Source organism: Lepidochelys kempii, chromosome 1 (assembly GCF_965140265.1).
Source record: "Lepidochelys kempii isolate rLepKem1 chromosome 1, rLepKem1.hap2, whole genome shotgun sequence".
NCBI lineage: Eukaryota > Metazoa > Chordata > Testudines > Cheloniidae > Lepidochelys > Lepidochelys kempii.
Genome location: NC_133256.1, coordinates 216,034,179 through 216,176,029, shown reverse-complemented (window position 1 = coordinate 216,176,029; position 141,851 = coordinate 216,034,179). Strand labels below are relative to the sequence as shown.

The window sequence follows — 141,851 nt, the reverse complement described above, 5'->3', positions numbered from 1 at the left end:
TTGCTCTGAGCATGGGAGATATCTGCATTGTAAACCCAGCAATACCGCTGTTACTGATTGGTGCCCTGGGTGGCAGTCTCAGCAGAGAGGCCATGGACTGCATGGGGCCTGGAGACTCCCCTCTGCCCCCAGGGCAGAGTCAAGTCCCAGGGTGGTGGAGCTGCCTTTCCTGAGGGATAAACACAGGACTTCAGCCTGTGGGTTTGTGGTTAACACATAGCCTGGGAGTCTGGAGAGAGCTGGTGATCAGCACCTCCCCCTCCCTCCCAGTGCTCCTGCCTGCTGTGGATCAGCTGTTCATCCGCATTCAGGAAGCACTGGGGGGAGGGGGAGGAGTGAGGGTGGGGCACACTTGGGGGTGGATCAGGGCAGGGGCGGGTAGGAAGAGATGCAGTGGGGTTGGGAACTTAGGGGAAGGGGTGGAGTGGGAGCAGGGCCTGGGGCAGAATAGGGGTTGAGTACCCCCCGGAAATTCATAAAAACGGCACCTATGGGTGCAGCGATCAGGGCGAGATCCTGTTTCCTTTCCATTGGCAGCTTTTGCTCCCCATTGAAATTATTGAATTTATCACATGTTCCCCTCACGATCCTACAGAATTTGTCAAATCCACTCCCTGATCCTATAGACATTGTTACACACTCTCCCAGCCAATCTGATAGATGTTGTCACCCCTATTCCCCCATCCCTATAAAAGTTGTCACATGGATTCTATAGCATTAGTCCCATTTGTTCCCATGAGGGTGAGCCTCCTAATATAAACTGCATTGTTCTTCTGTTCTTTGTGCCCCCTGCAGGAGATACCTGATTGTCATCCCAGCCGCACTAACCTTCCCATCTGTCCAGAGGGTGTGCTTGGACCTGAGAGGGGTGGAGAAGCCCATTCGAGTGGCCTTGACTCTTGTGCATGCGTCCAGGAGCCTTGTCCTCTTCCGAAGGGTCATCCGGAACAACAGGATCTTGGAATGCTCCAAGTTTTGGGTGAGCAGCTCTCCCGGGGACGAGCCAGGCTCCCATTGCTGATGGCTCCCAGGCTGCTGTGTCACATCGTAGGTTCGCTCACCAGAGAGAGAGAAAGGAAAAGATATAGAGAATGAGAAAAATGAGACTGATGCGGAAGGGTGAGAAAGGAGGAGGAGGGAAAGTGAGACAGAAAAAAGCCAGGTAAATGGCAGCCTGCATAGTCTCTTCTCTTTTTCTGCATTTATCTGCGTGGCTTCATCGTAAAGCTCCTGTCTGGTGAGGTAAAATGTGTCTGACATGCTGCCCTAAGTACCAGATACATGACCTGGAAACAGCAGCATTCCCCTGGCATGCTGCCTGTTAGGGAACCTCTGGCCATCTTGGCTTTTCCCCACTGTGTTTCTTCATTTCCCTCTCCAAATGTCTTGCCTTATGTTCTTGTCTCTCCCTGATTTCTCCCTTGATGGAATTTATTGGCCTTAAAAGGTGCTGAACCGGCAGCCCTGGGGAGTGGTGTCCTCTGGTTATCCCTGAGTAGACACAGCATGGTGCTTCCTACATACCATGTACACCACCCATGTGCCTCTGTCCTAAACCATCTCTACGAGTGAGGGGGGATTTCAGCCCCCATGAGCCATTCAGTCACTGACCTCCACACAGAGATGGCCAGTGAGGGACACCAGTTAGTGCTGATTTGTGATGCCCTGCTAAGGATTGGAGTGAGCCCCGCCCAACTCATTACACTGGTGAGACCAGGCAGTGCACAGGCCACCATACAGCCTGCTCCTGCACTAGGGCAAACACCTTCCCCCCCTCTTGCTAACATCTCTGCTGTTCACATACCTGCCAGGGCTCCACAGCCCAAACCCAAGGGCAGAACAAAGGCACCATTCATTGTTCCAGCAGACGGAGCTGCCTGGCCGCTGAGAGAACAGATTGCATCGGTGGCAGGTGTCCTTCCCGGCAGGAAGGGAATTAGTTGGACGCAAGATGCCAGGGAACAGGGGAGAAGAGTATCTGCTTTGATGCCATTGGGAAAGGGGAGAATGCGCTGCGCTCCTTTCCCATCCCCCAGTTCTCCCCAGCGAGCAAACGATGGCTCCCTCTCTCCGTGTGCAGGTCCCGTCTCCCACTGGGGGCCGGGAGGAGGTTTGCACCGTCCAGCTGACCATCTCCAACGGCCGCTACTTCAATGTGAAGGAGGAGAAGAAGGTCCTGATCCGCAGGGGTGACAGCAGCACCTTCGTCCAGACGGACAAACCCATTTACACGCCAGGGCAGAAAGGTGAGAGCTGTGAGCGTATCTCACCTGCCAGCTCTCCAGGCTTGGTCAGGGCTGCCCCGCATTTGTCCCCACAGGCCTGAGGCAGCTGCTGTACGCATTGCTTGCTGGAAGAAGCAAAGGTGGGGAGCAGGTGGGCGGGAGGCTTGAGCTTGCTGGTCCTTCCTCAATCCATGCCTGAGCAGCTCCACCCTCTGCTGGGGACTCTGGCCACAAAGCATCAGCTGTGTGGTCAGCCCCTGTGATTGGCAGTGGGGGCCGGGGGATTTTGGGGGGGCTCATGCATGTGATAGGAGCACATGGGTGGGAGGGAGGACAGACCACACTGGAGGACATACAGTGTGGGGAGACAGGCACACAAGGATGGAGGACACAGTGCAGGGCCTCAGGACCACCAGGGAACACACTGGTGCCTGGGGGTGAGGGAACAAAGTTTGGAGATACAGACAGTGAGCGATGGGGAACACTAGGGTCTAGGCAGGAATTAACTTGGAGATGAGGACATGCAAGGGCCTAAGGATTGGGGAAAACCCAGTCTTATTCACCTCCCAAACGGAGGAGCTTGGAGGCCTCCACATGAGCTTAGCTCATACCTGTTTATAGGCTTCACTGAGAAGAAAATATAACAGAGACAGCCTGCGACCCATAAGCCTCGCAACCTGTCAGAGGAAGTGGGACAAAAATGTTGGGTGTGGGGTACAAATGGTAGAATTTCCGGGGTCTGGCAGGGCTGGGTGGGGAGTCCAGGGCTGGAATAGCAGGGGGGCTGCAAGACAGGACTGAGGGGCATTGGCAGGGCTGGGTGGGGAGCCCAGCACTGGAATAGCAGGGGGGCTGCAGGGAAGGGCTAAGGGGCATTGGCAGGGCTGGGTGGGGAATCCAGCACTGGAATAGCAGGGGGGCTGCAGGGCAGGACTGAGGGGCATTGGCAGGGCTGGGTGGGGAGCCCAGCACTGGAATAGCAGGGGGGCTGCAGGGCAGGACTGAAGTCCATTTCTGAATGTGTTCCATCTTCATAACTTTTCTTTCAATATTCTTTTCTCCCCTCAGTGAAGTTTCGGATTTTGACTCTGAATGAGAAGTTTGTTCCCCTTAACAGCAAGGTAAGGCATATTCAAGTGGACAAAGGGAAGTTTCCTGACTCCACATCCCTCACCCCCCTCCAGTCACCTGGTCCCTGGCAATTCCAAGTCATGTCTGTCTCTTTCCCCATGAATGTAGACAAGGTCTAAGAGGCCCTACCCCTCAAGGTAACAGTTGCTAAACTGTTATTAAAATTGGATGGGAGCTGGTGTCCGATTGCTAATGCTGAGGCCCAGTGCTGTCTAAATCACCACATGGCCACGCCCCAGCAGGTGGCTCAGAAATACCAATTCTCTATTAAGTGTATCCCAGCTTCCTTTTCTGGCTGGTTGAGGGATAGTCCAGAGATCTGCACCGCAATTCCCTACCAAAGAGGACGTGCCAGCCTGTGTAAGCATCTGCAGACTACAGCCACAAATCACATGCACAGCAAGCTGGGACTAGAATTCTTGCCTTGCAGCTCTGGCTTCTATCACCTGAGCTCAAGGAGAGTTCCTTCTGTTTCTGCTAACGACATTACTAATATTTATTTGTATTATTGTCATGGGGCAGGATCCCATTGTGCTAGGTTCTGTACAAACACAGATCCGAAGAGAAGTAAATTTCCTTTTTGAGCCACCCACTCAAGGCTGCTATCACATGCTCACTCATACATACAGATAGAGCCTGAATCTCCTGTGCCTTGCACATTGTGTAGTCCTTTGCATCCTTTGTAGTCATTTCCACATGAATACGCATTTTGCACAGGTGTAAATGATGGCGCAAGGCAGTGAGAAATCGGATCCAAAACCAGTAATTCGCACCTGCTCCTGTGTTTTTAATCCTGTAACTGCTTCCCTTACTAGTGGCTGGAAGAGTAAAGACCCACTATAACCCTTCCCTGTGAAGCCAGTGATTTCAGAGCCAGATGTTCTCTCCCGTTAATGCTGTGTTGCCAACACTTATGATTTTATTGTGAGTCTCGTGGTCTCTGAGTGCTTCTCTCAAAGCCTCAGTTGCTGGAATGATATTGTAGGAGAACATCAGCTTTCATTTTGTTTTAAAAAAGTAAGTTTCTAGCCCTCCTCGTTGCAGGGAAAAGCTTGAAAATGTGAAGCATGTGCACACCAAAGGCTCAGAAACCAGAAGCCAAAGAAAAAGAACCCAACATTTATTATTATTTTTTAATATCTCATGAATTTTAAAGTTGATCTCGTGATTTTTTGGGGGGAGGGCTGGACTAATTTTTTAACTTTTGGGGGTGGCAATGCTGCTGCAGCATGTGTAACTAGCTAGGTGACAATGGCATTTTTTACATATCTGTCTGCTGGGTCATTACATTTTCTAATACTGCTGTCTGTTTATTTTTCAGTACTCTGTGATAGAACTCCAGGTGGGTATCTCATAACACCTAGATGCTATGGTGATGGATGCTCCAGGATACATACAGAGATAATTTGAGCATTATGTTAAAGATATTCCCTTTGGACAGGGTTGTGTGTGTGTGTTTTGTCCAGTCACTTTTCACAGCAGACATCCCAAAACCTCATGATCAATCTTTTATGAATGGGCAGGTTCTAGAGCTTCAAGCAACCTATGTTGATTCTTGAATTTCATTCCTAGATAAAGGGGGAGGTTCTAGAAGTCAGGACCCTTTATAGTCTCCTTTTAAGCTATACTATGGAACAGAGTTCTGAAGCTTTGAAGACTCCAGCATTTAAAACTTCATATAGTATAAGGTCCAGGCTCTTTAAAATTTGAGGGCAACAATAAGGTAGAACTTTATTTTCGGCCTCTTTAGGACTTAATGGGCAAAGAAACTAAAACCTTTATAACTTTGTGGGTTCTGGGATCTAGAAACGTGGAACCTGAAGAGATTTTTGGGTTATGACCTGCAGTTGGATAGGCCTTGACGAGAAAGAGAAGCTAGTAGACTTAAAACTTTATGAGTTTGACAACTCGGACCATTTTAGAACTTAAGGAGCAAAAGTAGCTAGAATTGTTAGACGGTTCTGGCCGCAGCCTTTCTAAATAAGCAAGTAGGGCCAGTGCTAATGGTGGCTGCCTTTTTTTCTCTCTGAGAGCAGGACCCCAACCGTAACCGGATTGGTCAATGGCTGGATGTGCGACCGAGGCAGGGCATTGTGGATCTCTCCTTCCAGTTAGCTGATGAACCTTCCCTGGGGACTTACACCATCAACGTGGCCAGCACAAAAGCTTCCAGTACCTTTAGTGTTGAGGAGTATGGTATGATGAAACGTGGAGGGGAGAGATCTGAGGAGAGGAAACTCCTATCGATCAATCGGGTTTCTAATGGTCCAAAAAAATGTGACGGCAAAACATTTTCATCCGAGTAGTGGGTTAATGATCATATACCATCTGAGAGCCAAGATTAATCACATGCCAGTGGAGGAGTCCACACCTGGGGAGGATCGCACCTGATGGGGTGATGCGGGAATCACAGTCAGGACAAGTTGAAATGTCACTTCACCAAGATGCCTAGTTAATACTTGGGCTGGAATAGTATGACAGCAGTGCTGGAAATTCCTCCAACACCATTTCATTGAGGGATCCCAGCAGTGACCTATAGGATACACTCCTCCCCTTGTTCATTCACTCCTGGCCTACACCCCCCCTATACACCCACACACCCTGTTCTCTTGTGAGACCCCTCCCTGAGCCTATATCCTGGCAGCCTGCTCTTCACCTGCTCTCTCTGGCTTTTCCTTCTAGTGCTGCCAAAATTTGAGGTTTTCTTTGAGGGGCCAACTCAGATTTATGCATTGGATAAAACCTTCCCGCTCCACGTGTGTGGCAGGTGAGGAGGCTGCTTTGTGGGGAGGGAGCTGCTAATCAGTGGTCACGCACCCCTTCCCCAAGCCCCTGCCCTTCCCCTGAATCCATCAAAGGAAAGAAATGGGAAAGGAGAAGGGGCAAATGTTGGGTTCCTCTTCAGATACCAAGAGATTCACTGGGTAATGCAAGATCCAAGCCATTGTCTTTCCCTGTGGAAGATCTACATAAATCCAGCTAGAGAGTGGCTCTCGCTCAGAGAGGGGAGCCCTGTGCTAGGCTGGAGAGACTGTCTCCTTGGAAGATACACATGCCCACCTGAAAAGAGCTGGGGTAGGGTGAGGTACACATACCAGGCTGGAGAGACCCTTCTTGACGCGAAGGAACACGCACCATCACTTTTGGGAAGAACACACCACTTCTCATTGCTTAAACTCTGCTGACCGTATTTGCTTCATAGGCGGAGTGGGTGGATTTCACTGGAGCCACAACTGTTAGCAATGGCTAATGCGGGGGTGGGGGAGGGTGGGGAAGGAGGATGAGCGAATGCTTTACTGCTACTTGGATGGTGTAAACTCCACAGAGCGGGAGAAAATGTTCAAGAAGACACTGAATGGGGAGAGCCAGGAGCGAAGGGGTAAATTTCAGGCTGCGTTATGGGGAAACATTCTTATCACTGATTTGCTAGACTGTGACATCATCCCCCCACTCAGAAGTGTGGAAGCCCCAGCTTAGGTTATTTGAAATCAAACTGGGCAAAGCTCTGAAGAAGAGACTGTCACATGGGGATACTGGTACTGACCTCCCTCACAGTGGAGGTTTCATTTGTGAGTGTTTGAGATCCTGAGGAGGGAGGCACCCATAGAGGAGCACAGTGCGCATGCCACCCCACACTCTACGATATTTCTCTCTTTCCTTAGTGTTTCTCTCCTGGTTTTCTTTCTCCTCTGCCCTGCCCCTCACAGGTACACCTATGGGAGAGCAGTGCAGGGCACCGTCCGAGTGACCCTGTGTCAGAAAGCTTGGCGATCCAAGCGGCCCCCAAGACACTTTGGCACAGATATCTGTGAGGAGTACAGTGGCCAGGTGAGCTGGTTAGCCAGATCGGAGAGGGTAAGTGGGTAGGAAGGGAGCACTGTGGAGACAGGGGTGTCAGGGAAAGGGAGGGACAGGAGAGGGCAGCAGCACTGCCCATTCGGTAGCATGGGAAATAGTTGCACAAAGCTTGTGTGGCCCAGTAACTCCTTCCTGTCTCCACTGTCCCTCCACTCGGGCACCGCTAATGCATGCTCCCTTTCCACTTCCAGACCACCAGCAGGGGCTGCTTCTCCACTTCTGTGAGCATGGCAGTCTTTAACCTCACCTCCTACGAGTATGACAGCAAGCTCAGTGCAGACGCCTCTCTGGTGGAAGACGGCACAGGTGAGCACAGATGCATGAGACACGTGGAACCACATGGTACAGGGAAGGGGCCGAGATGGAAGGTATTTCCAGACTGGTCACACCAATGGCGTGGGAGGGGATCAGGAGCTCTTCATCCCTCTTTTTGTCCATTCCTTTCAGAGCGCTGCGTCAAGGCATCAGGAGAGCCAGAGAGCTTTCTGGGCTGCGTGTGTCCTGCAGAGATCTCTGCTCTGAGGCAGTGTTGCTTCACAATGGGGTTGGGAGTAGCTGTGAATGTAGGGAGTGATTTTACAGAGGTGCGTTTGACAACTCTGGGGAAACACGCCATGCTAACAGTCTCCGTGTCTCTGAAGGGTACAGATGCCAAGCAGGAACTGTTTAGCAGGTTCCCACTGGGGGTTACAGGAATAATGAAATGAAATCAAACAAAGGCTGGATAACCAGGGGCCATTCTCTAGGTGGAGTCATTCCCTGGTGCCAGCTTCACTAGCTTTCATCCCTCACCCCACCCTCTCTCCCTTTCACTTAGGGGTGCAAATCAATGCCTCTGGCCAATTCCTCATCTCCAGGACAGCTGGGACTGCCACCTTTGAGAAACTGGATGATTACTACATCCCTGGAGTCCCCTACAGAGGGAAGGTGATTCTCCCCATCTCTTCCCTTCCCCTAGTTTGCAAGTGAATTTAGTGGCTGATAAATTGTGCTGAACCAACACCTGGTGGAGAGCTGACAAGATCTCTTTGTCCCCACTATGTATACAGCTTCCCTCCCTCTCCCCCGTGTCAATGGGCCTTAGTCTTGCTTTAGATGTACTCCCACTAGGCTGGCAGAGAAGTTCATTCAGCATCTGTTCGAGGTACAGCCACCTGTGGGGGACATGTCCCCTCACCCCAAGGTTTTCCGGTGCTCTTTTTGCTCTCTGCACTCTGCAAGAGTTGGGCATTTTCACACCACATCCACCCTCCTTCCCCAGTTTTCTTAGGTAGTTTCACCTCTGATTTCTGCTGAGAGTCAATCAAAGGGGTTAATTAATGCCATTGGCAGATGTAATTGGACCCCTGTCCAATAGGAACTGGACTGACCCCCACCAACTCTTTTCACACAGGCCACCATATAGCTGAGGGTGGACAATTTTCAACCACTCTCAGCTTGGCTGATACTGAATACTTGGCTTTAGAGGTAGGAAAGCTTAATATCCCTTTTGCCTGACATGGCTCCAGACTGGAACCAGTGCCCTAGAGGTGAAAAGAGCCAGCTCCAATTCCCCTGAGCAAGCCAGTGCCCCTGCTCTAGGGCTAGTTTGCAATCAGTGCACTGGAGGTGCATTAATCATGGGCCGGATGCGTAGGACACTAAAGGAGATGAGAGATCTTAGTTTTTATGTCCCTCTGTGGTGCAACCAGATTAAACTACAGGATCATCTTGGGGATATTATGAAAAGCGCAAAAGTTTACCTCGTGATAAGCTACATGGGGCGACGGTTTAACAAAACATACATCACAGATGGCACTGGGAGAGCTTCATTCAACATGGACACAACTGCCTGGAATAGCTCATCGGTCTCTTTGGAGGTAAGTCCAGAAGATTCAACACTTGTGTTCATGAACGTGAAGACCTGGAACCAAACAGCCCAGCCAACACCCCCGAGTCTTGCCCGTGCAGCCCCTCTGCTATTCCAGTCCTGGGCTCCCTACACGGCTCTGGCAATGCGCTTATTAGGAATAGCCTTTCCCAAGGGAAGTGGTGGAAGCCCTATCTCTTGAGACATTTATAGCTGGTCACGAACAATGGCCTAGAGCATAGACTGCCTTGGTGTGGGTTGGGGAGAAGGAGGAGATAAAATGTGACTGTACAGGTCTTCATCCCTAATTTCTGTGTGTCTGTGACCTTATCCTAGGGAAGATTCAAACTGGAGGATCTGGTACAGGAACCTGGGAAGATCAACGTTGGTTATGTGAACACTTACCAGTACCTGCAGCCGTTCCATGTCACAACCAAGAGCTTCCTGAAGATACACCCACTGCCGGGAACGCTGCCCTGCGGGCTGAAGCAGAATGTCCAGGTTACATTTGCCCTCAGCCGGAAGGACCTGGGAGAAGGAGCCAGCCGCATGGATTTCACCTACTATGTGAGTCACAGTGGAGGGATAATCATGAATGGGGAAGGGGAGAGCAGCCCACATTGGGGTGGGATGCTGAGCTGAAGCCTACAGGGAAACACTGTAGCTGTCGCTTAATTTCACACTGAGGGAAAGTGCCAGATGGGCAGGCACTCTGGGTGCTGTATGTGGAGTGGCAGTTCAAACTTCTCCACAACATGACCCTCAGCTGGACCCTAGGGACATCTCCATGGGTGAGAGAGGAGTTCAGTCTGTGTGGTTTATTCCATCCTTGGCCTTTGCTGAGGCTGCCAACAGTAGGCCACTCAGCGTCAATAGGGATGGTGGGTTTTTCTGATGCACACGCTTCTCTCACTAGGAACTGGACTGAGAACCCCTCATTCCTTTTAGACAGGCTGCCAAAAAGCCACCCAGTGGGAATGACTTCTGGTCACTGTTCATCCAGGCTTGATTAGAGTCTGTTCTCTGGAGGTGAAAGACCCCATCTCCCACACCCTGATCCGTTGACACACTCATCATCCATCCGTTGCCCCTGACCTGGGGTCAACTCATAACTGGTTCCCTTGGGGGGGAAGACTCCTCATCCCATTCCCTGGTCTCCCTGAATCAGCCAGTATCCTAGAGGTGAAAAGACCCTTATCTTAGAGCCTCAGTTCCATCAAGGATGCAACCTGTGTGCTATACTTGGGTGCATGGGGTGGGGTTGATTGTATTCTGAGGATAACAGCATGCAAATTCATCTAGTTTTTCTCCTCTCTTAGGTCACTGGGAAAGTCGGGATTGTCGTCAGGGGCCAGAAGAACATACGGATTGGGAAACTGAGCAGTGAGTTCTGACACTTGGTCCCAGGGCTGATTTAGAGGGTGGAGTTCCTAAAGGGCTCCTGGAGGCCAATGGTCATAGGTTTCCCTTGAAATCTCCCTTGGTTCTGAGTAACCTGGTTCCATGGCTGAGTTATAACACATGGGCAATAGATGAGAGGCTTGTGGGAAGAAATCATAGCCTCTGGGACAAAGGAAATTGAGGATGGAATGATGGAGTGGGGAGGGAGAGAAGGGAGGAGAGACTGAAAAGGATTGAGGGAAGGATAGAGCAGAGAGGAGGACATGGAAAAGAAAGTGGAAGGATAGTGGGAGATGCTTCAATACCACAGGGAAGGGTGCGTTAGACATTCAGGGAGGCAGAGGGGATAGGAGGAGATCTTGGTGGAGTTGTGATGGTAACACTTTTTCTCTTTCCATCAAGCACTGAAAGGCTCCTTCTCCATCCCTCTGACCTTCACCTCTGACTTCACGCCCACCCCTTCATTAGTGGTGTACGCCATCTTCCCCAGCAAAGGAGTGGCAGCCGACAGCATCCAGTTTGATGTTGCCATGTGCTTCAAAAACCAGGTGAGGCTTGCAACTGAGGGGAAAACTGGGGGTGGTGCTGAGGAGGAAGAGCCGGGAGGGATTGGTGCACCTTGGGTAAACCGGAGCCCCAGAGTCTTCAGAGAGGAGAAAATGGGTGCAAGCATTGTGTGAAAATGCAGGTCCCAGGGGCACAGAGCTTCCACAGTGACTGGTCTGCATGAGAGTATTTAGAGTGGGCAAGGCACCAGCTTCATCTAGTCTGGTCTCACTCCTTTTCCTATACCAGATCAGACCATAAGTCTGCCTAATGCAGTATCCCACCTTCCACAGCGCTGGATCATCAAGTCTGGTTTCCTTCATCCAGCCATGGCCACTACCTGCTGTCACAGAGGAAAGTGAGGCACCAGGATGCATGTGGTCAGTTGTGCAGTGCTGTAATGCCATTTACCCCTGGACTTATCACTGCTTTGCCTGTCCCAGCGATCTCTTGCTATCAGAGATGGCTTTTGGGGCCCACAGAATCTGCGTCGAAGGGAGTCAGTGAATCCTGGGGGGAGGAGGCCTCTGTGGGACAGTTCAGAGTGTGAAGTGGGAATCAGCTGCTGTCTCCATGCACTGAGCAGTGCTCTGCTAGCTGTGCCTAGCCTTGGGGCAGAGTTAGAAGACCAAAGGTCTGGGTGAGCTCCACTAAAAAGACCCAGCCACCATGTCTTCCCAACCAAAACACTGGGTAGGGCTGAAAGGAAAGATCCACTGGCCCCACTGCCAGACAGAGCAGAGGCACAGAGAGTGAGTGAACAGAGGAAAGAACTGGAGAGGGTGTTTGCCGTTGGCGAGTGGGGATGAGAAAAAGAAGGGGTGGAGATGGAGGGGTGGGAAGGCCCATAAAGGTAACATCTCTTTTTCTCTTCCACTGTTGCTTGCTTTCCCCATGTGCTGATCAAGGTGAAGATGGGCTTCTCAGCTAAAGAAGCTCTCCCAGGATCGACAGTCCAGCTCCAGCTTCAGGCAGCTTCCGGCTCGGTGTGTGCAGTCCGGGCAGTGGACAAGAGCGTGCTCCTCATGAGGCCAGAGAAAGAGCTCACCAACCACACAGTGAGTGACTGTCTGTCCCTCAGAGTCATGCTCACCAAGGACCAGGGATGGATTGAGGAGACACAAAGGGGGAGTGACTTGTGAACCAGCAGGTCTGCAGGGGAATGGGCTGGAGTTGAAAGCTGGGGCTGTGGGGTGAAGGGTGTTTCTGTGCTAGGGAGGGGCAAGTGTGGGACATTTGTCTCTGGGATGGTGTGAGGGTGATAGATACCTGCTCCTCCCTGCCTGGTTCTTTCCATTCTGTTGGTTTCCCTAGGTCTATGAGTTATTCCCTTTCATACACCGCCATGGGTACCCCTACCAAGTTGAGGAATACCCAGATCTATGTGTGCGACTTCCACCTTTATTACCAGTGGTGTCACGGAGGCCTTGGTATCCCTATCAGCCGGATGTCTTTAACCTCTTCAGGGTAATTGTCTCTGATCCTTTCCTGGAATCTGCATGGAAATGGCACCCGGGAAAACACAAGCCAGTGGGAAAGTGCCCTCCCCCAACAGGTTGACTCTCTGCAGTTTATCCCCCTGTGCTTTGCCCAGTCTTAGCTTTAGTGTCCCAAGCGGGGTGCGGTTTCCACCTCATCCCTTGGGGAGACTGTGCCACAAGCTCCTAGCATTCATCGTTACAAGACGCCCCCGATTTCTAGATCATTTTCCTCCAGGGATCAGTGTTATCCCCTTTACTCCTTCCCAACCAATAGCCAGGCAGTAACGCTCGCTGGCTGGGGCAGGGCAGGCGAGGTGGGCACCTCTGAGCGGTGGCAGTAGAACCCAGCACTCCTTGGCAGTGCCACCACGTTGGGCAGGTGACTGGAGTCACTGGACATTAAATGGCCCATCCGAGTCTCCGAGACTCCCCTTTTGACGAGGGGAGAGGACTGGAGGCTTCAGTCAGTGCTTGGGGCTGAGAATCAAATGGGACCTTCAGGAGATTGTCTGGGTGACTCAGTACAGGGCACTCTCCCATTATGTGCAATGCAGCCCCGGGTGCTCATAGATTTGTCACAGCGGGCAGGGCTGTGCCATGATCCTATGAGGCCATGCAGGGGAATCACGGGCAATGAGGCGCAGACCTCTGAACAGCCACAAAGGACCTACGGGGAAGTAAACTGCACCCCAAAAAGAGATGCAGTGATGTGCCGCCCTCCCAGTGCAAGGAGGGAACAGGAGTCTGAGGCGTATCCCCTCCTGGGGCAGAGCAGCCCCGTACCACCCTGGACACAAGGCTGATCCCATCAGCTCAGATTAGATCACTGTTATTAATTAATCTAGCCTTGCCATCTTGCAGCTGCTGCTCTCTTTTTCTTCGTAACAGAGCATAGGCCTGAAAATCTTTTCCAATCTCATGATAAAGAAGCGGACTCAGTGCTATTATCCAGTGGACAACAGGCCAACAGCACCCCCACTAAGGCCCATCAGCATCCTGAGTAAGCTTTATTTATTCCCTCCCTCCAGCTGCTGGATGGGTATCCCTGCCTCTGCCTGGCCAATGGATACTGAGAGAAAACCAGGGCTGAGGCCAAAATCCGGAAGTGGAAGTTGCCCAGTGCTTAGTCCTCAGCACAGGGAGTTCTGAGACCTGGGTTCTCTTCGCATCTGTGCCACTGGCCTGCTGTGTTGCCCTGAGCAAGTCACTCCCTCTGTGTGCCTCAGTTTCCCCATCTGTAAAAGGGGGATAATGATACTGCACTGCCTCACAGTGGGATTATAAGGCTTAAATCATTATTGTTGCAAAGTGCTTTGAGCCCCTTGGTGCTGAGCAATGCAAAGTGTTATAATTTATAATTATAATTAAGTTTACCTGATCTTCTGAGTTGCTATCAAACTATTCTCAAAACTTTGCCCTCTCTGGCCAAGGTAACAGTGATTTCCTTTGTAGCTATTCACTTTGCACTCTCTAAATCTTCTGGCTTCTTCAAATATTTCATGACTGTCTGTCTCTGCTCTTTCTTTTCAGTATTTCCTTCCTCTTCTCCAAGCTGCTAAACAGATCCTTCACTCTCCCTTTTTCCTTTCTCTTTTGCTTTTTTTTCTTTCTGCTCCTTCAGCAGTCTGGGATGGAGGGGGGGGGGGGGACATCCCAGCAGTCAACTCCCAGCAAAAGAGCCATCCAGAACCAAGACAGATTGAGCACAGATCCCGTTGACCTGGGACAAACTTAAACCACAGATCCATTGTGGGGGGAGCACTGTGGAGAAGCGTGATGCCAAGAGGTGGAGATTAGGGTTGGGTGGATTTGTCTCCATGTTCCCTCCCTAGTGCATCTGGGACACTGCATTAAGGCCCCGGTGACACTTCAGTGGCCTTTGGATCAGGCCCACAATTCAAACACAGTAGGCTGCCAATGGCAGGAGAGCAGTGATGTGACTGGCTGTGCATTGAGGCAGCGGGGCCCACCAGAGGATCACCGTGGCACTTGCAGTTCCCCCAGCATGAAGGGAGGAAAGCCTAGCCGCACCCACAGTGCCCTGGTGCTGTTGGGTAGGCACAGCATAAGCAACCACTGCTAAGGCCACGCTGCGGAGGCCTCCCGTTCTCCCCTTTCCCCAAGGCCCTAGCCTCCCTAGGACAATGCTGCTTTCCTTTCCCCATTTCCCCTCCTTTCCCATAGGAGATTCCATCACCCCAGCCCAATCCCAAGTGCATCCCTCTGCCAGGCTCTTCTTTCCAGGTCCCAGGCACAGCCTAGCTGCCAGCTATCTCTCACCATGTGCCCCATGCTGGGAACACCCACTGCCCCTAATGGGTGCAGCACCCACCTACTTGTCAGTGAGGGGCAGGGCTCCTTCTCAGCTTTGGCACTTAAAGAGTCAGAAGCAGCTCCAAGTAACAGGCCATATAATCCTTTTGGGGGCATTGCGTAGAGACTAATGGAGGGCCAGTCCCCAGGACCAAGTGTGGCTTTGTCCTGAATCTTCCATCTCCAGTGTCAGACTAACCCCTCACTCACAGAGTATCAGCCCTGGCACCCTCCCTCAGCCAGCTGAACTGGCCGTCCCAGTGCTGGACAGTCTGTGGCTGAGGGGGCTAACTTGCCCAAATCCTGATGGGGAATCTGTATTCTTTGTTTCAGAGGCTCCTCCAGAACCCGCTATCCCAGGGAGAGTTCGCCAGTATTTCCCTGAAACCTGGCTCTGGGATTTGATCTCTGTCGGGTAGGTATTGGCAGCTGGATGAATGCCATGGGGGCTGAAGGGAAACTGTGCCCTTTCTTGTTAAGTCTGGGTGATTTCTCCCCAGTGTTTGTATTAAAAGCCAGACCTAGGAATTCTAAAAACCCCAAATGGAAAAGATTTACCAGTCCCTCCATTGTCCCAGCCAGTACAGGTTAGTTCTCACAACACATTCTCCAGAGCATTGTCTAGTCCTGGTTGATGGTGATTCAAGCAATGGAGTTTCCACTGCTCCATTTGGGGAAGTTTTCTCCCAATCAGTAGATCCTAAGTGTTAGGGAATATTTCCTGATCTACATCCAGAATCTCTTGCTTTGCTCAGTTTCTATCACATTTCCTCCTACATAATCTCTCTGTAGCCTCCTGAACCTATCTGGTCTTTACACACCTCCATGATCACAGACAGTTATCACCCCTTTGTTGTCCTTAGTCAAGCAAGACACATTGCTCATAACTCTCATGGCAGATCCCTTCTATCCATATACCAGATGTAGCAAAGGAGTCACTGTTGACTCTTGAGAGTAGATCAAATGTATTTATACTGACACTAAACACCTATTTTTGTACCAGAGCAAGGGGTTGTCTCCTTTGGCCTTTCTCTTTGAAACAGAAGGGTTTGCTGAGTGTGGATCACATGATTAGACCCACTGCAGAGGAAGCAAAAGCCCAAATCCAAAGATTCCCCAAAGATCTTTGTGGAGAGGGGCCTGAATTCCCCCCACTTGGGTCTGAATTTTGTAGCTGAACCCTATATTTGTAATGTGCCAAACCAAAATCCAGCTCAGAACTTGGGGAGCAGGGTTCAGCTCTTACCGCACTTAGCACAGAAAAACACTGCTTTTGGTTCAAGACCAAGCATCCCCACTCAGTGCGCATCCTCTACTTGGTTCAACACCAAGTTCTCAACTCGGTAGACACTCCCAGCTGAATTCAAAGTGTGGCTCCCACTCCCAGTATCTTTGGGTTGGAACCTACAAATCTGGAGTGTGCCAGGAAACCTTTCTAACAATGAGGGTCTGCTGGACTATAGCAGAGTCTCCTCAAGGGAGGGGATGGAAGCTCCATCACTGAGGACATTTAAAACGAGCCCTGGACAAAACCTTGGAGAACAGACTGTAGGGAACCGTCCTGGGCTGGGGGATGGCCCAAAGATGGCCCAGTACAAAGTCCCTTTCCATCTCTTTTTCATTCCTAGGGAGGGCTAATATCAATGGACTAGAGCCAATGGACTAGAGATTAGGGTTACTGGCTGCTCCATAATATCAGGATTGCGACTGCACACACTGAGCCTGGGACCCTGCTTTTTCCCCATTGTAGGGTGGTGGGTTAAATTGCTTTATGTGATGGCTCTCCCCTCTCAGTCCCACTGGAAACAGGGACATCCCAGTTACGGTGCCTGACACCATCACCGAGTGGAAAGCCGGGATGTTCTGCATGGCCAGGCTGGGCTTTGGACTCGCCTCAACCACAAGCCTTGTGACATTCCAGCCCTTCTTCGTGGATGTGACGCTGCCATACTCTCTGGTCCGGGGAGAGACCTTCACCCTAAAGGCCACCGTCTTCAACTACCTGAGGCAGTGCATCCAGGTGAGTGCCCCGCCACGACACGTGGCAGCATGCCCGATGTAGCAGTCCGTGCATCCAGAAGCTGGGCTTTCCAAGGCTGCGCTAATCACTTGCCTACCTCTGTCACTCGCTCAGATCCAAGTGTCCCTGGCTAAATCCCCAGACTTCCGGGTGGACTTGTGCAGGAGCTGCAGGTACGTCCACTGCCTGTGTGTAGAAGAATCCAGAACCTTCTCATGGAGCGTGACAGCCACAACATTGGGTAAGGCAGGGACAGTGGTGGAGGGGCGGGTAAGTCCATGACCACTGGACTGTGACGAAGAGGGCCTGGGTGGCACACGGAGATTGGGGAGTGTTATATGGAGCCTTTATATAGGTCCCCACTTGGCTCTCAGTCCAGTCCCTAGTGGGACAAGACACAAAACCACCTTGACACTAATTGCCTCCCCCATCTGTTGACAGGATGGATAGGGTTTGGAGTCCCTCTCTTATGCCCCTCGAAGGCGAGGCAGACTCTTATTGGCCTGGGGTAGGGAGAGGCGCACAGGTACATGCAGGGCAAGCTCGCATTGTTGCTGCCATTCTGGACACAGCCTGTCAATAAAGAGGGTCTCCAGTTTCCAAGGAGCTGCTGAGTCTTCCCTCTCCACCTGCATTAAAGTGCACTTACCCTTTACAGTGATATTCTTAATGGGCCAAAATCACTCCTGGTGTAACATCACTGAGTCACTTACACCAGGGGTCAGTGATGCTGACTAGTCAGCTAGACCAGCTGGCCGATCCAGACCAAAGAGACCATTCAGACTATCAGGACCAACTAGAGTAAGACCTTCTAGCCCAAGACCTTCTAGCCTCCGCCTGATCAGCATCAGCAAAACGTCAGCTGGAGCACATGGCCTCAGCCTGGCACTGGTTGTGAGAAACAGACACTGTTCAATATGATTGACAGGGACGGCGAATATTAAGGTCAGCACAGTAGTGATGGACAACACGCCACAGTGTGGAGGCAGGAGAACCTTCCCCCCAGCAATGCCACGGAAAGATACACTGATCAAGCCCCTGTTAATCCGGGTCAGTATGAGGCCAGGCTTCCCTCTGTCCCTTACGATTTAGGATCGTGGGTCACCCCATCTCCATCGTTGAAGGGAGGGGGGAGAGTTTGGAGAACAAAGTTCTCATTCTGTGCCATTAGCTGGAGCCAGCATCCCAAAGCCTTTGCACCAGTCACTGCTGTCGCCTGCGCTCCTCTAACGCTCCTGCTTATACCCTCCCCGCTGCACCATTTCCCATGCCACCCTGCACGCCATACCCACACTCCTGTCTGTGCCATTCTCCATCAGACCCCAGCTCCGGCATGTGATCACAGACCAGGGTGGTGCCTCCTTCTAGGTTTGTTCCTCCGGCTCCCCTGACCGGACTGGGACTGGAACACTGGGCTCCTTGTGGAGGGGGGCTCCAGCCCAGCCCTATAGGGATAAAAGGAGAGAGACCCCAGCCCGAGGCTAATGGGGGTAAAGCTCCTGACAGCTTGGGCACAACCCCTTGAGACCTGCAATCACACATGGATTTTGCAGCTGTTTGGAAATCTTGTTTGTAACCCTGTTTGTCCCCTCCAATGCCCCTGTCTCTGCTCCAACAGCCAGAGGGAGTGCTCGTGGAGAAGGCTCACAGCTGCCGGCTGTGCCCTAGAGGAGGTAGGAGAGCTGCACCGGAGGGGTCTCAGGAGCCTTGTCCCTGCTTTGATTGGTGGCCGGGAATGGGGCTGGTGTGCAGGGATGGCAGATAAAGGAATATGTAAAAATGTATTTCTTATTCGGCGTGGTGTATCGGGACAGGAAAAGACAAAAAATAATCCCTCTCATTGGCATCCCACTGCGTCTACCACGCAGCCTGGGAGAGAGCACCCTCTGCTGAGCCACCCACCCGGCTCCCTCTAGCACAGCGCCCTCTAGCTCCACACTGACTCAGAGGGAAGAACCCCCCACCCCTCGAGTCCCCCCCATCCCTCCCTGCAGCATTCTAGGTTTTCCCCAGGAAGATGCCCAGCCAAGTGGTGACCAAACTTAAATCTATATGCTTGGAGTTTGGGGTAATGGCTTTCGTATTCGGATGCCATTTTATCTCCGTAATCACTCTGCCAGTGCCTTGTGAAGAGTTAGTACAGGATTTACTGCTGTAAAGGGGATCACTAAGGGCTGTTGGTGAGGGATCTGATGGAATAGGTGGGGCTAGCCAGGTGAAAATGAGCAAAGGGAGGTAAGTTTTTAGAGGTTTTTAAGGTCGGTCTTGACAAAGCCTGGGCTGGGATGATTTAGTTGGGGATTGGTCCTGCTTTGAGCAGGGGATTGGACTAGATGACCTCCTGAGGTCTCTTCCAACCCTGATATTCTATGATTCTAAGATAGACAGGGTGATAACAAAGCTGGGAGAGTCTCCCTTAGAGGAATGTTGGGAGCTCCATCACTGGGAAATTTTTAAAACTGGGACTAGGCAGAGCCCTGGAGGGTGGACTGCACTGGCCAGGATGATGGGGGAGATTGATGTATTGCTTACCACCTTGTCTCCTTGGTTGGAGTCATACAGCTTGATTTCTAATGCTGTTTCTTTAATGTGTGATCATCAGGAAATACAGTCAAAGACCTTGTGTCCCTCACCCTCCCTGCTAATGTCGTGAAAGGATCAGCCAGAGCTACCATCTCTGTCCTGGGTAAGTTGCCCCAGGGTGTGAGCTCACTGACTCCTGTTACAGACAAACAGGTGCTGAGCTGGGCAGCCATGTCCCATTAGTGACAGGGGAAGCCTCAAAAGATTTGATGCTTGTTTATTAGTGAATCTCTGCAAGATTTTCCAACCACCTTGTTTCAGAAGTTCTAGATTGGCACCCCAGCTTTAAAGAGGAAGGGAGTGTCCTGGGGGAAGATCCCCTGCACCTTCCTGAGCAGGACTTTGGAACAAAGAGGCTGCCCGCAGAGAATCCAGGCCAAGGCCTACACTGAGCCCAGTGCCGGCTGGAACAGGACTTTGGGAGCCTGGCTGGGATATACTCAATAATGCTCACAGCCGTGTACCACACTGCTGAGTTTCACAGCTATAGTGCAGCCTTGCGGTGGAGAACAGACTGGCCTTGGCTGGAATGAAGAAAAAGGGGATTCTTTACTGAGGCTGCTGGACGCAGCCAGACCCTAAAGGTTCTCTCTGGCTCTGACTTGTGGATTCATTCATAGACTATGCTGCCTAGTGTAGCAGGACTACTACAGGGCCTGGCCTGGACCAGGCAGTCATGGCCCGGGCTCCTGACTGCACTAGAAGAGACTTAACTTCAGAAAGCCCCTGAGATATTACAGAGAACAAGGCTTTTCCCCCTCATATTTACAGCATTTTTCACTTCCCGTGAGGTAAGAACAGCTCCCGTCCTGTTTGGATTTCAGTCTTCTGAGCTGGCCAGATAAGATTGAGGCAACTGCAGTGATGAAACAGAATGACACCCGAGCTGCCACTGACCTACTAACACTATCTGCTTGCCTCAAAGGCCAGGAAAATCTCAGGCCCTGCAAGAATGCCTCTGGGTTACTCTCCCTGTGTAACATGGTCACCTGTCAGCACAGCCAGAGAAACAGCCCCACTGGTGTCCTTTTACAAGCAGGGCTCATTGTCATTAGCGTTCAGCTCAGCTTTTTTAACTGGAGGATTGAGGCAAAGGTTTTCAGTCGGTTCGCACTCTATCCAACCTGTGTTGTTCTCCCCAGGTTAGGCATTTGCCAAACACCCATAACGTCCCGTGACTGAGTCCCCCTCCTGCATCCCCGCAGCCATAGCGCTCATCCTGGTAATTAAAGATTGAGCTGTCAGACCCGGACTGGGCACCCCAGGTCGTTTTGAATGATCAGCTGCAAGAAAGCATTTAAGATTGCACTGAAGGCTCTTTTTTTGCCTCCCCCCCGGCAGGGGACATCATGGGGACAGCACTGCAGAACCTGGACCGGCTGGTGCAGATGCCCAGTGGCTGCGGGGAGCAGAACATGGTGCTGTTCGCCCCCATCATCTACGTGCTGCAGTATCTGGAGAAGACGGGGCAGCTGACCCCGGAGATCAGGGAGAGGGCGACGGGATTCCTGCGCAGCGGCAAGTATCCTGAGCCCAGCTCCAATAGTGTCCAATCTGGCACCGGCCACGCCAATAGCCCCTCTCCTGCACCTACCCTGGAACTACCGGCCTTCACCCTGGCACAGCTGTGCAGTATATGAGTTTTCTTTCCCCTCTCCCCAGGGTACCAGAGGCAGCTCCTATACAAGCACAGCCATGGTGCATACAGCGCCTTCGGGGAGCACGATAGAGAGGGGAACACGTGGTAAGAGCTGGTGCCTTCCCTTGCTTCCGATGCTCAGCCTGAACAGATGCGAGCTACTACCACTGGGGAAAGATCCTCTGATACACACATGCCTTCACTGGGAGCAGTGACGCTGAGAAAGACCTAGTGAGAGCAGATTAGATAGGAGTTGGCAATGTGATATGGCTGCTAGATGGGCAGTGTGGTTTTGGGTGGCACACACAAAGGCATCGCCCCATGGAGCAGGGCGGGCGTAGGGAAAGCTAATGCCCCTCTCTATAGCTCTGGGCATCCCAGGGGCTGGAAGTCATTGACTGACTTAGAGAGCTCAGAGAAGAGAAACCAGACTGATCAGGTGGGTGGAGGAGAAATGGAAATTGCTGAATCTGCCTGGCTTGGCTCTGTGATGCCATAATCACCCCCCGCCCCCAGCCCCCTTAGACAACTGCCCACAGGTATCTGCAAGACATAAACAAGAAGGAGAGAGAGGGATTAGTGGTTGGAGGCATGACAGGCTACCTGGGGATCATGGGATGGAATTAAGAAAGGGGGAATATAGATTGAAGATTAGGAACTCTTCCTGGTAGTGAGAGGGGGGAACTGATTCCCAGGAGAGGAAAGCAAGGGCCCCATCACATCGGACTTTTCCAACTAGACTGGACAAAGTCCTAGAACATGTGCTATAGGGAGGCCATGCTGAGTTGGTCCTACAGAGAAGGGCTGGATAGGCCCAAATGGGGAACTTCTACCTCTCACTTTCAATACTGTATGAATCAGATGGGCCAAAGTCATTCTTGGTATAATGGTGCTGAGTTAAATTCTGCTGGGGAGGAATTTAAGCATTTGCATCTGTGTGTCTGTCTGTCTCTCCCCATGCCCCCCCATCCTCACCTTCCTAGGCTGACGGCATTTGTGGTTAAGAGTTTTGGACAAGCCAAAAAATCCATCTTCATAGATGACAAGAACATTCAAGATGCCCTGAAATGGCTGGAGCTTCACCAGCTCCCCAGCGGCTGCTTTACCAACAAAGGGAGGTTCTTCCACTCTTCCATGAAGGTAAATAGCAGCCAAGCCAGACAGGAGAGCTGGGGAACTGAGCACACATGGGCAGATGCTGTGACAGCAAAGGAGTATGGGGGCCAAGGAGAATCCTGGGAGATCAGCCCTGGGATTCCTCTCACCAGCACTATAGTGAACAGAGTCTGGGGTAGATCCCTTAGGATTCTTACAGGGAACACACCCCAAGGAGTCACCTCCCCAACCCTAGAAACCCCTTTAAATAGGAAAATGGGTTTTGGCTAAGCCCCTGGGCACGCCATTAGAATGACATCTGATTGCTAACTGTGCTGTGTGTCCACTCTCCCATCTCTCTGTGTGCTGGTACTTCCCGCAGGGCGGTGTGAATGATGAGATCTCTCTGGGGGCCTACATCACTGCAGCACTGCTGGAGCTGGGGCAGCCACTCAAGGTGAGCCCGTCAGCCTCATCCCCCATCTCTCACTTTCCTCCTCTAGGGCCCCAGCTGGGCGCTGCTGTGAGGAAGCTGAGCAGGCTGGACTCCCTCTGGGCGGGCACTGGCGGGGCACTGCTTTAGAGAAGCTCGCACTGCTGCAACCGTTTCTGTGGCTGGGCACCAAGAGGGCAGGGCTCTGAGGGTGTTCCCCTGCTGGCATCTGCCAGGCCAGGTGTTGATAAGGCACTGCCTGGAGGAAGCTCACACGCAGCATAATTGGCATGGCATGACAGAGCAGTGGGGGCTAGTAACACAGGCATCCCTGTGCATCTCCAGGGCAGGCGCCTTGTAGAGCTGTTGCAGTGTAGAGTTAAAGTCCGGTCAGTGGGGCAGATTCTGCTCTGTTACACAAGTGTATCTGGAGTAACTCTACTGGCATTCGTGGAGTTACACCCGTTTCCCAGGGATCAGAGTCTGGCTCATAGTGTTACTCTGTCAGTGCAGTCTCAAGGGGTCTCATTCATCCCAGGTGTAAGCCCACTGAAGTTGGTGCAATTGTCCTCACATTCATACATGGCCCTAGCTAGCCTGCAGATAAAGGCATACCAGCTGTCTGAGATGTGACCTCTGTGTGGGCAACTTCTCACGCACAGGGCAGCATGGTGCAGGCGGCCTTACGTTGCCTCATTCACGCCGTTCACAATGTCACCAATGTTTACACGGAAGCTGTGTTGGCCTACGCCTTCGCCCTGGCTGGGGACTATGAGGTGACCCAGGAGCTGCTGTACAAGCTGGATGAACAGGCCATCAAATCAGGTACTGGGTTCAACTGGCAGCTCTTTAGGGCAGGGATTGTTGTCTGATTTGCTGGGAGCAAAAGCAGCATACACCTGCCCAGCACGGTGTGGTCATTCAGCAGCAGCAGCTCTGGTCAAGCTCTGTGGGGTTTGAAGTCTGTAAAGCCAGGCAGGCTGCTTTGTGAGGGACTGAACAGGGACTTAGAAGGCTGCTTTCATGGCCTTTATACAGGGGCAGTAACTGCACTGCAGGATCAAGGAGTTAGACCTGGTCAGACATACTCAGCACTAAAACCTAACATGCACACGCAAATGGCAAAACTCTCACCGACTTCAATGGGAGCAGAGGTAAGCCAGGGCCGAGTGCTTTTGAACCCCCCCACCCCCCGATTACAAACGCTCTGATTTTGTAGGATATTTAGGGCCATTGGAGCACTTCCAGGAGCTGGTCTCCTGCTGGCTGGCTATCCAGTCACAGTGAATATGGTAACAGGCTACCGTACGTGAAGGGTGTGATCATGAAGAAAGAAGAGGAAGCGGATTGTGGGGGTGGATCTCACGGGCTGCCATAGAGCAACGGGGGGCATTCCAGGTTGGACATTCAGGAAACACTTCCTAACTCAGAGGAGTCTGTGAGAATGAGCAACTTTCTTCAAGGGAAGGAGTGGAACACTGAGATCTAGGACTGGACAAATCCCCAGAGCAAAAACTGTAGGGAGCAATCCTGGGTTGGGCCCTTGCGGACTACTGGGATGATTCCTTTATGGCTTTCCCCATCTCTGGAGATGTGTTTTCCCCCATGTAACTCGTGTGTTATTTTTTCCTTCCCTAGGAGGCCAAATCCACTGGAGCCCCAAGCCCAGCTCCCCAGCTGCCACAGATTTCTGGCCTAGGACTCAGTCAGTGGATGTTGAGCTGACAGCCTACGTGCTCCTGGCTTACCTCTCCAAACCACGCATAAACGCGAGGGACATGGCCACTGCTGCCGGCATCGTGGCCTGGCTGGCCCGGCAGCAGAACGCCCGCGGAGGGTTTGCTTCCACACAGGTGATGACTGGCTCCCATCAGAGACAGAGCCCCCCTCCCTCCCGGGCATTGGGCAGGCTGTGGCCCCTGCTGCACTCAGGAACAGAGAATCCTTTGGGGAGCGCTCCTGTACTCAGGCAGAGGGAGGAGAAGCCTAGCGCTCGTACCCAGGGGTGCAGATCCCACTGCACTTGGGGGCTGGAGGGGGGGGATTCCCCAGGTGCACAGAACCCTCCCTGTGCCCACAGGGTTTGACACAAACAGTGAGGTAGCTGTCTCTCCCTCGCCAGGACACGGTGGTCGCACTGCAGGCCCTGGCTAAGTACGCAGCCCGGACGTTCAGCACATTGGCACAGGTGACAGTGACGGTGAAGTCTCAGAGGAGCTTTGAGAGGAAGTTCCAGGTCACCCACAAGAACCGGCTGCTACTGCAGCACGCGCTGCTGACGGAAATCCCCGGGGAGTTCTCAGTGCAGGCCCAGGGCAGCAGCTGCGTCTATGCCCAGGTGAGTCACGGGGAAGTGTGTCTGAGACAAGGGGGAAGTGTTACTGGTGGAGTGTGGGAATTCTGCCGCTTCCCTCTGCATGGAATTTCGGATCTGTCACTTCCCCTTCTCTCACTCCTCTGCAGACGGTGCTGAGATACAACGAGCCTCCTCCACGGGTCTCCATGACATTCTCTCTGCGCGTCACCACGCAGCTGATGGACTGCGCCCAGGGCAATGCGCGCTTCCTCACCGTCCGCATCCACGTCAGGTGACCCTGCGATTCCCCCCATGTATACATCACTCACCTGGGACACAGCCCCTGTCTGGAGCAGAGCAGGGAGTGTCAGAGCTGGGCAGGGGTTCAGGCCACCTGGGGGGGCAGGGGTGATACAGAGAGCTTTGGCAGCTGGGAACAAGGCAAGCCAAAGGGCTGGGGTGCTCATCCGTGTGGGGAAAGGACAGCAGGGAGGGATGGGGAGGAAGGTCAGGACCAGGTGCCTGGCAATGGGGTGGGACAGTGTGAGGGTCCTGTAGCTTTATCCAGCTGGGGGAGGAGCCTGATAGGTACAGAAAAGGGAATCTCTGAGGGATACTCAAGAGGCTGGGGCAGCTCAGAGCAGCGTGATCCCATTAGCCCCCAGATCTTCGAATGCCAAGACCTCATCTCCCTGCCAGGACGCTGGGCACCAGTCCCTGTGCACAGGAGGGCTAGTGCTGGTGAGGACTGATGGGGAGGAAATGTTACAGCCTCATTTAGCCCCGGCTCACAGTCTGACCATCTGCCTACTCCCAGCTACATCGGGAGCAGAGTCACTTCCAACATGGTGATTCTGGAGGTCTCCCTGCTGTCTGGATTCAGTCTGGCTTCAGGCTCCCACACATCGGTAAGGAATCTTGGCATCAGAATGGGGGCCATGGCAAAGGGTGAGGTGGTGAATCACTGGTGGGATCTGTCCTTGCTGAGAGGGGAGGGAGCTTCCACAGACAGAGGCTCTTAGACAGCTGTGAGGACCCTCACTCAGCTGCCCCTGCAACCCCCTGTAAGACTTGGAGCCTTTGAACCACCTTGGGCCACCACTGATCTCTCTCTACACACTACTCCCAGGCTGCCTAGCATCCGGGAATCTAGAGCCTCCCCTCCCCTGTGTCTGGAGCAGTACTAGCATTCATGAGCTGGGCGAGGAGTCAGACCAAACAGTAGCTGGCCTGATTGTGAATCAGAGCTCAAGTCCAGCAGGCAGACCCAGAACTGCTCCAGCTGCTGCTGGGAGGATTTACAGACTGACACCCAAGACGGGGTCAGTCACGTACAGCATATCCATGCCCTTCGCTGCTGGGATGGGGAGATTGTCCCAGCTCATTTGGAAAGCATCCAGGCAGGACCCTGCTCTTCCCTAGGCCTGCAAGAATTATCATGAATAAAGCACACATTTTTAACAGTAACAATAATGAACCACTGGAACAAGTTACTGGCAGTCATGATGGGGTCTCAATCACTGACCATGTTTAAATCAAGATCTGCTCTAGGAATTATTTTGGGGATGTTCTATGGTCTGTGTTGAGGTCACAGTGGTACCTTCCGGCCTCGGAATCTATGAATAAACTCTCCACGAGGGGACGTCTGAGGAAATGAAACCTGACATAAGGGCAGGGGCAGGGCACTTCTCACACCATTCCTCCGAACCTATAGACCCGGTCACACTCTCTTCCCTGCGGTGAGGAAGAGGAGCTCAGAAATTCTCTTATCTCCTGTCTCAGCTGCAGCAGAGACCCCTCGTTAGGAAAACGGAGGTGAAAATTGATGCAATCTTCATTTATCTAGAGAAGGTAAATTTGAGCAAGAGCTTTTGGTTTGGACAAGAAGTGGGGGTAGCTGAGCTGCAGGGCAGGACTGAGGGGCATTGGCAGAGCTGTGTGGGGAGCCCAGGACTGGAATAGCAGGGGGGCTGCAGGGCAGGACTGAGGGGCATTGGGAGAGCTGTGCAGTGGGGAAGCTTGTATAGCCCTGTCACTCTGTCGGGTGTTTGCCAATCCTAGTAGCTGCTCCTTTTCTAAAGTCCTGACTCTCTAACAGCCTGGAGCGCTGCAAGTGGAGAAAGTCATGTCAAGCCCTGACCAAAGCAGCTGTGTAACTTCTTTCTCTCTATCCCTCCCTTTCCCTGCTGGTCTCCCTCCTACCTCCACAAGCTGAGCGATGAGTCACAGACCTTCGTCCTTCAATTGGAACAAGAGATCGAGGTGAAGGGCCTGAAACCAGCCAACATCAAAGTCTATGACTACTACCAGCCAGGTGGGTGGTGGTGGCTGCTGTGTATCCAGGCAGGGAGCTGAGGCTCTTCCTGGCCTCCAGGCTGTGGCTGAAGGGAGCTGGTGTGAGACTCTGCACCCTCTCCCCTGGGTGTAATTCTGGCTTTCTTGTTTCCCATTGCAGAGGAGCGAGCCCTGGCTGACTATAATGCTGTCTGCAGCTGAGGTAGGTGTGAGCTCTGGCCCACAGTGAGGCTAACCAGTCGCTCGGGAGCTGACAGCTGGGGCGGGGTGGGTGAGAGTGGATGTCTGGGGTGGGCTATGATGGGAATCCAGAGGGCAGGAGATGCCCCAGGAGACAGTGGGGTGGCTGCTAGGTAGTGGGGAGCACTGGTCAGGACACAGTGAGGAAGCCACTGCAGGGGACTGGGGAAGAGGGGCTGAGTGAGGGTTGGAAGAACCTCTCTGTTGTGCTTGGAGTTGAAACCCTTGTGGTGGGAGGGAGGAGTTGTGGGGAGGCAGGAGCCCTGCTTGTCATGGGGCAAATAGGGAGCAGCAGCTGGGATGGTGCCACCTTGTCTAGGGGGAGAAGGAGGGATCCGGCCTTTGGAGTGGGGCTGAGGTATTTGTCCCCGCCTCCTGGTGGTTCCTGCAAGCAGTGCACATGCCAGGCAGCTGTAGCTGGCTCTGTGCAAGCTGCCTCTGAAGGAATAAAATGGAGCCTCACTCCAGGAAGCACTTCACTGGGGCTGGATCTAAGACAGAACTCTGACCAAGGAGCTCAGGAGCCCACCTACTGCTGGCCAAGGCAGGGCCTGCCCCAAAGCCCACTGAGGCCAAGGGGAGTGGTTGGGCTGGATCACACCCGTCCTGCCTGTCCCTCCTGGCTCTAACACAGCAGCCCAGCTGCTTTCCCAGATGATACCAAGGGGGACAGAATCGCCAAGTGTTTGGGGTGAACTGCTGCCCCCTGTCTGCTGGGTAATGGCTCTGCCCTGTCTTTCAGCACAGGGGGAGGAGGCTGGATGGAAGCAAGGCATCCAGCAGTGACTCCCACCACAGCTCAGTGAGATTCCTGCAGCCTCCTGCTGGGAAGTGGGGAAGGCAATGGCTGTGCTACAGTGTGGGGAACCTGTGAGGGATTCACGGAGGAGCTTCTGGCTGGGGAGACTGGATTAGGGCTTCCTTCCCTGCTCACAGTCCCTGTCTGACTTTCCTTTCCAGGGGGAGGGTGTCTTTGGCTTCAAGTCAATTTAATCTGGGGACTTGCCCCAGGAAAAGAATTAAAACAATTGCATGCAAGGTTGGTTTGATGGTCACTGCAGAATGATGGGATCCCGCAGGGATGATGTTGGTGCATCACCAGCAGATGTGAGTTCCCTGGTTCTGGCAATTGATTAGTCCCGTCACCCATAATCTCTCACTATGGTATCAGACATCAGCGGGGCACGATTGACAAAGGCCTGTTGGAAAGCTGTCAGCAGCTGACTGTCCCAATCCTGTGAAGAGGAAAGAAAAGGACTTAAAGTGTCCATGACTGAGGAGAGGAGGGGAAAAGAAAGACACACACAACCCTGAGAAAAAACAATACAAGCAGCCGATGGAGATTTAGGACACTTTGGCCACATGGAACTTCACAGCAAGGATAGCAATCCCTGCCTGCTGCTTCAACATCCCAGGCCGCAGCCACTTGAGCTAAAGCCAGAGGAGAATCTCACTCCACTGACAGTGTAGGGTCTGTGACAGTAAGTTTTGGGTAGTGCTGATTCCATCCAGCAGAAGGTAGTATTGCAGATGCACACCAGCCTGTTCATTACAATAACATTTCCCCCCCTAGCATCTTTCATGTTAAAGTGCTTTGCACATATGAATAAGCTGAGCATCACCACACCCTTTGGAGACAGGTATCTTCCCACTCCCATACCCCTTGTACAGATAAGGGGAAAGGAAAGTGCACAGATCAAATTATTTGTCCAGGGTCATCCAGCAGAGCCAAGAACAGAGTCTAGATGTCCAAAATCCAAGTCTAGTGCTCTGCTCATACACAGCCCTGCCTCACGAGGAGGAGCCTGTAGCTCTATTGAAACAGACGTTGATCTCTGTCTAAATACAGAGTGATCAGGATCCATTCTGGGGCTCAGTAAAATCCTTGCAATAATGACATGGGCCCCTAACCAGTCAGTTAACTTGCTACTGCGTTCTGTTCAGCCACAGAGTAGAGCCACTCTTATGACAACAGGAGGTGTATGACTCCTACTGGCCTGACTAACAGACGCCGCAGGGCTTGAGCACTCAGGGACCCCGGAGGATGGCTCTGCAGCCTTGTGTCGTGCCAGCCCCAAGCTGCGTAACTGGATGGTTCGGGGGATCAGCAATACAGATTCTCTCATCACCCCAATTTAAATACTGGCAGATGCATTCCCCTTAACTACAGTCGAACCCCATTTATCCGACCCTCCATTAACCATCTGTCCAGGCTAACCGGACAACCAGCGCACTGAAGTCCAGAAAGGGGCCATCTCTCCTGTGGCCACTAGAGGGTGCCACAGCATTGCGCTTTCCCATTCTGCAGTTGTCTGGATTTATGTTGATCTGATCCGGCTCTGGTCCCAATTAGATCAGATAAACGAGGTTCTGCTGTATGCAAGTCCCCTCCCACCCTCAGCATGCTTGTCCCAGCTTGGTGTTTTTCTTGAATGAAACTTTCAGGCCTCCCAGTGTGCACCAGACAGTCACACACAAAGCATGAGAGGATGCACCATCTACTCACCTCATAGGCAGGGGGCGCCATAGTCTGTCACAGCATTTTCTTCTGTAAGAGGCAGGGAAATTGACCATGAAACACATTTGTCAGAAACCATGAAAGCAGAGCCGAATGCAATGCCAGCACATTTGCTCATAGTAAAGAGAGAGCATACCCTAGACTGGCTAGACTCAGAATTGCTGATCTGTGTGTCGTAGGCCCTGCACTGGTAACAGCTATGGGGGATTCTCCTTTAGCTCAAGTGGTCAGGGCCTTGGCTTTTGGAGCAGTGCATTCCAAGAACAGTGACATCCTTGGCAGCCTCAGAGTTGGCCCAGAACAACACCACTCCTTGACATGTCTCTAGCTCCTCACCTCTTGAAGATCCCAGGGCAGACGGGATATTATTTTCCCTATTACCTAAACCACCCACCATTGTGCCTCTCTGTCTACATTCCCTCACACAAAAGGAAAGCTCTTTTGGGTTCTGTCCTCTTCTTTTGTCAGAAGGGCCAGGCTCCCAGAGGAGACATCAGTCCATCCATTATGAAAACACTGGCACTTGCAGCATGCCCTAAAGTTCGCAGGCTCCGGGGTCAGCTGGATCTGCCTGAAGAGCAAGTTCTACAGCCCTGGCTCTCTGCAGGGAAATCTCTGCCCCCGGCCCCTGTCTGCTTCACCCTAGCGCTCGCTCCGCTGCAGTGAACAGACTGCTCACTAGGACACCGGAGAGCAAGCTCAGCTAGCACGTGTACAGCAGGGGGCAGGACGCAGGGCCGAGGGAGGGATTGGCCAGATATTCGCTATCAGACAGGTCTCTCCATCAGCTTCGATTTGAAGGAATCTAAGGTTCTGAGCTGCCGCTACAAATTGCTCATCCTGAGAGGTGCTGCGCTACCATGACAGGCATCGATTTCAAGGGGTGCTGTGAGTGCCCAGCGCCTTGCAGGATCGGGCCCCAGACTTCTGAAATAGTATAGCCACTGGTCAGCAGTTCTGAGCTCACCCGGCATGTAGTAATCAGAGTCCTTCGCGTTGGCAGGCTTCAGGTCCTTCACTTGGATTTCTTGCTGCACCACAAGGGTAAAGTACTGAGTCCCGAGTCAGCTAAAGAGCAGAGATGCAAAGGCAGACATTACAGCCAGAACCAAGATCTTGTGTGATAATATTTGCCTACAGCCAGCCTCTGTAGGGAGGGGGGGTCACCCACCATGGAAATGCACTATCATCCTAGTCCCATTTAGAGAGTCCTCTTTTCACTGTACACCACGGTCAGCCCTGATCCCAGCTGTAGGCCCACGGGAGATTTTCCCTTTCTTTATACCTTGATGCTCAAATGTGACCTTGAACTGTGGGTGCCTCCATCTGTGCCACTCTTTAGACACCTGGGGCCTGACCGTCCCCTGCCATGCGCCTTGTGCAGTCGTGTCCACCAGTGCAATGTGCAGTCAGAATGTTAGCACCAGCGTGGATGAGTGGAGAATTCTGATCTGGCAGCATGTCACATACTGTGGACTGGTGTAAAACCAAGACAGAGAGAGACAGCGTTTAAGGCCAGAAGGGATGTTTCCTGCCCGATCACCTAGTCTGACCTGCTGTATATCACAGTTCATCACCACCACCCAGCACCCGCACACTAAACCCAACCAAAATGACACCGAGTATTACAGTCCTCAGGAGACTACACTATTATGTGCCACAGGCAGAGACTAGGAGGGACCAAGGTGCACCAGTGACTGAGGCCCCTGCAATGACAGGGAAATAATTAAGTGAGATATACCCAGGTGATCCTGGCATATGACTCACACACACACTGCACAGAAAGGAGAAAAAACCCAGGGTCTCTGCCAGTCTGACAGGGCGGAAAATTTCTTTCCAACCCCAGACATGGTGATGTTAGACCCTAAGCTTGTGAGCAAGACCCAGCCAGCCCAGCATCTGAGAGAGAAAATGCTCGGTGCCACCTCAGAGCCCCTGGCCCACCCTCCCTCAGTCCCATCTCCAGCCCCAGCCATCCCTGCTGCTTCAGAAGAAGGCGATTAAAAACAAAAAACTCCCAAAATACACTGGGGGGAAAAAATCCCTTCCTGGCCCTGGCAGGTGGTCGGCTGAAGCCCTGAAGCATGAGCTTTAGGAACACAGGACATAAACCAGAAGCGAGCCGTGGGGCTGCTGAGCCCTGCTCCCACCATCACATGCACCTCTGTCACACAATCACACTCATACATTCATCCAGCTCTCTTGAAACAAATTCAGTGGTTTCCCCCCACAGGGTGGTTGTTCCAGAACCTCAGCTGTCTGATGGTAAGAAAACTTCTAATTTCCACCCTGAATTTGTTCATGGCTAATTTACATTCATTTGTTCTTGTGCCAGCATTATCCTTTAGCTTAAGTAGCTCTTCACCCTCCCTGTCATTTCCCCGATGTATTTATAGTGAACAATCACCCTTCTTTTTGCTAGATTGAATAAGCCAAGCCCTTCCAGTCTCTTCTCATAAAATAGGCCCTTCGTTCCCCTGATCATACTAACAGCTTGTCTGCATCTGTTTCAGTTTAAATTCATCTTTCCTGAACGTGGACAACCAGAAATTGTACAGTATTCCAGATGAGGTCTTACCAGTGCCTTGAATAATGGCATTAATATTTCTCTCTCTACTGGAAATGACTCGCCTGATACGTTCAAGGATCGCATTTGCTCTTTTCTCAACCACATCACACTTGTGTCTCATAGTCATCCTATGGTCAGCCTTAACACCCAGGTCTCCCTCTTTCTCTGTCCTTTTAACTGATGAGGCCCCAGCTTGTAGCAGAAATTCTTACTATTAGAACCTAAGTGCATGACCTTGCACTTTGTACTATTGAATTTTATTCCATTTCTGGATTCCACTCCAGTCTTCAAAGTCATCCACATGTTCCTGTGTAATATTCCGATCCTCCTCTCTATTGACGATGCCTCCTAACTGTGTATCATCAGGAAATTTCCTTTTCTGTGCTAAGGTCATTAATAAAAATATTGCATAAGATTGGCCCCAAGACTGATCCTTGAGGAGCTCTGCTAGTAACCTCGCTCGAGTCCAATAATCCACCTTTCAGCACAACCATTTCCTTCTCCTCTTTAGCCAGTTCTTTTTCCACCATACAATGCTTGTACTGACCCTATGTAGAAGATACTAACCAATTTATTTGAGCATGAGCTTTCGTGAGCTACAGCTCACTTCATCAGATGCATGCCGTGGAAACTGCAGCAGACAACTTTATTATCATGCACATTGTGTAAAGAGTTGTCACTTTGGATGGGCTATCACCAGCAGGAGAGTGAATTTGTGTGGGGGGGTGGAGGGTGAGAAAACCTGGATTTGTGCTGGAAATGGCCCACCTGATGATCACTTTAGATAAGCTATTACCAGCTGGACAATGGGGTGGGAGGAGGTATTTTTTCATGTTCTCTGTGTATATACAAAGTCTGCTGCAGTTTCCACGGCATGCATCTGATGAAGTGAGCTGTAGCTCACGAAAGCTCATGCTCAAATAAATTGGTTAGTCTCTAAGGTGCCACAAGTACTCCTTTTCTTTGAACTGACCCTGTCTTCCCTAATTTAACTAATAACTTCCCATGTGGTACTGTGTCAAATGCTTTACTGCAGTCCAAGTATATTAGATCTACCGCACTTCCCTTATCTAAAATACCAGTTCCTTTTCCAAAGAAAGAAATCAGGCTAGTCTGGGATGCCCTACCTTTGGTACACACATGTTGCATTGCATCCCCTTTACCTCTACGAATATAATTATTCTTGCCTTCACAATTTGCTCTAAAACCTTGCATACTACTGAGATCAGGCTGTAATTGCCCAAATCACTTTTCTTCCCTTTCTTAACTAGAGGTATGATGTTAGTTATTCTCCAGTCATATGGGACTACTCCCAAATAGGTGGATTTATTAAAAATCATTGCTATGAGCCTAGCAATCTCAGATGTAAGTTTCAGTATTTTGGGACGGATATTATCCAGTCCCCCAGATTTGAGCACATTAAGCTCTTTAAATTTTCTTTCCACCTCAGATGTGGTCATTTTCAATTCTAGACACTCATTTCCAACAACTGTCCTGCTTTCATGCCCAGGTTCCACATTATCATCCTTACTGAAAACCAAGGCAAAGTATTCATCTAGTTTTTGGGCCACATCTAGATTAGCTTTAATATTCTTCCCATCCACACTGCATAGTGGCCCAACCTCATCCTTCCTTATTCTCTTTTTATTTATATAACAAAATTAATAAGAGGGTTTTTTTAAATTTTTCATGGTAAGAGCTTGACTTTTAGCAATTTTTACTTTATGCCAACATTTTCTATCTTCCAAGCTGTAGCTTTCTTTGCTAGTCAACCCCTTTTTCCATTCCCTATAAGCTCTCTGCTTACTCCTAATCACCCTGGTGAGGTGGTTATTCATCCAACTGGGTCTGGAGCCATTTCCTACAAGTTTCTTCCCCTTACTTGGGATGCAAAAATGTCAGATAGGTTTTGTATAGTTGATTTGAAGAAACTCCAAGCCTCTTCCGCATTTAAGTCCTTGAGCTCGCCAGTCCAGCTGACTTCTTTAACTAACTCCCTTCATTTCCCAAGGGCTGCCCTTTTGAAATAAAAAAACCACAGCTCGGGATGACCTGGTATTGATTACCCTTCCGTTTAATTTAAACTGAATCAACTCATGATCACTCGATCCAAGGTTATTTCCTCTACAATGTCCTCACCACCTACTAAAACCAAGTCTAAAATTGTATCCCCTCTTGTTGGCAATGACACCCTGGTTGGATTGTCTGTGGGGACTGAATCTCTGGCATCTCTGGATCTAAAAGCATGAGCCTCTACTGCTTCAGCTAAAGGATCAGGTCAGGTAACACGAAGGTAGCAAAAGACTAACTCTCCACGTGGTCCAATCACGAGAGGGGAACAAGGAGCTGCACTGGGTTAGTTGGGCCTTGTTCTCAGAGGTGCCAAGCACTCACTGCTCCAGGTGAAATCAGTGGTGCTGTTGGTGCTCAACATCCTTGCGAACCAGGCTATAGGTGTCTCAGGCTGGGCGCTTGAAATTAGAGACTAGTTTATTTTAGAGCTAAAAGGAAGTTTGAGTTGAACTCACCTCATCCAGGTAGAGGGTGACTTGCTCGACTTCTCTTTCAATTTTCTTCACCACGGGCATTTTCTTTAACTGAGAATAGAAAACAAACCCAAAGACTCCAGCATGGAACATCTGTCTCCAGGGAGTCTTGCCTGCATGCAGGCAAGTGTGATACGTTCAAGGGAAGGGGTGGGTGGTGATTGTCCTGGGTGACCAGAACCCCACTCCTAGAGTCCTGGGATGGACTGTGGGTGCTGTGGCCCCTGGGAGGAGAAGAGCTAGAACTGGATTTCTCTGCCCACTGGAATGCACACATACATTTCTTCTTACTGCTTTGCGGATAAGCCTCCTCGGGGCTACAAACCAGTTTTCCCGGCACACAGACTTTATGGAGGGCTGTAGGCGGCTGTGTGCACGCTCACCTCTTCCAAGGACTTTGTCACAGGGCTGTAGCCAGACAGCATCTTCACCTTGATCAGCACCATGTTGGTGGACACACGGTTCCCAGTGTAGCTGCAGCAAGAGCCCAGGGATAGAAGAGAGGAACATCACCCTGTGAGACTGTGATCCATGGAGCAGACAGATTCCAGCTTGGCCGTTGGGAGCCAGACAGAGAGATCTGCTTCTCTCTATAGGCATTCTCCTGCCAGCATCCCTCTCCCTCTCCATAACTGCAGTGTAATAAATACACACACCCCTGGATATGTGCCCCCCATTTACTCTCCATAGCACCTCCCCTACCAACTGTGTCCAAAGTTACAAGAGAGCAAATTCCTCAGGAGTTCCTGGTATTTATTGCTTCCAGTGGGGGCTGGAGATTCACAGCAGGGACATCTCACCCTCTCGCTAGCATGCCAGCGATTCTGACCCTAACCAGGCCTGGGAAAGGCAGAGGAGGCTGGAGTGACAAACTGCTGGGGCGGGGGAGGTCTGAGCTGAGTGTCAGGGCTGGTTCAGCCCGTGTATTGTGCATGACCCTCCACATTAGTGTTTCAGGGCCTAATCCTGCAAGATGCTGAACACTTCATGGGGAGCTGGGGGTGATCAGCACTGCTCAGGTCAGGGCCACAGCCTGCACCGCTCACCGCAGGGCTAGTAATATCCCTGGTGCTTGGGAGGATGGGGGAGGACCCTGTCCTAGGAAGACTGGGTCCGCAGCAGCACTTAGGCCTCTCAAGAGGAGTGGGAAAGGGGGACCCTGGCTGGCTGGAGATTGCTACAGAGCTGGAGGCTAACAGAGCCAGAAGCCCCCATGCACAGGGATGGCGAGTGGCAGCCGTGGGTCTCCTACCGGCTTTGAATGGTGACAGGAAAGTGGGCAGCATTCAGGCCGATGCACTCCGTCCTCACAGACAGCGCAAAGGTGAGGTCGCTCCTTGGAGGAGGGATGTTGTATCGCAGGGTGGTCTGTCAGAGAGAGGCAGACATGGACAGAGAGCCCCAGTGCAGGGGCAGATGTCACAGAGCAAACTGCACTCTCCAGGCCTTCTGCTGTCTCACACAGCTGGGGGAAAGGACCATACTGAGGACTGGGTAGGTTGGGTGGCTGCACTGTCCCACTGTGTCTGGCAATTGGCCACCAGGCCTCCTGGAAGACAGCAGCTCCTCTGGTCTGGTGGGGAGGGACTCCCTCATCACTGACTGAGAAACAAAAAAAAAACCCCTTAAACCCACAGCTACCCCATCCACCCAGCCCTGGGGACCTGGGGCAGGGTAGTTCCCAACTGCTTGCTCTCCAGTCCAGGCTGAATACCAGGGAGTATGCTCATCTCCTTCCTGCACCCATGGCTGGCTCAATAGGGTCTTCCCCCAGAGAGGACCCCTCTCCCTTGCCCAGACTGACCTGGAGGAACAGGCACCCGTGGCCCTGAGCCTGCACCGTGTAGCTGCTGGGGATGGCTGGCAGCTGTGCCGTCTGCAGCAGAAGCCGGTTGGTGGTGTCCACCTGGATCTCATGGCTGAAGCCCTCAGAGGAGATGGAAGCAGGGAGGTCAGGACCATCTTTGCTGTAGGTCTTGAGGGCATACAAGGCTAAGGCTTCAAGGGCAACCACAGTGTCCTGGGGAACAGACATATGATGGGGAACACAGAGTCTGTGAACTCCCATCCCTCCTCCTGCCCCACCCCTCACACCACAGTGAGGGGCAACGTAGGAAGAGATTGAGGCTTCCCCTAGAACAGCTAGCATGAGCTGGAGAAAGATTTCCCCCCCAGCCCCCACATGCAGGTAGCTCCACACAGCCTCCCAGGCTAGGTGGTTTGTTCCCCCCCAGGACAGCATTATGGCCTACAGCCCATTCCTCTTACAGCCCCCAGATCAAGGTGGGTTCTCTGCCTGTGAGGGAAGCAGCAGGTTACCTGGGTTGAGGCAAAGCCTCCTTAGGGGTTCTGCTGCTTGGTGAGCCAGCTCACGATCTGGGATGCTTTTCTGATGTCAGCAGAAGACAAGTTTGGCTTCAAAAAATGAACCATGAGGATGCTAGATGTCAGCTCCACATCAGCGGATGGAGCCCGATACCAGTACATGGATCCCTCCTTCGGTTTGGGCTGCTGGGTCCAATACATTTGCCCATCTGAGGAGAAGTGGATGGGAAAGACACCTAGTGTATATAGTGTCTTCAGTGAGGGCTTGGCCAACAGCTACTGGCCCTCCCAATGTCCCTCAGTCTTGTCCTGCAGCCCCCTTGCTATTCCAGTGCTGGGCTCCTCACCCAGCTCTGCCAATGCCTCTTGTCCCTGCCCTGCAGCCCCCCTGCTATTCCTGTCCTGGGTTCCCCTCACAGCTGTGTCAGTGTCTCCATCCTGACCTGCGGATTGTCATACTTGCTAGGATGGCTGATTGATCCAATCCGTTTACTATTTCTTTCCTCATTACCTCATCCCCAACCAGAGCAAAGGCATTTGCTGCTCGTGCCTGGCTGTAGAGGCTGGAACTTCCAGGATCAGCATTGACTAGATCCTTTCTGCACGTCAGAGCTTTCTGCAAGACTGGGTCCTAGAATGCAAACAAGGGAGACACACACATTATGGAGGTACCTAACGGAGGGCAGTGCCGACAGAATGTGCGCAGATATGCGGAGTGTATAGGCCGCGTGTAGTCGGCGAGCACCTGGAGCACACACAGATCATGCTGCCATGAGGGAGAGTACATGCAGAGCACACTGTTTTCAGAGAGCATGTTCCTGCTGCTGATACTCACCGACTGCAGCAGCCCAGAGCGAATGAGGGCTGTGGTGATGACAGCCCTCAGCCCAAGTCCTTCCTCCACTGCACCGTATAATTCCCCAACAGCTAGAGAAGAGGAAAGGAAACACAATGAGATCAGAGCACCGGGAGGTTTCCAGTCTTTGCTTCCCCAGCCCAGCTCTCCCTAAGCCACCTCCCTAAATGGAACACAGCTGCACCTACCACAGCCATGGTACCATTTACTTGGGAGGAGGTGGTCTGGGAAGGGTGTTGGAGCTTCCACCTCTGATGAAGCAGCTTTCCCCTCACAGCACACACCTTCCTAGCACAAACTGCTCTCTTCTTCCAGAGAGCACTGGGCCGATTTCCCTTCCCCGACCACTTTGTCTCCCAGTGTGCCCAGTCGCCGATTCCCAGCTTCTGGCAAACAGAAGCTAGGGACACCATCCCTGCCCATCCTGGCTAATAGCCATCGATTGACCTATCCTCCATGAACTTAGCTAGATCTTTTTTGAACCTGTTATAGCCTTGGCCTTCACAACATCCTCTGGCAAGGAGTTCCACAGGTTGACTGTGTGTTGTGTGAAGAAATACTTCTGTTTGTTTTAAACCTGCTGCCTATTAATTTCATTGGGTGACCCCTAGTTCTTGTGTTATGAGAAGGAGTAAACAACACTTATTCACTTTCTCTACACCAGTCATGATTTTATAGACCTCTATCTTAGGCCCCCTTTCCAAGCTGAAAAGTCCCAGTCTGATTAATCTCTCCTCAAATGGCAGCTGTTCCATACCCCTAATAATTTTTGTTGCCCTTTTCTGAACCTTTTCCAATATGTCTTTTTTGAGATGGGGTGACCACATCTGCACGCAGTATTCAAAATGTGAATATAACATGGATTTAGATCAAGATGCACCACATGTTGGTGATGCAGCCCCCTCCCCATTTCCTTTCTGTCACTCTCTGCCTTCTGAGTAGCATTCGGTACTGGGGAAGGCAGACCAGGCTGCTTGCTAAGGGGTCATGGGACAGTCTGGCAGCAGGGGCGGTTCCTGCAGGGGTAGCAGGTAGGATTGGTTGGAGATGGGGTTGGCTCAGGGCACTTGTGGGCTGTCCCTTTCCCAGAGGAGTGGGGATCTTCACAGCCGCAGTTAGAGAGCAGGGAAAATAATCGAGTTTTTTGGTTGTCTGCCAATTCCAAAACATGCCGGGGGGGGGGGGGGGGCGCGAGGGGGAATCACTTCGCATTAAACTGAAAATGAAACTTTTTTGGAAATCGAAACATGGAAAAATATTTCCTTTTGGTTTGAACAAAATGTTTTGTTCCGATTTTGAGTCTCTCTGTAACGCTTGCATTGGTTTAAAAATTAAATGGAAAGAAACTTTGAAACAAAAAGTTGTTTTGAAGCCCCCCCCCAAAAAATCAAAATGTTTTATCACCTTTTTTTTTGGCCAAAACAATTCAGCAAGGCCGACCCAAATTTGCAAACTGTTTCGGTGCTGCTCAATTTGCATTTTTCACCAAAAAAGTTTCAGCCAAAATTTTTGGCCTAGCTCTACATTCACCACCCCAGATAAATATGGCCCCGACCAAGCACAGCCCTGGATCAGGGGAGATCCTGGCTCCATAGGGCAGGCTGTCCAGTGACATGGCTTCCCCAGCAGTGTAGCTGGGCTTTGCTCCTGACACACAGCTCAGGGGACAGAGTGGGAGGCAAAACTGGGGAGTCTGGAAAGCAGCGGGGGGTGCATTGTACCATCAAGCCGTTGCTGAAGAGCTTCCCCATGATCTGGAAGCAGCCGGATGGCATCTGGCTCCAGGTCAGGGCCCTGGCAGCATCCTTTATGTTCTGCTCGTCTATGTGTAACCCTTCTGCCCGTCAGAGTTGGCAGCAACAAGGGCCGGGTTCAATATCTAGGGGATCCATTCCAATAACACAATGCAAAATAGGCTCGAGCCCCCACCCAGTGACCTGGGACAAATATATACCACCCCCGCTGGGCGCCTCCAAGAGGCAATACTTCCCCTCTCGCAAGCACATGGTCTGAGTGTAGCAAAAAGCTTTTTAATAACAGAGAGAAACAATGTGGCATTATGTTGGGGAAACACCACCAACCGGATTCATAACACAACCCATGAGCAAAAAAACCCACCCCAAGCAAATTGGGGCATGCCCCTTTCCCTTTGGTTCTTGAGTCCAGCAACCCCAAATCACCCAAGTCCCAAAAGTCCAATGACCCAAAAGTCTCTGTCCCTGGTCACGGCAGCCCCAGAGTTCGAAAGTTTATCTGCAGAGTTTTACCTCCCAACCTGGGTGGAGATGGGGGGGGGAGAGGTAAAGGGCACCTTACATGATCTGAAGCTGACCGCCCCACAGCTCCATAGGCCTTCGCTCCACCAGCCACCTCACGAACTGCTTCGCTCGGCTCCACTCCGCTGCTCCACCAGCCGGTCCACAAACTGCTCCACTCCACCTCCCACAAGCAGCTCCTGCCGTCCTATGAACTGCTCCACAATATATCTTCAGGCTCCCCCACTACTTAACACAACACCCAGTGATTTCAGCGCTTAGTCAGTTCAGCTCCTTAGTGAATTCAGCTTGTAGTAAGGGAGCCTCAGTGCTGGTGCACTATTAGCCCAAAGTGAGCTCAGCAGCCTGTAACTAGACTCCTAATGGAATCAAAATTAACTCTGATATTCCACAGTGGAGAGAGGAGGAAGTGCAATTAGCATGTAAGGCTCTCACCAAGGGGCCTATGCCACCAAGTATTAATACTTGTCCCCAACCTCTCTCAATTCACAGAGTTTTGGAACCCATGTCCCTTGCCTAGCGAGTGCTACTTAGATGATGGTGAATCCCTCCATCATAACAAAAGGCCACGTACAGTTCCAAGCACAGTTCCCATAATCAGGGTAATAACAATTTATTCTTCCTGCCCCAATAACAGAGACACTGGGGATCCCACAGCAGCCAAAGTGACCATTTGGGCAGCTATGGCCTCATTCTAGGCGTGGTGGGTGTGCCTATGCAAATGAGATCGGCCCCTGAAGTTCTTTTCCACAATTTGCCACACCTCACCACCAGATGTCAGGGTGGAGCTCATCCTGACACTGCTTACATATGTGGATGGAGTGCTGGGCTTGGCAAAATGTCTTGAGGACAAGAGCGGTCAGCCTGAGGCCAGGGAAGAGATGGGTGGGGGACAGAGAACACGAGGGTTGCTAGTCCCAGAAGAACGGTTTCTAAAAGGACACAAACATCATGGTATCTCCCATTGTATTTTGCGCGTGGGGTGAAACAAATGGGCTGCCTCCCGCTGTAGTATTAGGAGAGTAGGAGGGGGCAAACAAAAGCAACACACAAAATAAAAAAGATCTGAAGTTTTCAGCCCTGAGCTCGGACTCACCCCCTCCCACCAGGACATTTTGGAGCTTCTGATAATTCAGTGTTGTTTCTCCCCTCTGGTCCCTGCTATTCTCACCTCATTCCCCAAGTGCGGGTGGGGACAGCAGGGCTGAAATCCCAGCTGCAGACCTGAGTCAGAAGCTCTATGTAGTGCAGTAAGGATGTGTCAGCATGACTGAGGGACCTACCTGCAAACCCAGGTGTGCAATGCAGCACGGACACTTAGTTTGAAAAAAACAAGTCCGCAAGCTGGGGTCCCACAGATCCAGGCTCGGTGTGCAGCATAGACTTACCCAAAGAGCCATGGGAGTCTTGTGAGAGGAGAAAGCTTTTGCAGTCAGATTTTCAAAAGGTGGCATCTTATGTTGGGATGCCCAACTTTGGACACCCAAACATGGAGACCCCCCCAAATCAGTACATCAGCTCCCGAGTCAGATTTCCCAGCCCCAGTGTCAGTTCAGAGTAGCATCAGATGCTCCGAACCTTCTCAGGTTCCCTATACTTAGGGCAGTGCTTCCCTGGCCAGATCTGTTCCTCTTTGCCATGCCTGACCTGAGCTCAGCCAGCTCTCAGCTCATGCTCTGGGGATCTCTGCTTACCAGGTGTTCTCTGGACCATGGCCTTCTCCGAAGGCGCTGTATGAGCCATCAATGTGCTTATACCGGAGCTGTCGCTGGTATCCTCCGGAGAGCCAGCCAGACAGTGAAGATGTTTTGCAGCCATCCCATTCTTTGGGAGAGTGATCTCCCTCCCAGTTAGTCTTTATAATAATAATGTTCAGAGTTTTGCACCTGAGCAGCTCCACCAAAGGGATTGGCAGAGGTATGCAAGCATTATTGTCCCCCTTGTACAGATATGGGATAAAAGAGGATTCTGCACTCATTTACACCAACGTCAATCTGGAGTAACTCTTGTGACATCAGTAGAGTTATGCTGGATTCACCCAGCTAGGAATCCGGGAGCAGGACTCTCCTTACAGCTTCATCATGTGATCAGCTTAGTAGCTTGACCCAGTTTATGTTGCTCTGAGGTGTGAAAAGTCCATGCCTCTGATCAACGTAGTTAAGCCAATCTAAGGCCCCTGTGCAGACAGCACTAGGTCGACAGAAGAATTCGTCCATTGGCCTAGCTGCCGCCTTTTGGGGAGGTGGATTACCTCTGCCAATGGGAGAGCCTCTCCCAGCAGCATAGGTAGCATCTACACTGAAGCACTACAGACGCACCGCTGCAGAATTTCTGGTGTAGACAAGCCCGCAGCAACCTCTCACAGCTAGCACCACAGCCTAAATTCAGATCCGCTCACCGCTTTCCAGGAAGCCAGCAGCTTTCTGTTTGATCTCTGGCCTGTCTCCTCCAGGTACCGTGTGATGAAGACATTGGGGGCGAAACGCACCATATGTTCTGCTCTCTGCATCCAGCGGACATCTGCAGGAGGCCGTCGATGTTCTGCAGTGCTGTTCCCATGATGTCTCCTGTGGGACCAAACCACGCCATAGAGGGCTTTATAGATTGATGTACATAAAAATCCTTTTTGCTGACATAGCCTGTGAAATAACCTAGAAACATAGGGCCTGATTCACCTCTCCCCTACTCTGGTGTGAATCAGGAGTCAAGCCAATGGAGTTACGGCAGGGTAAAGTTGGTGTGACAGGAGAACCCGGGACATAGGAGGTATCATTACTGGTCCAGATTAAGGACCCATTCAGAAGTCCAATGTCACACCTCCTACTAGGGTGACCAGATGTCCCGATTTTACAGGGACAGTCCCAATTTTGGGGTCTTTTTCTTATATAGGCTCCTATTATCTCCCCATCCCCATCCTGATTTTTCACACTTGCTGTCTGGTCACCCTACCTCCTACTGTGCTGAACCAGATGACAAATCCTACTAGTTCTATAACAGAGGGGCCAATGCAGGATGAGTCACAGGAAGGCAAAAATTCCCCATAATGCATATCACTGTGCAATACTTCCTCTTGGGGGGACTGGTTGGGGGAATTTTCAATTGATTCCCAGGTGGAGATCACTTTATTCACTAGAGCATGAGGTTTCAGAGCCCTGGTCATTATTATGCTAGCTAATGGCACTGCAGATGCTGTTCTCATTCATAGGTCTCCTTTTTAACCCCCCAAAGCCATTTTCCTCTAAATCCTGCAGCAGGGAGTTGCACAGGTTAATTATGCTTTGTATGAAAAAAGTATTTGAGCAGTGTTGTCGTCCATTTTATCCTGCTCTTTTAGGAGTAGCTTCATAATGGGGCTTCTCCCATTCAGATGCCTCCAAAGGACATGTGTATATTTTAAATATACAAAGAGTGTGTGAGAAAGAGGCGCACTGACTGGGCAGTGATCCTGTAGGGAACAATCTTGCATTGGCTAAGGGGATTCAGGGCAGGCGGATAAACAAGAAGGGGGCTGTGGTAACAGAAATCTTCCACCTTTAGCTCATACAATTCTATACAAACTGATCATCACAGTAAGTGGAGTTCCACCAGGGGTGAATTTGATCCTCCGTGAGAAGAGGGCATTAGAAGGAGAAAGTCTCCGACATGGAGAATCCTGTTTTCCAAGGAAGCCCTGGCTCAGACAGACAGACAGACGCTCCTCACCTAGAGTGGAAATGTCCGCTCTCTCTGACCCTGGCACCACATCCCCCGGCACAGCCAGAGTGATGGTCTCTGAAGTGGTGTTCCCTGCGAACGACAAAAGCACTGGCCTGTCAGCATGGTGGAGTGACATGGAAGCCCAGCCTGCACTAAGCATCCCCATGGGGCAAATGAGATGTGGGATCCTCTGGATCTGAACATGCCAATAATTGACATCAGGATTCAAAAGATTCCCTGGACACCGATGGTCTCCTGGGACACGAAAGGAATGGTGAACTTTACAGCAAGTTACACTGACAGGCCCGCACGGGAACTCCCCGCACCTTCCCTGAAGCCATATTGATGGGGAGACGAAGGTGGAGGGTTTGTCTTCTTCCAGGCCATGGAATGGGGTGTGGGGGTTTGTCCGTTATGCTCATGTGGGTAAATGCAGTGGATCAATAGTAGAGCTGCATAGTGTTGCTGGGGCCTCGTAACATGGTATCATGATGGCCTGATAGAGTGGATATGGTTGTGCTGGGGCTTACTGGCAGAATAATATGGCCAGACATGTCTACACTGCAATGTAAGTCCAAGGTTTGAACTCAGGCTCAAGCCTAACCACCCTCCATCTACACACAAATCGCATTAACCCAGGGCTTGGATCCAGGGTCCCAGGACCCCCCACCCCCGCCCCAAGGTGGAGGGTCCAAGCCCTGCGTCAAGCTGGGACTCAGGGTTCAAGCCCTGCGGCTTTGCAGTGTAGAGACGGCCCCATTGGAATCATGCTTTGGGAGTCTGCCAAAAGTATCCCACAATCCTGTGGGCTGACTTTCTTTGTGTTCTGGACAATCAACTTTTCCCCACTCTGCTCAAGAACAATAGGCTAGAGAGGGCATATTTTGGGAAGGTGCTAGGAAGTCTGGGATAGGGATGGTTGGACTTGGGCCCTCATAATACAGAGTAGATGCTGGAGCCCCAGGTTGGGACCCAGGATTCAACAATTCCTAACCTGGGATTACAAGAAAGTGTAGATGCTCAAGCCCTAGGTTAACGAACCCAGGGTCTGCTAACTCGAGTTCTACTAATCCTGGGTTTACCCTGCAGTGTGGACATACCCTTCGAGGCAGGGTGGCCCAAGCTGTCAGTGACAGAGTGGCATAGTGGCTCTGTGACATGGTTATTCAATTGTTCAGTGGTACCAGGAGCTTGTGCTGCCATGAAAGACCTTCTTGTCTGACAGCGGCCCCCTTCCCGCAAAGGTCCCACAGCCCCTGTCTGTCCTCTCATCAGGGCTCCTCTTGCCCAGCCCGATATCATGGGGGTTGCTGGTAGATGACATTATTTCTGTTTCACCTCCCACCTCCATGCACACATAGGTGTCCAGTAGAACATCAGCCACCTCCCACACATTCCCCAGGAGCGCCCCCCCTACCTTTCGGGCACAGGAGGGAGGTGTGGGTGTTCTCCTCTGGCAGTCCCTCTGCCTGGCGGAAGAGTGCAAACAGGCTCAGAAGGGGAAATATTGACAGATAATAAGGCAACATAAGCACCACCAGGTCCCTGGAGCGCCTTTACCCAGTAACCCTCCTGGGACCCCCAAAATGCCTCTCAGAGTGGCCAGGTATCTGTTTTAGACCAATCTGTGCTCATCAAGACACCCTAGTCAGCCTCACCACGAGGCATTGGGCAGGCCTGGATTGCCCCCGCGGGGGTTAACCAGGGGTTATCTCCACTCCCCCACATAAGTCAATGGTTCAGTGTAAGGCTGTGACTGACGCAAAGTTTTTCAAACCGCATCCTCAGCGGGCCCCACAGCAGGACCTGACCTTGACCAGCAGGGGTTTATTCACTGTATCTTTCCCTCCTGTCTCTAGCACAACAGTCATGTTCTCTGTGCAAACATCCTCACGTTCAATTGCCCCAGCAGTGATGGTGAAATTCACCTCCCCTGTAAAACCAATTGTAAATATATTGACTAGACCATCGAAAACCCGCCCTGGAATTTGGTCAGCTGGATCCTTTCCTCCAGTTCACCCAGGCCTCTCAGTCCTGCCCTGCAGCCCGCCTGCTATCCCAGCCCTGGGCTCCCCACACACCCTGCCAGTGCCCCTCAGCCCTGCCCTGCAGTTCCAGTCACTCACCCCTCCTTACCCAGTTTTGTAGCCTTCTCGTCCCAGGAGAAGGTTTTTGCCAAATCAGGGCAGAGGCAGGCAGTGAACTCGACATTCGATTGCACAAACTCAAAATCCCCAGAGTCCTTTAGGCTAAGCTGGATCTGGGGTGAGACAAAAGGGGAACTGGGGTGAGATTTGCTTCTGCCTCTTCCCCTCAAACTTCTGATCTGGATGTTAGTCAGGCCCCTAGTCCCAGGTCAGGGGTCATTGGCACCTAGTATGGCAAATAACCTGGGAGCAATCAATCCTCAGCTGACACCACAATTCTTGTGGGGTTCAGCCCTGCTGGAATGGGGCAATGTGGGAGACTGGGGTGGGATGGGGTTGTGAAGAGCTGGCTGGATCCCCAGAGATCCTGTTCCAAGGTGATTGATGAGTTCTACCCTTCACTGCGGTAACACCTTGTCTGGATCTCTGTTAATGGGGAAAGACTATTAGAGGGCCCTTCCCCCCAGATAAGCCACTTACCCCCATGCACTGTGTTAGGTAGCTGAAGACTTTGACCTTTAGGGGGAATGACTCCCCCCGAATCACAGAGTAGGGCAAAGCCGGTTCCACAAAGAAGGGCTTGAAGGTCCGCAGGCTGACAGTCTCAGAGATTCCCAAACCACTGTGCTCTGAGATATAGAAAGTCATGGCTTTCCAGTCGGTGATTGTGTCAGGGACTGTGAGTGGCAGCTCGGCAGCTCCTGAGTCATTGGGGAGACAGGGAGAGGTGCTGTTTCAGAATGGGACTGTGCAACCCTGGGTCCCATCAGCACCCCACTGTTGCCAACACACTACAGTGGGCGGTGGGGGGGAGGAACTTAAGGTTATGAGTTGTCACTGGATAATTAAGACTGAGGCTAGTGCTCCATTATGCGCTTGATTTTCAACACCTCCTTCACTTCACCCGAAAGAACCAGCTACCCTGAAATTTCACGTGCTATATCTCATCCTAGGGTTTTCTGGGTGATCTAATAGGGGCTGGAGGGAACTCAGAAAGGAAGTGATGGTGTTTCAAAAAAAAACAAAAAAAAAAACACACCACTCCTGGAGTTGACTTTCTGGAAAATATCCCTGACTTTTACTGGCTCATGATATCTCCAAAATGGCCTGGCTACAAACTCCACATTTGTTTTGTTGGCCTCACTGAGAAGAGGTGCATTTAAGTATTCTGGGCTGGTTGTTTTTTCAGTGGGGAAATGACAGAGTAAGGAGCTTGTTATGGAGTGTACATACTCCACACTAACACAGAGCAGGGGTGTAAAGAGAAGCCAGAAGGTCTGTCTACACTGGAGTTGGAGCTTGAAGAGACGTACCCATGCTAGCTCTGATCAAGCCAGTGCACTAAAACAGCGTGGCCGTCACAGAGCAAGCAGCAGGAGCAGCCAGCCCGTTGAGCCCTAGGTATGTACTCATGTTGGCTAGCCCCTTCTGGTGCTGCCCATTTTATCACAGTAGCTCCATCAGAGCTAGTGTGGAGCTGTCTCCTTGAGTGGGGAATTACACCTCCAGTGCAGGCATCCCCACCGGCAGATTGGGAGTGGAAAGGCTCTCAGCAAGGAGGGTCCATCCAGCAAGGACCATATCGCTGAGATTGTGGCCTGGGCCAGATGCCCACAGACCTGATAGCCTATGTACGTAGAGCAATATTTAACAGTTACACAAAGAAACTGAGCTGATGCTCAGCCCAGGCTCCTGGCCTGAGCAGAGGTGGAGCTCTGGAGGAGGGGGATAGAAGGCTGAGAGAAACGTGGAGGGCTAGGAATCCGGGACTGTGCATGGGAGGCACAGAGGTAGGGGAAAGGACTGGGAGGGACATTGAATGGGAGACACATGCAAACGTTTTGCAAATAGAAATTTGCATCCAGCCAAGGTCCCAGCTGAAAATCCTGGCTGGGAGCAGTCTCCCCACTCAGGCTCGCTCTCTGGGATACGTGCAGACGACAAGTGCAACCTCAGCCCGGCCCACGGTGCTGGGCACTGGAGCACACAGAGCGGGAGACAGCACCTGTCCTGAAGTGCTCACAATCTAAACAGATCCAGCAGAGAAGTGCTGTTAGCCCCCTTGTGCAGACGGGAACTGAGCCCAGACCTCCTGAGCACCAGCTACTCCCTAAACCACAAGGCCACCCTTCCTCTCAAGAGACAGAGCAGCAGCATTCCCCTGCCTCTGCTCCCATCCAAGCCCTATTAGCCCTCGCCCAGTGGGGGTGGGGTGGGGTTGTGAGGTCTGTGACAGTACGGCTACTTACTTGATGGGGACCAGACTCCACAGGAAGGTCTCCAGGACCCCGGCACATGCCTGCACGGCCTTGTTGCCTTCTGGCTCGTTACTGTTCTTAACCACATCCTCCTCAGTGCCAAAAGCATGGCTCACAGGTACCACCATAGCTAAGGTGAGGTACCCAAACTAGTCAGTGCTAGAAGGCATCACTAGGGCCAAGGGCACATCAGATGGGGAAAATAAAGTCACTGCTCTTTCTAGGGCCAATGGCGCTGTCCCACGTCCCACATCACATGCACTGGGCATGCCACACCCTAACCCTTGAGGTGCTAGTGACCTGTAGTCAGCTCCCCATCTCTCCCTCTTCCCATTCTGATCTCTTCATAGGCCCTTCCCTCTTGAGCAAGAAACCCCTGAAAGCACTCCGCACCCCCTCCAACCTTGTCTCCCTCAACAAGACACCTGATCCTAACCCAGCTTCTGGGACCTCTCACAGCACCCAAACACATGCCCATACTCCCTTCTGAGGGACCCAGCCTCCTTACCGCTGCTTTGTGTTCTGCCTCCCCCAAAGGAGCCCAGACTCCCACCAAGTGCTGATCTTTCCTTATTCTCTCTTTTCTAGACAGAGGATCCTGACCCCTCCCACCTCCCAGTCATAAATACAAAGGGAAGGGTAAACCCCTTTAAAATCCCTCCTGGCCAGAGGCAAAATCCTCTCACCTGTAAAAGGTTAAGAAGCTAAAGGTAACCTCGCTGGCTCCTGACCAAAATGACCAATGAGGAGACAAGATACTTTCAAAAGCTGGGAGGAGGGAGAAAAACAAAGGGTTTGTGTCTGTCTGTGTGATGCTTTTGCCGGGGACAGAACAGGAATGGAGTCTTAGAATTTAGTAAGTAATCTAGCTAGGTATGTGTTAGATTATGATTTCTTTAAATGGCTGAGAAAATAGCTGTGCTGAATAGAATGAATATTCCTCTCCGTGTATCTTCTTTGTACCTTAAGGTTTTGCCTAGAGGGATTCTCTATGTTTTGAATCTAATTACCCTGTAAGGTATTCACCATCCTGATTTTACAGAGGTGATTCTTTTTTTACTTCTATTACGTCTTCTTGTAAGAAAACTGAATGCTTTTTCATTGTTCTAAGATCCAAGGGTTTGGGTCTGTGGTCACCTATGCAAATTGGTGAGGATTTTTACCAAACCTTCCCCAGGAAGTGGGGTGCAAGGGTTGGGAGGATTTTGGGGGGAAAGATGTTTCCAAACTACGTTTTCTCAGGAACCCAGATAAAGTTTGGTGGTGGCAGTGGAAGTCCAAGGGTAAAATAGTTTGTACCTTGGGGAAGCTTTAACCTAAGCTGGTAAAAGTAAGCTTAGGGGGTTTTCATGCAGGTCCCCACGTCTGTACCCTAGAGTTCAGAGTGGGGAAGGAACCTTGACAGCAATAGTGATAAAACAAGACGTACTCATGAAGACTCCATGGTAAGTGGTCCCAGTGCGGCACTCAATGGGAGACTTGATTTTAAGGTTGGTTAAAAGTTTCAGCACTGCGTTCTGGGTGTAAAGGAAGAGAAGGGAACTGGAGGGGTGGGTGGCCAGTATCACTGGGGCACAAACCTGCTTGGTTTGTGTTGTAACGACTGTCTGGAAGCAGGGCCTGCATCGGAGCCAGTGCCTAGGCAACCAAACAAGCACAGCTGGCTCATAGCAGGCTGCCCGATGGGTGGGAAGGGTCAGCAATCAGCAGACCGGCTCTTGAGCCCAGCAGCAACAGCTGCTCAGCAGTAGCTCAAGCCAATTGCCCATGGTTGTGAGGGTGCCTGCTTGTTTCTAGCCTTTTCCCCAGCCTTGCGCCTACTCTGCCTCACTCCAGGTAACCCGGGTCTGACCCCTTGGCTCTGATTCTTGATCTCTGATTTTGGCCCTGACCTTGACTCTGGGCTCTGAGTCCTGGCTACTGAGTCCTGCTCTAACCACTAGATGTGACTGCCCACATCCCAGTCAGTGACAATGACCTCTTAGGATGTCATGGCTGTCCCTCTGCTGCACCCCAGGGCCACTCAGAGCTTTACAGAAACATCTAGGGTAGAACTCAGATCCTTTGGCACCAAAAACCCAGGCCCTGACCATTCAAAATGAAGGAGAATCCCCATCAGTTGTCAGCTGTATAGTGCCTATGATACACAGATGAATAGTTCTCATTGCAGTCAACAGAGTGCAGTGGCTCACACAAACTCATACATGTTCATTGCAATAGCCTGACCTTTGTAATCTGTTTCTCATATGACCTCACAGACTTGTGGTTTCTCACTTGATCAATCCTTCAATTGTTATTACCCTCCCTTATCTGTTTCACTTACCTCCATCCCTTCTTCCCATTACTACCTCTCACCTCTCTTCTCCTCTGCTTCTCTCCCTCCTTTCCCCAACCTTCTTCTTTCTCTCTCATCCTTCTTTCCCCTAGGCTTCCCTGCTTCCCTCCCTCCTGTCCAGAAGTCTGAAGGTCTGGCACTTTGAGTTCTGGTGGCCTAGGAGACTGAGGTAAAGGGGAACTGGGGATCTAAGGTTCAAGAGGTCTGGAGTTCTGGGGTATTAGGGAGCAGAGAGTGTGGGGCTCCAGCAATCTTAGTCCAGAAGCTTGGGATCCAGAGTACTGGGAATTTGGGAATCTGAAGTTCTAAGTACTTGGGAGGCAAGTGATCTGGGAATTTGGATGTCTGGGGGTCAGGAAGGACCACAAGCTGGGAGTCTGGAGTCTGAGATTCTGGGGTCCTAGGACACTGGTTGAGGGTTGGGAAGAGACTTTACCTTCAAAAGTTCATATAGATCAGGTAGCAATACAGCATAGGAATAGGTGTGATAATATTCATGCATGAAGGGTGGAGTAGTAGTTGTAGGAGTCTCAGCCATCTGATAAGGAGAACTAGAGGTCCCTGGAGATGCAGAAGCCCCAAGACTCCCCCTGTGACACCTGTGGCCATCACAGGGGTCATTGTAAGTGTCTCTGATGATGTAGGGGTACTCCTTGGGATAACTGAACATACTGTATACCTGGAGACCGGGATGGACACACACACAGGCAGGTGGAAACAGAGAATATTAGGGTGGAGAGGCAGAATAGGGTGGGGGAGTCCATCTGGGACCAGGCTATGGTAACAATGATCACATCGAGTTCATAGGTCAAAGCCGAGACCTTAATGCAAACCAAGAGAAGCTGATCTTTCCTATGGCCAATGCATGAGCTCGGACTCCATAGAAGGCATTCAAATTTAACTGACAACTCATCCAGAATCCCCAAAGCCAAGGCCAGGGGATGGCCTGGCTCCGGGAGATCAGGGAATAGGATACACAGCTGTCACCACTAGATCCAACCCAGTCTCAAGTTCGGCAGGGCCCTGGTTGCAATCCAGGCTCAGGAGAGCTGGAGATTGGTGTATGAGGCCTTTCCTGTTTAAGGCATTGTTTCCAATCCAGCCCAGGCTGGGGGCACCTGAATGGAACAGGATACAGAGTTTTCCACCTTTAGGGTCCTACAGCATTTAATAAGGGTGAAACAGAATAGGGGTCAGTCCTTCTGCTAAAGACCTACAGAATGTAGCAGGGTGACAGCCTCTCTGCAGAATGCTAAGTAAATCCCATAGGATGGTTCTTTTATAAGAGCTCTCCACAGGAGTAGGCTGGGGGGTTGGATTTGGGTTGAAGGTTGGGCGTTGTGTTTTTTTCAGTCTGATCAGGCGGTACCACGTCCCTAGTCACATGCCTAGTAACGTATATTGCCCCAGAATCCCCAGTGCCTGCAGCCAGAGGCGACACTGAAATATTTCTAACGTTGGCGCAGTTCAGCCTTCCCAGCATTGGAGTGACTCACACTGGCCCTAGACAGCTCTGCCTCTGGCCTCATTAGAAGGACACTCTGGTCCACGGCACAGACGCTGCACAGGGAGCCCGGGGTGGCCTTCACCTGGAGGCAGACAGCCGATCGTGGGAGAACCATCTTCTCTGAGAAGGATAGCTTCACCTAGAATGGCACAAGGGGGAGGCACTCAGCAAATGGAGAGAGAAAGACCACGGAGGAGAGAGGCTGTATGGATCTTCCCTGTGGTGACCCTCTTTCCCAGGCAGGTGACAGGCAACGAATTGTCCATTCCACGTGCTTCCCTTCCCCATGTTGCACTCCCAACTTACGTTGTTCCTGAAGCACTTGGAGACCTTCACACTGGTGCTGTCGGCAGCCACCCGGCCTTGGTGGAAAACAGAGTAAACAAATATGGTAGCTGAGGGCAAGATGGCATTGACAGGAAGGATGACGTTGAAGGTCCCTTTATATTGAGCTGCGTGAAGAAGGAGATCCAAAAGAGAGAGGGAAGTTTAAGGAAACCATTATCCTGCTGGGAAGTCAGTTATGGCTCCAACATTGTTTGTAGCTCAGGTCTCAGCACATAGCTGGTGCAAATGGTCCTAACAGCCCTGGACTTGGTCCATGGAATCTTCAGCCTTATATGCTGCTTACTTGAATACACAGGCAGAAAACTAGGTTGAGGGACCATTAAGTTGACACGAGTGTGCAAAAGTCAGGAAATGCCAGCACTACAGTTGTATGCAGAGAGTTCAAGTTCCCAGAAGGGACAATGAGACCATCCAGTCTGACCTTCTGTATATCATAGGCCACTAAATGCCAGCCAGCACCCACACACCAAGCTCAACAACTGCAATTAAACCAAAGTACCACAGCCCTCAGGAGACTAACTATTGTGTGACAGGCAGAGAATACGAGGGGCTTAGGGGCCCCAGGCCCCAGAAATAGTGGAGAAATGATTTAGTGTAATATACCCAGATGATCCTGGCGAGTGACCTGTACCCACACACTGCAGAGGAAGGCAAAAAACCTGAGGGTGACTGCCAATCTGAGCTGAGGGACAATTCCTTCCCAACCCCACATATGGCCATCAGTATGACCCTCAGCATGTGAGCAAGAACCAGCCAAGCACCTATGAGAGAGAGAATGCTGAGTGCCACTCCAAGCACCAGCCCACCTCATCCAGTGTCCCACCTCTAGCTATGACCATTTCTGATTCTTCAGAGGAAGGAAAATCCCCCTCCCCCAGAATCCAAGGGGTTCAAAAGTTCCCTTCCTGACCCCCTCCCTCCAGGTGACTGGCTGAAGCCGGAGCTCTGCCTCATTCCACATATATGTTAATGCAGTCTTTACTAACAGAATCATGCATGATTTCCAATACAAGATACCATCGCACCATTTTTATTATAAACATAGATACATGTAGAATCTTGTAGGAATTGTTTTAGCTCGTGTATGCTTACTCTGATTTACTTGCCATAATTAGAGCTGAGCAAGGAATTCATAAATAATAATTTATTCAACAAGTGTCACCTTTTTCTGTCCATAGAGAGATCAAAATTTTCTTGATTTTACTTTTACTCCAAATAGCTTCTTGGGAATAACTATTGGCCTGCAGGGCATTTGTAACAACCCACTGGAAATGTTAGACATTCGAAATCAGAGCTATTTTGATTGGACACATAAGTTACATTGTATGTGTCTGTCGCTTGACTGCATGAGCAACTCTGCTGGGGCGCAAATGCTTGAAATGACAAATTTTGCTGCATTTGTTTAAAATTTGCTTTTGAAACTCGCTTACTGGGACATTCATGGGACGTGAACATAAACAGGGGCATGTGAACAGCTGAAACTAATTAATTAAAAAAAACACAAGTGAATGTCCCAGCAAGCAAAAAAGTTACAGCACAGTCCATCCTGGTCAGCACTGAGCCCAAAGCCCTGTCCCTGTGACCTCTTTGTCCCAGTTCAGTTGTGCCAGGACTGCTTCCCACTGCCAACACTTAACTTCCTCTTTATACCCCCACAGTCCTTTGATCCTGAGCTGGGAGATGCGGCTCAGCCTCCTGGCAGAGAGGTGGGGAATCCATATCCCTCCATGGTGTTGCTTGTTAGGTGTCCATGTCCAGGCAATTGGATTTGCCATTGTCTTCTCAAGAGCGCCACTGATATGGAACCGTAGGCACCATTTACACCTGGCCTTAGCTTTGAGAACAAACAGTCTCTTTTCACCCACTAGGTGACTGCAGCACATATGCGTGCCTCAGTTTCCCCTAAGCTTCATACAAATATTACAGAAAATTCCCACTTTGTCACACAAAGTTGCAGGTTAGCACTGCTCCTGCAGAGCTTAGGATCTCAGCAGGGATCTCCTAACATGCAGTGCTCCTGACTGACCGAACTGCTGTGGAGCTGCAGACGAACTCTGCTCCTGAGGAGATTAGGAGCATACTGGCTGGCCCTCCTAGCTACCAGCTACAGGCACATTTCCCCAGGGCAAAGGGAATGTCTTTAGATGGAGAAACCCACAGGAGGAGAATCCCTGTTGTCCTGCCAAGTTGGGGCAATTCAGGGAGTAGGCTGTTCACTACGCAGCTCAGATTGCTGCATGCAAATGCACACTGGGGTCTTCCTTAAGTGTGAACCCAACTAGGTTAGCAAAAGCATCTGCTGTGCATGTATAATATGCATTTTCCACATGCTAATGATCCAGCCAAACCTAATTCAATTTCCTCCTGTACAAGGCTGTGCACTGCTCCTTGAAGGGCTATTGCTACGCCAAATGGCGAACCACATTTAGGCACTAGAGTCAATACTGACTCAGAGGGGAGAGCTCCCCATATTGAGTCCCCCCACCCTGCAGCACCGCACCCCCTAGCGCCACACTGAGGCATTGGGGTCAGCACAGACTTGATAGGAGAGTGCTCCCTAAGGAGTCACCCTCACTAGCTTCTACATCACCCTGGCTTTCCCCTGGGAGGTCTACCAGCCAAGAACTGACCCAGGCCACGGCTGCTTCGAATGTGCGATCTAACAGGATCAGAGTCCCACAAGTTGGTCAGGGGGGAAGAGAACAAAAGGAAACAAGAAAGACAGAATATTTCTGCTGCCCTGGGGCACTGCACGCACCTGTAACTTGCTGTTCACTCCTGTACTTCTATGCCCTCCCTGCTCTCTTTTGTTCCTCTCAGGCTCTCTGATCTCTGCCCTCTCCTTACAAATAACTAAGAAGGCACAGATGGAGAGTTATTTTCTATAAGCTCCCTATTCTGTTACCCAGAAAGTAGCTGGGACCTTACCTAACTGGGCATCAAGAGGGACTGTACTCTGGCCATGAAGAACAAGGGAGCCTCTGGCCAAGACCTGAGAAGAAACATACACAGAAGTGGGCTGAGGGTTTCACATCTCCATGTTTCGCTGAGGCAGTAGCTGGGAAATCCCCAGGGGAGGGATGTGTCGCCCCCTGTGCTCACTGCCACTCTGTGTGCTCACCAGGTGGTAGAACTTCACCGGGGCAGCCCCCTCTTCCAGCTCCTTTGCCAGGACAGGATAGTGACCGGTGATCTGCTGCATGCCCCCATAAGGCGGCATGCCCTGTGCAGGGTGGATCTTCACTGCGCTATTGGTGGATGAATAGAAGGGCCTCAGTGAGTGGAAGGCCATGCCATAAGATGGGACCACCTTCGTAAAGCTGTACCTTGGATCTCCAGCGTGGACTTCGCCTGGGACAGAGAAAGGGCAGCGGTGTGCTTTGAAGGTCCCTCCCAGTTCTTGCCCAGCCCGGCCTGATGCTGTCCACAGGGTGGACTCTGCACTGTCTCAAGTATCGGGGCTAGATGTCCACCTGACAAGGCTGGATGGAGAGCTGTGGGTCTATCGCCGCCCTTCTACATAGAGCTGGCATTTCCCACACAACACTGTTCAACAAGACATGAGCTGATCCACATCTGGCTGGTATCTAGCCTGCTGCCACAATGGGTTGCACCATGGCAGTGTCCCTCCTCTCACTGGAACAGATCAGACCTCTGGACTCTGGTATCCTGTCTCCTGAGTTACTAGATAAGACCTCTTGTCCTTCTACTCCTGTCTTGTGTATAGAGGCCAAGGCTAGATGCTTATGGGGAAGGTATAAGCCACCCATAATGCATGTCTCTGTGCAATGCTCTTTCACCTGGACAAACACTGACCTCATCACTCCAGCAGAATCAGCTGGGGATCACTTTACAAACTAAAGCATGAGGAGTGTAGGTAATACCTTACCTTCCTTAACAGGGAGGAGGTAGCAGGTTTAAAACAAACACAAGAAAGTAATTTTTCACGCAATGGCATGTCAACCTCTGGAACTCCTTGCCAGAGGGTGTTGTGAAGGCCAGTACTATAACGGGGTTCAAAAGGGAGCTAGATAGATTCATGGAAGATAGGTCCACCAATGGCTATTAGCCAGGATGGGCAGGAAGGGTGTCCCTAGCCTCTGTTTGCCAGAAGCTTTGATTGGGTGGCAGGGCATGGATCACTTGATGATAACCTGTCTGTTCATTCCCTTCGGGGCAGCTGCCATTGGCCACTGTCAGAGGACAAGATACTGGGCTTGGAGGACCTTTGGTCTGACCCAGTATGGCTGCTCTTATGTTATTATGAGTGACAGCCCTGGTAGCCTTTGTCCTAGTGGCAGCTCTTCCAATGTTCTTACCTGCTGGAGACTATAAATATTTGTATTACAGTAGCACCTAGCAGGGCCCCAAACCAAGATCAGGGCCCCATTGTGCTGGGCACTGAGCACGCAGAGAATAAGAGACAGTCCCCGCCTTTGAGAGCCTACCATCGAAATAGCCAAAAGATTGGAGAAAGGAAGTATTATTACCACTTTTTACAGATGGGGAAGCAAGGCACAGAGTGGTTAAGGACCAGATGCCTTGAAGATACTTAGGCTCAGAACCTTGAAAGTATTTAGATGCCTTAGTGCCTTCCCCAAAGCCACAGAAGGAGTCTGCAGCAGAGTCAGGAACTGCACCCGTCTCCTGAATCCTGAAACAGAACTGTACCCACAGGGCCACCTTCCTTCTCCTTCACTGATAGCTTCGGAGCTCTTTACCTCAAGTCTACTCTGCAGCAGCAGGTTCCCCAGTCTGACCAGACATTCCAAGAAAAGCATGGTCTCTGCTGTATTCTACACCTTCTGCTTCTTACGTCCCAAGGGCCTCCTTGTTCTGCTGTTACAAGGACAGCATAGGCTGTACCCCCCTATGGGCCTCCTCTACCCTGTTCATCATTTCACACACTTAGAATCATAGAACCATAGAATCCCAGGCTTGGAAGGGCCCTGAGGAGGTCATCTAGTCCCACCCCCTGCTCAAAGCAGGACCAATCCCCAACTAAATTGTCCCAGCCAGGGCTTTGTCAAGCCTGACCTTAAAAATATCTAAGGATGGAGATTCCACCACCTCCCTAGGTAACGCATTCCAGTGTTTCACCACCCTCCGAGTGAAAACGTTTTTCCTAATATCCAACCTAGACCTCCCCCACTGCAACTTGAGACCATTACTCATTGTTCTGTCATCAGCTACCCTGTCTCCCCTTCCCATGCAAGATAGTCCGGCTCCCTCTAATCTCGCCAGCTGGCCAAACCCACAGAGCCCTTCCATGCCAGCCCAGGAGAAGTCACCACCTGGATGCCCCCAAATCACTGACTTGCAGGAGAGAGGTGTGGTGTCTTCCCCTCCCCCCATGACACATTACCCCAAACCCTAGTTTTAGTGATGCTGTCCCATTTAGAGACGGCTTGGCCTACGGCACTACACATGGAACTAGAGACCAGGAATTACTCAGTGCTAATGCTGGCTCTGCCATGGACTGCCTCTGTAGCCTCCAGCAAGTCACTTCACCGCTCTGCCCTGCAGTTTCCTCCTCTGTATAAAGGGGCTAATGACACTGGCCTGCCTCACTGTGTGGATCACTGGTTAATGCTTGCACAGCCCAATATAAATGCAAAACATTATTCTTCAAAAGTCGGGCTTCACCTGTGGTGAGACCTTGCCGCTGTCCTTCCACGGTGAAGTGTCCAAGGTGAAAGAGGCCACCCCTGTGTCATCCGTGAGGTAGGTCTCAGTCTGCATTTTGCTCCTGTGGTATACAGTGAAAAAAACCTCTGCGTTCTTCAAGGGCATCCCAGTGGCACTGCTGAGCTTCAGCTGCAAGAAGAGAGAATGGAGGCAGGACATATAAATGCATAGATTTGACCAGCCATCCCCTCCCAGCTAACGAATCACCCTGCAACAAGCCCCATAACCCTTCCCAACAACTGATCTCTCCCTCTCCCCCCATATCCCCTGCCAGGCTGACAACCCCACGTGCTACTCCATGAACAAATCCCCTAATCCACCCCCACCAGTTCTGAACAGTGTGACCAGCCTTAACATCCTCACAGAGGGACAGAGTAAGATATAAAGAGAGAAGCTACACACAAGGCGGCTGTGGCAGCTCAGAGCAAGGTCACCCCCTTTAAGGGCCTCATGACAACTGCATTCCCTTAGCCCCTGAGGTTGGACTTTCCCCTTCTTTCCTAGTATCTTCCCAGCTCACTTACCCTCCCATGGTATGGCACTCCTGGCAGGTAGTAGATGTTATTATCCAAAAACTGGAGCATAGTGACGGATGAAGTTACCCTGCAGCTCTGAGTGGCATTGAACTCCAACCCTGAGAACAGAGAATGTGGGGGTGTGCATCGTGTGACTGAGAGAAGGCAGTCAGATTAGATGCACACGGTCTCATGGTTTATGAGATGGTCTGTGGGCTTCTCCGTTCACACCTGAGAGCCATTTTCACAAGGCAGCAGAGCTAGAGCCTGCTCTATGTAGAGCCGGGATAGTGACATGGATCTGTAGGGTGGACTTCAGGAAAGCAGGCTTCGACTCCCTCAGGGAACGGATGGCCAGGATCCCCTGGGGGACTAACTTGAAGGGGAAAGGAGTCCAGGAGAGCTGGCTGTATTTCAAGGAATCCCTGTTGAGGTTACAGGGACAAACCATCCCGATGAGTCGAAAAAATAGTAAATATGGCAGGCGACCAGCTTGGCTTAATGGTGAAATCCTAGCGGACCTTAAACATAAAAAAGAAGCTTACAAGAAGTGGAAGTTTGGACATATGACCAGGGAAGAGTATAAAAATATTGCTCGGGCATGTAGGAATGTTATCAGGAGGGCCAAATCGCACCTGGAGCTGCAGCTAGCCAGAGATGTTAAGAGTAACAAGAAGGGTTTCTTCAGGTATGTTGGCAACAAGAAGAAAGCCAAGGAATGTGTGGGCCCCTTACCGAATGAGGGAGGCAACCTAGTGACAGAGGATGTGGAAAAAGCTAATGTACTCAATGCTTTTTTTGCCTCTGTTTTCACTAACAAGGTCAGCTCCCAGACTGCTGCGTTGGGCATCACAAAATGGGGAAGAGATGGCCAGCCCTCTGTGGAGATAGAGGTGGTTAGGGACTATTTAGAAAGGCTGGACGTGCACAAGTCCATGGGGCCGGACGAGTTGCATCCAAGAGTGCTGAAGGAGTTGGCGGCTGTGATTGCAGAGCCATTGGCCATTATCTTTGAAAACTCGTGGCGAACCGGGGAAGTCCTGGATGACTGGAAAAAGGCTAATGTAGTGCCAATCTTTAAAAAAGGGAAGAAGGAGGATCCTGGGAACTACAGACCAGTCAGCCTCACTTCAGTCCCTGGAAAAATCATGGAGCAGGTCCTCAAAGAATCAATCCTGAAGCACTTGCATGAGAGGAAAGTGATCAGGAACAGCCAGCATGGATTCACCAAGGGAAGGTCATGCCTGACTAATCTAATCGCCTTTTATGATGAGATTACTGGTTCTGTGGATGAAGGGAAAGCAGTGGATGTATTGTTTCTTGACTTTAGCAAAGCTTTTGACATGGTCTCCCACAGTATTCTTGAAAGCAAGTTAAGGAAGTATGGGCTGGATGAATGCACTACAAGGTGGGTAGAAAGCTGGCTAGATTGTCGGGCTCAACGGGTAGTGATCGATGGCTCCATATCTAGTTGGCAGCCAGTATCAAGTGGAGTACCCCAGGGGTCGGTCCTGGGGCCAGTTTTGTTCAATATTTTCATAAATGATCTGGAGGATGGTGTGGATTGCACTCTCAGCAAATTTGCGGATGATACTAAACTGGGAGGAGTGGTAGATACGCTGGAGGGGAGGGATAGGATACAGAAAGACCTAGACAAATTGGAGGATTGGGCCAAAAGAAATCTGATGAGTTTCAATAAGGATAAGTGCAGGGTCCTGCACTTGGGACGGAAGAACCCAATGCACAGCTACAGACTAGGGACCGAATGGCTAGGCAGCAGTTCTGCGGAAAAGGACCTAGGGGTGACAGTGGACGAGAAGCTGGATATGAGTCAGCAGTGTGCCCTTGTTGCCAAGAAGGCCAATGGCATTTTGGGATGTATAAGTAGGGGCATAGCGAGCAGATCGAGGGACGTGATCGTTCCCCTCTATTCGACATTGGTGAGGCCTCATCGAGAGTACTGTGTCCAGTTTTGGGCCCCACACTTCAAGAAGGAGGTGGATAAATTGGAGAGAGTCCAGCGAAGGGCAACAAAAATGATTAGGGGACTGGAACACATGAGTTATGAGGAGAGGCTGAGGGAGCTGGGATTGTTTAGTCTGCAGAAGAGAAGAATGAGGGGGGATTTGATAGCTGCTTTCAACTACCTGAAAGGGGGTTCCAAAGAGGATGGCTCTAGACTGTTCTCAATGGTAGCAGATGACAGAACGAGGAGTAATGGTCTCAAGTTGCAGTGGGGGAGGTTTAGATTGGATATTAGGAAAAACTTTTTCACTAAGAGGGTGGTGAAACACTGGAATGCGTTACCTAGGGAGGTGGTAGAATCTCCTTCCTTAGAGGTTTTTAAGGTCAGGCTTGACAAAGCCCTGGCTGGGATGATTTAACTGGGAATTGGTCCTGCTTTGAGCAGGGGGTTGGACTAGATGACCTTCTGGGGTCCCTTCCAACCCTGATATTCTATGATTCTATGGTGTAAGCCTCGAGGAGGACAGGGAGTTCATCAGTGGGGCTCAAAGCAGGGGAGTTAGATGGAATGTGATGAAATTGAGCAAATGGGGAAGATTCTAGGCTGGATAATCAGGAAACATTTTCAATCAGTGAGGGAGTCTATGAGGTGGAGAAAGCCTCCCCAAGGGAAGGGGTGGACACCCCATTGCTAGGGACATGTAGAACTAGCACACAAAGCCCCGGAGAACAGCCAGTATGGAACAATCCTGCATTGTTTGTGTTGTGGGAGGGAGGAACAGATAAAATGCAAGCTCCCAAATAATGCACAGCCAATGCCTGCGGAGTTTGTGGGACTGCTGAAAATATCATGGGTCTCCTGACCTATTCCCTCCCTCGCCGAATGACCTTTCCCAGATTACAGTAAAGAACAAAAGAATCCAGCCAGGCGTGACCTAGCTTCCTGCACATTTCTAATGCACCCAAAGTAAAAGAATCAACACCTCTGTCCAAGCAGAAACATCCTCTCGATTTGCAGGCTTTGATCCAGTCTGACTCACCAGGGAGTCAATGGCAAAACTCCCATTGGCTTTAATGGGAACAAGCTTGGTTCCCTGGGGAGCCTTGTGGGAGAATATGCAGGGCAAGAAAAAACATTAGGTGAGGAGACCATCAGTGGAGAATCAGAGCCCTTCCTCCGAGTCTGGAATCCTTCTCGTACCTGTTCCACTTTCTTCCAGGGAAGCCACAGCATCTAGACTGAACTGGTAACTGTTCTGAAGAGTCAGGTTATAGACTTCAGTGTCCACCACCGTAGCGAGGCAGCAATGCCTGTTCATCTGGGAGACAGGAGAGTGCCCTAATGAACCAGCCACGAGTGCAACAATCCCAGAATGGCTCACCAGCTGTGATTGAATCAAGGGGCTTGAATACCAAAAGCCCAAGCCCTAGCCCCAACCACTTGAGTTAGTGCAAAGACACTTTCATTTTTTGAAACTAACACACTCTTATAAGAACATAAAAATGGCCATACTGGGTCAGACCAAAGGTCCATCTAGCCCAGTATCCTGTCTTCCAACAGTGGCCAATGCCAGGCGCCCCAGAGGGAATGAACAGAACAGGTAATCATCAAGTGATCCATCCCGTCACCCATTCCCAGCTTCTGGCAAACAGAGGCTAGTGACACTATCCCTGCCCATCCTGGCTAATAGCCATTGATGGGCCTATCCTCCATGAATGTATCTAGTTCTTTTTTTAACCCTGTTATATTCTTGGCCTTCACAATATCCTCTGGCAAGGAGTTCCACCAGTTGACTGTGCATTGTGTGAAAAAATACTTCCTTTCGTTTGTTCTAAACCTGCTGCCTATTGTCATTGAGGGACCCCTAGTTCTGTGTTATGAGAAGGAGTAAATAACACTTCCTTATTTACTTTACTTCCACACCAGTCATGATTTTATAGACCTCTATCATATCCCCCCACTTTGTCATCTTTTTTCCTAGCTGAAAAGTCCCAGTCTTATTAATCTCTCCTAATATGGCAGATGCTCCATTACCCTAATCATTTTTGTTGCCCTTTTCTGAACCTTTTCCAATATATCTTTTTTGAGATGGGGCGATCACGTCTTCTCACAGTATTCAAGATGTGGGCGAACTATGGATTTATATAGAGGCAACGTGATATTTTCTGTCTTATCTATCCCTTTCTTAATGATTCCCAACATTCTGTTCGCTTTCTTGACTGCCACTGCATATTGAGTGGATGTTTTCAGAGAACTATCCACAACGACTCCAAGATCTCTTTCTTGAGTGATAACGGCTAATTTACACCCCATCATTTTATACGTATAGTTGGGATTATGTTTTCCAATGTGCATTACTTTGCATTTATCAACACTAAATTTCATGTGCCATTTTGTTGCCCAGTCACCCAGTTTTGAGAGATCCTTTTATAGCTCTTTGCAGTCTGCCTGGGACTTAACTATTGTGACAAAGCTCTGTCCTTGCCTCCATGGGTCCCGCATTTCCTGGCGGATTTTGCTAGCCTCAGAGGTTCACTGTGACCCTCCACATAACCCTTTTTTCCCTAGAGACAAGGGTCACAGTCTACTGAGCCATTTTCATCATAAGCCAGCGAGGGAGGTGAGGAGAAGTTAACCTTCTTTGCACAGTCTCTGTTGTCTCCCAGTCTCTGATTAATCAGGGGCAAAGGTGGGTGGGGGAGGAGCCCGGGCCCACCCTCTACTCCGGGCTCCAGCCCAGGGACCCTAATTGTATCAGCTATGATAGCTGACCTTTTAGAAACATTACATGTACAATTCCCTGGGCTACTTCCCCCACAGCAGCCCTCACTTCCTGAAGCTCCACTTCACCCTCATCTCAGGGCCTCCTTCCTTGTGCCTGATATGGTGAGTACTCCTCAGTCTCTCCAACACCACAACTTCCTTCCACAGCTCCTGACATGCACACCCACCTGACTGGCTGGGAGGCTTTTAACTAGTTTCAGCCAGCCCCGATTGGTTTCAGGTGTCCCAATCAACCTAGCCTTCTCCCTGGCTTCTGGAAAGTTCTTAATTGGCCCCAGGTGTCTTAATTGACCTGGAGCAGCTTCCATTTCACTTAACCTGGTACCAGGGATTTGTTTAGCCTGGAGCTAATATATCTATCTCCCACTACTTTTCTATAGCCATCTGGCCTTGCCCTGTCACACTATCTTGAGCAGTTTTGTATCATCTGCAAATTTTGCCACCACACTGTTTACCCCCTTTTCCAGATCATTTATGAATATGTCAAATAGGACTGGGCCCAGTATAGACCCCTGGGGGACACCACTATTTGCCTCACTCCATTCTGAAAACTGACCATTTATTCCTACCCTATGTTTCCTATCTGTGAGAGGACCTTCCCTCTTATCCCATGACAGCTTACTTTGCTTAAGGGCCTTTTCTGAGGGACATTGTCAAAGGCTTTCTGAAATACACTATCTCCACTGGATCCCCCTTGTCCACATGCTCTATCTGGTCCAGTCACTAGTGGGAGACACAATCCCACATGCTTAGCTCATGTCCTACATGTTCACTGAGATGCCACTAGTCAGACATTGGGTACCAGCCCTCTGAGGGTGGAGGAGTCTGTAAGAAACACACTCATTCCCTACTCCCTTCAAATACCTGCCACAATGGCCCTTACCATATTCCTCTACATTGAAGGTGTTCTTGAGGCCAGGCATATTGATGGTGTATTCTCCTAAAGGTGCTTCTGCAGCCAATGGGAAGGATAGATCCACAATGCCTCAATATGGGGTCACGTTCAACCACTGACCAATGCGATTCCCTTTGGGGTCCTGCAGAGATGGGAATAAGGGATGGTTATTGCCAATAACAGTCATCATTATGATGTACACCAGGGCCCTTGGAACTTCACAGAAGCATCAGGGATAGAAATCATATTCTCCTGCTCCAATATGAGCTAAAGGAAAATCTCCATTAGCTGCTAGCAGTGCAGGGCCTATGACACAAATGAGTTCTTGTTCCATCCAACAGAAGGTAGGATTCTCTCTCTCCAGCTCACTCCCACACACATACATAGAGCCAGTTTATTACACCATTGTTCTCTGTATTACATGCTCCGTGCAATAACGTAGTCCAGCAACTAAGGGGCTACCAGGTTCTGGTTTGGAAGCACATGGACTAAACTGGAAGCAGCTGTGTTCCAGATTCCCATGCTTACTGAAAGGGCAAAGTTAGTTACAACTCCACGTCTGTAGAAATTGCTCTAAAATGTTCGAACAGGTTTCAGAAGAAACTGTTTCTGTAGCATAATAAACTGTCTAGTGGGTGCTGATATGGGTGTAATATGCAAAATGCACACACTCTACGACCCTCAACTGGCTGGAGTTAGAACGACTCTAAATTGGTATCATGAGCCTTTTGTTGCTAACAGCGATTCTCCTTTAGCTCAAGTGGTCAGGCCCCATACTTTGTCCATACTCTGAAAAAGAAAGATAATATAAGGAGAAGAGCTGGGAGCTGCTAAAGGGAGCTTCTATTGTTTGTCTTATTGAAGTATTAATCTCTCAAACTCTTTCACTGTTTCTGTGTTAAATAAAGTTCACCATTTTCTTAAGGAAACTCAAGTGCGGGAGGGGTTCATGATTCCCCACTTCACAACATACTCCAGGATAAAATGTACATGGTACTCTTGAAATGCTTGCCAACCAATTGGCTGCCGTGCAGTGAGACTCACCAGTCATTGACATGGTTCATGAAGAGATGCCTGAATGACAGAGATCAAGAAGAGATGCCTCAATGGATACCAGACCCTCCCTGCAAAGTTGTGGGTGACAAGGGGAGGAACTGAAAGAAATCAGGGGCTGTCACTGTGCATCTTGGCATAAGTGGCTGTCCCTATGTAGCTCTTTCCTTCCCTCCTCACCAAAACACCTGTTTCCTCAAGGTAAAATGTGATCATTAAAATCTTTCAGAATAACATAGCTTACCTGCAGCTCCACCAGGTGGTGCTATGGAAAGGAAACAACAAAGCAATTGATTAGATGCTTCTGAAATAAATTCCCATCCCCAAATTTTCAGATCTACTGAACACCCAGAAGTCTCCCTTGAATTCTTTCTGGTTCTGAGCGACTCAGCTTCGTGGCTGAGCTGGGCATGCCTGATGAGAGGTTGGAATCACTGAACTATGAGCAAGGGACTGGAGCTACTGAGCTCTCCTGGCAGTGCAGAACACTAACCCCTGGGGGGTCCTGGACCTGGCCTCTGGTCAGTTTCATGCTTCTAAAGGTTCTTTCCTCCCAGTCTTGCCGATTCATTGCTGGCAATAAAGTTCTGATCCAAGGTTACAATTCACGCCTTGACTGCAAATCAAAGGAAAAAAAGAGGGATTGGGTGAAATTTCATCAAGCAAATTATTAATAATAGTTATTAATGACTAATAAAGAAGGATCCTGAACATCAAGATGCATGCCTGGCTTATCGAAGAGGGAGTGGCAGAGCCAAGGCCCACCTCACCTACTCTCCGGCGTGCATGCAGGTAACCTGACAGGTGACAGAGCCAGTGCTCTGAGCTGTCCAAGCTGCTCTGGCAGGACTAATTGCATCTGCTAGGCCACCACTTGCTGTTCATGCTGGCACTGCAATGCTGCAGAGTAACACAACAGTTAGCTTGCTCAGAGCAAAGGCAATCCCAATATTGGGGTGACCGACTTTGCCCCATTGACAGCAGTTGCGGGTGGGACTGCGGAATGGGTTAGAGGTGTGCTGAGAGCTGCGACGGTGGGGGTTGCAATGCCATAATTCTTTGTTGCAGAGAGTCATTTGGATCTTGCCTCCACTGAGGGCCTTAGGGAAACCTTGCGCTGTGGCTCAAGCCCTGGTGCAGCTCTGCCAGTGCTAGCAATTATGCAGCTCGAGTATAGACAGACCACTTACATTGCTATCACCATGTCATCTGTCCTGACACATCAGTAGAGACACCCAAGCCCTGTCCACACTAGCACTCTTATCATTGCTAGCACTGATGGAGCTGAACACGTGCTACAGCAACAGTGGGGGTGGGGAGCAGAGGGAGTTCCCAAATATCCTCAGAGCAGATATGGCATTGGAGGACCTGAGAGAGACATCTCTGTTGTGGCCTGTGCTGACAGCACATCAGCCTGGCCTGTGACCCAGGCCCATCTTAGCTGCATGTCCAGGGAGATGGTGGATATGCCATGATGGTAGGGTGAATTTCCTGCTTTCTTTCCCAGGGCCCTGGCCACACCTGTCCTTACATATCTGTCCAGGTTTGTACACAGGTTTGTCCGTCTGTACAAAGGTCCTCTTCACCACAGGCTTGATCAGGACATTCTGTCTCTCCTGAAACTCTGAGCCAGCCCCGAAGCCTGTGACCTCAACAAAGGTCACTTCCTCTGAACTACCCACAGGAGAAGGGACCTGCAGACAGAGTCACAAACCAATCATAGCTAATGGGCAGAACTCTAGGGGTTTCGGTAATAAACATAATAATGAGGAGGAGGACTTTTTTTGCTCCAGCTGGTCTCATCCTGGAGCTCAACACTCTTTATGTAAGGGGACTGTTGCCCCCTTACTAATGTTCGGGACACTGGGGCATGGCCACTAGGTAACTCGAGGGGATGGAAGACCACGAGTGTCGATGAAGCCCCCTCGCATTAGGCCCAAGTGTCCTTGGCCCTCCCTCCCGCCTGGAGGCACTCGCAGCAGCTCTGCGTACTAGGCCCAAGTGTCCTTGGCCCCCCGCCTGGAGGCACTCGCAGCAGTTATGCTGAGGATCTGCAACAATATGTTGCAGAGTCAGACTGCCTGAAACTAAGCAAGGCCAAACAGGGCAGATATGGAAGAACAATGCTGAATACAGCAGCTTTATGTATGATTTAAGAAATAATACAGAGCACAAGGGCACTAGCTGGGAACTGGATTGGCTGGCTATATGGATACTTAGGGCAGCTTGCAATTAAATAAGTATGCTAAAAAAAAAATGTATAAAAGCCTGTGTGACTTGCTGCTCTGTGTGCAGGATTTGAGATTTTATTCTCCCTGTACCTTTTTGCAGCTGCAAATAAACTTTTCTGCTTCTCCACCCTGTTGTAATTATTGGGTGTAGCACACCGGGTAGTGAACCAACCCCTGCTGTTGTTTAGCCTCTCGGCACTGGGTGCCAGCAACAGCTTTGGCGTCCCTGGGTGGGCCACAAGGCTGCAATTTAGCCTTGCCCGGACCCCTCCTGGAGTTCAAGGATTGCGGCTAGAACCGATGCCCAGGGCGCGCCGGTGAGTTCATCGGGGCCTCGGAGGAGACGCAATTTGATCGACCCTGGAGGGCACAACGGTGCAACGCACTCATATAGTGGAGAAGCAGTTGTGGACGACGGTGAAGAACCGGTCCCTTGGATAAGGTAGGAACCTTTTGAAATCCGGATTGTATGCTCTGTTGGAACCTGGGGACGCCCAGAGTTACCTGTAGGTATGGGACAGGGACAGAGCTCGGGGGTTAGGGCACAGTGTACGCCCCTAGAATGCATTCTAGCAAACTGGAAGGTATTTGGTGCGAATTCGATAACTAAGAGCCAATTAAAACAATTCTGTACAGTTGACTGGCCTCAATATCAAGTAGAGGACCAGGAATGGTGGCCACAGGGAGGGTCAATTAATTACAACATGATCCTCCAATTAGTTTTGTTTTGTCAGTAAATGGGTAAATGGAATTAACATTTGTATGCACAAGCATTTATAGCTTTAAAAAATAGAATAGAGCTGTAATTCTGCAGAGTTGTAATTTGACTCCGACTGGTTCGGTAGTAGCTGTTAGTCCCCAGACCCCCACCCCCTCTGTAATGGCAGAGCTCGTGTCCCCTTCGGCCCCCACCTTATAAGGGTAGGATGCCTTGGGTTACAGAGATTGCCCCCTCGGTGGGACTCCATCCTTTGATTACCAAGACTGTTGTGGCTTGCCCAGAGACAGATGGACGTCAGGCTACCACTATGCAAGTTTACACCCATGTGCCATTCAATCCAATAGACTTAGTAGCTTTTAAAACACAGGCTGGGGAATTCTCAACGAACCCAAGTCGGTTTATTTCAGTCTTTGAGGGGTGCCTCAGTAGTCACAAGCCGGATTGAGACGACTGTAATATCCTCCTGAGAACCCTGTTGTCTGAGGTGGAGAGGGATCAGGTTACAGCTAAGGCAAGGGGAGCGTCAGCGTTCAAGCAAAAAAAAAAAAAAAAAAAAGAAAGTTGTCTGTCAAGTTCCCACCCCAAGTAATTGTAAGCGGCTCAGGGCATTTCTGGGTATGGCAGGCTTTTGCAGGATATGGATCCCAGAGTTTGAACTGTGGGCTAAACCCCTGTACGACTGTGTAAAAGGAGCAGATCATGACCCCTTCTATTGGACCCCAGAGGCTGACAGGGCATTTAAAATCCTAAAAAAAAAAATTAATGGAAGCCCCGGCTCTGGGCCTGCCGGATCTCTCTACGCTGTTTCAGTTGTATGTACATGAATGAAGGGGGTGGCCCTAGGAGTGCTTACACAGCTGTTAGGAGCATGGAGACGTCCAGTGGCTTATTTTTCTAAGCAACTGGATCAGGTTGCAAAGGGTTGGCCGGCATGTTTACAGGCGGTCGCAGCTACTGCCCTAGTGCTTGAGGAAGCCGAGAAGCTAACATTGGGAGGGGTTATGCAAATCTATACTCCCCATATAGTCCGAGTCTTATTGGATGCAAAGGGAGGGCTTTGGCTCACCCAGGCTCGGATTGCTCGGTACCAGGCTAAGCTGTTAGAGAACTCTGAAGTCACCTTACAGCCTTGCCCCTCCCTTAACCCAGCCACTCTCTTGCCAGAAACAGAGGAACAAAAACATGACTGTTTAAAAATCATAGATGCCCAGTACTCCAGCCGTCCGGATTTAAAGGATGTACCCCTCCCAAATGCAGATTATGAGTGGTACACTGATGGTAGCAGTACTGTAATAGATGGGCAAAGGAGGGCGGGTTATGCTGTTGTGACCCTCCATGACACTGTGGAAGCTGAAGGTTTGCCTGCTGGGATCTCTGCCCAGCTTGCCGAACTAATAGCCCTGACCCGTGCACTTGAACTGCCAAAAGGAAAGCGGGTCAACGTTTTTACTAATTCAAAGTATGGTTTTGGTGCGCTGCATGCTCATGCTGGCCTATGGAAGCAAAGGGGAATGCTGACAGCCCAAGGCTCTCCAGTCAACTATGAGCCCCAAATCCTCTGGCTCCTAGATGCCATACAACTTCCCTTGGGAGTGGCGGTGGTTCACTGTAAAGCCCATCAAAGGGAGGATCAAAATGTGGCCAAAGGTAACGCCCGGACAGATAGAGAGGCTAAGCATGCTGCCACCCTGCCATCCCCTCAGACTGAGAACGCCCATATGCATGCCCTTATCCCATCAGTAGGGGAGCTTCCAACCCCTCAGTACTCTGGGGAGGAGAGACAGATAACTGACAAACTCAGTCTCCGGGAAAAGGAGGGATGGCTCCATTCCCCGGAAGGGAAGGTCCTCTTACCAAAGGGCCTGATCCGGCCAGTGCTGCAGAAACTACATCAAACCACTCATGCTGGCAGGGAAGCACTTATCCAGCTAATGGGAAAATACTTTATCACTTCCGGACTCTGACCCCTGGCTGCCCAGTTACAAGCGGACTGCTTAGTCTGCCAAAAGAATAACCCCCAACCGGGACATCCTATGCCACCAGCTGCCCTAGAACCCACTCCAGGCCCCGGACAAGTGTGGCAAATAGACTTTACTGAGTTTCCTCGGACCCAAGGGTTCAAATATCTTCTTGTCATAGTGGATCGGTTCAGCGGATGGCCAGAAGCCTTCCCATACCGTAATTGCACTGCCAGAACAGTGGCCCTCAAGTTTGTTAAGGAGATCATTCCTCACTTTGGACTCCCCCTGTGGATGGAATCTGACAAGGGGACACATTTTACGTCAAAAATCATTCAAAGCATCTCACATGCCTTACAGATCCCCTGGAAACTCCATACACCCTGGAGACCACAAGCCAGTGGGGTAGAGAAGCGTACCAATCAGACCCTTAAACGGCATCTCTCAAAAATGTGCCAAGAAGTCTCACTGTGATGGCCTGATGCTTTGCCCCTCGTCCTACTCCGTATCCACGTTCTCCCTAAGGGTAGATTAGGGCTTAGTCCCTTTAAAATTATGTTTGAAAGGGCATGGCCTATGAATGGCACCCCAGTTCTGTCAGGGGAATAAAAGTTGTGTAATGTTTTTTTATCACAGTATATGTGTTCCCTGTCTGCTGTTCTCTTGTCTCTTCACAGGTATACCAAGGATTCCCAGCCTCTCCCCTTGGACTCTCCCGTCCACTCCTTACAGCCCGGTGACTCTGTGCTTGTTCATACCTGGAAAAACAAGCCTCTCCAAAAAAAAAGTGGAAAGGACCCTATACCGTCCTGCTAATCTCCCATACAGCGGCAAAAATCAAGGAACACAAGAACTGAATCCATCACTCTTGTCTGAAGGCAGTACCCGCCCCCTCGTCAGCAGAACAGTGGACCGTCCAAGCTGCTGACTCCTCATCTAGTGACGATCTTGGGCTAAAGCTACTATTTAAAAAACACAAATAGTGGGCACCTTAACGCTAAACTAAAGACCCTGGGTTAAAAAAACTCTGGTAATAATTAATTGGGTAACATTGTTGTTCTCTGTATTGGTATTTCCAAACTGTGCATATCGGGAGCATAACTCCTTTGTTTTGCTTGCGCACCATGTTGCTACTTTAACAAACCAGACTGATTGCTGGGTATGTGCTCCAACTCCACTGTCCCCCAAAACGGGAATGCCCCTTGACATGCTGCCCCTGACCCTAGCAGAATTAGCCACCACCAAAAAGCAAAAAAAAAACAAAACAGACTCGCCGTTCTGAAATAAGACCTCTTTACAGCAAGCCACCTATCAGGACCAGGAGTATTCAGTTGCAGTACTCACTGAGGGAGTATTATGTTTTACCCGAAACCAATCTAATCACTATGGGCGTCCTGTGGGAAAAAGCTCCTGTGTTATTACACAATAGGCTAATAAATATTAAATAAAGACCAAAAGGGGAGGCCAACAGCATGGGTGTAATGGTTCCTCCCCTTTTAGGGAAAGTCTTGCAAATACTCCTACCACAAAAAAAGGGTTTGAAAATATAACTTGGCGTCCAGTTAATATCTCCAATGTAGCAAGCCAATGGTGGGTTTCTAGTGGTCCCTATGGTGAGTGTAATTTAAACGGCACAATTAGAAACACCCCCACTTGTACCCAATCAGGAAAATAAAATGCCCCCTTAGAGGCATATGAACTGTTTAAAAAAGCAGCCTTAAATATCCCAGGAATCCCCTTAAGAAACAGTCCTTACTGGGCCCTACAGGGTCACTATTTTGTATGTGGCCAAAAGGCTTACAAGGTGCTGCCAGCCAACTGGACAGGTAGCTGTTATATAGCTCATGGAGTTCCTCATCTGTCAATAACTGCCACACTGCCCAAAGGAAAGATTAGAAATGCCCGAGACACCTCTGTTGAGTCACGAGAAAAGACCCTGCGGCGACTGACTACAGCATTGGAGGGCAATATAAAAAACTCCCTCACAACCGAGAAGCTTGTAGGGTGCTCTGTACTGGGAATAGTGCCACTGTTTACCGGGCCAGCCATGGCATGCATAGGCCTCTGTGCTGTAAGGCTGCAAATGATACTTAAAAAAATTGCCTTAAAGTTAAAAAACTCTGTTAGTAATTTAAAATAAGCAATAAAAACATTAAATAAAGAGGTACAGCAGCTCAGGATGTTTTCCCTCCAAAACAGGCTGGCTTTGGACTATCTCTTGGCATCCCAAGGAGGGGTTTGTGCCCTCGTCGGGCCCCAATATTGTATATATATAAATAATAGCAGTTATAAAATCTATAAAAAAGTGGTACAGGCTAAGGCCCATGCCCAAGCCGAAGCACAGGTTGCCTATACTGCCCCAGAGAGCGATTGGTTGCAAACCTTGTTTTCAGGCTGGAGTTTGTCGTCTTGGCTTGGTGGTTTATTTAGCCTGTTATTAAAACTTCTTTTTCCTGTATTGCTTGTATTACTGGTATTATGCTCTGCAGTATCATGTGTCAGGGCTCTTTTGCAAAAGTTAATAAGTCATTCTCTTCAGGGCTATCACAAAGTGCTTATGCAAAGTCCTATTATAAAAAAATAAATAGCCCAAGTAAAAAAACTCAGAGCCAAGTTTGTTAAGTTTCAGAGTAACAGCCGTGTTAGTCTGTATCCGCAAAAAGAAAAGGAGGACTTGTGGCACCTTAGAGACTAACCAATTTATTTGAGCATAAGCTTTCGTGAGCTACAGCTCACTTCATCTCAAAAAAGGGAGTTGTTGGGGACACTGGGGCATGGCCACTAGGTAACTCGAGGGGATGGAAGACCACGAGTGTCAATGAAGCCCCCTTGCACTAGGCCCAAGTGTCCTTGGCCCCCCCTCCCGCCTGGAGGCACTCGCAGCAGCTCTGCATACTTGGCCCAAGTGTCCTTGGCCCCCCGCCTGGAGGCACTCGCAGCAGTTATACTGAGGATCTGCAACAATATGTTGCAGAGTCAGACTGCCTGAAACTAAGCAAGGCCAAACAGGGCAGATATGGAAGAACAATGCTGAATAAAGCAGCTTTATGTATGGTTTAAGAAATAATACAGAGCACAAGGGCACTAGCTGGGAACTGGACTGGCTGGCTATATGGATACTTAGGGCAGCTTGCAATTAAATAAGTATGCTAAAAAAAAATGTATAAAAGCCTGTGTGACTTGCTGCTCTGTGTGCAGGATTTGAGATTTTATTCTCCCTGTACCTTTTTGCAGCTGCAAATAAACTTTTCTGCTTCTCCACCCTGTTGTAATTATTGGGTGTAGCACACGGGGCAGCGAACCAACTCCAGCTGTTGTTTAGCCTGTCGGCACTGGGTGCTGGCAACACTAACATTCAGTGGGGGTGTTTTGGTTGGCTAGCTCCCAGTACTAAAAAGGGGGAAGGGTCGATGGGGAATCAGGACCCTGAGACTGACAGCCCCCAGGAACAATGGGGAGAGGCCAATGCTCCAGGTCAGCCTGAATGACAGGGCGGGCAGGCTAATCAGGAGGCCAGGGAGGTCCCAACCTCCGTGTGAGCTGGATTTGCCTGGGTCAGACAGAGTTGGGCCAAGCTAAGGAGAAAGCAGGGGCCTGAGCTGAGCTGGGGAACGGAACTGTGCCAGACCCAGAGGGACCAGAAAAGCAGGCCAGAGAGAGCAGACCCTGTCCTGGGAGCAGAGCTGCAGCCCCAAAGCCAGAGGCACAGCCCAGAGAGAGCAGACCTGTCCTGGGAGCAGAGCTGCAGCAACCGGAGCCAGAGGGGCCAGAAAAGCAGCCCACGAAGCAGGTCAGTGCTGGGAGCAGAGTCACAGAAGCAGCCTGCAGAGCAGACCTGTCCTGGGAGCAGAGCTGCAGCAACCAGAGGCAGAGGGGCCAGGGAAGCAGCCCAGGGAGCTGGAGGCAGAGCAGCAGAGACAGAGTGGTGCTGCTGGGGCTGGAGCAATCCGGAGCTGGGTGCAGTGAGCAGCTGGGGAGAGCGAGGGGGTCCCTGGCGGCCCAGCACAGGGAGACGCCTCAGCCAAGAGGCTCTGCAGGCCATGCTTGGATCATAACCCTGACAGGGCGGGAGCGACACTGGGAAGAAGGGTCCTACCGCTTAGAGCCTGAGAGCGTGTGGCCACCACCAGAGCAAGTGTCCAACCCACAGCATCCCTGCAGCACAGCCAGGGCCTGAGAAGAAGGCCTGGGACTTACAAGGAACAGACTGAACTGTCCTGACATTCCAGAGACGCTGTTTGTGATGTTCCCTGCCACAGAGCGGGTTGATGTGTTTCCTTTCACCTTTCCCATTTTCCCTTATTCTTTTTAAAATTAATTGTTGATTAAATAACTTGCATTTGCTTTAACTTGTGTGTAATGGTCAGTGGGTCAGAGAAGTGCCCAGTGCAGAGAGAGTACCCTGGAGTGGGGACACCCTAGTCCCTGTCCTAGGTGACCACAGCAGGGTTGGGGGTTGAGCCCCCCAGGAATCCTGGGCCCAGCCTTGTTGGGGTTACGAGGACTCTGCCAGACAGGAGAGTGGAAGGGGAGTCCTCAAGGGCAGGGAGGACACTGGGTAAAGGAAGTGGGAGCAAGGACTCAGATCCTTTCGCTAGTCCACTTCACCGAGGTAGTGCAGAAACCAGGAAAGTTCTCCACAAGAGCGGGACTATTCCCCTGCTTACATTTACAAAGTCTTTTATTAAGAAGAGAAGAAAAATAAGGAAGTGCTTGTAGGTAGCATCCCTCCGACCCAGAGTTGGAGGGGCTGCCCCTTGTGGCTGGAGCCAGACCAGACTCGCCCCTCCTACTGGAAGTGGGCTGGGAGAACAGACAGTATAAAAGGTGAAGCCTCCGTCTCAGTTGGGGCTGAGACAGTGAGGGAGACAGATGCATCCTGCTCGCTGCTGACCTCATTGCTGAGCCAAGGGACACCCTGCCCCAGAGGAGCCTGCGTTCCCAGGTGAGCTGCTGGGACTGCTGTTGCCTACCTACCCCGAGGAGGCAGAGGACATCCACGGAGCTGAGTACCAAATGCTGGGGTAGTAGGAAGTAGCCCAGGGACAGCCAACTCTAGTCTGGCTGCATTGCTGTCTGAATCCAAGTTAGCACGTTGTGGCTAAATTCCCCGCTGACCCAGTGGTAGAACACGCCTCCACTGTTTGGGCCCTGGGCTGGGACCCGGTGGAGTCAGGGGGGCCCAGGTCCCCCTACGCTGCTGCTGCCAACCCCACCCTTGGGGTGGCAGCCTCCCCACAAAAGGCCAAAGGCCTGCCTTGATCTGCTGTCCACCAAAGCTATGATGCCGGACTATGTGGTGCTCTTCCCTGCCTGAGGGCCTGAGCCCCTAGACTGCTCCTTAACTCTGCCCTGCCTGAGGGCCAGAGTCTATAGACTGTTTGGGATTTCACCCCATTAGGATTGTTGGGGTGGGATACTAACACCTGGTGTTCTAATTTCCCTTATACAAGGCAGTGATCCCAGCGACCTCGTGAGGCGGTGTGGTCTCCCTCCGACCTGGGGGGAGGGACAAACTACACCACTACAGTGCTTCAGAGCAGGATCAAGGGGTGTTGGCAGTGGTGGGTCGGGAGCTCAGGACTGTAATAGCAGGGGACTGCAGTGCAGGACTGATGTGCATTTGTACAGCTGTCAAGAGGAGCTGGGAGGCTCAGTACTTGAAAAGCAGGAGTGCATGGGGAAGGCTGAGGTATCTGCATACACAGTCCTTGCCTACCTGCTTCAGCAATAGGAGAACTTAGTAGGTGTTCTCCCAACCCCATGTTACTGTGTTTGCAGCTCCAGTACATGGTCTCTCTGTTGCTCACTTGGAAGCTGGTGCAGTCAAAGAAGCTGGGCTGGTAGACAGAGCGTGTGATCAGTGTCTGATTCCCGTTTTGGTTTGTAGAGTTACAGTCACCTGGACTGGGACCCCTTGACCTCTGCTGACCTGGATGCAGACTGTCTCTGAGGAGGGGTAGAAGAGTTGAGCTGGTATCGCCACTGCATAGTTTCTATCAGAGAGAAAGGCCCTACCTGTGATTAGCTTTCATAAGAACGGCCATACTGGGTCAGATCAAAGGTCTAACTAGCCCAGTATCCTGTCTTCTGACAGTGATCAGTGCTAGGTGCCCCAGAGGGAATGAACAGAACAGATAATCATCAAATGATCCATCCCCTGTCGCCCATTTCCAGCTTCTGGCAAATAGAGGCTAGGGACACCATCCCTGCCCATCTTGGCTAATAGCAACTGATGGACCTATCCTCCATGAACTTAGCTAGTTATTTATTGAATCATGTTATAGTCTTGGCCTTCACAACATCCTCTGGCAAGGAGTTCCACCAGTTTACTGTGTGTTGTATGAAAAAAATACTTCCTTTTGTTTGTTTAAACCTGCTGCCTATTAATTTCATTTGGTGACCCCTAGTTCTTGTGTTATGAGAAGGAATAAATAACACTTTCTGATTTACTTTCTCCTCACCAGTCATGAGTTTATAGACCTCTGTCATATCCCCCCTTAGTCATCTCTTTTCCAAGCTGAAAATTCCCAGTCTTCTTAATATCTCCTCATATGGCAGCCGTTCAATATCCCTAATAATTTTTGTTGCCCTTTTCTGAACCTTTTTCAACTCCAGTATATCTTTTTTCAGATGGGACAACCACATCTACACACAGTAGTCAAGATGTGGGCGTACCATGGATTTATATAGAGGCAACGTGATATTTTCTGTCTTATTATCTATCCCTTTCCTAATGAGTCCCAACATTGTTTGCTTTTGTGACTGCTGCTGCACGTTGAGTGGATGTTTTCAGAGAACTATCCACAATGACACCAAAATCTCTTTCTTGAATGGTAACAGCTAATTTAGACCCCATCATTTTATATGTATAGTTGGGACTATGCTTTCCAATATACATTACTTTACATATATCAACATTGAATTTCATCTGCCATTTTGTTACCCAGTCACCCAGTTCTGAGAGATTCTTTTGTAGCTCTTCGCAGTCTGCCTGGGACTTAACTATCTTGAAGAAAAGGAGTACTTGTGGCACCTTAGAGACTAACCAATTTATTTGAGCATAAGCTTTCGTGAGCTACAGCTCACTTCATCGGATGCATACTGTGGAAACTGCAGAAGACATTATATACACAGAGACCATGAACCTCCCATCCCACTCTCCTGCTGGTAATAGCTTATCTAAAGTGATCACTCTCCTTACAATGTGTATGATAATCAAGGTGGGCCATTTCCAGCACAAATCCAGGTTTTCTCACCCCCCACCCCCCCTCCAAAAACCCCACACACAAACTCACTCTCCTGCTGGTAACCTGAAGCAAATACTCACCAACAACCACATACCACACAACAGAACCACTAACCCAGGAACCTATCCTTGCAACAAAGCCCCTTGCTAACTGTGCCCACATATCTATTCAGGGGACACCATCACAGGGCCTAATAACATCAGCCACACTATCAGAGGCTCGTTCACCTGCACATCTACCAATGTGATATATGCCATCATGTGTCAGCAATGCCCCTCTGCCATGTACATTGGTCAAACTGGACAGTCTCTACGTAAAAGAATAAATGGACACAAATCAGATGTCAAGAATTATAACATTCATAAACCAGTCGGAGAACACTTCAATCTCTCTGGTCACGCAATTACAGACATGAAGGTCGCTATCTTAAAACAAAAAAACTTCAAATCCAGACTCCAGCGAGAAACTGCTGAATTGGAATTCATTTACAAATTGGATACTATTAATTTAGGCTTAAATAGAGACTGGGAGTGGCTAAGTCATTATGCAAGGTAGCCTATTTCCCCTTGTTTTTTCCTACCCCCCCCCCCCCAGACGTTCTGGTTAAACTTGGATTTATGCTGGAAATGGCCCACCTTGATAATCATACACATTGTAAGGAGAGTGGTCAGTTTGGATAGCAGGAGAGTGAGTTTGTGGGGAGGGGAGGGGTGAGAAAACCTGGATTTGTGCTGGAAATGGCCCACCTTGATTATCATGCACATTGTAGGGAGATTTCAGAGTAACAGCCATGTTAGTCTGTATTCGCAAAAAGAAAAGGAGTACTTGTGGCACCTTAGAGACTAACCAATTTATTTGAGCATGAGCTTTCGTGAGCTACAGCTCAGCTCACGCTCAAATAAATTGGTTAGTCTCTAAGGTGCCACAAGTACTCCTTTTCTTTTTGTAGGGAGAGTGGTCACTTTGGATGAGCTATTACCAGCAGGAGAGTGAGTTTGTGTGTGTATGAGGGTGGGGGGGGTGAGAACCTGGATTTGTGCTGGAAATGGCCCACCTTGATTTTCATACACATTGTAAGGGGAGTGGTCACTTTGGATAAGCTATTACCAGCAGGAGAGTGAGTTTGTGTGTGGGGTTTTTGGAGGGGGGTTGGGGGGTGAGAGAACCTGGATTTGTGCTGGAAATGGCCCACCTTGATTATCATACACGTTGTAAAGAGAGTGATCACTTTAGATAATCTATTACCAGCAGGAGAGTGGGATGGGAGGAGGTATTGTTTCATGGTCTCTGTGTATATAATGTCTTCTGCAGTTTCCACAGTATGCATCCGATGAAGTGAGCTGTAGCTCACGAAAGCTTATGCTCAAATAAATTGGTTAGTCTCTAAGGTGCCACAAGTCCTCCTTTTCTTTTTGCGAATACAGACTAACACGGCTGTTACTCTGAAAACTATCTTGAGTAGTTTCGTATCATCTGCAAATTTTGCCACCACACTGTTTACCCCTTTTTCCAGATCAATTATGAATATGTTGAATAGGACTCGGCCCAGTGCAGGCCCATGGAGGAAACCACTATTTACCTCTCTTCATTCTGAAAACTGACCATTTATTCCAACTCTTTGTTTTCTACCTTTTGACTAGTTACCGATCCATGAGAGCACCTTCCCTCTTATCCCATGATAGCTTACTTTAAGAGCCTTTCGTGAGGGACACTGTCAAAGGCTTTCTGAAAATCTAAGTACGCTATTTCCCTTGGATCCCCCTTGTCTACATGCTTGTTGACCCCCTCAAAGAATTCGAGGAGACTGGCGATGCGATGCATGATTTCCCTTTACAAAAACCATGTTGACTCTTCCCCAACAAATTATGTTCATCTATGTGTCTGACAATTTTGTTCTTTACTCAGGGCCGGCTCCAACTTTTTTGCTGCCCCATGCGGCGAAGGGAAAAAAACCAAAAAACCAAGCCTGGTTGAGCTGCCGCCGAAGAGGAAGAGAGGGACTGCAGGGCTTGTCGCCGAATTGCCGCCGAAGAACCGGACGTGCCACCCCGATGACGGACGGAGTGCCGCCCCTTACTATTGGCCGCCCCAGGCACCTGCTTCCTTCACTGGTGCCTGGAGCCGGCCCTGTCTTTACTATATGTTTCAACCAGTTTGCCCAGTACTGAAGGCAGGCTCTCCAGCCTGTAAGCGCTGGGATCACTTCGGGAGCCCTTTTTAAAAATTGGTGTCACATTAGCTATCTTCCAGTCATTTGGTACAGAAGCTGATTTAAATGATAGGTTACAAACTACAGTTAGTAGCTCTGTAATTTCACATTTGAGTTCCTTCAGAATCTCTTGGGTGAATACTCTCTGGTCCCGGTGACTTATTACTGTTTAGTTTATTAATTTGTTCCAAAACCTCCTCTAATGAGAGCTCAATCTGGGAAAGTTCCTTAGATTTGTCACCTAAAAAGAATGGCTCAGGTTTGGGAATCTCCCTCACATCCTCAGCCGTGAAGACCGATGCAAAGAATTAGTTTAGTTTCTCTGCAATGGCCTTATCGTCCTTGAGTTCTCCTTTAGCATCTCAATCATCTAGTGGCCCCACTGGTTGTTTAGCAGGCTTCCTGCTTCTGATGTACTTAAAAGAATTATTACTTTTTGAGTCTTTGTTGTTGTTCAAATTCTTTTTTGGCCTTCCTAATTATATTTTTATACTTCATTTGCCAGAGTTTATGCTCCGTTCTATTTTCCTTACTAGGATTTAATTTCCACTTTTTAAAGGATGCCTTTTTGCCTCTCACTGCTTCTTTTACTTTGTTTAGCCACGGTGGCACTTTTTTGTTCTCTTACTATGTTATTTTTTAATTTGGGGTATACATTTAAGTTGAGCCTATATTATGGTGTCTTTAAAAAGTTTCCATGCAGCTTGCAGGGATTTCACTTTTGGCACTGTACCTTTTAATTTCTGATTAACTAACTTCATTTTTGTGTAGTTCCCCTTTCTGAAATTAAATGCTAAGGTGTTGGGCCACTGTGGTGTTTTCCCCGCCACAGGGATGTTAAATTTAATTATATTATGGTCACTATTACCAAGCGGTCCAGCTATAATCACTTCTTGGACCAGATCTGGTGCTCCAATTAGGACTAAATGAAGAATTGCCTCTCCTATTGTGGATTCCAGGACTAGCTGCTCCAAGAAGCAGTCATTTAAGGTGCCAAGAAACTTTATCTCTGCATCCCGTTCTACGGTTTCTAGTTGAAATCCCCCATTATTATTGAGTTTTTTATTTTTATAGCCTCTCTAATCTCCCTGAGCATTTCACAGTCACTATCACCATCCTGGTCAGGTGATCGGTAATATATCCCTACTGTTATTCTTCTTATTAGAGCATGGAATTACTATCCATAGAGCTTCTATGGTACTGTTTGGTTCATTTAAGATTTTTCATTTGATTCTATGTTTTCTTTCATATATAGTGCCACTCCCCTACCAGCATGACTTGTTCTGTCCTTCTGATATATTTTGTACCTTGGTATTACTGTGTCCCATTGAGTATTCCAACAAGTTTCTGTGATGCCTATTATATCAATCTCCTCATTTAATATGAGGCACTCTAGTTCACCTATCTTATTATTTAGACTTCTAGCATTTGTATATAAGCACTTTAAAAACTTGTCACTTTGTAGCTGTCTGCCATTACACGATGTAATTGAATGGGTCTTTTTTTCATTTGACTGTTTCTCATCAGATCCTACCCGTATTTTATCACCTTCCATCCTCTCCTCCTTACTAGGACAGAGAATCTCCATTAATAGATCCTCCCCTAAGGGATGTCTCTGTCCGAACCATGTGCTCCTCCGCACCTGTCGGCTTTCCCCCCAGCCCTTAGTTTAAAAACTGCTCAACAACCTTTTTACTTTTAAATGCCAGCAATCTGGTTCCATTTTCGTTTAGTGGAGCCCATCCTTCCTGTATAGGCTCCCCCTTTCCCAGAAGTTTCCCCTAGCTCCTAATAAACCTAAACCCCTGCTCTTAATTATTATTTTATTTATTTGTACTATAGTAGTAGTGCCTAGAAGGCCCCAGTCAGTGGGGGGCATTGTGCTAGGCCCTGCACAAACTTATAGTAAGAGACAATCCCTACCCCAAAAAGCTTACCATCTGAACAGACAAGACAGGCACAGGGTGGGAGGGCAAACAGAAACTGACCGAGGGGAAGAGACTTGTCCAAGGTCACACAGCAGGTCGGTGGCAAAGCTTGGAATACAACACAGGTCTGCAGAGTCCCAGTCCAGTGCCTTATCCTCTGGACCATGCTTGCCTTTCATCACTGGCTTGTTTGGTTTGGTGTCTGGCCTCCTGTCACACTGAGAAAACTCAGAAACAATCAAAGTTCCTATAGACATGCTAACAGCTCACCAGAGGTCACTCATCAGCCTTATGGGGCACTAATAGGCAACAGTCTTTCCAACCCTTCCCCGTGGACAGAAGGCCCTGTTTGCTGGACTGGAAAGAAGGTCCAAGCTAAGAAGGTCCAAGCTCATTTCAAGCTCATTCTCTTATACCAAAAGGCCCTTCTTTGTCTCTAGTCTCTGGAAAACGCAGCCTGAACCAGTCTATGCAAACCACTTTAGGGAGCGGCAACTCTCTCGCAGTGATTTGCCTTAATCACCTCCCACCGTTTTTAGTTCTTGGAGGAGCTGTGGTAACCCTCCCCATGGCGTAGGACACAATCCTGCATAAACCATTCATAGGTTTAATTCAACCAGTATTGAATGCCATTGTTAGATCTGTCGTACCTAAAACTGGGCCACATTTCACAAAAAGAATCAGATTTGATGACGCTTCTCTTAGCCTTAATGCCTCCCAGTTACCTCTATCAGACTAGATGGGCCAATAGATAGATTTGGGGCAGTAGGAGAGATACTGGCCCCAGCTTGTACTAGAGAAGGCCAGGTATATGAGAAGCTGGACCATTGGTCAGTTTGAATATGGCAGCTTTTACATTGTGGCTTAATACCCAAGCAGGAGTGAGCTGGTATCCTGTGTGGCATCAGCCTCAGGAACTGGCATCCAGTTATTACCAGTATCTACAGAGATGAACTGAGAATGGCTCTCTCTGTTTGTGATGGGTTGTTTTTTTTTTTGTTCTGCTACAGTGGTGGCATTCATGGTCCTCTTCTCTCTGGGCTGTGGGAAGCAGATGTGCAAACAGGAGCTATTGCATTGATTTACTGGATCACATAATCCCTTTGTGACCTCTGTTTATTGGAATCTCCCCCTCCCCCAATCATTACTGAATCAGTCCTTAGCATGAGATGTAAAACCAAAGTCCTACTCTTGGCTACCTAGGTCATTCAAAGATTGCATGGCATTTTCCCCAAGAGAATTATAAATCCATGGTACACCCACATCTTGAATACTGCATGCAGATGTGGTTGTCCCATCTCAAAAAAGATCTATTGGAATTGGAAAAGGTTCAGAAAAGGGAAACAAAAATGATTAGGGATATGGAGCAGCTTCCATATGAGGAGAGATTAATAAGACTGGGACTTCAGCTTGGCAAAGAGACGACTAAGGGGGGATATGATTGCAGTCTGTAAAATCATGACTGGTGTGGAGAAAGTAAATAAGGAAGTGTTATTTACTCCTCATAACACATGAACTCGGGGTCACCCAATGAAATTAATAGGCAGCAGGTTTTAAACAAAAGGAAGTATTTCTTCACACAACACATAGTCTGTGGAACTCTTTGTCAGAGGATGTTGTGAAGGCCAAGACTATAACAGGGTTCAAAAAAGAACTAGATACATTCATGGAGGATAGGCCCATCAATGTCTATTAGGATGGGCAGGGACGGTGTCCCTAGCCTCTGTTTGCCAGAAGATGGGAATGGGTAACAGGGGATGGATCACTGGATGATTACCTGTTCTGTTCATTCCCTCTGAGGCACCTGGCATTGGCCACTGTTGGAAGACAGGATACGGGGCTAGATGGACCTTTGGTCTGACCCAGTATGGCTGTTCTTATGTTCTTAGTAAGCGTGTTTCACCAGTCAGTCTGAATCCTGCTTTGATGAAGCGAGCATTAGCACTCATAAAGGACAGCTGGCAACTTGTCAAAGCTAAGAGTATTAGAAGCATGCAAGACTCTATTAAAGGAGATTTTAGACTGAATGACAGCAGAATCTTATCGAACAGTGAGGTACAGCAGGTTGTGGGATAGTCTCCCAGGGGAAGGGATAGCAGTGCTTGGAACATTTAATACTAAACTGGCCAATATACCAGATGACGCACAGTAGGAAATGATCCTGCACTGGCTGAGACCCAATGTGTTTTTTTTCTTCTGTAATGCAAGCAGAGCTGTGTTTCTGTTCAGATTTACACAAAAGTCTCCCTCTCAGGGCTCTCCAGAGGGTGACCTCAGCTACACAAAGCCAATCAATTATAGCAGGACCATGAAAAGCAGGCAGAATTAAGCTTTGTGTTCCCATTGAAGTTGGCTAAGAGACTTGCTGAGCTGCGACATCTAAGTGTCCCGGTTGGAGATTTAAATGGTGACTTGTGGCTCTGGGGAGAATAGCACAACCCAGAATAAAATGTTTCCTGGACCACAGTAAAGTGTGTGGAATGTTGGCAGGTCTGAGTGAAACAGACACCTGACAGGACAGGCGCTGACTTGGATCTTCCCGCAGAACTGCTGTCTATGCGAGGTTTCCCAGGACACAGGAAGCCAAAGAAACTCCAGTGAGCCAGAGCAATGCAGCAAACGGAGGCCCAGGACTGAATGAAACAGTAGATCAAACACCCTATGGAAATACCCCTTTGGTCCCACGAATCCCATGACAAGCATTTGCCACTATAGAATCCCCCCGCTCTGACGCATTCCCCACTAATCAGCATATAGACATGAAACAACCAGGGCTCTTACGTCATTGCAGAGGTTCCAGCTGTGAGAGGCAGGAGGAGGACACAGCTCCACAGGAGAGCTGTGCTTTTCATATCTGAGTTCTGGAGGAATCAGACTACAGGGATGTGTTCCTGCTCTACACCTCTCCTTCTCTGGCTCTTCTACTTCTTCCCCTGCTCTCAGTCTATACTGAAGCACCACCCATGTCCCTCCCTGTTATGGTATCTGTATCTGGCTCTTTGCTTTTAATCCAAAGGGTAGAAATCAGGTGGCATATGACTGCCACTGGGAAGTGGCCAGGTGAACACTGCTAGGACAATATTTACAAACCCACATCCTAGGCTCACTCACTTCAAGGCTTTTGCTGGGTTTGCTAGTGCTTCTGTGGGAAGATGTCTGCTCTGTTCTTTACTTCCTTGCACCATTAAAGGCAGCTGGAGACACAGCAGGAGCTCCACTAGTGTTATTAAAGGGTGTATTTATTAAAAGAACAGTGGGGAAAATTCATCCAGAGCTGAATTGGTTCAGTACTATTTTTCTTTCTAAAGAAAATTAACAAGTGAAAGCTCAGACAAATGGAAATAAAGGGGTAAAGTTTTTATGTCTTAATGAAACCCCAATCCTGCCCTTCAGCCCCCCAGCTATTCCAGTCCTGGCTCCCTACACAGCTCTGCTGACACCCCTCAGTCCTGACCAGAAGGAAGAAGGGAGTTTACCTTCTTATTATACTTCCTTTCTCTTTCCCCCAGTGTGAGGGTGCTGCCCATGGGAGCCAGCTGAGGTCATTCAATTAGGGTGAACTGTAAACAAAATGGGGCAGACAAATCCCAAACGCTGATGGATATTCCAATACTTAGATCTACCAAGCCAGCACAAAACAACTTCTGTATTATCTCACTGGTTACTCAGAAATCCAAACAATGCAGTTCCCTTAAAGTACCCAGCCTCAGGCCTCCATCCAGACACACATGTCAAACATATGATGATAAATTCTGAAAATCTTATTTCATCATATAAAAGAAAAGGTTCTCCTGACCCCAAAGGACCAAGCCCCAGACCCAGGTCAAATAATAACTTAGATCTTACCCCAAATACATGCTTATAGTCAATCCTTATTAACTAAACTAAAATTTATTAGAAAAGAGAGAGTGTGCTGGTTAAAAGATCAGTATCCAGACAGACTTGAATTCAATTCTTGAGGTTCAGGTACATAGCAGAGAGGAGCCTGTATTTGCCAGAAGTCCTTTTAGAAATAGTCCATAGGTTATAGTCCAATGTCCATATTCAGGTGACTCCAGTCAGTGACTGGGGATCTCAATCCTTATGGCTTAAGGTTTCCCCTTCTTGAAACCCAAAGCAGATCTGAGATGAAGAAGGATAGTATCCCAAGGTTTTTATACATTTCCAGCAGCCTTTTGGCTTGAGAAAACAATAGGCTTAACTTTCCTTCTCCCAAACATCATGGCAATTAGCACAGGATAATTTATCCATTAAACAGTTCTGATACAGGTTATCACAACCTTCAAAGAGACATAGACAATAATACTATTTCACTCAAGTGTCTTCTTAAATGTTAATATTCCTTTTTTGATCTTTGAATCAAAGCTATAGCCATAGACAAGACTTGTTTGCTTACATCACAAGACCTGAGCAAACAGCTACTCTTCTATCTCTAATAATACAGGCTGCATTTCAAAGCTCTATTCATTTACATCTCTTCCTAACCAGTCTCAGAAGTTCGGCCACGGGTGGATGAGTTAATTAACTCTTTCTGGCCCTGTCACCTTTCAATGTGATATATTACACTCCTAACATCACACCCTGATAGCAGAGTGACTAACCAGAGAAAGGGAGCCAGGGGGAAGGTTTCTGCAGATCAAGGGCTGATGACTGTCCACCCTATCCCACTAGTTCAGCCACTCATTGAGGGAAGCATGAAGTCTAGAATCATCCGAGTCTGCATAAAATGATGCCAGGACACCGATATGCCTCAGGGTCACGGACGTACAGTGCTATGAGCCCATATATTGATCTGCCCTTCTGAGCTGGTTTAAACATCAGTGTGGGTCTGCTATATCAGGCCATGGGTACAGGGAGTGGTTACTACACGCACACACACACTATGTCAGAGTAAAGCCTAGACACTGATTTAACCAGGAGTAAATAGAAGGCAGAGAACTAAGTCCCTCAGTCTCTTAGAGTGGGGTTGGTGGAAAGGCCCTGCAGTGCAGTTGAAAGTTTGACTGATATGGAAGGATAGGCAGGCCACACCATGGGAGTGGCTCTTGTGGATGGGCAGAGGGAGGCAGCAGTGAAGCTAGTCTAGGTGGACGAGTGGTGATGAGTTGGTGTGATGATTTGGGGAATCTGTATGACATATGAATTATTCTTTTTGGAACCATTCTGCCAGATGCAGTCCGCAGCAACAAGGGCTGGGTTCCTCTTTCCAACACAAACCAGAACCGGCTCGAGCCCCACCCAGTACCCTGGGGAAACTAAACAGCATTCCTGGGCACCTCTAAGAGGCAATACTTCCCCTCTCACAACACTGAGTCTGTGTAACGAAAGAAAACTTTGATTAAAAGGGAAAAGGGGAGTCAGCATTAATCTGGGAAAACACCACAACAATGATTCAAAAGCATATGACCATAAGCAACATCCATCCCACCGTATACTGGGCAGTGTCCTTTGCCTCAGTTTCTCACCTTGTGGTGTGAAAGTCCAAGGAACAAAGGTTCCTTTAACATGCCACTCCCTGCACTATGCCCCACTCCCAGTTGTCTGTCCTTGGTCAGCGAAGACCCAGAGTTCAGAGATGTGTTCCCCTGGATTCACCTCCCACCCCTGAGGGGGCAGAGATCAAGTAATGCCGTCTGCAAATGGCTCACAACTACTGCTATTTTCTTGGTGGCCACTGGCGCAGTCTCTCTGCCATTATTATCACTACTGCTTGCTTCTACTTCTGCAGCGCCCAGCCTGAGGTTCTACCACTTAACCCCACTGCTCGTGAGCTCAGCAGATAACAGGAAACCTCACCACTCGTACAGGCTCTGCAGTGCCTTTCACTGCAACAGTGTCTCCAGACCTGGCCTGAGGCTTAACCCTGCTAGACTTGCTCACCAGGACTATCAGCTCTAGTAATCACTAAACAGCAACAAGGACTCACAAGTGAGTCTGATCAGCTGTCTTTAAACACTAAAGAGAGGTGTGTGTCAAATAGTACCCCCAAAACTCATTCAGCAACACCATGCCCAGCCTCACTGGGCTTTGGCACCCCTACCCCCTCCTTACCAAGTAAGGGTCAGTGTAAGGTGACCCCCTTCCATCCATATATGCTAAGTGTAGTTCCACTGTCCTTTACTCATACAATAAGGATAACAACATTTCATTACCCTTGCATTCAAATGCTTCAGTGATTTGTAACCCATAACCAGCCAAAATTGATCACTTTGGCAAAGCAGCTTCCTCTGCTGCACATCTAGGCAGAGTAAGTGGGTCTATGCAAATACAGTCTGCTCTTGAAGTCTTTCCCCTCAGCTTATCACTAGGTGTCAGGGGAGAGCCCACCTAGACCCTGGTATCTGTGACAGACGGCAGAACTCCATTTTGGATGTGCGGTTCTTTACCCACTCTGTTGCCTCTTCACCTCCATTTTGGACTAATGTCCCAACAGGGCAGCGGCATAGGGCTGAGAAAAGAGGGTCATTAAGTCCACTGAAATACAAACAGGCTAGATAAGAGACTCACTCGCTTCACGGGGAGAGGTCACCTAGTAACAAAGCTACTGGTAGGAGACTTGTCGAGGCTGATCAAGAAGTGGTCTGACAGAGGAGAGTGGAAGGTTATAAAGGATTGGAGCAGCCTTGTGCATGGGGGGATGTGACGGGTTGGATCACAGAAACCCTCTTGGAAACTGCCAACTGATGTGCCAAGACTACTTCTGCTCTGGCTTTTCCTGCCAATTTGGGACTCCAGAGCCCTGCCTGGTTGTGCCAGACATGCTTGCTGGCTACAAACACAGACCCAGGTCTGAACCACATCCCACAAACTGCAGGCTTTACTGAAAGCAGCGTAAGAAGTGTTCCTGTCTCCAAGACTCAGATGCCCAACTCCCAATGGGGTCCAAACCCCAAATAAATCCATTTTACCCTGTATAAAGCTTATACAGGGTAAACTTATAAAATGTTTGCCCTCTATAACATTGATAGAGAGATATGCACAGCTGTTGCCCCCACCCCCCCGGTATTAATACATACTCTGGGTTAATTAATAAGTAAAAAGTGATTTTATTAAATACAAAAAGTAGGATTTAAGTGGTTTCAAGTGATAGAGAGAACAAAGTGAATTACCAAGCAAAACAAAATAAAACACACAAGTCTATGCCTAATACAGTAAGAAAACTGAATACAGATAAAACCTCACCTTCAGAGGTGTTCCAGTAAGCTTCCTTTTACAGATTAGTCTCCCTCTTGTCCAGGTCCAGCAATCAGTCACACCCCCGTGGTTACTGTCCTTTGTTCCAGTTTCCTTCAGGTATCCTTTGGCGGTGGAGAGGCTATCTCTTGAGCCAGCTGAAGACAAAATGGAGGGGTCTCTCAGGGGTTTAAATAGACTTTCTCTTGTGGGTAGACACCCCTCCCTCCCCCTGTGTATAATCCCAGCTACAATATGGAGTTTTGGAGTCACATGGGCGAGTCACATGTCCATGCATGACTCAGTACTTACAGGTAGCAGCCATGGTTCACATGCTACCTTGAACGTCCTCAAGCAGACTTCTTATGTGGATTGGAGCCTTCCAAGATCTATTGTCCATTAAGTGTTTCTTGATTGGGCACTTAACTTGCAAATTCCTTTTTAAAGAAGCTGCCCAAGGCTACTTAAAATCAAACCAGTACTCAGCCAATATTCATAACTTCAAATACAAAAATGATACATGCATACAAATAGGATGAATAGATCCAGTAGATTACAACCTTTACAAAGATATGTTACATGGTATATGTAGCATAAAACATATCCCAGGTATGTTATATATACATTCATAAGCATATTTCCATAAAGCCTTATGGGGTGCAATGTCACAGGGTAGTGACAATTTGGCCATTTTCCACCAGTTTAAGTTGAGGGAAGCAGGTGCAGGAACCAGATGAGGCCGGGGGTACCCCGCCTACCTGAATACAGGGAGTTCCCCAAGGACTCCCCAGGGAAGGGTGAGCTAGCGAGGGACACTGTCTTCAGTGTGTGTGTTGTTTTCTAAGTGAGCTCTACTCTCATGCTTTATTGCAGAAGTGAAGAGCAACGGTGTTAGAACCCGATGTAGAGTGTCCATGCGCTATGTGCCACACCTGTGCAATGCCCCCTGAAGAGGTAACGCAGAAGGCTCACACCTTTGGGCAAGATTCTGAATGAGGATGCATTTAAGCTGTGGGGCATCTGAGGAGGCAGCACTGAGCTCAGGGATGGCAGCTGGTCCACATGTTTCTAGCTCTCAGGATGGGGTACTAGACAGAGGGCTACTGAGTCACAGAGTTTAAGGCCAGAAGGGACCATTAGATCACTGAGTCTGACCTCCTGCACCACGCAGGCCACTGACATCACACAGCACCCGCACACTAAGCCCCAAAACTGAAATGAGACCCAAATAAATGAGACCCACAGGAGACTAGACTATTATGTGCTACAGGCAGAGAATAGGAGGGACTGAGGCTGTGGCAGGGAAATGACTAAGTGAGATATACCCAAATAATCCCAGCAAGTGACCAGCACTCACGCCCTGCAGAGGAAGGCAAACTTCCTCCCATGCAAGGTCCCCACTAATCTGGGGGGAAATTCCTTCCCAACTCCACACATGGTCAGTGGTTAGACCCTGAGCATGTGAGCAAGACCCAGCCAGCCCAGTACCTGAGAGAGAGAATGCTCGGTGCCACCTCAGAGTCACTGGCCCACCCTGCCCAGTGTCCCATCACCAGCCATGGCCAGATGCTTCAGAGGAAAGAGATAAAAAACCTCCCGGAATACACTGCAGGAGGGGGAATCCCTTACTGAGAATGTGCCTAGGGACCCAAAACTGCAATAGTGCTTGGGCTTCTGTTCAGCCTCTGGGGGATTAAAACACCCAGGGATGCAGCCACTGTCTCCTCACAGCAACCTGGTGGGCTGCCAACAGAGGCAGCCTGATCAGATCTGTGACAGAGGGGAGTGGCGAGATGGATGACAGCCTGCAGCGGATCTAAAGGTGCTATCTCCCTGAGGTGGGGATGAGGTGGATTGTTGTGGAGGTGAACAGACAGTGGCTGCACTTCCCCCTGTAGAAGAGCTGAGAACAGGGGATAGGGACTGGTGTACAACCTTAACTTTCACTGCATGCTATAGTCACGTGCCGTGCCAGACACATGTGAAGATTCTTACTCCCATTATACCTACTCACTCTGTATTACAGCTCACCAGCTCAGGGATGAGATCCATAAGTCATTATCAAAGACTTTTTTTACACACTTGGTCACAGACACATTCCAGAATGGGGTAGGAGGAGGTCTGGTCATATGTGGCCTTTGCCAAGTTCCTAGTGGAGGTGGGTAAATATTGTCAATGTAATTAGCCCAGGGGAGATGAGATCCCTATACCCTATGGGTCAAGCACCCTTTGGACTTAGGAGTCTGTGTGGTGATATTTAGAACTCAACCCCTGGAGTCGATAGCCAGCTGCTCTAGATTTAAGTGTGGATCTCACCAGCTGTGCGTCCCAGCCCAAGCAATGCAGGGAGTATCGCTCCTCTGGGCCCTGGCTCTGCTCCCAATTGCAGCTCCAGAAACTCTGAATCCGTAAGGTTTTCCACTTTTGTTTGCTGGGGCTCAGTAGACAAAAAAGTCATTGTGGGGAGAGGAGGGGAGGTGGCTGAATTGGCTAGATTCCAGGTGCTGAGCTACTGGGGGCCTTATTTTCCGAGGTGCCAAGCATCTGCAACTCCCAGTGACTTTAATAGGAGTTGTGGATGCTTAGCACCTATGAAAATGAGCACAGCTGTAACTAGGCATTTTAGCATCCAGGGCAAGCAAGCATATTTGCACCACCTTTTGAGGGTTTTGGGGGGTTTTTTTGGTCATTTTTCCACCCCCGCAGCCTTGTACCCTGGGTGGCTGCCCCACTTGCCCTACCCTGGTCATGGCCCTGAAAATGAGATCTTTGGTGTTGGCCTTGTTCCCTCTTTTCACACCATTCATGATTTTATAGACCTCTATCATATCCCCCCTTAGCTGTCTCTTTTCTAAGCTGAAAAGTCCCAGTCTTATTAATCTTTCCTCACATGGAACCAGTTCCATTCCCTTAATCATTTTCATTGTCCTTCTTTGCACCTTTCCAATTCTAGTTTATCTTTTTTGAGATGGGGCAACCAGATCTACATGCCGTATTCAAGATGTGGGTGTACCAGGGATTTATATAGTGGCATTATGATATTTTCTGTTTTATTATTTATCCCTTTCCTAATGGTTCCTAACACTGTTAGCTTTTTTTGAATGCTGCTACACACTGAGTGGATGTTTTCAGGGAACTATCCACAATGATGCCAATCTCTTTCTTGAGTGTTAATAGCTAATTTAGACCCCATTATTTTGTATATATAGCTGGGATTATTTTCCAGTGTGCACTACTTTGCACTTATCAATATTTAATTTAATTTGCCATTTTGTCACCTCATCACCCAGCTTACAGTCAGCTTTGAACTTAACTATCTTGAGTAATTTTATATCATCTGAAAATTTTGCCACCTCACAGTTCACCCCTTTTCCAGATCATTTATGAATATGTTGAACAGCACTGGCCCCAGTACAGACCCTTGGGGGACCCAGCTCCATTCCCCTCTCCCTTCTGAAAACTGAGCAATTATTCCTACCCTTTGATTCCTATCTTTTAACCAGCTACTGATCCATGAAATGACCTTCCCTCTTATCCCATGACAGCTTACTTTGCTTAAGAACCTTTGGTTTGGGACCTTGTCAAAATCTTTCTGAAAGTCCAAATACACTATATTGACTGGATCACCCTTGTCCACATGCTTGTTGTCCCTCAAAGCATTCTAATAGATTGATGAGGCATTTTTTCCCTTTACAAAAGCCGTATTGACTCTTCCCCAACATATTGTGTTCATCTATGTGTCTGATAACTTTCTTCTTTACTGTAATTTTAACCAGTTTACCCGGTACTGAAGTTAGGCTTACCAGTCTGTAATTGCCAGGATCACTTCTGGAGCCTTCTTTAAAAATAAGTGTTAATGTATCCTCTAGTCATTTGGTACAGAGGCTGATTTAAGGAATAGGTTACATACCACAGTTAGTAGTTCTGCAATTTCATATTTGAATTCCTTCAGAACTCTTGGGTGAATACCACCTAGTCCTGGTGTCTTATTTCTGTTTAATTTATCAATTTGTTTCAAAACCTCCTCTATCAACACCTCAATCTAGGACAGTTCCTCAGATTTGTCACCTAAAAAGAATGGCTAAGGTGTGGCAATCTCCCTCACATCCTCTGCTGTGAAGACTGATGCAAAAAATTCATTTAGCTTCCCTGCAATGACCTTGTCTTCCTTGAGTGCTCCTTTAGCACCTGTGATCATCCAGTGGCCCCCAGGCTTCCTGCTTCTGATCTACTGAAAAATTGTTTTGCTGTTAGATTTTGTGTTCTTAGCTAGCTGTTCTTCAATTTCTTTCTTGGCTCACCTAATTATACTTTTACACTTGACTTGCCACCGTTCCTTTCTATTTTTCTCATTAGGATTTGATTTCCAATTTTTAAATGATGCATTTTTGCCTCTAATCCCCTCTTTAACTCTGCTGCTTAAGCATGGTAGCATTTTTTGGTCCTCTTACTTTTTTTTTATGAGGACCTAAGGAATGGACTAGAGCAGTGATGTGTAAACTGGGGGAGGAGGGTGGAGTGGCAAGAAGTTCTTGGGGGGTGGGAGGAGGAAGAAACTGGGATCCCGTGGGTCCCACAGGATCCAGTGCCATAATAGCAGGAGCAGGCTAAAATTAGAGTGGGTATTGTGAGGACGGGACGGGAGTGGGATTAAAACAATAGTCCTCCCACACCGCAAACAACGTGAATGCCCTGGCTGGCAGCAGCTGCTCTCCGGTCACCCATATCTGAAGGCAGCACTGCCGCCAGCAGCAGCACAGAAGTAAGGGACTACTTCAAATTACAAGTGGGGGGGGGCATGACAAATTCTGTGAATGGTAAGGGGGGTGCAACTGGAAAAGTCTGCACACACTGGGCTAGACTGCTCCTGCCCTGAATCAGACACCCATCTCCTGGGTATGATAGATCTATGCCAGTGTATTGTGCCATGCTCTGATTCCATACTTGGCACACTGCCTCCTGCTGGGATGGGAAGGGAAGTGTACCACAAGTTCCTCCACTCAGGGTCTATAAAACCTCTCTGATCCATGCTGGAGAAGTAGAGAGGTCCTCCCTTGGCCTGCCCACCTGAGACACTGAATTCCCCATCCCCCATTTCCCCATCTCCTCTCTCTCCTCCTAGTTACTATGTGGTAGTAATCCCAGCCATCATTCACCATCCTGGCCATGAGAAGGTCTGCATCCACCTCAGCTCCCTCCCTGAGACTGTCCACGTGGCTGTCACCTTGGAGATGCAAACCCAGAATCACACCCTGGTGGAGAAGGATGTGGAGAAGCCAGGAATCTTTGAGTGCATCAGCTTCAAGGTGAGCTCAGGTGCTGCTCCTGATTCTATAGGGAGCACTCTTGCCTCCAAGTCAGAAATGAGTCCTCTGCCCCTAGTGCACTCTATGCTACACTCCACTGCTGTGTGCGATGCTACCCTGACTTCTCTAACCAAGCAGGTTCAGTCCATCCCTACCACCCCTGGGCAGAGCACCCAACAGTCTAACTGACTAGAAAGGATTTCCATTATTTAAACCAAAATTTACTACTTTGCTCAGTTTCATGCCATTTAATCCTAGTTAAACCCTGCAGGAAAACCAGACCTCTTCTTCCTTGGTGTTTACGTAGTTCATTAACCAATCTAATGTATATAGACTAAGTTATTTTCCTCTTTCCTCATAAATCAGTCACTCTAGTTTGTTTAGAGTGTGGTTCTGCCCTAAAATGTGATTAGGTAAAGTGGTTCCCTTCCTACCCAGTAACACATGAGCTTCTATGTGCATTCAGGGTCATGGTTCCTGACTCTCCTGACACATTGGTTTTGCTCCCTTTCACACCTGTTCTTCCCACAGAGTCAGCCCAGTGAGAGGGAGCTGGAGTTTGGTCTGATCTGTGTATCAACAAAAGAATTACTAAGTTCTCATTGCAGAGCCTTATTGCAGGTGATGATGTGGGTGAAGGGGAAAAAGCCCAGTATGACTCTCAGAGCCCAGGGGGCGTATGCAATTAGAAAAGACCTTTCTACTTGGAAACTGAGTCCCTTTGAGCTAGCCTGAGAGACAATAAACATGGAACCCAACAAAGTCATTCTTACAGAGTCATTTTTCAGAGTAAAACTGCTCTCTAACTATTTGTGGTGCTCGTCACTGGATGTCCCTGGGCTTTATTGATATCACCCTGGTGCTGAGGTGCACTGAACTGTGTATAGTATAATAGTCTTTCCAGTGCTGTGTTAGTTGGCTCCACATCAGACTACACGAGGCCTCTCTTAGTCCAAGAATACTGTCTGCAGGGTCCATTTTACAGGTTGGTCTTCAAGTGGTGCAACCCTACAATAACAAATCAAGGATCATCACTGCACCACCTCCCACCATGCCCCCTCCTGCTCCTTATCCTTCCAAATGTTTCCTTTAGGATCAGGTTGGCTAGAAATGGGCTCCAGCCACAGAATTTGGATCCAGATCTCCAATGTCCTGCAGTTTTGGGGTTGTTTAGCTCTGGGGCCATTTACCATCCTGGTGTGTGAGAAATAAAATCTCACTGATGTATTTGTTTTCTTTTTTCCTCTTGCCTCAACTCACCCACCCCACCCCCATTCTGCAGGTGCCAGCCTTCGTTCCTAGGGAAAAACAGTTTAACGAACCAGTAAGTCTCACATTTCCCAACCCCCTTTGTTCCCACAAACCAGAGGGCTCCAATCCCCCCCAACACACACACACTCCCAGGGACTAGCACAGCTAAATGGAGGGAGGAGGAGAAGATATGGAGGCTGGCATGAGACAGGGGAAAAGGAGGAGGAGGGAAAATGGGGACCTTGACAATAGGAGAAGGATGGGCAGAGGAGGGGCAAAGGGGAAGAAGGGGAGCCCAAGAATGGGTATGGGAGGGAGAAGAGGAGGAAAAAGCCTATGGAGGGGGAGGATGAGAGAGATAGGAGGAATGGGGATTTGTTTTAATCCATCATCTCCTGGGAACACAGGAGATGGCAGATAAAGGCCTGTCTCCTAGGACCTACCCTGGGTGGGTAGGCAGAGTAGCTTCCCCACACAAAGTGGCCTCCGGATCTCAGTCCTGCCACTGAGGTGCCAGTTTCTTTTGCATCTCTCAGGCAGATGAAGTGGCCTCTGTGCATGCAGTGATCCACAGGGGGGAGAGGGTGAACTACGAGGGCCGCAAGAAGGTGCTGGTGAGAGGACAGAATGCAAGGATTGTCATAGACACAGACAAGCCCTTCTATAAACCTGGAGAGACAGGTACAAACGGCAAGAGGCACATGGAGCTTGGGGGTGGGGACTCGGTGGCTGTCCACAGCAGGGGATGGTGATCTCCTCAGATATAACAAGCTATGCTGGATAGGGCCTGAGGGAAAACAGATCCCTAAGTCACCAGATGCTGCAGGGAGTGGGGTAGGTGCGTCACTACAAGATGCTCTCCCCTCTGAGTCAGCAGTGTCCCCAGTGCCCCAGTGTGGTGCTCAGGGGCACTATGGTGGTGGAAGTACTATCTCTCAGGTGGGACCTGAAAGAAAGGCCATGGCTACTCAGGTCATGGGACATCCCCTAGAGCTTTTACCAGAGTATTATTATGGTCTGTATTAGAGCAGCACCTAGAAACACCACACCAGATGTCATTGTATTGGCTGCTGGGGAAACACACAGTGAGAGACAGTCCCTGCCCTCAAAAGTTTACAGTTTAAATAGACCAGACAGAAAACAGGTGGGAGGGGCCAAGAAGAGTTGCTGTTTTATAATAATAATTAAATAAATAAAAGTAATTATTATTATTATGCCAGGACACATGTAATGAGTTTACCAAGCCTCATCTGCGTATAAACCATCATAGGCAGAAGTGTGTTATTGCAGGGGGTCTTCAGGAAAGGGTCAGTAGCTCTGAGGATAAGAACAGGGAGAGGATATCTGAGAATAGGAAGGGAGGTACAGAGCTATCCAGGGGTCTGTTGCACACTGAGTAACTTGCTGTGCTTTCTGTATTTCTTCAGTGAAGTTTCGAATTGTGACCCTTGATGAGGATTTTAAGGCCATAGATAAAGTGGTGAGTATCCCTCTGGCTTTCCAGGAAGTAGGGGCCATCAGTGTGCTGAATGTGCCAAGTCTCAGCAGATAAACAGAGTGATACCCACAGGAATTACACTAGTGAGAGACACCTAACCTGCCCTGTGTGCTCGCTATTAATAGAGAACAGGGCTGGGATAGCTCCTATTGTTTTAATTTAACTGGAATAAAGGGGCCCAGAGAGTTGAAGGTGTTAGTGTAAACAGTGTCAAACAAGGTTCAGAGTTTGGCATACGGACACCTTGCTTATTACCAAGGCACACACCATTAAAAATCAAGCTAACCTTTCATTAAAGATCCAGAAAAGAAGGAAAGACAGTTAATGCATTTTAAATGTAAAGTATTAAGTAAGGCTTTCATTTAAATAATATCCCTTGTTCCCTTTCCCTTTAGCTGTAGAGAGCTTTTAGAAGGAAACCCCCCTTCTGACAGGCTTTTAGGTAGCATCAAAGATGGTAACAGCTGTTCTTTTGGGGGGAAAAGAGAAGTTAGTTGAAATGGGCTGGAGCTGTTGCTGCTGCTGTTGTTAAGAAGAGAAAAGACCAGCAAAGACAGAAAATGCAGCTTCTGTCTCCGAGGTTGATTTTCACTTGCAACCTCACTGCTAGAAAAACACAGGCCTGGCACATGGGTTTGTCAGCCACTCCCAAGACCTGGCAAACTTTTATCAACATCAGGCTTTTAGTTGCCTCTTTCTGGTCACAGGCTTACAGCAGTGCTGCAAAAGATACAGTCTTGGCCAGTTAAGCCAGACTCTGAGGGTGTGTCTATGCTGCAATAAAAGACCCGTGAAACAGCCACAGCTGGCCCGGGTCAGCTGATTCAGGCTCACAGGGCTTGGCCTGTGGGGTCATAAAACTGCAATGTAGACACTCAGGCTTGGGCTAGAGCCCAGGCTTTGAGACCCTGTGTAGAGGATGAGGCTACAGCCTGAGCTGAATGTCTACATTGCTATTTTTAGCCCATGAGCCGGAGTCTTGCAAGCCTGAGTCAGCTGACCTGTGTTCTGTGACTCAGTGCCATGAGGAGAGGGGTAGGAAAGAGAAGAAATAAGGTAGGCAAGGAAAAGAGCACACAAAGGGGGTGGGGCACTGGTGGTGGGGGTTGTGTGACAAAGTCTCACATCCTAAGTTGTGTTTGGGATTTAGCTGATGCTGGTAGATGTGACGGTGTCATCTGGCTTCCCTTTTTGTCCCAGTCTGGTTAGGACTTCTCTCAGGATTAGAATAAAGAACGTCCAGGGTCCCAGGAGACAGTGAGGATGGCAGCCATGATGGTGAAGCTCACTCCAGTCACCAATTTTTCTCTCCAAAAGGGAGCAAGGGGTAGAATAGCCTCTCCCCTATTATTCTGTCCACCAGTTAGGTCCAATTTCCAACATACCAATTTTGGTTCATTGATTTTCGGTCTCACTGTCTTGTTTACCAAGCATGATCTTAACACAGTGCCTGAATCACTTCACAGTTGAGCTCACAATTAGGGTACATTTGTCAGTGCAATGACCACAACAGGGCCTGGGACTCCATGGGGAACACACCTCTGGGGGTCACCTCCCCAGCCCCTCCATTCCTGTGGCAAAGGGAGCAGAGACCTTGGTGTGAAATGGGGACTGTTTGGGTCTGAGTTTAGGGGCAGGCTTTCCTGAGGTGGGGCCAGTGGCTGGGTGTTAATGATGCTGGGGCACGTGGACGTTGTTGCTCTCTACGTAACAGTGATGTTGTTTCTCTCTTGTGTTTTGCAGTATCCCCTGGTGCTGTTGCAGGTGAGTGACCAGGAGCTGACATCTGGGAGCTTTCTTCTCTGCTCCATCATGCCCTTTGTACTCCAGGAGGGCGCCATGCCCTAAATTGCTATATCAGAGATAAGATATCTGCATCTTGGCTGTACCCTGCCCCAACACCCTGCCCCTGCAGTGTTACCAGCAGTTAATGGCCCAGAGCGAAAGTAGAGGCACGACTTGAAGCAACAGTAAATGAGGGGAATGTCCAGCTATCCAAAAAAACCCAAAGAGGATGAGGAGACTCAGGGCGGGCTGTGACCGCCTCAGACAGCCTGTGCATCGGGGCAATGCATGGGGCTGTGATCCCTGGTACTGTCCTCACTCATTCTGTGTGTGTGTGACTGTGCTTCTGAGTGGCTGTGCATGCATACATGACTGTTCGCAGCAGTGCATATCTGAACACATGTGATTATGCATGTGTGTTCCTGCACAGGATCCCAATGGGAACCGGATTAGCCAGTGGGTGGACGTGAAGCCAAGACAAGGCATTGTGGATCTGTCCTTCCCCTTGGCCTCTGAAGCAGCCATGGGGAAATACACCATCAAAGTGGACAAGGATATGCCTCGAGGGCTTGAGGCAACCTTCAAGGTGGAGGAATATGGTTAGTCTTGGAAGGAAGTGTGAGACAGCATTAGGAGCTGGGGAATGAAGTCTGTAATGGGAGCCTCCCTGCTAGAGTCCATGTTTCTATTCATTGGATTTCTCCACTTAGGTAAACTTCAGTTTTGGGGTACAGAGTCCCCTCCCCTGATCCAGTCCTTAGTGCTTTCCATCCTGTGCTTCACTCACCCAGCCACACACTGCTCCCCTGGTGGCACCCCAGTCCCACCCTGGAGGGAGAGAGTGGAATTCAGCTCCAATGTGCATTCAGTCCTGAGCTCCAACTACACATATGTACCAGTGCACAGACCTTCACCATGGGGCCCTAGCCCTGTGCTGACAGCTCCTCCAGCAATTTAGTCTCCATGTTCATTCAGGCCAGGGCTTTGCTTTCACAAAATCGGTGCTCCCCTAGTCTGGAGGGATCCCAGTCTCCTGGGAGTGAGGCAGAATTCAGTCACCATGTTAACTCAGTCCTGACTTCCTGCTCCCTTCCACCCCTCAACTGCTCTCTCCACGGGACCCCTGGCCTGATGGTACCCATTCCCTCCTAAGGGTGAGTTACTCTCCATATCCATCTAGTGTTGGGTCAGTGTTTCAGAGATTATGCTGTGGATGCAGAGGGTGAGTTCCCCTATTTGGCTTATGCTCTCAACCTGCCCCCCTTCCCAACTCTCTTCTGCAGAGCTGCCCAAGTTTGAGCTGGTGTTTAACGTTCCGCCACTGGTCACCACTTCAGAAGAGGAATTTCAGTTCACGGTTTGTGGCAGGTGAGTGGCACTGCTCTGTCACTGTCCCATCCCCCACATCAGAGAGTGGCCTCTTGCTGCCAATGTACTGGCAGGAGCGTAAGGTCCTCCAGTGGTGTCTTCTCTCTCCTAGTGGTGGGGCCCAAATCACAGCAAGGAAAAGATTCCTCCAACACCCAATCATTAGATATGTCTGAAGAGACACAAAGTAGAAGTGTTCGGAACCTGGAATTCCTGAATTTAAAAAAACAAAAAACACCCCACACCATTGTTCCAAAACAGAACAAAAACAATCTGAATTTACCACAGAACCACAGCTTCCAAATGTGGTTTTGACCATTTTGAAACATTTCCAAGACTCCTCACGCTGCCCTGAGCCCTGACAACCTGCCAGATAGGGAGCCAGACAGCTTGGAGATGCTGGGAGCTTGGAAATTGGGTCTCCCAGGGCTTCTGACAAGCCAGAAACTTGGAAACCCTGGTAACCCCAAGTCTGCAGCAGTCCACCTAGCAGGTGTCTCTGGAGCTGGGGAGTAGGAGCCTGTAAGGCTGCCCCTGGCAGCTTGCCAGGGGGGCTGCAAAGAAGTGTGGGAGCCAAAATGTTGGGAATGACTTTCCAGTGGAAAAATCAAAATTTTCCTGACAATTGAAAATTTTCCACAGAAAATGCCTTTATTTGCAGAAAGTGAATTTTCCATCAACAAAACATTCTGACAGAACTGCCGACTAGCTCTGCCACAAGGGCTACGTGGGGAAAGCCCAGACCTCAGTGGAGATACTGATTGGGGAGGATCCTTTCATACAGATCCTGTTCCCCATTTAAAGAGGATACAGTGCAAGTGAGGTGACTTCCAGGGGTGTATATCCTGCAGACATCTCAGGCCCTCTTCCTTATTTCAAAGGGGGTGCAGTGGCTGGAGAGGTAGACACTTTTAATATCCATCTTCTCCCTCGGAAGGGGTTGCTAGTGCCCTTCATTCTACTCTTTTTGCTGAACTATCTGATACATCTGTCAGTGTTTTCTGTCCTTCTGATCCAGGTACACCTATGGGAAACCTGTTCAGGGGAAGATAAAGGTCACTTTGATTTGGAGCCCGATGGATCTCCTTAAACAAGAAGAAAACAGGATATTGTCTACGAGAATTGGGGAGTATATGAGCCAGGTGAGCAGATGAGGAAGGAGAGATGACAGTCACCTCCAAGAACAGAATGTCAGTCCATATAATGTATTTAGGCATTTCTAATGTGCCCTGGTCCAGCTAGTCTGATTATTATTTCTCCTGCCTCACCGAAGCAGATCATAAATAGATCTGTCCTGTTATCTTGCCACCTGAATTACTACATTAAAGCACTGGTCCTGCTCCTCCTGTCTCCCATAACTGACAGAAGCCAATGCTGAATGGTTGGCGGGGGGCAGTATTGTAGGGCTGGCTTGACCTGAGTAATTGGACATGGGTGAGGTCTCATTTCTTGGGAGACAGGATTAGGGAAGTAAATGGACCAACAGCCTGGAAACAGAATGTCTGTGTTTGCTAAGCCCTCTAGAATGTGCAGCAGTATCCCACAGGAGGAATTTCTTCTTCCATTACCCTCCGTCATATCCCATGGAAGCAGATCACTGTCTCTCGCAGCTCACTTCTCATTAAACCAGATCAGACCACCAATTATTCCATCTATTCCAGGGGTCTGTTTCCTCCCATAATCAAACAGATTATTGATCTAATTTCTGGTATCCTGGTTCTGACAGGGGCCAGCACTGGATGCTTCATAGCTAACCCCCATACACAATTTGTTCCATATTCTTCTTCTCCCAATGACTCCAGATCCTCCTCACTCAATCTACAAGTCAAACGAGGATTTTCTAAATGTCAGTACTCAAAGCTGAGACCTGAAAGTCCAACTGGGTCTTTGCAGCACTAACAACCCAACCAGCTGTAAAGGCTCTGGAGCTGGAACCTCATTCTGCCAATGAGGCACAAGGCAGGTTGGATTCCAGCTCTCTGCTGTATGAGCTCTGCAGGGTTAACAGGAGCAAAACCATGTGTGTTAGACACAGAGCACAATAACAATACTACTTTGCCTTCTCTTCTGCATCGGAGGGGCTGAACATACCCTCAGAGAGGGTCAGAGATTTCCAAAGCCAGACGGGATCACCAGATCATTTAGTCTGATGTCCTGTGTATCAAAGGCCACCAACACCACCCAGCACACACACACTAAGCTCAACAACTGTACTGGAACCAAAGTATTTTGGCCTTAAGAGACTAAACTATTATGTACAACAGGCAGAGAATAGGAAAGACCCTCTACCAACACTAGCTGGCTGAGCTCGGCCTAACTCAAGTTGTCAAAGCCTGTGTTTTTACAGCTAAGGTCATGGGGTTTAGTCCCAGTTCTCTCTAGGGATGTGTGTGATTTCTCTAATAAACATACCTTTTGTCTGCAGCCATGGATATATCATTCATCGGTGCCTGTCTAATCAATGTCATTTCTCCTCTCCCTAAGTGAGGAGTCCACCAGGGGTTTGATAAGATGTACTTTTAAGCAGTCATGGGACAGAGGGGAGGATTTTTAAGACTACCCAACATCTATAAACCACAGCCTCACTCATGCATCTTTCTTTCTCTCTCTCCATCTATGTCCCCAGACGAACAAGAAAGGTTGTGCCAATTTTACAGTAGATATGGATGACCTAGAAGTAAACAGCACTGCCTACAGGAGCTCTTTTTTCATTGCAGCAGAACTGGAAGAAGAAGGAACAGGTGCGGGGGAGGGGAGGACGCCAGGAGGGGAAGAGGAAAGGGGAGACATAGCCAGCGGCCTGTGCTACTCTTTTGCCGTGAAACCCTTGACTAACTGCATTTGTGTTTGGTTCCCTCCACACTTCTCCATTTCCAGTACAGATTGTTTTTTAACCTCGTATCTTTCAGCCAAGCCTCAGCCACTTCCAGTTTCTGGTATCGTCAGGGGGACTGAATTCCATTGTGTCTTGGTTATGTTGTGTATTAGGGCTCACTAGTCTTCTGCCATACCCGTGATTAGAATTCCTCTTTCTAGGTTCCCTGCTCACTAGATTTCTTAGTTCCTCAAATAGCGTCCAACAACAGTCACCAGCTAGTCACTAAAGTAAGCTCCAGCTCCACAAAACGTGACTCTCAATCAGCCACAGAACCATAGCTAGCTGTAGGCTAAGCAGCCTCTTATCCTTATGTCCCCAGTCAGGCATAAGAGTCTTTCCCCCACAATTAGTCCCTCACCACAGTCTCTTTGATAAGTTCCTATGCTAAGGACTATGTAGTCTTGTTCACATATTCCTGTCCTCCTTCTGCTCTCTGGCATCCCCAATACCAACACTGTTTTCTTCTAATCTGCCCCAAATGCCTCCTCATCCATCAATCAGACCATAACACGCCACGCTCCAAACCCCCACCAGCTGCCCCTTGCGCACTGTATCGAGCGCTAGCTTTTCTCCCCTGCCTTTAGGGCTTGATACAGCTCCACCCCAGCCTACATCTCTGACATCATCTCCTATTGTGTCCTTCTTTGTTCTGTCTGAGCCCTCCACGTCCCCCCTCTGCCATCTCTATGCCTTTCTCCGTGCTGTCCCCTGTGCTTGGAATAACATCCCAATCCCAGTCTGATTGCCTCCCAACCCTCTCCTCAGTCAGGTCCCTCCTGAAGACTTGCTTCTTCTGCATGGTCTTCAAACACTAACCTTCATCAGTCATAAGTCCTCTCCAGGCCAACTGCACATGGGAGGGAAGACATGGGAGAGTAAACAGAGCTTGACATATTTTACTAAAGTAACACAGTCCCTTGGCTCTCCCAGTGCATCTTATCAGCCAGTAATCAACTGCCTTAGTTGGTGTGACAAAGTCTCCCCATAGTGACTGGCTGCAGTAACCAGAGCAGCCTCCTCCCTACCCCCAAGTAACAGAGCTGCTCCTTTGGCTCTAGTAATAGTGGCTGGTGCTGAAAGTTGTGGGTTCAAGTCTCAGTGTCCATATGGATGTGGCTCAGGCTTGTTATGTAGCTAACATTTTGACTGTAAGCTTCAAGGGGAGGTTTCAGAGTAACAGCCGTGTTAGTCTGTATTCGCAAAAAGAAAAGGAGTACTTGTGGCACCTTAGAGACTAACCAATTTATTTGAGCATAAGCTTTCATGAGCTGCATCCGATGAAGTGAGCTGTAGCTCACGAAAGCTTATGCTCAAATAAATTGGTTAGTCTCTAAGGTGCCATAAGTCCTCCTTTTCTTTTTGCTTCATGGGGAGGACACTTGCCTTATTTTTTTGTCTCCTCTAGTGCGGAGTGCTTAACAAATGAGTCAGCATTTAACAGATGTCTCCTCTCTCCACCCAGGAGCCACGAACATGGGAATAGTCTCAGCTGCTATCGCTACCAAGATGGTGGAGGTGAACTTTGTCAATCTCAACCCCTTTTACAAACTTGGATTTCCATACATGGGAAAGGTAACACACGTTCCCCCCTTCCCTTCCCAAGGCAGTGACCTCTCTTCATACTTGGGAGGCAGGCATGGGGGAGAGGCAAGAATAATATTGCTGGGAATAAACTATGTGGAAAATGCTCAGCTGGTGTAAATTGGTGTTGCTCCATTGAAGTCAATGGCGCTATGCTGATTTATGCCAGCTGAGGATTGGATCCTCTCTGTCCACCTTTATGAGAAATTCTGACACCCCCCCCCCACATTCCCTCCTCTCTCCTAGCCTAGTCACCAAGTATGGGGAGTTAACTGTTTGGAAGATGGATTCTGTGGTCTCTGGAGTGCTTGTAGGAGCATTTCTCAACATTCTCCAAGAGTGATGTACTCTTCTGCTCTTAAAGATCTGTCTCTGTAAGGACATGCATGCAGGGGATGGTGTTATCTTTAGAAAGGTCTTTGCACAGTCACGTCAGGCCTAGCATAGATGACTGTGTAGTGATTTGACAGCAATCACGTCTGACCCCAATGCCCTAGTGCAGTGCTAGAGAGCATGGTACTGCAGCAGATGGCTCAATAGGGGATACTTTCCCCTCTGGGTCAGTACGGACCTAATGCCCCAGTGTGGGCTAGGAAGAATTGCGCTGCTGGAGTTTCAGATGAGATTTAAAATTGAAGTCCTAACCATTTCCAATCTTTAAGGACTAACTCTGTACTATTATGTAAAGGAAAAGATGTGTTAAACTCTGTGGCCAAGATAATTATCTTTCTTGTCCTTAAAATGCCCCCACTAGTCTCTCCCTTTCCTTCTTGTCCAAAACTCCTGCATATTGTTACTCTGCTGCTGATGTTGTTTCAGCAATGGACATTAGGACCCCTATATTCTGCCTGTAACCTATCAAGCACTTTGAGCCTTTATGTGGAAAGGGTTAGTATTAAGTGCCAGAACTCACCTGATTTCCAGCACGTAGAGGGTATCATGTCTCCCAACCCCCCAAGCACAGCGATTATTGGAACAGGTGGTGTTTATTTCCCTTTCTTCTTTGCAGATGTGCTTTACCATCAATGATGTTCCCGTCAAAAACCACACTGTCTACTTGACTGTGGATGTCAATGATGTGGAGACGCACCTGCCATACGTCACAGATGAGAAGGGTGAAGTCCACTTCTCACTAGACACTGCGAAATGGAACAATACTCTGGTTTCTCTGAGGATGAGTCACAGAGGTGGACAAAGCAGGGTCAGAGCTAGGGGGGGGATCTGAAGAAAGATCAGAAGAAGTGGAAGCAGGCTGTGGAACCTTGGACTCCTGGCTCCCAGTACTGCACATTGCTCTGCCTGCCTTGGCAGCTTTAATGAGCCCTTCCTGTTAGCTGCCCGCCTTGACCAGGAAGACTCATAGCTCCATCGCAACAATTCAGCCCAATGTCCCATGTCCCAACAAAGGAAGTGCTTCCCTTGGGCAGGAGGAGCCTCCTTAAGTACAATTATATCTCCCTCTGCAGTCTCCCGTTTCCCTCCACTATTTGTAACCTTGGCAATATCTTTTATTCTCCTTGCTTCTGAGGCAGATTTTAAGATGTATTTTAAGAAATGCTATCACCTACATACCTGTCACTGAATGGGCACCAGTGTCCCAGAGGTATATGTGCCAAAGCCCCTTTCCTGATCCCCCACTGCCATCCATTCCCCACAGCCTGGGAGCTGGATTGGAACCAGTGCTCTACAACTGAAGTGCTCAACATTGTCTTCCCTGGCACTCTGGCTCTGTTCTGTTCCCCTGACACTGCAACCAGTGAATGACTTCCCAGTGAAAGTCTCCATAGCCTGTTCCCAGTACCGTGGCTATGTATTCTATGTACAAAGCATCAAGTGCTCTGCAGCAAACTGGGCCTAAATTCTGTGGCGAGGCCCCTTTGCTTCCTCCAGCACTTTGGGGCAGACAGCTAGAAATATCAGGGCAGCTGCAGGTCATTTTTAGACATGGAAGCTTTGCTTGACATAAATATTGAGGATGAATAATGCAACCCCTGGAGTAGCCCATGTCATTCATTGTTATAGCCTTGCTGAAACTGGTGAGGTTAACGGATGCCCTTTGTTTGGGTTCAAAGAAGAAACAATAGTGGGCCTAACCCAAAATGCAGGCCCACATCACCCCCAAAACAAAGGCATCTATCACTTTGCCCAGAAATTACAACTATGTGGATGGAGAGCTTTGCTGGGTACGGTTTTGGGGAGATGTGTGTGTGGGAGAGAGAAGCAGGAACAGGAGCCAAGAAACTGATAGAAACAGGCAGAGAAGGAGGCTACAGATGTAGCTTGGACTGATCATGGAGCGGCGTCCCTGGGAGAAGTTTAGAGAAAGGTGTTGGGTTGGATTCTGGCTAAAAGGTTTGGGGCTGTGAGCAAGGAAAGTAGCTCCTGTGGTTTGGTTCCTTCTGTGCTCAGAGAAACTGGACTTTGTACATTCCTTGTAAACACAAAACATTGCATCAAAGAAATGCCTGACTCTAGTTTCTGCTCCCCACCGGAATACACTACAAGACTCCACATTTTTGGCTAGCTGCTTGGGTCAAAAGGGGTAACATTGTTTTCATATTAAATTCAATTTATTTTACTCTGGCTCATAACTTTCATTTTTCAATCTGCTGCATATTTTGGTACTGAGGACACATAGTTGCATTATAGATGTTAGAGAAAGCTAGAGGTTTGGGCAGTTGAGCAGGGGATAACTGGGACTTTTGGCACCTGGGGAAGTGCAGAAGGCAGGCTGGGATTCTGGGACAAGTACATTAACTATTTCACTGCAGAAATATCCAGCTAACAATGTTGTCCTGTAACTGTTATCTGTAGGTTTCCAAGTTAACACGTTATTGCAATGAATGGGCAGTTCATACCTCTCTGGCTGTCTGCAGACTCAGGCAGGCATTACTGACTGCATGCAGTTCACATTTAAGTTCTCTGAAATCATGAGTGTTCAAAACAGAGTTGAAAAGAAAAAGGAAGCTCATATCCTGGAGTTCAGTTCTGCAGCTGGGGGTAGATTCTGCTGTAATTTCTGCCTCTGTGGGTTACATGGGGCCCTGGACATATAACTCTGGTGGTCGCACTGCGTATTTCCCGCCTTTGTAGGCGCCTCCATTGGTTAATTCTGACAGCTTGCCATGCATTTTTGCTCTGAAGGGCAGATACTCCATTGTGAACATAACCGAGGGGGATCTCTACACCATTGCAATAGTGCACCAGGAGGCTTTCAACTGGCTGAAACCTTTCTACTCTGAGAGCAACAGCTTCCTAGAGATCCAGCAGGTGGAGGAGGAGCTGCCCTGTGACCAGGAACAGGAAGTGCGGGTGGATTATATCTTGGACCGGAATGAGCTGGACCCTGGGGCAGATCATGTGGATTTCTATTATTTGGTGAGCAGCCAGGGCAATTGGATCACATGATATTTCTACAACAGTGGCATGCAAGAGGGGTAACTATTTATGGGTCTATAGGCCAATTTGCGGGTTCCATTTTATGCTTGTCTTTGTAGATGTCTCGCTACCTGGAATACATGTCTCTGAAATCCCCCTCGCCAGCCTCCCAGCATTTTGACCGCCACCCCCAGGTAGCTCATCCAGCTAGGAATGTCTTGAGCCAGCCTTAGGGGACAGGCTATTTTCCCCTGTTGCCAATCTGGCCTGATTGTGTGTGGTACCGGAAGGCATGGCTGCCAGTGAGCACCTTGGCAGCCTGGCCTTGGATTTCCCACAGGTCCCATTGTTCAGAGGAAATCTGAGGCAGCTGGTCCCTTGTCCATGAACAGTTTAAAGGTAAAGCACCTGTGACTGTCTCTTCCAGTCTCTCTCTCTGCATTTTCTCTTCTCAGAACCCTGGCCCCCTGACAGGCTGTTGTCTCTCCTCCGCAGGTTGTCTCAGGAGGCAGGATCGTTCTCAGTGGACAGACGCCGGTGCCAGTTGGCCAGGAGGAGAGTAAGTGGAAAAACCCAAGATGCACATGAAATAAACTCCATGGAAGTCATCATAATGGATCAGGCTAGTGGGACATCTTGGTATGGTTAGGCAGGCTCCAGCCGTGCCAGGCTATGGGCAATCTAGTCCAGCATCCCACCTGCTGCCTTGGTCTTTCTAGTGTAGTATTCTCCCCATTATGGGAGGTTTTTAAGAACAGGTTGGACAAACACCCGTCAGGGATGGTCTAGGTATACTTGGCCCTACCTTGGTGCAGGGGGATGGACTAAATGACTTCTTGAGGTCCCTTCCCATCCTATGTTTCTATGATTCCTTGACTGGCCCATGGCAGATGCTGTCAGAGAGGCATAAAACTCACCCCTCACCTGTTCAGCAGTCTTCCATGAGGGAGGAAGGTTTACTGACCCTGAGACAATGAGGGGTCAGTATATCGGGGGGGGAGGTGTCAATTTTATCCTGGTGAAGGTCTCTGTTCTTATCCACATGTCGCACTATCTAGTGTGGCCAGGGCCAGTGCAAGGATGTTTTTGCCCTAGGAGAAACTTCCACCCCCCCGCCTCGAGGCTCCCCCCCCGACCCGCTCAGCCTGGGGAGCCGTGCAGCAACTCCCCGCCCCAGCTCACCTCTGCTCCACCTCCTCCCCGAGCATGCCACCGCTTCTTCCACCTCCCAGGCTTGCAACACCAATCAGCTGTTTGGCACGCAAGCCTGGGAGGGAGAGAAGCAGAGTGGGGCAGCACGCTCAGAGGAAGAGGCAGAGAAGAAGTGAGCTGAGGCAGGGAGCGCCACCCCCACCCCCAGTTGCTTGCTGCAGTGGGCCCTCCCTGCGCCCCTCTGCCCCAGCTCACCTCCGCTCCACCACCTCCCTGGAGCGCACTTTTGGCTGCCCCCAACCACTTGGTGCCCTAGGTGACTGCCTAGTTCACCTAGTGGTTGCACTGGCCCTGAGTGCGGCTCACAACCATGAGTGCCAACCTCAGGGCAGACTGCCAAAAAACAGGGCAAACACCCCAAACTGGTAGTATGTTCTGTGATTAGATTTCACCAAGCCAGTAGCAGGTATGAACTCCCAAAGCCCTGTAATAGTCTGACCATGGAGTCAGACAGTCCCATTAGTCCAGCTTGCCTGGGTGGCAAGATAGTCTGTCTGATAGATGGTCACTTTACACCAAAAATCACAATAATATTCAGATTACTCCTAGTCCCAAAGGAGTAGTCACTTACCCCACATCAGTTGTGATCAGATCTCATACCAAAGACAATGTCTATAGCTAATCCTGTCATAAATGAACTTAAATGTATTAAGTAAGAAAAGAAATAGAGTTTACTAGGTTAAAACTGGAAACACACATGAGTTACAATCTTAAGTTTAAAAAGGTAATATCTTCTATAATAAACAGCTTTAGATGTTCGCTAGGGCTGACCCATGCCAAGCAGCATGGGGATCTCTTGCTAATGTTTAGGAATCTTTGCCTCTCTGAACCCAGAGAGCATAAAAGGACTGGTTTCTCCTTGTCAAGGATTTTTATCCCCTTTGTACCAGAATCCAAGCTGATGGGATGAGTTCATATGCAAGCTTCCTCTTCCTGGAGGGAGTAAGAAATGGAATCAACAAGGTCTCTGTCCTTTGGTGCTACACAATGCCTCATTTGACTTCAGTGGGCCATACTGTGTGCAGGACAAGCAGTTTACCTTAATTAGTGCTTCTTTTCCTGTTTGGTGAGTGTGACAGGGTGCAACTCACCACTGCAGTGCCTCCTGCTGGCTCTCTGGGGAACTAGCACTACACTCTCTGCTGGTGGTGTCTCACCCACTGTCATCTCTGTTCCTGGACCCATGTCACTCCCAGGAGTGAGGCATCTTCTTCATAACACTGCCCTCCAGCTGTGTCACACTCCATGTTCCCCCCTTCCAGGGGACCTGCAGTCCACTGTCTAGCCACTTCCTTCAGTGGCCCCAGCACCCTCCTTGCCCTTGTATCAGGGCCTCAGTCTGCAGCACTGCTTTGCCCAGGGTGCTTGCTACCCTTTGCCTGCAAGGCAGTCAGTCCTCTTCCCTTCTCAAGCTCCAGGGAGTAACTGACACTGTGCTGTTCTGCAGTCCTTCTTATACAGGCCAGCCCGGCCCTGATTGGCTTCTCTTATTAGCCCTTCTATGATTGGCTACCTCCTGCACAGCCTCCCTAGGGCTGCTTTTAACCCCCTTTCTGCCAATGTGGGGCAGATGCCCCATCACAGTGAGTTACACAATTAGAGAGGTTTATAATGCAAACACTCAATCTAACTTTATACCATGGAATACAGGTATTATAAGTAGGATTAATACATGTAGGATCCTACGAACATTCCATAAAATCTAAACACTAAACACATTCTTATAACTCTAGTATCTATTTTAACAATACTAACCCTCAGGTAAGCCAAATTAGTTTCCAGCTGTGCATTTGTCAGTGTTCAGTGAGACCTGTGGCCTTGGCATTAGTTGGCACTGGTCTGCCAGTGTCAAACCACATGCAGGAACCATGAAATCCTCTTCCTCAATAACATCCAGCAACAGTAAGTTCCACCCTTTTTTATGTTTCACATGGATCTAAATAAGCATTTCCTTTGCTTCCCACTCCTTCATACAGCACTGAAGGGCTCCTTCTCATTGACTCTGCCTATCAGCTCTGAACTTGCACCCTCTGCCAGGCTTTTGCTTTACGCCATATTCGCTGATGGAGAGGTGGCAGCAGATGTGGACGTGTTCACAGTCAGCAAATGCTTCAAACACAAGGTGAGTGTCGCCTAGGAAGTGGGGGAAATGGGATATGTGGCAGAGGGGCGATCTGGCTGGGATGACATACACTCGACAATCCCTGTGCCCTTCTGTCTGTGTTTCTAGCAGGCTCTTTCCACCTCTCCCTCCCTCTCCCAGTCTCTCTCTCCCTCTCTGTCGCTCGTGGCTCATACACCCTCATTGTCTTGTGCCCCTCTTCCATTTGATAAACCCATCCTGTCTCCTCCCATAGGTGACACTGGGTTTCTCAGAGGAGGAGGACCTCCCAGGGTCGAAGGTCAATCTGCACCTGAAGGCCGACCCTGGCTCCCTGTGCTCCATCCGTGCCGTGGACAGGAGCGTCCTCTTGAAGGACGATAGAGTCATGACACCAAAGAGTGTGAGTAAACCTGCTCTGTCCCAGCCACACCCTGGCCAGACTAACCCCGCAGGAGGTACCAGGCCAGAGGAGAACTCTGAGGTACTGGAACAGGGCAGTCACATGAGGTGGGTGCACCCAGCCACCACCAGCTTCTCTGACTCCTTACATTATGCACTGGTTGCCAACAGACCTTTATCTCACTCTGTCCCCTTGCCAGGCAGGTGGCTGATTCCTCCTTGTTCCCACAATGGCTGCTCCAGGGGCCACCCTTGGAACGAAGGCTGTGGGGGCAGCAGGCAGAGAGACGGAAGGGGTAGCTTCACAGGAGCAGTGGGAGCTCCCTCCAGGGAAGGTGTGGTTTGACAGTGGGTTTGCTGCTGGCCCTCTGCTTGCCCAATGTGGCATCTCCTGCTATTTCACCTATGCCACATTTCTCTGCCATGAGGGGGTCTGGGCCAATGGTTATATCAAGGGGCTGGGAGCCAGGACTCTTGGGTTCTAGTCCAAGTTCTGCCACTGACTTGCTGGGTGACCTTGGCCCTTGGGTCACTACACCACTCTGTGCCTCAGTTTCCCTTTCATCTGGTATGCGGGTTGTGAGACTTAATTCACTGATGCTCATATGCTTCTGTGAGGCCCATGTGTGAAAAGCTTTGGAGATGGGCAAAATAGTATCCTAGAGTAACAAACCTGTGCTACCCACGACTTTCTTTGGCACTGTGCTGCAGACTGTGGCTACTCAAAACTTCATGCTGATAGCAGGGGTAGAATTTAGATCTCCCTGCTCCAAGAGGTCTTGAGGGAAAAGAGAATCGCCATGAGCTTTTAGTAGTATGGGGCCTATGATGCAAAAGTTGAGCTGTCCTGCTCCTTGCCGGTAAAGGACTATGGTTCTCTCTCTCTCTCTCACACACACACACAGACACTCACACTAATCAGTTCAGTGCAGTAACCTCTGTTTTCCCATTCCAGGTGTATGAGCTGGGATCTGAAGAGGATTATATGATTGGCGGCCGAGGATTTCCTTATCGTTTGGAAGACTTTGAGCCATATCCTTGTCTGCTCCCTGTCTTTCCCCTCCTCCCTACTCCCCGGAACAGACGATCCTTGATGGGAGCTCCCTGGTATCAAAGTGAAGCTGATGTCTATAGTCTGTTTAAGGTGGGTACCTTCTTTGCTCCTGCACAAAACTTCTCCTAAGCCTGTATTGGTCACTGGTATGGCGTATTGTACATACATGGGAGTTTGTAAGGAAAACTAGAATTGTGAGATTTGCTAACAATCCTCTGTTCCCAGGACCGAATTAAGTTTGATGGGGGCCCAGGGTTCTTATAAACTGGGGGTCCTTCCCTTTGCTGTTTTACCACTGCTCAAAGCCAAACACTCTATTTTTAAATTCCCGTGGTTATTTCAGGCCTGGTTTTGAAAGGTGGTATACCAGTTGTAAAGCTGAATGAAAGTTAAAACAAACTAAACCATTTTAAGTCCGTCACCTATTGGTGAGAATAAATGGACACAAATCAGATGTCAAGAATTATAACATTCAAAAACCAGTTGGAGAACACTTCAATCTCTTTGGTCACTCGATTACAGACCTAAAAGTGGCAGTTCTTCAACAAAAAACTTCAAAACCAAACTCCAACGAGCGACTGCTGAATTGGAATTAATTTGCAAACTGGATACAAATAACTTAGCCTTGAATAAAGACTGGGACTGGGTGGGTCACTACACAAAGTAAAACTATTTCCCCATGTTTATTCCCCCTTCCGCCCCTCCTCCCCCGCACTGTTCCTCACATGTTCTTGTCAACTGCTGGAAATGGCTCATCTTGATTATCACTACAAAAGGTCCCCCCCCGGCCCCGCTCTCCTGCTGGTAGTAGCTCACCTTACCTGATCACTCTTGTTACAGTGTGTATGGTAACACCCATTGTTTCATGTTCTCTATGTATATAAATCTCCCCACTGTATTTTCCACTCAATGCATCCGATGAAGTGAGCTGTAGCCCACGAAAGCTTATGCTCAAATAAATTTGTTAGTCTCTAAGGTGCCGCAAGTCCTGCTTTTCTTTTTGCGGATACAGACTAACACGGCTGCTACTCTGAAACCTGTCACCTATTGGTAGTAATACACATGGTGATGTATGTCTTTAAATAGTGAATTCCCTACAGCAGTGGTATTCACTTACGTTTTCCAGTGGGCCGGATAAGGCTGTGTCCAAATCTTGGAAGGAAAAGGGTGATCTCCAGGGCCAAAGGGCCCAGCAGGTGTTTGCTCTTTAGTGAGCCTGCCACCAGACTGGGGTCGCAACCTTCCAAGAGTGATGTGCCAGATCGTATTTATTAATCGCAGAATAAAAGGTTAAGAGTGCTAGAAGAAAATATTCCAACACAATATGGCAAACAAATAGCTATACAAATACTCTGTTGTGCTATTAAAACAGCATGCTTTTAATATTAATTCTGTACAAACTATGCCATTAAAATTAGAAGTTAAACTCAAAAGAAATGAACAGCCCTCTAATTTTCCTTTCTCATTGCCAGAAATGTAGTTGACACTCGCTCACACTATTTTTTCCCCCCGGAAAAGTACGGTGCCGCACTCAGTTACTGGATCACTTTATGTTGCATAAGGATCTGATCAAGTGCCTGATTAGAAGTGTACCACTGTACATTGAAATGCATCAATCCAGTCTAGCTCCAGTGTGTTTAAACGTAAATGAAAAGTTTCTAAGCTAAAGACATGGCACAACGGTAAACAGAGGGAAAATAAACTGAAGTGCATCTGCCCAGCCCCCGTCAATTCAGTCCCCCAGTCCTCTTCAGTTCTGCCCTGTAGCCCCCACCTCCCATTGGCTCAGACCTCAAATCAGTTCTGCCTCTTGCTTTCCAATCTGCCCATCAGCGGTGCCTCCCCTAGCCTCACCTCTGCTGCTACTGGGGCTCTTCACCCCCAGCCTGGGTTGTGGGGGCTGCAGCAGGGTCCCCCTCTTACCCTTTCAAGTGGTGGGGGAAGCTACAGTGGATCACAAGCTGAATATGAGTCAACGCTATGATGCAGTTGCTAAAAAGGCTAATATCATTCTGGGGTGTATCAAGAGCAGTGTGGTAGGTCAGACACAGGAAGCAATTGTCCCGCTCTACGTAGCACTGGTGAGGCTTCAGCTGGAGCACTGTGTTTGATTCTGGGCACCACACTTTAGGAAAGATGTGGACAAATTGGAGGGAGTCCAGAGGAGAGCAGCAAAAACGAGAAAAGGTTTAGAAAACCTGACCTGTGAGAAAAGGTCAAAAGACTTGGGCATGTTTATTGTAGGAACGAGAAGACTGAGGCAGGAACTGATCACAGTCTTCAAATATGTTAAGGGCTGTTGCAAAGAGAACGGTGATGAGTTGTTCTCCATGTCCCCTTAAGGAAGGGAAAAAAGTAATGGGCTTTCTGCAAACTTCCTAACTCCAAGGATAGTTAAGCCCTGGAATAGGCTTCCAAGGGAGGTTGTGGAATCTCCATCATTGGAGGTTTTTAAGAACAGGTTAGACAAACACCTGTCAGGGATGATCTAGGTTTACTTGGTCCTGCCTCGGCACAGGGGGCTGGACTAGATGACCTTTCAAGGTCCCTTCCAGTCCTACTTTTCTATGATTCTATGACCTCTACAGCCTACGCCACTGTCAGAGGTGAGGTTCGGAACATGAGGAGAGAACAGGGATGGGAATTGTGGTTTCATTGCAAGGGATTCTCCTCCCAAATCTTGCTGTGTTTTTCCAGTGATGTGTGAGTGGTCTTTTACAAGGGCAATATGCCCATTGCAGTAGATGAGTTTTGCAGGTGACTTCAGCAAAAGCAGAATCCCACTTGTGATAGTGACTTATACCAAAGGCTTCACAGGACAGTCTAAGATTTATAATACTGGAAATGCCTTTGGACTACGCTACCCAGAATCCTCAATAACAAGAAAAAACAAACAACCCAAGAATAATGATCTTTGGGGGAGTAGTGGTGGGAAAATGACCTTTCAAATCGAGGATTTTTCTCTGTTCACAGTGACCCATAATGAATGATTGTGTACCAAATGGCAAGACTCTAACTCGGCAGGAACGTATGCTTATACCTTACATGAATGGTTAAGGCACTTCTCAAAAGGTTATTACATAACTAGAGGAGTTGTGCAATAACTACTCGGTTTTGTCATGTATAAAAGTGACTGTTACACATAAAGATTGAAATTCATCCCTCCTGAAGGGATGTCACATCCAGTGGAGTCACATCCATGTCCACTGGACTTACACCAGGTGTGCATTCATCCTCTCCTGGGGTCAAACCCTGGAATCCTTATTCCAACCATTGCCCCACATGCTTAGTTAAGCCCCTATTCAGATAAGTTGCCAGTAACTTCCATGGGAGTTTTCCATGAGTTAGGACTGAGTAATAAATTGCATAAAAATCCTAGAGTCTGGCCTGGTGTTCCGATACTGCACGGTCCAACTTTTGAACAGATTTATAACATAGTAAAGTTGATTTTGTTCATGAATTGTTTTTTAATAGATTTAGTGGAGCTGATTCTGAGCTCATTGTTATCAGGGTAAAACCATTGACTTAGGTAGAGCTGAACTTGATTTACTCCCATGAGAGAGAAGAATCAGCTCCAATATTTATCACAAATTTGTCTGCACTTTGTCATACGTTTTCCTGGGCCTGACCATGTGAAATTTGGATTCTATCTGAACATACAGAATTTTGCAACACTTTGGCTGCCACAGTCTCACTAATTAGAATTTGCTGGGGTGGTTTTTCTTTCATTGTTCCCCCTTCCCTCCTATTGGTCATTTTTTTGTTCTCTCCATTTTCTACAGCAATTGAGAATGAAAATTTTAACCAACACCAAAGTGAAGAAGCCCGTTTCCTGTGAACGGCCAACCTACAAGAGAAGAATTTTGCACACTGCCAGAACCCAGGACAGTGATAATGGTGAGAACTGAATTAGTCTTCTGCCGACTCCCTGCCAGAATGTGTCTGACTGAGGGAGGCTAATCCCCACCTCACACTCCCCTTTCTCCTCTCTGAACCTGCTGCCACAGCCTTCCCTCTTGCATCTTTTGTTCTATACACAAAAAAACATATTATGAAGGACCCATATGGGCAAAGAGATCTAGACAAATTAGAAGATTGGGCCAAAAGAAATCTGATGAGGTTCAACAAGGACAAGTGCAGAGTCCTGCACTTAGGACGGAAGAATCCCATGCACTGCTACAGACTAGGGACCGAATGGCTAGGCAGCAGTTCTGCAGAAAAGGACCTCGGGGTTACAGAGGATGAGAAGCTGGATCTGAGTCAACAGTGTGCCCTTGTTGCCAAGAAGACCAATGGCGTTTTGGGCTGTATAAGTAGGGGCATTGCCAGCAGATTGAGGGATGTGATCGTGCCCCTCTATTCGACATTGGTGAGGCCTCATCTGGAGTACTGTGTCCAGTTTTGGGCCCCACACTACAAGAAGGATGTGGAAAAATTGGAAAACGTCCAGCAGAGGGCAACAAAAATGATTAGGGGACTGGAACACATGACTTATGAGGAGAGGCTGAGGGAACTGGGATTGTTTAGTCTGCGGAAGAGAAGAATGAGGGGGAATTTGATAGCTGCTTGCAACTACCTGAAAGGGGGTTCCAAAGAGAATGAATCTAGACTGTTCTCAGTGGTAGCAGATGACAGAATGAGAAGTAATGGTCTCAAGTTGCAGTGGGGGAGGTTTAGGCTGGATATTAGGAAAAACTTTTTCACTAGGAGGGTGGTGAAGCACTGGAATGCGTTACCTAGGGAGGTGATGGAATCTCCTTCCTTTGAAGTTTTTAAGGTCAGGCTTGACAAAGCCCTAGCTGGGATGATTTAGTTGGGGATTGGTCCTGCTTTGAGCAGGGGGTTGGACTAGATGACCTCCTGAGGTCCCTTCCAGCCCTGATATTCTATGATTCTGTGACTTCCTCCAGAAACTCAACAACATTAACTACATTCCTCAGAACAGCATCCTTGTCGCCATGGATGTCACCTCCCTACACACCAGCATTCCTCACAATGACAGCATAGCAGACTTCCTCAAATATTTACAGGACAATGGACACTGCTCCAAATTCATCCATTTCATCCTCACCCATAACAATTTTACATCCAACAACAAACACTTTGTCCAAACCACGCAAACAGCGATAGGTACTAGAATGGCTCCCCGATATGCCAATCTCTTTGTGACCGACCCTTGAAGTCATTGTCCTGGTGTCAGACTGTCCTACTGAGGGGCTGATGCCCTCGCACACCCCTCTCCTCTGCCAGAACTTGATGTCCAAGTGCTGGGCTGTCTGTGACTGAGGAGAAAATCTCCCCCTGAAACACTAAACACAGTAGCCCGTACATCTTTACTGACCCGCCCCTTTACTCTCCACAGTCATTCCCTTGCCTGTTCCTCAGCCACATGCTGGTGTGGCGCCAAGCCCCGAGAAGGAAAAGAAGACAAAACCACGGACACGTTTTCCAGAGACCTGGATCTGGGATCTGGTCCCTGTTGGGTGAGTGACCCCACACAGGTCCACCTCGGAAGAAAATCACTGGTGATCCCTGAGCATGAAACCCTCTGCCATCTCCAGAGGGTGCTGTGCCTCACTTCGCAGTGCCTCATGGTGGGATTCAAATACTCCTCCAGCATAGGGGCTGAGGAGAAGCCTTTGTTGGAAAATCCCTATCTTCATTATTTGTACGGTGCCACTGTAGGAAGTGGAAGCTTCTGTCTATACCCAGCGGGCTGCTCACGTTTCCCAAGCAATATATCATAGTCACACGTACACAATAGGCACCCAAAATTTGACTGAAACCTTTAGTGACCTCTTTGAGTCTTCAAAATGGGGGGAACAATTCAGTTCCTCCCCCCCCCCGTCTCTGCTCCCTGTCTTTTATTTGGGGGTTTATGAAGAGATCTATGTGAAATAATTTGCATTAAAGAAACTGGTGCCCTAGAGATGAAAGGTTTTGTACCCAATTGCCCTATCCCCCTGAGTCGGCCAATGCCCCTGAGCTGGCACTGGATGGAAACCAGTGCCCTAGAGGTGAAAGGCTCCATGCCCCATTCTCCAGTGCACTGGCTGCCCCAGTCTGGTTTGTGGTGATGCTGAAGGATCTGCTGTCTCTATCCATTCTGCAGTGAGGAAGGAAAGGCATCTCTCCAGGCCACTGCTCCTGACACCATCACAGAGTGGCAAGCCGACATGTTCTGCATTGCGGATAGTGGCTTTGGACTCTCAGAGCCAGCCAAGTTCAGGGTCTTCCAGCCCTTCTTTGTGGATGTGAAGCTGCCATACTCTGTGGTCCGGGAAGAGACCTTCACCCTGAAGGCCACCGTCTTCAACTACCTGAAGGACTGTATCCAGGTGAGTGCTCTCCACCCTACACCACCCCATGTGCCCTGACAAGGACGTACCCACAGCTCTTCGTCCAGAGACTGAGTACACTAGGCTCTGAAGTGCCCTGGTCCTGCACATCTGGTTCACACCATGCAGACTGATGTCTCATAGTACCAGAGGTTCCTTCTCCCTTAAACAGCTGCCAGGTTCCCACAATGGCGCTGGAACACTTTTTGGAGTGGGGGTGCTGAGATGCACCCCTCTTACCCCATCCACGCCCTCACATCCCCCTGAGCTGGCACAGGGAGCAAGGCCGTGGCTCTGGGAAGGGGTAAGTCGGCCAGGAGTAAGGCGGCCAGGATCCTGCATGTGGGGCCGGCGGCTGGGGAGCTGTGGCTGAGCAGTACCCTAGACCAGCAGCAAGCCCCGGAGCATGGGGCTGGCGGCCGAGCGGGACCAGTGGCCAAGCAGGACCCAGGGTTGGCAGTGACCCCCAGGCAGTAGCGGGGCCGGCAGCCAGGATCCCAGGCAGCAGGGGTGCGGGGTCGGTGGCTGGGAACCTGGGCGGCTGGGACACAGGGCCAGCAGCTGGGACCCTGGGCGCAAAATCTGGGGGTGCTGCAGTATCCCCCGCGCCCCTACTTCCTGCACCTATGGGTGCCCAGTACTAACATGCTGCCCGTACGTTTGTTCCCCTCATGCTCAGGTGCACACCAGCCTGGCAGAGTCTCTGGAGCTCCAGGTGGAGTCTTGCACAGGCTGCCAATACACCAGCTGCCTCTGCGCCAATGAAGCTAAGACCTTCTCCTGGAACGTGACAGCCACCAAACTGGGTGAGGCAGTTGAGAGGGCGGTGGGAAATTTGAATGTCCATCTGTTTCTCCATGTATCTCTCCCGCCCCCTCCTCTTTGCCAGTCTCGGCTGTGAGCCCTCAGTGATGCTCTCCTGTCGCCTCCCCAGGCAAGGTGAATGTCACCGTGAGCACCGAGGCACTGGAGTCACATGAGCTGTGCGGCAATGAGATCGCTGTGACCCCCCCACGGGGACGGACCGACACGGTGATACAAGCCCTGCTCGTGAAGGTCAGTCAGGCTTCAAAGGCAACAGGAGGGTCCAGCCCTGGGACAGTATGGTCAGAGAGGCTCCAGGGGGACCTCAGCCCCTCAAGCACAGATAGACCAGCACAGGGCAGCATGTTCAGGGAGGAGAAATGAGGCGGTGGGGAGAGATTAGTTCCCCTCTGGCCCTGGTACAACGACACTCAGGCAGCGGGATTACAGAGGGGAAATGAGATATTGGGGGTGAGTAGCCCCCCCGCAGGCACAGACAGGCTGGCACTGGGACAGCGGTTTGCCTTTCTATCCTCTCCTTTCAGACTCACACTCCTTTTCCTTCCATAGCCGGGTGGTGTCCTCGAAGAGAAGACTCACAATGTCTTCCTGTGTGCTACAGGTATGAATGGACTAGTCCCCTGATTGCTAAGGCTTGTAATGGAGTCTTCTGTATTATTTCAGGGCCCCAAATAGTGGAGACAACTGTTCAGAAAGAAAGCACTGAGAGCACCATCCCTTTCTGAGAGAGAGGCGCTCTCGGGCATGAGTACCATGCCCATGTTGCCATTGCACTCAGTGCTGTGAGGAGCAACTGCCCGGGGTGAGAAGCGCATGCTGTTTGTATGGGCAGATCATGCTGCCAGGGTCCTCACTATCACGTTTAGTCTCTTCCTTCTTCACACTCTCTGAGTGGCGCCTCCTCTTGCTGTGTTGGGCCCATGATTCCCACTTTCCCCAATCTCCCACAATGTTAATTCTTGGGTTTTGTCTCTCTCAGAGGATCCAGTTACTGATGAAGTTTCCCTGAAGCTACCAGAAGGAGTCTTGGAAGGATCAGGCCGAGCCACTGTCTCTGTCATTGGTGAAGACCCTTTCCCTATTTCCTCACTCCCAGGGGGAAGATTTCATGCAGCCTCTGGCACTAATGCTGCACCAACCCAAGGCCTCTGTCAGACATGGCTGAAGCTTATTGCCCCTGAAAGCTATACAAAAAACCAAAATCCTTTTCTGGAGCCGCCGCCCTCCCAGAAGAACTATTCAGAATGAAAAGAACCCCCAATGGTTGGACCGGGAAAGGCAGTCTTTTGGGGAGACCATGCCACAGATCTTAACATTAGGAAAGACTTCTTGAAACCAAGCCTGAGAAATCCACCCTTTGCTCAAATTTCATCCCAGTTTCAGTCTCTGGCAATCCCTGCCACAAATAAATCCTCTCACCCTGCAGATAACTGTAGAGGGTTTTCATCTGCCCACTCTCCTTAGTTATTGCTTAGCCAAAGAAAACAGATTTAGTTCTTTTAGTATCACCTTATAAATAATCCCTCAAGCCCCATAATTAGTGTATTTCTTTCTCCAGGGGCTGCTCTCGTGTGGGTTCATGGGTTCAACTGCACCCACAGAAATCGTGAAAACCAGGGTGGGAAAACAGGCAAACATACACTTCTCCTGGGTCCTGGTCTGGAGTGGGGGGTCCTGGGGTGGGATGTGGTTTGGAGAGCGAGTTGCCCCACACTCATCCTGCAGTGGTAGCTGCTTGTCCCACGAAGCTGGGCCCACTCCCAGGTCACGACACCCCAAGCAGAGAGCTGGGCAAGAGTTGCCGCTGTGGGAGTGGAGCTCCCAGCTCCAGCCCCGCTCCAGCCCCGCTCCCTCTGGGGGCCTCCCCTCTGCACCAGGCTGGCATTAGGATTGGGGTGCCAGAGTGGGGTGTTCTGCCTCTCAGCAGTTTAGAATAGTGCATCCCCTCAACCAGAGGCTGCATCCACCCCTGCTTTTCACTGAATTCCCTGCAGAGTATTGGTGTATTATTTGTGCTCTGGGCCCAGATTCTCAAAGGTATTTAGGCCCCTAACTTGCTTCAAAATCAGTGGAAGTTGGGAGCCCATGTACCTCTGAGGACCTGGGCCATGGTGTCCAGAGCTAAACTCAGTATTCCAGGGGAGAGCCGCACCAGGTCCATAGAGAGAGCAATTATCAACTCCCAGTTCCGTGATGGTATGTCAGGGCATATCCAGATTCCCTTCATGGTTTAGAAGTGTGAGGAACAACATTGGGTGATAGAGCTGATCTCACAGGTTTTCTCTCCATCCTCAACCTCCAGGAGATATCATGGGCACAGCCTTACAGAACTTACACCAGCTACTTCGTTTGCCCTTTGGCTGTGGTGAACAGAACATGGTCATGTTTGCTCCAAACATCTTTGTACTCCAATACTTGGAGAAGACAAAACAGGCTACACCAGAGATCAGAAACAAGGCACTGGAATTCATGAAGACTGGTAAGGAGTGCCCTTCTTTCTCCTCCTCTGGTATAAGGAAGATGCTCTACATCATGGCTGGAGCCATGGTGGGGAGCCCAAGACTGGAATAGCAGGGCTGCAGGGCAGGACTGAGGGGCATTGGGAGAACTGTGGGGATCTGTTCCATGACAAGATGCCACAAGGAATAAGCCTCATGGAAGGAAAGACCATGCTTTCTAACAAGCAGCAGTTAAACAGAATGACAAGTCCTCTATAGTTAAAATTAAGACCAGCTTCCTGCTTAAAGCTTGACTGTTCTAAGTGCTCTAAACTCCATACAGTTAAGCAGATTGCCTTGAAAACTGGTGTACATCTTGGGGATTTGGTGTAAGGGCAGAGATCCAAATTTGGGGCCATTTGACCAAGGGGTTCCTGAGATACAGCCACCAGGAAGAAAATCAGCTTTTCTGAAAATTCACACGTTCTGGCAACATTTTTTTGCTCACAGCTAGAGCTCAAACCAGGGCTTAGATCGTTGCACCAGGGTCTTCCACACCCAAGGGTTACCTCAACAGTGCATGGTACCGACCAGCCCTTTGAGGGAAATCAGATTTAAATGTGTTTTGAAAAAGAGTTTGCTTCTCCAGTGAGGTGTGCTAAGGCTCAGGCACCTGTTCAAGCTGCCAGGATCTGATAGGGAATGAGCTGCTCGCTGTAGGTGTGGGGCAATCCGGTGCCATTCCACAGCCGGGCTATAATCCAGGGGGTGCTGAAAGAACCTCAGGATTGAGAGACCATCCCCATTTCTCCTGTCTCCCCAGGTTACCAGCGCCAGCTGCTCTACAAACACGACAATGGCTCCTACAGTGCCTTTGGGAAGCGCGATGCCAAGGGCAACACCTGGTAAGTGAGCAGAACTGGGGCCATCCAGCCACATCCATGGCCAGGAGTATGAATGGTATGAACCTTCCTGCTTCTGAGGCCAATAGATACAAAAATCCTCTCTCCTCTGCTCTCTGTTTGCAGGCTGACGGCTTTTGTAGCCAGGTCCTTCGGCCAGGCCAGCTCCTACCTGTACATCGATGAGCAGCACATACAGGATGCTGTCCGCTGGCTGGGACAGAACCAGCTGCCCAACGGCTGCTTCCAGAGTGTGGGGAAGCTCTTCAACAATGCCCTGAAGGTATGGACACTGGAGGAGTGGGAGAAGCCCTAGTAGTGGGGAGGAGAGCTGGATCCCCGGCAGTGCCCACAGAACAGCTCTGTGCTCCCACTCGCCACAGGGAAACACTCTCCCACCACATTGCTAGCTAGAATGAATGGTAATTGAAATGAGTGTGTTATAACATCAGTGTCCTCTCCCTTACTGCTTTGATCTCCGCTGGATCTCCTCAGGGGATCACCTCTGAATCTGAAAAGTGACTATCAGAATGGCACCATGGGGTACCATGTTCATTGTCTCTGGGAGAATCCACATCAAATGGGCTCTGTTTACAAAATAAAGATACTTTTTCTAACTAATACCTCAGAAAGCCCAACCTAGGCTCAGAGAGTCAATCTGGGCTTTTTTCTTCTCTCACATCATCACCTGCCATAAAGGTTCTGCAGAGCACATTGAATTCTCTTTGACACCTGTGCAGACCCTTTTCATTAAGTTTGCATGGCTGTAAATGATAGAGACTGAGAAAAACCATTCTGCTGATGACACACAGGCAGGAATAGAGCCCAGTTCTCTCTCTGGGCTATGCTAGCTCTGCAGGGCTAGCAGAAGAAGGCATCAAAGCCAGCAGTTCTGACTGAGGACACACAGGAAGCCGGTCGAAGAAAGGGACATTTTTACACAGTCACTTTTCAGAGTAGAACTGCACTTGCAGTAGAACAACTGACTGCAAATTGGTGGAGTGAAGCAGCAAATAAACCTTGTGTGAAGTGAGTTTTTCCTCCCTGAGGCAGTACTGCCTGAGCCTTAAACCTGGGCTTTACTCTCGTTTACTCCCGGGTGAGTGTGGAGCCCCTGCATTGATATTAGTGGAGTGAGTTACTGCAGATTCGTGCCGGTCTCACTGAGAGGAGAATCTGGCCCTTACTGTGCGCAGCTTGTAACGAAAGATGCGAAAGTTTTTTCTAATCAGCTAGAGTTCCTTGAGTCTGTCAGAGAGAAAAGGTGCAGCTCAGGCTCCAAGCCAGCTTTCTATCAACAAGATGGGGAGCTCCACTCTCCCTCTCTGAGTACCATGGAGCTGTAACTGTCACATTCCCTGGCTTTCCTCTGAATGCCAGATTGGCCCTGCAGGCTCAGCCCTGCCTTGTTCCTTTACACTGGGAGAGACCTGAGCGGGAAGTTCCCTGTCTGCTGTCTGGTGTTTCAGGTAGGGTGGCTGCACCCAGCCACAAAGAGATCTAAGTCTCCAATCTCCTTTCCCAATATGTCCCCAAGAGGAAGCAGAAACTCCTGTAAGGCATATATTGCTGTGACGCTTCCCGGAGTATACAGGGTTGTGAGGCATCTCTCTACCACCTGCCCTTAGTGTGAGGAAGCCTTGTCTGTGCCTGCCATGGGTCACCTCCCAACTCCACTGGCAACACGAGTATTCCCCTTTAGGCCTTGCAAGGCTCATTGTCACTCTACAGGTTAGAGATAGGCACACACCAGCCCACCGAGCATAGAATCATAGAATATCAGGGTTGGAAGAGACCTCAGGAGGTCATCTAGTCCAACCCCTGCTCAAAGCAGGACCAATCCCCAACTAAATCATCCCAGCCAGGGCTTTGTCAAGCCTAACCTTAAAAACCTCAAAGGAAGGAGATTCCACCATCTCTCTAGGTAACACATTCCAGTGCTTCACCACCCTCCTAGTGAAAAAGTTTTTCCTAATATCCAACCTAAACTTCCCCCACTGCAACTTGAGACCATTACTCCTCATTCTGTCATCTGCTACCACTGAGAACAGTCTAGATTCATCCTCTTTGGAACCCCCTCTCAGGTAGTTGCAAGCAGCTATCAAATCCCCCCTCATTCTTCTCTTCCGCAGACTAAACAATCCCAGTTCCCTCAGCCTCTCCTCATAAGTCATGTGTTCCAGTCCCCTAAACATTTTTGTTGCCCTCCGCTGGATGCTTTCCAACTTGTTCATATCCTTCTTGTAGTGTGGGGCCCAAAACTGGACATAGTACTCCAGATGAGGCCTCACCAATGTCCAATAGAGGGGAATGATAACGTCCCTCGATCTGCTGGCAATGCCCCTACTTATACATCCCAAAATGCCATTGGCCTTCTTGGCAACACGGGCACACTGTTGACTCAGATCCAGCTTCTCATCCACTGTAACCCCTAGGTCCTTTTCTGCAGAACTTCTGCCGAGCCATTCGGTCCCTAGTCTGTAGCGGTGCATGGGATTCTTCCATCCTAAGTGCGAACAGTGAGAAGCAACCTGCACTGTGGCCACATTTTCATGCTCTGCAAATTGGGCTAGAGAAATCTTTAGCCAGAGAGGTTAATGAGAGGGGGTGCAGAGGCCTTATCTCAATACTAGGTCCTGATCTCCCTGAATCATGAGCCCTTTGGATTTTCTTAGTCTCTGGGATCCCAGAAAGGATTTGGCTCCAAAGAGTCACACAATGCTCCATCAGTTGCAGCTTGGAGATTTGCTAGGCTCATAAACAATAGAGCTGAGCCTTAAACCTTCTTTCTCCATCTAACTGAGCCTCCCCAACTCCCTCTCCTGGGAAGCAGATCTGAAAGAATTTCCTCCTCCTCTAATATGTGCCTGGGGCTGTCTATGCACCTAGGATGAGTAAAGAAGAAGCCAAAGCTCTGAGACACATCCTCTGCACTACCGTTAATCTGACAGAGCTTTCCCTGTGTCTTACTGAGGAATGTCTGGAAGCACTTTCCACATGGCAAGGAAGTAATGCATGCCCCCTCTGCTCTTGTTTCACCTCTTTCTCCTGCCTCTCTGTGCACCTCACAGGGTGGCGTGGACGATGAGATCTCGCTGACAGCTTACATCACTGCTGCGCTGCTGGAGCTCCACCTGGAGAAGAATGTGAGTAGCTCCTGAACGTTCACAGGGGTTGGGGGAACCCTCCACCTGTCCTCCTTCCAGAGCCCCAGAGTACAGGGAATGGTCGGCCCGAGTTAGAAAAATCCACTGCCACTTCATTTCTGCTTTGTACGTCACCAGTATGGAGAAAGCAAAGGGCTGGTGATCCAGACCTGAAGAGCATCTCTTTGGGGAAGAATCTGCCAATCCCCTGCTTGGTGGATTTTGTGTGAAATTCAAAGTCCCAGGTTCTCATTTTCCCCCCAAAGCTGCTGATTGTTACCATGGGACTGGAGGACCAAGATAATCTGATCAGAGTCAGGACATGACTGCAATGGCCTTATCTCACAGTCCTGTGCTTTAGCCAAAAGAAATCCCCCTATCCCTAATAAACAGCAGGGCCCTCACTGGAAAGCAGACTCTGTGTGTGAGTCAAACTTCCTTGGGAAATAACATACAAATAGTATCCACCTACCCAATGCAAGATGCAATATCTGAGCCACGCTTCGTTGAGAAATACCTTAATTAAATATGGGAACTGTTAGTATCCTCCATTATTGGGAGGCTGGAATTAATAGGCCATGGGCCAGATTGTCAAGCACTGGCCTTCATTCTCGCACCTGTAAATTGTAGTGTAAATAATCAGAAGTATAGTTTTTACCTACAGTTATGTGGGGGTGCGTGTTCGGTTATCATTTAAACATCTAGCTACTGGCTTCAGTCAGGTGCTCAGATCTTCAAATGTGCCCGTAAAACTGCAGATACAAAACCTGAAACTCAGTTAATGCTGGCGTGAAAATCTGGCCCTCTGACTCAATATTAAAGAGCCAGCCAACAGAACTTCCAAACCTGGGTGCTGAAAGTTAGGGTCCTTAATAAAAAAAGGCTCAGTTTTCCAAGCTACAGTACTCCCATCACTCCCATTGACTTCAGAGGGAACAGTGAGTGCTCAGTGCCTCTGAAAATAAGATCATTTCTATTTAGGAGCCTCATCTTAGACATGCAGGTTTGAAAACTTTTTTCCAGGAGCATTACTGGGTACATCCACCTGACATGAATGCTGTACAGAAGTGACCACACATGGCTAGAGTCCTGTCCCAGGTTACAGTGCTTCTCGTGGAAAACCCAGGATGATTCTTTGTCTGCAGTGTCTCTGGGTATGTCTACGTGGAGCTGGGGTATGATTCCCAGCTCGAGCAGACATACCTGGCTGGCTCTGATCAAGCTAGTGCGCTAAAAGTAGAAGTGTTGCCGTGGCGACATGGGCAGCACTCTGCGTATGCTCCACATGTGATCCCACCTGAAACCCAAGATATGGACTTGGACACCACTCATGCCTCTGTGGCTACGACACTGCTATTTTTGGTGTGCTCACTCAATGAAAGCTAGTAAGAGTTTGTCTACCCAAATAGGAAATTACACCTCCAACTCCAACAAAGACATACTCTGCTTCAGTTGTTTCCAAGCTTTACTCAGGGCCGTGAGGGGAGATCCTTCCAGGACATGTTCCTTAGATGTACTAGCGTGACCGGGGGATTGAGAACAATTCCTGGAAGCTATACGTGGCCTAACCGCCTTCATGTTCCTTTCTAAGGGCACCATGGTGGATGACGCTTTACTCTGCCTCAAGAAGGCATCACATGATGTGAACAGCACCTACGCCCAGGCCTTGATGGCTTATGTCTTCACACTGGCCAAGGACATGGAGACAAGGCAGCAGCTCCTGGAACCGTTAGACCAACAGGCTGGCAAACCTGGTATGGTGGCTTCTTTTAGTAGCTACTTGTTCCCAAAGAAAATTACTCTGGCTGTTGGTAACACCTGATCCTGACAAGTTCTGAGCACTGGCAACTTCCTGGGGTGTCCGTTGGCCAAATCCTGAGGTCATTATTCAGTTTGTTCTGCTATTCATTGGGCAAACCCCCCATTGAGGTGAAGTCAGTGAGAGTTCTGCCTGAGTAAGGACTAAGACCTGGAGAATTTCAGTTAGACTTCTGTGTTCCTGATTAGGCTCTTCTGAAAATCCCACCCAGTAAGAACCAAATAAAGAACTGAATTTACAGGATGTGGCACACTGTAAATATACACCATATAATTAAAGAGCAACAGGCACATTCAGCTTCATTTGGACTGAAGTAAATTGGGAGTACCTCCACCGAGAACAATGGAGTTACACTAGAGTCAAACAGATGTGAGAGGAGAAAATCCTAGCTCTCTGACTGTGTATACTGCCTAGTCTATCCAAGCATTTTAGTGCTCCCCGGGTAATTTTTAGAGACCTTAGACTACATTTGAGGACTGTATCCACTGCTGTCATGAAACCGAACCTTTTTTCTCTTCCTCCCTTGGTTTCACTCGCTGGTGGTTTCTGTTCACTTAATGACTATAATTACAATTGGCACCCAAGTAGTTGAAGCCAGAGCCTCTTACTGAAAGACCTCAGAGATAAACTGTGGGTCAGATGAGTTGTATCGGCTCCAGAAAACCCTTTGCTGCTTCTTGGAAAGACTGTTCTGCTTGTGTCACCTTGGAAGTAACTAATCACTAATCTTTTATGCCAGAACATTATTTGTTGCCATGCTAAATATCCCATATAAATATAATTAAGCAAATTACAGTACCTAGAGTCAGTGGGCCAAACCCTATTGTCTTTACTTGGTTTTTACTTAGTCTTTGCTCCGTCAAATGCTCAGTGAAGCCAGCGGGAGGTTTGCCTGAATGAAAACGTCAGGTTAGAAAGTGGAGATTAGAAGGTAGAGAGGGCCCTCAACTTCCATCAACTTTAATGGTGGCCAGGGTACTCTGCGCATTGCAGGGTCAGCTCCTTAGGATTCTGTCCTTTCCGTGTGAACAAAGACCACATGGAAATCACTCTGGGGATGTGTTGTTATATGGACTACAGGCCAATTAAAATCTCTGGTGGGTTCTGTTAGTTTAAAATCAAATTCCATGTCTTGGCCGAGGTGTGACTATAGTTACTGACCCCAAAGACCCTCCAGTTAACGATGTCCAGATATAGGTGTTACCAGATTCCATATATTCTTACCTTACCCACATGGAGTTCTTGAAGCGTTCCTTAGAAGTGAGGGGAGAGCTGGTAAGAGGGACTTAGGCTACTGGGCTTTACAATAAAACAGCCAGCCTGAGCTCTGGGACCCCACAAGGTGAGAGGGTCCCAGAGCCTGGGCTCCAGCCCAAGCCCAAACATTTACACAATAGTTTTACAGCCCCACACTCTGAGCCCTGCGAGCTCGAGTCAGCTGACCCAGGCAAGCCGCCCATGTTTAATTGTGGTGCAGACGTACCCTGAGACCACAATGTGGCCCAGAGAGCTACCAGCTTCCGCCCTTTCTAGCTCTGTTTTCTAGCTTGTCGTCATGAGGTCTGAACAGCCTTCACCTAAACGAGTCACTGTAAAAGCTTTTTTATTCTTTTTTCTCTCTTTCTTAAAGTGCATGGCCTGCTCTGAATAATGACTCTACTGTTCACCTTGTAGGTTCCCATGTCTGTCTCTCAGTGATTAAGCATCAAATGGGTTCCATGTCAAAGTTTTTGTTTTGAGCTGCCAGCCCTGCAAACACCCTCTTGGCTCTGAGAGTCAAGTTGGGCCCTTTCCTTCTCCCACATCATCATCTGCTATGAAGGTCCAGTGAGACAAACTCTGCCCTCGCTGATGCCAGGGCAGCTCCCTAGTCTTTTGTGGGTTTGCTCTCGTGTCCCTGAAGGGACCTTACTCAATAATTCCATGGCTGCCCAAGAAGGACTGGAATCCTGCTCTCTCTGTCTGAGCCATGCTGGCTCTGCAGGGCCGATGGGGATGAAAACGTGTTGTTGTTACCACTGAAGTCATGGAGCAAAGCTCCTGAGTGAGAAGGGGCCATTTTCACGTAGTCACTGTTCAGAGAACTGCACTTTAAATACAAACCACCCTCTGTTGAAAGGCCACTATCATCTGGATTTGGGTCCAGAGCAGCTACCTGTGTGACCCTAGAAGTGAAGGGATCGGCGCTCTCAAGGGACAAGTGAAACCAGGCCCAGCAGTGTGCAATGTAATAACAAGAGGTTCAGGAGGAGCTACAGTCACTGCAATAGGAAGTGCCCCAGGCAAGTGGGAAGTGGACTCTCAGCCCCTGGGGGGCTCCAGAACATAGTGAGCTGCTGTTCTGTCAGACGTATGTTCTCTGTCACTCTTTCCCTCCCCCCTCAGGAGGGTACCTGTCCCAGGCAAAAGATGAGGACTCCTCTGAAGAGGTGATGGAAGATTCTTTGTCATCAATTGAGACCATGGCCTACATCCTCCTAGCTCACATTTCCAAACCAGAGGTGTCAGCTGCAGAAATCACAGCTACCTCCCAGATTGTGCGCTGGCTCACCAATCAACGGAACCCCTATGGGGGCTTTATCTCCACTCAGGTACCACCCAGCTCCCTCAGAAATGGAGGGAGAGAGAGACACTGCATGCTTGGGGAATCAGGGGCCATGAGTCTAACCTGGCAATGAAACCCTAAAGATGGGGGGGGGGTTACAAGTAACTTGCAGTGCTTGGAGGATTGGAGTGTCAATCCCCATGCTGGTGACCTGTGGTGAAGATCACGCTGTAATGAGGGCTGGGGGTGGGAATCTGGCAGCTTGTGGCCTGGATGATGTAGATCTTGTTTGTTTGGGAGCTGAGAGTTGGAATCTTGGTACTGGTGCTGAGAGGGGTGCAGATCTCACCACACGGCAGGGCTGGAGTGTGGATGCTGGTGTGAGTGCCCTACAGCGCACAGACCCCCTCACTCCTAAGCTTTGACTCTTGATTGCAAAGAAGCAACACACACAGCAAGGTGCCTGTCTCTCTTTCCCCAGGACACAGTGGTTGCCCTTCAGGCCTTGGCCAGATATGCAGCCCTGACATTCCACGAGGCAGAAGGGGTAAAGGTGACGGTGAAATCCAAGGAGGGTTCCCAGCAGGAGTTCCATGTAGATAAGAATAACCAGCTGGTGCTGCAGCAGGCATCTCTCCAGCAAGTCCCAGGGGAGTACGTGGTGCAGGCAGTCGGGAATGGCTGTGTGTATGTGCAGGTGAGTGATGGCCCATTGGAGTCAATAGGAGTTTTGCCACTGACTCCCAAGGGAGCAGGATTTGGCCCAACTCACTCTGTGTATCTCTCGGTCTTTATTCTGTGTCTGGGTCTGCCTTTGAACCTGTCTATGCTAAAGGTTGAGCCTCAGGGGGCTTTGGCATGCTCACTTGAGGTAGTTACAGCGAACATGGCTTGAGTGCTTCCACACGACAGCATTTCCCTTCAGGAGCATGTGTCAGCCCTGCTGGCCCATCCACAACTATTGTGTTGTGCCCTAGTGTGTTCTGGGTGAATATGAGCAGTTCTTTGTTCCTCGATTCTATGCAGCTATGATAAACCTCCTGAAGAACACAGGCCATATAATTTCACCCGTGGGTCCTGCATCAAGTCCCAGTAATCCTTGTAACTGCCGATGGGGCTGAGGACTGTGGCTACCTTTCCCATGATGCATGGCCCTTGGGGATGTCATCCCTTACAGAGATGGGGAATGGAGGAATGCTGTCTAACCCTGATACACAGAGAGACCAGGTGGGTGAGATAATATCTTTAGTTGTGTAGCACTCCCACAACACACCTTTCAAGATCCCGGGGTCCTACATATGGCTATCACAACACGTTTTGTACCTCATCCAGTGCACTAAATGCCCCAATAACAACTATGTGGGTGAAACCAGTCAATCCCTACACTCTCGAATGAACTCACAAGGAAAACGATAAAAGACAAAACACCCTAACACTCGTGGGAAACCATTTTTCACAAAGCAGTCACTCCATATCTGACCTCTCAGTTCTTGTCCTCAAAGGAAACCTGCACAACACGTTCTGAAGATGAGCCTGGGAGCTGAAATTCATAACTTTGCTAGATGCTAAAAAAACAAACATTGAATCCAAATACTAGATTTATGCCTTATTACAACAATCTATAATCCTTAATTCCTCCCCCCACTCCGTTTTTTTCTTCTCCTTTCCCACCTATGACTGGAGAGGTGTTCACTGAATGCTTCACCTTGAATGGTCCCTTGAAATATGTGTTAACTACTTATGCTAAACTATCAATTCCTTCTTGTATTTAGCTGACACTATGAGGGCTTGTCTACACTTAAAACACTGCAGCTGCGTTGCTGTAGCGTGTCAGTGAAGACGCTACCTACATGGACAGGAAAGATTCCCCTGTCAGCATAGGTACTCCTTCTCCCTGAGATGCAGTACCTATGTCAACAGGAGCATTCTCCCATTGGTGTAGCACTGTCTACACCGGGGCTTAGATCGGTTTACCTGCATTGCTCAGGGGTGTGGATTTTTCACACCCCTGAGCAACCTAATGATACCAACCTAATATCCTATAAAAGATATTATCTCACCCACCTTGTCTCTAATATCCTGGGACCAACATGGCTGCAACAATGCCTGATCCACTAACACAGTTAGTCCTGCCTATCTCCCTTGACCCGGCTACCATCTGACAGCTGTGCAAAGCCAGGCTCATGGGCAGCTTCACCACAGAGTTATCCTTGGTGTAATCATTGACGTCAAAAGCCTTATGCCAGGGATGTATTTGGCTCCATAGGTTAACCATGTTGTATATGGACACAAACCCTTGTGTGGGGTCAGCCAGGTACCAGCTGGCACAAACCAGTGAGAAGCCTGTGGTGTAGATGGGTCTGTTTACGTAGCGAGCCCCCAGGGCACTACATAGACATATTCTTCCCCCCAGACGACGCTGCGCTATAATGTCCCTCCCCCAGAGAGCAAAGCGACCTTTGTCCTGGATGTGAAGACGGCACCTGAGGAGTGCAACCATGCTGCCAGGAAATACTTTGACCTCAATATGCAAGTCAGGTATGGGATCCCTGCCTGCACTGCTTCCTGAGGGTCTTTCCCCTGGCTCCCTTTTCTGCAACAGGGCTGGGGCCAGCACATTGGCAACCCTGTGAAAAGCTACCCAATGGAACTCTATGGCAGTGGGGCCTGAGATGCACTGCCTGTCTCCTCTTCCCCTGCTTCTCCCATATCACGTCAGCCCTTGTAATGTGTTCAGAACTGGTGTGTGTGTGTGGTGGGGGGGGGGGCGTAGGGGACAGCAGCTGCAGATTTCCTTTTACTTAGGAGAAGGCGGCAATTTGCATCATGCTGAGGGTCTCAAGTAACCTCCCAGAGATTTCAGTCAGCATGAAGCAGCTCTTGGGGCCCTGAGCAATGAGCATCACGCTTGTAATGGGCCTCTAGGAGCAGGAGCTCCCCTCCTGCTGCAAGCTTATGGCAGCACGGGCTGGAGCAGCCCAGAGTCTATAGGGAGGACACTGCTGTTCAGGGGAGTCCTTATGCAACCCCGCTGCTGTCTGAGAACTGTGAGAGCATTGGGGAAGAGAGGAAACACATGGAGGGAGGGGGAAGTCCAGTTCCCCCCGCCCTCAATCTGCTGGACGGGGAGTATCCTGGTCCGTATTTCCCATGCTCCTGAGACTACTGGCTACTCTGACCTCAAACAGCTTCAACCGTTCTCCCTCCTGAGGCCAGATGGCAAGGGGCAGGGGACCAGGCCTGTCACCAGCTATGGAGCCTAAGATCTCTTATCACCTCTTGCTTGGTGACCCTGTCCCTGGAAAATGGAGACTGGGACAGGGGAGAGTGAAACACGAACCCTGTCTGACCAATGTTACTTCAAGATGAACAAACCCTCTCCCACACTGATCAGGCAGGGTAGAGAGTAGGAGGGAGGGGTTTCTCGCTCTCTCTTCCATTGGCTGGAGGGGACGATTGGTTGCCATGTCAGGGTGGAACCAGCCTGTGTCTGGTGCAGGGATCCCATTTTTACCCTGTAACCAGACTCACCTTTTCCGGAACTGTGTGATAGGGGATGTTCATCACCCACTCCAAGGACTGCTACACTGACCGTCCTCCTCATTGCACCTTCTCTCCCATCTTCCTTCAGCTACGTCGGAGATCGAGAGAGCAGCAACATGGCCCTGATAGAGGTGACGATGCTCTCAGGGTTCGTCCCCTTGAAGAAGTCCGTGAAGAAGGTGAGATGTCCCTACCCCAACAGTCCTTCCCTGATCATATGAGGACCCTATGTTCCGTGCATGGCTCAGTCAGAAACCACCAGCCCTTCAGGACGGTTTATGGAGAGATTTACACCCATGATACCTACTGTGTATTGAGACCGCACTAAGCACAGAGAGGGGCCATATTCTCAGTTACATCATGAGGCAACATTGAGTCCAAAGGAGTTGCAGCATGACACGTCCCAGTGTATCTCCGAAAGTCAGCATTGCCATGCGGTCTGTCACAATGTCTAGGGATTTATCCTAAGGCAACACTGAGTCCAAGGCAGTTACACTATACCAGAAGGAAACCAGGAAGCTCTGTTGTGTGCTCCTGCTGAAGAGATCGAGCTGGGCTGCATTTATTTATGGGGGTATGTTCTAAACCTGACAGAGGCTCGCACCTTGTATCCTATGTTCTCCCTGCAAACCCAGTGCTGTCGTAATCAGGGAGGCCACATTCTGCCTTATGGATGGGGGCGGGCAGCAAGTTTTCCAGCACACTCTCCTGTGCTGGAAATCTTGCTGCTCCCTCCCCCATCTATGAGGCAAAATTTGTTTATCTAATGGAGCAAAGGGATCTGCGAAATACAGTCATGGGAGGCTGGGGGGCATGGAGGAGGGAGAGGCTCTAAAGTGTCACACCCTCCATAGGCCAGGACCATGAGATTCATTGTCATTCATTCACTGGCTGTGATGTTGCTCATCGCAGTTTTACACATATGTAACACCATGAACACCTCATTCACACTGGCGTGTGTGGGCTCACAATAAAGCCCAATGAGCTGATGCTAAACTGCACTCATCTCTCCCGCTCCCTGGCAGCTGGAGAAGATGCCCCTGGTGAAGAAGACAGAGGTCCAGCCCGGTGAGGTCACCATCTACCTGGAGGAGGTGAGTGCAGTGCAGGCTCTATCAGTTCAACCTGGAGTCGGCAGGTGCCCATGAGACAACCAGAGTGCACAGGGTGGTGGGTACAGCTTGGTCTAAGGGCGAGCAGGAAAGAATGAATGGGAGACCTGACTCTGCGGAGGGGAATTTCTTGGGGGTGGGAGAGATACAGTTGGGATTGGGGATGGGGTGAGCATGATCATAATCTTCCCATTCCCTTCACTGTCCTTCTGTAGCTGGACAAGTCTCCGCTCAGCTTCACCATCTCAGTGAAACAAGAGATCGAAGTGCAGAACCTGAAGCCAGCAACAGTGACGGTCTATGATTATTACCAACCAGGTAGGATCTTTCTATCAGATATAAGTCACCACCCTTTCCTCTGCCCACACACACAGCTCTGTCCCTTCCTCTCCATCCTGCCTTGCAGCCCCGCTGTTATTCCAGTCCTGAGGCCCCCACATACAACCTCCCAGACTTGACTTGCATAATGCCTTGATCATGTCCTGTTCCTCTCTTGAGCGCAGGCAGGCTGTCACCATGTTGGTTTTGTGATGTAGAGAAAACCAAACTTGATGCAATTGTGGCCTGCTCTGGCTCTTAACTCAGGTCTCTGTACAAATGGAGCTTCTTCGTTAATCTGCTCTGTCACCTCCAGCTCCTCAGGTCTCCTGGCAATATTCAGCTTTTGTTTAATGAGACAGGAATGGGACTTTACATTTAAAGGGGCCTTTAAACTTGCAAACCCTGACCAATCAGGAGGCAGAATTTAAATTTATGCCTCTTATGAGTATTGTCGTCACCCCAGTGATTATTAGTTAGTCTCCTTTCCCAAGGGATGTTGGGAAGATGCTTGTCCTGCCATCTAGGCACTGAAGAGAATGTGGCAGGGAACTGAAGTCACTAGGGATTGCTGTCCTAAAGGGGTGCAAGCCTGGGGTCTTGAGCAGTTCTGCATTTCACAGCAAATTATCCTCCCTCGTACAGGTGACAGTGTGATTACAGAATACAACGCCCCCTGCAGCTCAGGTAGGTATGGCATGGATACACCCCCGCAGGGGCAGCATATTGAGTGGTTAGAGCAGGGGACCGGAAGTAGAACAGATGTGTACTATTCCTTGCTCTGCCACTGACACTGGACACATCACTGCACTTCCTTTTGCTCAGTTTCCCCATATGATGTGTACCCTAGTGGTGCAAAGCTCCACATCTCATTCCTGCATGACCCTAGCCATTCAGTCCTCTCTGATGTTGGACTGAATTTCAACCAGTGATGGAGAGGTTGTGGGATCTGTATCCAAGCCTCTGAGACCTGGTTAATGGGCTGGATCTGAACATGCCACCTAGAGATGAAAGACTCTGTCCCCCATTTCCAATCAACTTTAATGATGCAATCTCACACCATCCCAACTTAGCCCAGGACTGGAACTGACCAGATGGATATTAGTGAAGATGGCGTATTTCATTCCCCGAGTCCTTTAAATTCATTCAGCATCGTGGATGTTCTTTATTCTTTTGTTCTGCAGATGTCAAGAAGGAGGATTCCCAGTAAAGCCCTCTGGCTCTGGGCCCTGAATTCCTCAACCTGGGCATCACCGCTGATAGGGGAAGAACTTTTCTGCTTTCGTCTCCTTTTCCTGCGAGGCTCATTTCTGGTCCCCTTTGCTTTCTCTCCTTCTTTTGATCTGCACCCATCTTCTCAAGGGGAAACCTAACTTGAGGTACAATAGTGTGGAACTGGGCTGTAACCCAGGAGAGCCAAATTAATGGGTCAGGGTATGCGAAGAGGAGAGCAAAGCCATTGGGGGTCACATCCAGGTAGGATCCGTCTGCTGGAAGCAAGGAGATAAGAAAGAAGGAGGGAGAAAACAGTCCCCTCAAGATGCACTAGGAGCTCTGTGATCTCTTCCTTGCCTTGGTTTCTTCCTTTGAGTGGGAATTCTTTAGGAATCAAGGAAAGGCCTGAGCTGCAGAGTTCAGATTTGGATCCTGATTCCCCCAGAGCAGCAAGGAGTTTGCTTCCATCATTTTGGTTCAGTCCCTACTGTATTAAAATCAAAATGAATAAACTGTATTGTTGTAACCCTTCTGCCCGTCAGAGTTGGCAGCAACAAGGGCCGGGTTCAATATCTAGGGGATCTATTCCAATAACACAATGCAAACCGGCTCGAGCCCCCACCCAGTGACCTGGGACAAATATATACCACCCCCGCTGGGCGCCTCCAAGAGGCAATACTTCCCCTCTCGCAAGCACATAGTCTGAGTGTAGCAAAAAGCCTTTTAATAACAGAGAGAAACAATGTGGCATTATGTTGGGGAAACACCACCAACCGGATTCATAACACAACCCATGAGCAAAAACAACCCCACCCCAGGCAAATTGGGGCATGCCCCTTTCCCTTTGGTTCTTGAGTCCAGCAACCCCAAATCACTCGAAGTCCCAAAAGTCCAGTGGCCCAAAAGTCTCTGTCCCTGGTCAGGGCAGCCCCAGAGTTCGAAAGTTTATCTGCAGAGTTTTACCTCCCAACCTGGGTGGAGATGGGGTGGGGGGGAGAGAGGTAAAGGGCACCTTACACGATCTGAAGCTGACCGCCCCACAGCTCCATAGGCCTTCGCTCCGCTCCACCAGCCGCCCCACGAACTGCTTCGCTCGGCTCGGCGGCCCACAAGCAGCTCCCGCTGTCCCACGAACTGCTCCACCAGCTGGTCCACAAGCAGCTCCCGCCATCTTATGAACTGCTTCACCAGCCTGTCCACAAGGCACTCCAGCCGTCCCGCAAATTGCTCCACAATATATCTTCAGGCTCCCCCACTACTTAACACAACACCCAGTGATTTCAGCTCTTAGGTGAATTCAGCTTGTTGTAGGGGAGCCTCAGTGCTGGTGCACCATTAGCCCAAAGTGAGCTCAGCAACCTGTAACTAGACTCCCAATAGAATCAAAATTAGCTCTGATATTCCACAGTGGAGAGAGAAGGAAGTGCAATTAGCATGTAAGGCTCTCACCAAGGGGCCTATGCCACCAAGTATTAATACTTATCCCCAGCCTCTCTCTATTCACAGAGTTTTGGAACCCATGTCCCTTGCCTAGCGAGTGCTGCTTAGTTGATGGCGAGTCTCTCCATCATAACAAAAGGCCAAGTACAGTTCCAAGCACAGTTCCCATAATCAGGGTAATAGCAATTTATTCTTCCTGCCCCAATAACAGAGACACTGGGGATCCCACAGCAGCCAAAGTGACCATTTGGGCAGCTATGGCCTCATGCTAGGCGGGGTGGATGTGCCTATGCAAATGAGATCAGCCCCTGAAGTTCTTTTCCACAACTTGCCACACCTCACCACCAGATGTCAGGGTGGAGCTCATCCTGACTCTGCTTACATTGTGGATGCCTGTGTGCTGTGCACCTGTGGAACTGGGGTCTCCTGGGCTTTGGGGTGTAGGAGGAGGCTCCGGGCTGGGCCAGGAGGGCTGCAGAGCAGGACTGAGGGGCATTGGCAGAGCTGTGTGGGGAGCCCAGGACTGGAATAGAAGGGGGTTGCAGATCAGGATTGAGGGGCATTGGCAGTCAGCTCTATCCGGCCTCTGGGGACCACCTGAAATGGTCACATCATCAACTGCCTCTGCTCAGCCTCCACCCAACAGCAAGGAGATTCTGTTTCAGCAGCATTTTACTGTAATAGCCTTTTCCTGCCCATGGCACCATGTCAGAAAGGGAAATGCAGCCACATCTAATAATGATTGGTAGCTATTGTCATGCAGTACGTTTAGCTATTGGTCTGGCTCTCTTTTCTCTCCTGCTTGGGCCCCATCTCCCTTGGAGCCTATGCAATAGTGCTGCCTCACCTCCCCCCTTGCACCCACATCACTCCAGTCCTGGAGGGAGATGTCTCCTGCTCCTCCTGTAGGTGCTGCCACCCTCAGTCACCCATCCTGGGATCTGCAGCCGGGGCTGCTGCTCCACCACTACAGCGCTCCTAGCACAGCACCCAACGCCTGGGATTTCATGGCCAGTGACACAATCTTAGCCCCAGCTGGAGCCAGTCTGGGAGTGACTCAAGGTTCCAGCTCCCATGAATTTCAAATCCTGCCCAGGGGAAATCCCTCTGATTGGCTGCCTTCCCCACTTGCCCGCCTCCTGGGGAATAGCAGCCAACCAGGGCTGCTGCAGACAAAGCTGTCCCCCCTCCCAGGGCCGGTGCAACCACTAGGCGAACTAGGCAGTCGCCTAGGCCACCAAGTGGATTGGGGGCGGCAATGGAGAGGAAGTGAGCTGGGGCAGGGGGGCGTGGGGAGGGCCGCCTGCAGCAAGTAACAGGGGGTGAGGGGGTGGTGCACCGGGGAACTGGTCCCTGCCCCAGGTCATCTCTGCTCCGCCTCCTCCCCTGAGCACCGCCCCGATCTGCTTCTCTCCGTGCTACAGGGGAGGGTCCCTGGGCTGAGGGGAGGGAGGGGGTGGCGGAGAGCTGCCGCAGGGGATGCTCCCTGGGCCGAGGGGAGAGAGGGAGCGAGGGGGCTGCAGGGAGCTGCTGCGGGGGGGCTCCCCGGGCTGAGGGGGGGGCGGCGGCAGGGAGCTGCCGCGGGGGGCAGGGAGCTGCCGTGGGGCGGGGGGGGCACAAGGTGGAAGTTTCGCCTAGGGCGTGAAACCTCCTTGCACAGGCCCTGCCCCCTCCCATCAGGGACAGAGCTGTTTTCGGGTAGGGGAGTGGGAGAGGAAGCACTGACACCATCCTCACAGAAGGGGGGTGGGGAAGAGCAGCTCAGGATGAACCTGCTCCCCCTTCTTGTGAACAATGGGTCAGCTTGCTCCCTGCTCCTCCTCTCTGCGTCCCTGCAGCACCCAACGCGGGAAGAGTCAGAGGGAAGTGAAGACCCTGTGTTACTGCAGGAGGAGCAGAGGTGCACCGAGGGGCAATGGGTAGAGATGGGGCTGGGTAGGCCATGGCACTAATTCCTGGGACCTGGGTGGCGGGGATGGCCAATGTGGGACCGGGACTGGGAGGCAGAACTGATGTGGGGACTAGGGAGTGCAAAATACAATATAACTTTTAAAAATCTCATGAATTTTGAGCCAATGCCATGAGTTTTGATTGGACTCCTGATTTCTGAACCTTGGGAATTGGCGATTCCACAGCCACTAGAGATGGGCTGGGCCCAGAGGGTTTTATCCTGCCCCTTTATGCCCTGCCCCTGGTGGTGAAAGCAGGTTTGTTTATTCCAATTCTGAGCAATTCAAACAGGGGTGCTTCCCCCAGCTTCCGTGGGTCTGGGCCCTGTGTCCAAAGAGAGCAGGGGTTGTGCAAATGTTTGCAGAGTTCACCTTTTACTAAGGGCTGCGTAAATCTCTCTAGATGCTTGTGAAGGGGTCTGCTCCCCACAGGTGCCACCTAGTGGTAAGGCAAAGGAGTGGTGGGTGCTCTTCTGTCTTGGCACCCACTGTTGATAGCCATCCCTGTCCTGCAATGGGCTTTCCTCTTCTGTGACTCGGACCTCCAGCTGGGCCACAAGTTGTTTCCACCCTTCCAGGATATCTAAAGAGTCCAACAAAGGCTGGTTCTGCTGTCCAGCCAGGGGCTTCAGGCCTCACCCAGCCAAAGACCCAGAGTTGGAGTCTCTGGGATATGGGGGCTCCCTAGTGCTGGGTCTCTGGTACCAGGGATAGGCTTTTCACCTCCAGCCCTGGTGAGTAGGGGAACCCAGCCCCACCCTCTCCACCAAGTTCCAATCCAGGGCCCAAAGTTAGGCAGCGAAGTCCTGCCCCCTGGAGTGCTATGTGCTGCCTCCCTGGATCACTTCCTCCCAGCCTACCCACACAAGAAGGAAAAGCAAAAGCCAGTAAATGAAATAAATCAAAGAATAAATCTCCAACATTACAAATGTCCAGAATTCTTTCCCCTCAGCAGGTCGGCTAGACCATCAATAGTCAGGACCCCAGCCGCTGGGCCTCCCATTGTGCTCCTTTGCAGAGCATGTGTCAGCTCATCTCCCCTGGCTTCCTGCCAATGAGCTACTCTGCTTTCTTCTCTGCCCCTTTTCAGCTCCTGCTTGGCCATGCACTGCAGGTGGAGTGGGCCCAGAGGTGTTCCTTAACCCCTTCCTCTCCCATGTAGGGTTTTTACTCCCCATCACAGAGCCATGTACAACACAGTCCCAGAAATGAGCATTTCCCTCTGACTCTCAGCTCCTCAGCGTGGCCCTCCTCTGTTTACAGAGCCCCACTGCTGGGGGAGGGTTCATC

At 49.6% G+C, this 141,851-nt stretch overlaps 3 protein-coding genes and 2 long non-coding RNA genes across 10 annotated transcripts in view; 3 read left to right on the top strand and 2 right to left on the bottom strand.

Annotated features, from left to right (window-relative positions):
- Positions 1-1,786, bottom strand: part of LOC140898959 (uncharacterized) — a 13,380-nt gene extending 11,594 nt beyond the window's left edge. The window contains exon 1 of the long non-coding RNA XR_012155161.1: positions 829-1,786. This is a non-coding gene — a long non-coding RNA (uncharacterized lncRNA). The remainder of the gene's footprint in view (positions 1-828) is intronic.
- Positions 1,787-1,869: 83 nt separating this feature from the next.
- Positions 1,870-7,178, top strand: LOC140898938 (alpha-2-macroglobulin-like protein 1). Its single transcript, XM_073313561.1, has 5 exons — positions 1,870-2,246; positions 3,294-3,346; positions 4,678-4,698; positions 6,039-6,123; positions 7,064-7,178. The coding sequence occupies exons 1-5, from the start codon at positions 2,057-2,059 to the stop codon at positions 7,102-7,104; spliced, it is 390 nt and encodes a 129-aa protein (XP_073169662.1). The 5' UTR covers positions 1,870-2,056; the 3' UTR covers positions 7,105-7,178.
- On the top strand, positions 7,104-43,099 carry LOC140898795 (alpha-2-macroglobulin-like protein 1). Of its 6 annotated transcripts, none has more exons than XM_073313222.1 (29): positions 7,104-7,184; positions 7,406-7,520; positions 8,032-8,141; positions 8,906-9,073; positions 9,400-9,630; positions 10,383-10,446; positions 10,867-11,012; positions 11,919-12,068; positions 12,325-12,477; positions 13,380-13,491; positions 15,138-15,219; positions 16,599-16,824; positions 16,939-17,065; positions 17,753-17,874; positions 18,443-18,497; positions 19,427-19,510; positions 20,749-20,925; positions 21,070-21,151; positions 22,030-22,186; positions 22,524-22,598; positions 23,237-23,399; positions 24,213-24,427; positions 24,697-24,912; positions 25,038-25,162; positions 25,688-25,778; positions 26,653-26,721; positions 27,082-27,184; positions 27,326-27,367; positions 42,948-43,099. In XM_073313222.1, the coding sequence occupies exons 2-28, from the start codon at positions 7,442-7,444 to the stop codon at positions 27,364-27,366; spliced, it is 3,423 nt and encodes a 1,140-aa protein (XP_073169323.1). In that variant the 5' UTR covers positions 7,104-7,184; positions 7,406-7,441; the 3' UTR covers position 27,367; positions 42,948-43,099. The 6 variants fall into 6 exon arrangements, with proteins under 6 accessions (XP_073169323.1, XP_073169334.1, XP_073169343.1 ...); XM_073313233.1 differs by lacking the exon at positions 42,948-43,099 and adding an exon at positions 37,890-37,946; XM_073313242.1 differs by lacking the exon at positions 42,948-43,099 and adding an exon at positions 35,445-35,587.
- LOC140898969 (uncharacterized) lies at positions 28,558-30,974 on the bottom strand. The gene is made up of 3 exons (XR_012155172.1): positions 30,891-30,974; positions 29,912-29,953; positions 28,558-28,640 (listed from the first exon to the last, which is right to left on the bottom strand). It is a non-coding gene; the product is annotated as an uncharacterized lncRNA (long non-coding RNA).
- Positions 43,100-68,218: 25,119 nt separating the features above from the next.
- LOC140907438 (alpha-2-macroglobulin-like protein 1) lies at positions 68,219-137,167 on the top strand. Its single transcript, XM_073333433.1, has 36 exons — positions 68,219-68,235; positions 94,280-94,463; positions 95,746-95,787; positions 96,251-96,395; positions 97,142-97,194; positions 98,956-98,976; positions 99,428-99,596; positions 100,281-100,365; positions 101,384-101,507; positions 102,992-103,106; positions 104,706-104,815; positions 105,834-106,025; positions 107,918-108,202; positions 108,698-108,761; positions 111,391-111,536; positions 111,772-111,918; positions 112,873-113,061; positions 116,754-116,868; positions 118,334-118,454; positions 119,084-119,309; positions 119,989-120,115; positions 120,244-120,365; positions 120,684-120,735; positions 121,114-121,197; positions 122,437-122,613; positions 123,396-123,477; positions 123,601-123,757; positions 126,546-126,620; positions 128,212-128,374; positions 130,825-131,030; positions 131,466-131,681; positions 133,398-133,522; positions 134,616-134,706; positions 135,553-135,621; positions 135,855-135,957; positions 137,142-137,167. Exons 1-36 carry the CDS (start codon positions 68,219-68,221, stop codon positions 137,165-137,167), a joined length of 4,425 nt encoding a protein of 1,474 aa, XP_073189534.1.
- The last annotated feature ends 4,684 nt before the right edge of the window (positions 137,168-141,851 follow it).

Coding starts and splice junctions, on each gene's coding strand:
- LOC140898938 (XM_073313561.1), top strand. CDS start 2,057: ATGGCTCCCTCTCTCCGTGTGCAGGTCCCGTCTCCCACTGGGGGCCGG. Junction 2,247..3,293: donor TTACACGCCAGGGCAGAAAG/GTGAGAGCTGTG, acceptor TTCTCCCCTCAG/TGAAGTTTCGGATTTTGACT. Junction 4,699..6,038: donor ACTCTGTGATAGAACTCCAG/GTGGGTATCTCA, acceptor TTTTCCTTCTAG/TGCTGCCAAAATTTGAGGTT.
- LOC140898795 (XM_073313222.1), top strand. CDS start 7,442: ATGGCAGTCTTTAACCTCACCTCCTACGAGTATGACAGCAAGCTCAGT. Junction 17,875..18,442: donor TCAAGCCCCTGTTAATCCGG/GTCAGTATGAGG, acceptor CTGCTCCAACAG/CCAGAGGGAGTGCTCGTGGA. Junction 21,152..22,029: donor GATAGAGAGGGGAACACGTG/GTAAGAGCTGGT, acceptor TCACCTTCCTAG/GCTGACGGCATTTGTGGTTA.
- LOC140907438 (XM_073333433.1), top strand. Junction 101,508..102,991: donor TTGGGGAGTATATGAGCCAG/GTGAGCAGATGA, acceptor CTATGTCCCCAG/ACGAACAAGAAAGGTTGTGC. Junction 108,203..108,697: donor ATGTGGATTTCTATTATTTG/GTGAGCAGCCAG, acceptor TCTCCTCCGCAG/GTTGTCTCAGGAGGCAGGAT.